This window comes from Topomyia yanbarensis, chromosome 3 (assembly GCF_030247195.1).
Source record: "Topomyia yanbarensis strain Yona2022 chromosome 3, ASM3024719v1, whole genome shotgun sequence".
Taxonomy (NCBI): domain Eukaryota; kingdom Metazoa; phylum Arthropoda; class Insecta; order Diptera; family Culicidae; genus Topomyia; species Topomyia yanbarensis.
The window spans coordinates 319,978,672-320,122,850 of record NC_080672.1 but is presented as its reverse complement, the minus strand read 5'-3'; the positions used below and the strand labels follow the sequence as shown (position 1 = coordinate 320,122,850).

Genomic DNA, 144,179 nt, shown 5'->3' with positions numbered 1-144,179 from the left:
AAATTATTCTAAAGAGAAAATTGTTTAAAACAATCTTTTCGCGTTGAAAAGCTCAAATCCTATAATTAAATTAGTTATGGAATCTGCGTTTCGACTTCGTGTCATCAAAATCCAACACTAACTTAGTGACAGGTTAAGCTTTCTTGCGGGACATCACACACAAATAGTGTTTTCATTTTTAGAACTAGCGTCAATCCGGCGCTAGCTTAGTCCTGCCACTAAGTCAGTGTCGGTTTCTGATGGGACAAAGTCGAAACGCAAATTCCATAACTAATTCGAGTTTCCGTTTTCAAGTCCCAGACTTCAGGTTTCCGATTTCTGGTTTCTGAGCTTCTGATTCTTATTTCAAGCCAAATCGTTTCACACGTGTATTTAGTACCCATTTATAGGCGACTTTGAACTCTCAAATTGTAATTGGCTCTTCAATCCAGCAAAAAAAGCGTTCGTAACAAATTTAAATCCAATAACTTACTCGTTTAAAACAATCCAATTCGCATCCATTCTAAAGCAATTATGAGAAGGTGATGTCCTCGGACGACAAAAAAGGCATACTGACTCTCTTGGTGATACGATGATTTGCACATCGTATATAATTAATATTCGATACAGTTATGGAACAGCGAAGTTCGTTCCTTTTTCATTTCGCGGTTCATTATTAGTATGAATAAGTTGGATGTTGTTCGACGTTGATGAGGCAGAAGCTAGTTCCGTTCGACAGTAAAAATAGACTGTATAATTGAGACATTAAATCCTGTTTCTATCGCTTGCATTTGTGGATGACGACATCATCGGCTTTTGTTGATGGTAAAAGGTAATCTTTTGTGTTTCATATCGTAATTACTGATGTTGGATTATAGCCTTGCAAGGAAAAAGCTAAAAGAAAAGTTTGAGCAACTTACATCGAGCTTACGATTGTTCAGAAATATGTTAGAGGTATCAATAAGTGTAGTTATCTTGCATAAAATGTGCAACGATGCAAACCCCAATTATGATTGCCTTGTACTTTTTTGCATACATTTTGTATCGGAGAGCACTCTCGTTTAAAAGATCCTAATTCCTTTCGCCTGAGTGGTTTTTCGTAAAAGATTAGCAGCACGTGTTATTACAGTCTCAGCCATTTCTGACGCATATCGGTTGTACCACCGATTAGTGTACAAATGGCCAATTTATGCAAAGCAAATTGCTTTAGAAAGGAATTGGAACTAACTCAACTGAAACGGAGTCGCTAATGGCAATTACATCGCACAACATATTGTCAAATAAGTGACGCAGTACATGTGTTACAGCGCCACTGAACTGCTCCAGCTTGCCGAACGGTAAGAAGCAATTTAGAATGCCACTACCTTGGTTCGTCCCCCAAATTGCCGCCAGGTACAATCTTGGCCGATAGCGATCGCAATATCTACGAAATGTCAACTCTTCATAATTAAACCACTGACTGGTTCTGTGCGTGACCGGCCTCATCTGTCAAAATCCAAAAAAAAGTCCAACCTTCAAGCAATCCTCGTTGTGTAAGTTGAACTTTAAGCCACGAGCACCGATAGCTGCGTGAATATATAGATCACTTGGAACATCCACCATTTTTTCGACTTTACACAGTGCGAATCCTCTCGAATACCAACTTGCCCCCAGTCAGTGCTTGAATGAAGCCACACACTAAACCAGCAAAAAGTTGTTCAGTAATTTCTTTTGACGACATGAACAGTAAAGTGATATTTTTACGGAGCTATCAGCAAGTTGTTTGAAAAATTGCGGTAAAGTTTTCACTTTTTAGCGATTTTCAGTAATTTTTCGAATAATTTGCTGAAACCCGCAATATTTTTCACTGAATTTATCAGCACTTCTGTTTTTTTCGGTACATAAACATTATCCAGTAAAATATTGACTGATTGTTCGGCAAAATTGTACCAACATTACCGAACCTCGTCAAAAACTTACAAAACAGGTACAGCAAATCATCTGTCAAGTCGCCATTTTCAGAGGAAACTGCTGACTGACCAGTATTTTTTGACGTTTGGAGAGAACGGATTGCGGAGAGTTCGGTAACCGAATTGTTTTACTGTATTGATTACCGAACGGTTTGCTGTTCAAAACCCCAGCAAAATTTTACTGTACCCAGTAATTTAAATTAAGTGTGCAGTCTCCAGGCAAATTAATGATATCATATGATCGGCTCTTCGTTGCCACAGTAGGCTCTTAAATGCCATCTTCAAGGTGCACAACCTTCGTGCCTACATATGTACCAATTACGGAACAGTCAAGCTGTCTGCGATCCAATCGGGTGCGTGCATATGCCCTACGTGAATTGAGAAGTAGATTATCCACGTCTACGTTTGTGTCATGTGGGATCGACTATTTCTTGACTATTTTCTATTCTAATCAATAATGTAATAAAGGATTTTTCGCAGTAGCTGAAATACGCCTATACTGTCTATTAGAGCATAAGATTCCCATATTAAAAAAACAGCAAGCCGAGAAAAAGTTCAAGATTTACTTTTCATTGAGTCTTATAAATGCTACAACCATACTTTGGTATTTGTTTTAATATTTTCTAAACTAACCTGGCAATCTTATTTGTGCATTGTGATTCAGTGGTGATACAGAATACAATTCAACAGATAAGTCATTTTCGACAAAAATCCATGTAGGACTCTTATGCTTTAATGGGCAGTATAAGTTGCCGTAGGAATTTGCATTCCAGAATTGTCGTAGCAAGACCAAATGTGTAAACTTCTACTAGGATGCAAAGTCAGATGCAACCTTCATGTACCGTCCTGGATGAACTGGATTGAAGGTAAGTTTTCAAATGTATGAATTTTTCAAGCCAATTTCTGTACAAAATATAACCATTAATGAAACGAATGAAGATCTAGGATGATTCAATATTTTTACAAGTTTCCATATACAGCTGGGTAGTAGCAAGAATCCGCAGTATTATTGCCTTTATCGCTCTCTGGCAAACAAAAAGATCGCTGGTTGACAATGAAAAAGGTCTATTTTTATACGGATATGGAAACACTCACGTATTGAATACCGTAAGTTACGAACGCTGTCCGAAAAGGTAAATACACATGATTGGAAGTAGCCTCAACGGGTTTTGTTTTCGCTTGAAGCTGTCCCGCCTGCAGCACTACCCTACACCACCACAAACCAACTAGCTGCGATCTTGACCTTTGCTGACTGTGATGACGAGGAACGACGATGTCCACCGGTTTTGTGCTGCAGCTACTGCACAAAGGCAGACCGAGATAAGACACAAAGAAAGAGTAAAGTGGACCACCGCAAAGCCTACTCTGTGTTGATGATAGTGGTTTTCTGTATTTTCGGTCGGTTTACTGTGGATGAGCATGCCGTCCACTGTTTCAAGATGGCATTTAAGATGCTAGTATCTGGGATGGTTCATAGGATGATTGTAGTCCTTGAAGTTGTGCACTGTAAAGGTAAATCATTCCATGAAAGAAGCCTTCAAAATATTTCTTCATTCTCGTCGACATTTTTTAGTCTTTTATAACTAAGAGCAAACGTGTCATTTGAGCCAGTTGCTACTGATTCCTAAAATTAGTACATACAGGTTACACTATTTTATATGCACAAATGATAACAAAAAAGATCATTGATCAATTGATTCGAATCAATATCATTTTAATTGACCTCTTTACTGAAAAGGGATTTTAGCACTTTATTACGTTCTGACAGAATGTTAATTATGACCCATGCCAACGATGCTTTTGCTATCTACAACAACCCAATTGTTATGTGTGTGAAATAGAGAAATCAAATCAGTTCAATACAGTAACTACCATCGGTGATTGGTTGCTCGCTGCATTTGCAGTATTTTTGTGTCCGATTCCTTATTACTGCAAGAAAAAAAAATTACTCCTAACATCATGAATAAATTTGAACAAAGTGCCATGAATTCTGGAACAACCACGTTTTTATGTTACGAAAATAGGACCACGTTTTTATGTTACGAAAATAGGAAAATCATGTGTTTTATATTTATGTTCAATTTCCCTTCAGTAACGCCCGCATAACACTTATATTTGTTTTTGGTTTGTAAACTACAGTTACAGTTTCCGCCATGTCACTATCAAATCGGTTTTATGTACGCGAACTAGTTCACAACTTTTTGAACATTATTTATTTAACCAAAGGTTGACTCATGATGTTATTCGTAAATTTAGAAACATTATTTCCCAAAATTAAAACATTCTGGATATTTTCTCGTGAACTATTTCACGAAACTTGGAGTTTTATCCATGAATCCATATAATCCAGGTGAACTAATTCATGGTTTCTAATATATTAGTCACGATCCAATATCCGTGCTCATGAAATAGTTCACAAATACATGCAAATTTGTTGATGTATTCGTGAACTGGTTTCGGATACCTACACACCAAAAAATTATGAATTTTATCATTGACGTAATTTCAAACATGACACAATTTAACAACCCGTAATTCTCGAAATGATGAAACATTGCCGTGTTCCGTTTAATTTTACATGAAACAAATACTTTACATGCGCAATGACATAAAATTACACTTACTGCCATCGAAAACAAACGCCATATGTTGAGTAAAAATAAAAGGTTTACAAAAATAAACGTCATGTAACATTAAAATCAAACGTAAAACTAAGTCATTTTTGATGTTCGTATATGTCAGGGTCAGGAGACGTAAATTTACACGATTTTTTCTAAGTGTGTAGTATAATAGTTACGACTTGTCATTCGTGCTCGCGAAATAGTTCGCTACAGTATAAAATATTATTCGTGTATTCAGGAACTGGTTCATGATTCCTAATATAATAGTAACGTCTGATCATTCGTACTCGTCAAATAGTTTACAAAATCATAAAATATTATTCACGGACTCCTTAACCAGCTACTGATTCCTAATACATGATTTACAACAAATTCTGAGGGTTTTTGATAATTAGAGGATATCCCTAACAAATTTAATTTTATGCAACATGGTAATGAAATTTTCACATGAACTATTTCATACAATTTGGAATTATTTTTGTTCCATGCGTTTCTTCATGAACTGTTCACCTGCTAGCGACCAGAATAGGTACGAGTAGTAGACGGGGCCGAAGAGAGAAAATACGGACCCGTGGGATCAAACGTACGAGCCCCCATCACTATATTTTGCCCAAGTACCAAAAAAATAAAGTTTGAAATCCATTGGATTTCACTAATATTATGCATATTACACTGAAATTCTATAGGAATGTACCATTTTTTTTGCTTGAGTTGTTAGTAGTACAAATGACGGGAACAACTTAGGGCTACTTTGGAGTATTTGAAATACCTTTGCGAAAGTTTTGGTGACTTTGAAAAGAGCCATGTTTGTCAATAATATTAGTAAGTGTAATGAAATGGAATGATTAAAAATGCAGTAATTACAAAAATCAAAAATACTATCTAAACGGAGATCAATGGAAAAAATCAATGGGAAACAGAATATTGCAAGAATGTGCATAAAAACCAAAAATAGTAAAATTATCCAAATAAACCAATTAAAGTCAATTGTAAAAAAATGTAGAAACAAGAAAACCCAACACAGAAACTATAAAATATTGATAAAAAACAAGAAACTAGACAAACAAATTGCAACGATTAAAGAAGTCGAACATTATTGAACAAATGGTGAATGTAATAAAAAATCGGTAAAAGTAGAAAAATTTTAAGATTCAATGAAAATAAATAAAAAACCTGTTTTAATCCACCTAGCGGTGCAATTGTGCCTTTCTCATTTCTCTAAACTATGTCACGGAGGCTTTTTATGTTCAACATAATTGTGGAAATGTTCATTACATTCTTAGTACACTTTGCACTTATACACAATGTTATCTGCTTGCTAACTCATTTTGTCATACGGAGGTGGGTATGTGAGGAGGGAGAAAGTCGCATGAACGAACGACTCCCCAGCTTAAATTAGTATGCTTTGTGATATAGTGGTGGTTTAAAGATGATGGGGTTGAAGGGGAGGGGTATGAGGGCTGGATTGGGTGGTGGTTTGAGGGGTGATTTAAGACGATTTTTAAGGGAGGGGAGTGAACAGTAGAGGGGGGTGTAACCCCTCTCCGTAAACCATCAACTACGCCCCTGTTAAAAACCAGAAACCTTATGCGAGTCAAAAAAAAAAAATTGGCCGGGATTAGATTGACGTTTTTCAGAGTGATTGCATAACCTTTCTATATGAGAAAGGCAAATATGTGCCAAAATCCAAAAAAGTGAATAGTCGTCAAATTTTTTTTCGAATTTGCATCAAATCTCGACGTTTCATGCACCTTGAAGACATTTAGCACCAAAAATAAAAATTCTTTTTATAATTTTTCCTATAGTTTATATGAGAAATTTCTGTGTAGCCGCACTCTGAAACCCGTAACTCCGGAACCAGAATTCCGATCGATCCAAAATTCAATAGCAGCCGATGAGAAGGTTGCACCTTTCATTTGAGACGAAGTTTGGGCAAATCGGTCCAGCCATCTCTGAGAAAAATGAGTGACATTATTTGACACATACGCACATACATACATACACATACACACACATACAGAATTTTTCTCGACGAACTGAGTCGAATGGGATATGACACTCGGCCCTCCGGGCCGGAATTAGGTTGGCGTTTTTCAGAGTGATTGCATAACCTTTCTATATAAGAAAGGCAAAAAAGGTACTAAAAAGAATTTTAGTTTAACATTAATATAAAAATTCATAAAACTGAAAAACTCAATAAATCGAAAATATTAACACATATTTAACATTTAAAACAAGGAATATTTAAATAAATAGAAAAAGTGCATAAAACGAAAAGAGTGCACAAAATTAGAGGAATAGATATAAATGTCAACAATAGAATAACCCTGGAGAAGTGGAAAAAAATGGATGAACTGGAAAATTTGAAAATTTTAAAGGTTTGTAGTAAATAAAAAAATAGTAGAGAAACTACAATGGTATACTATAGGAGCACCCAAAATGGAGAAAACAACAAGAAGAATTTGAAATATATTTTTTATTTCGATTATAGAGGTTTCAACCTTAAGGTCATTCGCCTCTTCGGATTAGAAAAATCTCTTATGAAAAATTTCTAGCCCTATGTGCGGAGTTGGGACTCGAATCCAGGTGCGCTGCATACAAGGCAATTGAAAAATAAAATAAAATGATAAAATTTTATAAATAATGAAAAAAAATTTAAAATGAAATTCGAAATAAACTCATACAATGGACTAAATGAAAAACTAAGAAAGAGTGCGCATAATGGCAAAAAAGATAAAATATTTTATATGAAAATAAAAAAATAAATAAATAAAACGCAATCGTATAGGAAAATAGTAAACAGAAAAAGTGCTTTCCAAATAGGTTGAATGAAAAAAAAACAAATAAATAACAATAAGGAATAAAATAAAGAATAAGGGAAACGTGTATTAAATAAATAAATTTATATTAAATTGGGTCATTAAGCCATACGCTGTTTTTGATTTTTTCCGATGTCAGCTCATTACCCAATCGAACTTTTTTTCCACATCTTTGCGCGCAAAAAAAACTAATTAAAATCAGTTTATAAAATTATCACGACCACATCTTGATCCCTATTTTTGAAGGGATAACTGTCAAAGATGCCAAACCATGTGACTAAATTCACTGTCATGGATCAAGTGAGGGCGTGTTTACATATTTTTAGAAAATCAATTAAAAATCATTATGAAGTTTTAAAAATCGAACATATATTATATTGTTATATTTAGAAAAAATGAAATCTATCGTTTTATGAAATAAAAGGAAAATTTTATTCTTCATTTAATGACCCAATTAATAATAGGAAAACGGAAAGCTAGCAACTATAAAACATGGAACAAAATACGGGAAAGGTAAATAATGAGACAATAAGACAAATTGGGATTAATTAAAAAAAGAAATAATGCTTGTAGAAATGCAAAAAATGAAGAAAAAAAAGAAAATAGAAATAGGCTATAATAAGAATATACAAATTTGAAAAATTGGATGGAATGACAAAAGAAACAAATAGAAAAGCAGGTTATTAAAATCTGAAACAATAGAAAAAATAAAATAAAGAAAGTAAAATTCTCTCAAGAAATTGCAAATAAAATGAAATAACAGAGAAATGGCGTAGCAATAAAAATGGAAAAAATGCAAAAATGTAAATAGATATAACAAGGATAAATGTAAAAATTGCAGAAATACATAAAAATTTAAAACTTGAAAAAAATATGAATGAAATTTTAACAAAATGAACAATGCATATGAAAATTTAAAAAATGGAAAAATTGCGAAACATGTATCAAAATTCAAAGAAGGGCTGTGGTTTGTTTTTACGCAATGTGGCACATTGAGGCACACTTCTGACAACCCAAAAACTGTCAACAAAGTGTAGTTAAACAATCATATCAACCATTACTTTTATATTACTGAACACTATGGCACATTGCGGCACAAGGTACCACGCTGTATGTTTGTGAGCACAATTCGATTTGTGCTAAGCGACTCACCCATTGCATAATCATATAAAAACATTAATTTTCCCATTATTTGTGCCGGTGTGTTAGCACACTTTGAAATATATTACAAGAATGTTATAACTGATTTCTAGTAATCGTGACGTTCAGGAAGCGTAATATTTTGACGTTCAAAATCTCATTGATCTGATACATTGTAAGATTAAATATGTTACATATTAAAATTCTTTCATAATGACATATATTGTGGCTTTTCGATGAATTTTGACCCAACGAACGTGATAATTCTTCACATTTTTCTTATACATGATACATTCCACCGGCTTGTACACCAACAGGATGTTTTTATTGCCTTTCTCATATAGAAAGGTTACGCAATCGCACTAAAAATCGTCAACCTAATCCCATAAATTTTTTTTTGGCTTGTATTGGCTTGGAAAGGAGTATTCAGTAAGGGGTTGCTACTTTAAAATTATAACTAGTTTAAAATTTCTTATCGGATCTTCCTCCTTGATCCGCCGCACAGAGGAGTAACTAAAACAACTTCTTGGCCAATAACCAAAAAAAAATTCTATTTTTTATTTAGTTATATTTTTTAGATATCTAAAGGTAGACTGCATATTGTGGCAAAATAAAGAGTATGTCAAAAATTTCTAAATAGTTTTTGCATGGATGCAAAATGGTGATATTTTAAGAGGTTTTTAATCATTTTTTATTATATATCCAGCAAAATCGCTTTCTAATGATGATGACTGTATTAAATAAGACAATATTATAACAAACGTAATTGAACACAACTATTAGTGTAACCTCAGCTTAAAAATAACCGAAAATAGTAGTGTTTCTGTTTATTAGACCAGCTTTAGAAACACCCTTTTTAAACATTTTATTCCAAATTTGTATGATAAAAAAGTTACACTATACGGCAAGATCCGGCAAAGTTGCTGAAACAACATTGCAAAACAAGATTTCGGCTAACCGAAAAACATTCAATCTCTTCCGATCCACAAATTCCAAGCGATTTGAAAATATTGATATTTCCACTAATTTGAGGTACGCCAAAATGCTGTAGGGCCAAATACTATGTTTGGCAAAATGTATATCTATGAATATGTGCACAGGTATCCCTTTTCTTCTCCCTTTTCCACTGACCAACTGTTCATTCATCGGGAAAAACAAATGTATTCACAAAGATCACCTCGAAAATACTAGTATGCGGAAGGATCTAGAAAATTGACCTCTGCACTGGTAGGTGGATCGATGCCAAATTGTCCTAAAAACTAGTTATTTTCTATTTTTAATTCATATTAAGGCATAATAATAGCAATAGCCGCAATAAATAGTTTTGGCCAGGATCCGACCCCAGTCACTCCTCTATGCGGCGCTGGTTTCAAGCGATGTTTCAGTGTCGACACGTAGTATCTCAAAACCGTGGTTGTCGATCCATTGTATGTGCTATGTGCAAATCGTATTGCATATGTAATATACATTTTCACCATTGTACTGAACATAACCAGCTATGGAATCGTAGTTTGGACAAATGAGAAAGGCACAATTGCACCACTAGGTGGATTAAAACAGGTTTTTTATCTTATTTTGGTATCACAAATTTTTTTCTCGTTTCGGTTAGTGATGTCTGATATTCACAACGTCACGTTATATTTCTTTAAAAGTCCACCTACGCTGAACTCTCCTGGATGTTGGTCACATGGCACATTCCAAAGAATTGCACTAACAGCAACGTAATCCAGGACATGCGTTGAAAGGTTGTGAGGAAATTGCCGAATTTGTTCTCGTGTTAGTATTTGGGCATGAATAATAATTCCTTTTTTTTCTCGCAACAATCAACCATTCCATGCCTCGCTATCGTCGACGAGACCCCTGTTATAAGGTCGCCCGCAATCTCCGTTGTAGTCGCACGTACTGTCATTAAGTAATCAACCAATTCTTCCGTTACAAGCCCAAATACATCATCGAAGCAGTTCCATTATCGAATTCTCTGCGGTATTAAATCCGATGTAGTTGGGGTTATAGAGATCTATCTGAGTTACTGCACTAAATTGTCTCAATTGCTTAGAATCGTATAAAAAGGCTTTGGCTGTGATCATAGTCTCAAATGAGCACGAAAAAGATAGATAGAGGAGTGTTTATTGGTGTTTGCCGATATTACAAATCCCGTCAAATCGACGACTGGATGTAACACATTTTTTCGTAACATCACGGCGATGTGACGTGTTCTTTTCCCCTGAATCTTTGTAACTATATTTGGTCGGTGTTAAGTCAGACCGGACCAAGTCGCAAAACATAAAAAATGAGTTAATTATAGCACTGGATAAAGAACTTCTTCATCTACATTCCACTTTTACCAGATTTGAAATATGAAACAATAAACAAGAATTATGGTCAAAATTATTTTCCAATTATAGTGTAAAGGATGCTGCGATTCAAACTTGAAACGCGTTTTTCTCGAAATCAATGCACTGTCACTTAGTCCAATCTGACCTAACACCGACCATTTGTAACTATAATATATACAATATTTCAGTGTACAAAGCACTGTCTATTGTCTGGCGTTTAAATTGTGCTCGCTTCATCATATAAATCCACTTGCTTAAGCCTGACAACACAAATATCATACTATAAACTCGGATCAGGAACCTGATTCCTTACAAAAGTAATTCTGCTAGTTTATTTACGTTTGTGGTATATGTGATAAAACCCGATATTCCGGCTCCGTTAAACTACCATATTGAGCCGTGTCAAATAAATACATGTGTCAAATGGCTCAAATCTATCCATAAAACATATGAAATAAAAGTTTTATTGGTTTGATCCAATATTTCTGCTGCAATTTAAAAAATAAACTGGAGTTGAAGATTTTCGTGACGTTACAACGCAATGAGATATTGGTTTTCTGAGGAAGAAGTGTTGTAACGTCACGAAAGTTAAAAGATGCCAAAAAATAATCAAAGCACACAAAAATTAATGACGGTTTGTTTTTTGTATGATGTTTAGAAAAACATCATAGAAGATTGGTTCTTATTAAAAAAAATCTTATGGAGCAGATATTTTGACTTTTATAGAAATACGTTGAATAATCTAATTTATGGCGCGTTGTAACGTCACGTTACATTAACGCTCATAAAACAATCGTCTTCCAGTATATTCAATTTATGTTGATTAAATCTTTCGTGAAATTTTGTACACTTTCCGAATCTGTAATAAGTTTTGATGATATAAACTAGCGGGCACAGCACTTTTGAGTCCATTTTGTGGCTCCAAATGCCTGTGCAAAATATTTTTTGAAAACTCGTAGCAAGTTACCGTCTTCGACAAAGTTGTTAGCCAAGGTTTGAACTATAGTTATATAAAGCTGGTTTTTCATATTGAATGAAATAGCGATCTTTATTAACGTAAATGCAAAATGTTTGATTTCCCCATATAAAATCCCATACAAACTTTGAACGCAATGCGCAAATCCGGAAAGCAACCGACCGATCCCAAACTTTGCACAAGCATTTGGGACCACAAAAGGAACTCAAAAAGTGCTGTGCTGAAAAATGTCATATTCGAGCCACTCTAATGGGTATGCGCTGAAATCAATTAGAATTTCGATTTTAAATGATTACTCGACAGAATTTTAAAACGCTTCCATTGCTTTTTATTTTATAAAAGCAAATAAATATGATCTGCTTTATTTCTTATGTAGCTCGTAGCACAAGGAAGAAAATATCATATTTCATGAAATATCATGACGAAGTTCCTGAAGTCATAAAGATAAATCACATTACTAGTCATGAGAATATCAAAAACCGTGACTAAGATAATGAAATCATGAACATAAATTACTCTACTCATAAATAAAACATCACGATAACGTGTATAGAAATTACAAAATACGTGACTAAAATTCTGAAATCATGAACATAAATGCCGCTAGTCTGACAGAAAAAAATCTACGGCAAACTCATGAATAAAATAGCACGGTAACGTGATGAGAAATCACAAAAATTGCGAATAAGCTCCTGAAATCATGAACATCGTTTGACTGTCGGCTGCAAATTGCCAAATTATGAACAAGGATTAAAAAAGAAACCAAACATGTTCAGGGAACAAGAACAGTAGCCCAAACCAAACATACGAATGTAACGCCATGTATATATTCGGAACGAACTAGTTTTTTTGGAATTACAAATTGTTTCATGAATACGAGGTTTATTATTCATAAAATCAGGAACTTGGACACGGTTTTCGTAAATCGTTCAGTTCACGAAATCGGGACCTTTTCTTCATGAAATTATAAACGGATTTTTTTCGTGTGTGAACTGTGTATTTATTGTTATCGATTCTTGCGAAAGTTCGCAGCGTTCGTTCGTTCAACTATACAAAAGGTATAATTGAGCTTTTTTTAATTTCACAAAAATTCATTTTAAAAAAATCAATTTTTGATATTATAAGTATTTATATCTTTCGAATAATAGAAGCTCGAGTTCCGCACATTAGAAAAAAATGTTTGTCTTCAAATACTCGGAAAATATCTAAATAATATGTTAGAAAAATAAAAAAATGCAAAATTTATATTAAAAATTTTCATGAAATGACCCTTGGTAGAATGTTTAAATTACTTTCACGGTGGACAATATAAAAGAGTTAGTTTCGATTTCATGATAAAATGTTGCACTTTACAAGACATTTCTATAGTAAGTAGAGCGGTTCTAAATTTATAAAAATCAGAAAATTAACTTTTTAATGGTTCGAGATAGAGTTCCACAGTTTTCCAGAAAATCAATTTAAAAAACTTTGTCGAAGACACTATTATCCTATGTTTTAAACTTTTCATTTTACAAGAAAGTAGACTTTTACAGTCACTGCTCAATTTGTTTTGTTAAATCGTAAGAAGCATAGTTCGCTTTTCATGAATGAACTTATTTCTCTTCTAGGCCAAGTACAATGCCGCTATCTAACATCAGACAGTTCTAGTTTAAGCTACAACGAGTGTCGGATGTGAGCCGACTCGCCCGTTCTAGTGCAAGGCAATAGAGCATGACTTCGCGTTGGTACATGGGTGTAACATCCTTATAAAATTAATATGAAGAATGGATGGGTTGGTTCAATATAAAAACTTTTCTTATCAGCCACACACCATCAGTCTTTGATTGGTAGCTGAAGTTACACCACCAGTTCCTAAAATGTTCAAGTCAATTCTACTTCTATCCGCCATAGTATTTATCACGTTGGAACCATCGTTAGCTAGGACGAAATCCGCATCCAACCGCATTCGCAAAGCAGTCCAATTGAAAGAGCACAATCTGGGAGAGATCGCCAGTGATTTATATGAAGACTATCACAGTTACCCCAAGTACAAGTATGAGTATGGTGTCAAGGACCCCCTAACCGGTGATCACAAAAGCCAATGGGAGATGAGGGATGGAGACATTGTCAAAGGTAATCTATTTGCGGCTTCGTAATGAGCCTAAGCAACACTACGAGCGTAAATTATCCCACTTTGAGAACAACATGAACACTTTTCTCATCGTTTTACTAGGATCCTACACTCTCGATGAACCGGACGGTTCCCAGCGAATTGTGGAGTATCGGGCCGATGATCAAAACGGATTCGAAGCCATTGTCAAAACGATTAAACGTCCCCTCCATCATCATCATCAACAACAACAACAACGGCGGCAGCAAATTGACCAAAGGGATGCGGAAGATTCGAATCTGGAAAGTCAAGGTCCCAAAGGTGGCAGACAACGACTCATCGGTCAAAGCTATACCAAGCTTACGAGATATATCTGAGAAACTGCATGAACTTGAATGAGACGGGAATAAATTGTGATATAATCGTGCCAGAGCGGCAATTTATTTAACCCCCTTGTGGTGCTTAGTTCGATTTTTATTTCCAATGATGACGTCGGTTAGGCCGATTAGTTTTCAATGAGGCTTCTTAGTGCCTTCAGCAGTAAAGGAAATCTGTTTCATTTCTCGTCTAGGCTAACCAACCGACGGAGTGGACTGAGACGGGTGCTGCAAGCGATTTGAACCGAGCTGTCGGAATGGAATAATCGCGATAGCGATCATTGGAAAATTATAGAGCGCAACTTAGGTACGTCGTTGATTCGAAATGAATAGAAGATTGTTTGCCCACATACCGTGCACATCTTCGCTCTTTGTAGTTGAGAGGTTAAAGGTTCGCGATTTACAACAGGCAAACAAAGCTGAGGTTGTAGTTAAAAGAAATCCTAGGCAGTAGGTACCTACATGGCAAAACTTAACAGAAAAAAAATTGCAGGCAAAATGGAATTACTTTCCTATGGGATTTAAGATATCAGTCAGCATATACTTATGATTTTTTCTACATAAAATTGATGTTTTATGGAGTAATTTCGGTTAATTAATTAAAGCACGTGTGATCAGCTTGGAGGTATGAACTAAAAGAGACCGAGTCTGCGTTTATTGCTGATCGCTACTCGTTTGCTATAATAGATCTACTGATCCTATTCTATTACTACCGTACATGATAATTTTATAGCATCGAAAGGGGTTCATACTATTAGGTAAACACAACAGTTCTCTTCCCTTTAATTGAGAATGTAAATTATATACATGCTTATTGATATTTAGTTAATATTTTCCTTCCATTCAGAATATATTAATATTTTCCTTCCATTCAGAACGCAAAAAAAACTTGCTATAATACATTCATGCTTTAAAATTAAAAACTAATTCACTAATTCCCATTATACTCAGAACGTAAAGAACAGTAACACCTCATTCTGTTGAGCTCCTTAACTAGTGTAGTTTTTGCCACCCCCAATCATCTGATGGCTTTAGTCTGAGCTTAACTTCGAACGCGTTTTACTTCGCGTAACAATCGGCGAAGTCCAACTACTTGAAACGTCTTCGATCTCTTTCTGTTTGGTCCGGCAGCGTAGGTACATCCGGCATACCAAGGTCCTCCCGTTCAGAGACACAAAATCAAAATAGAAGCTCTGGTTTGCTGACGAGAAAGCGAAAACGAACTCTTGTCTTATGGCTAAGGTGCCAAACGTCCGGCATTATGCAATCTTTATTCCCAAAAGGGAAAATTGGATTAAACCAATTTGCGCATTAAGGGCACAAAACCTAACTTGAATTAAGTGTTGATTTTTTGTATTTCGAATTCATCGAACTGCTAAACGATCTGCAGGTGCTACAATAGCATGAATAAAACTTCCAACCCCCAGGGGGATTTAAAATTTTTATTTAAGCAGTGATATATAAACACCCCCGAAGGAATATTGAGATAACAGAACGAAAACACCCCCGAAGAAATATTGTCATTCAAATACGGCTATAGCTCTTTACCACACTGGGTTAGGAACAATAGCATATTCTTAAATTTTTAAGTTCTCTGTGCATAGGTTCATCTATGTCTGCACAACCAAAAATCCGGATACGTAAATGCATTAATACAGGGCAGATGTATATCAAATGATATGATGTTCCGTAATCGGATTCACAAAGATCACATGAACAATACTCAGCACGTTGAATAGTAGCCATCTGATAATTGAGTTTGCAATGTCCAGTCAGTGCCCTGACTAGAATACTGCAGTTGTGCTTGGAAAAATGCAACAAATTCTTTGACATTTTCGGACTCACATCCGACAGAAAAGTGTTTGTTTGAACGCAAGTTTGCAAGCTACACAAATGGTTGATATGTTCGAATGCAGCCCAAAAGCGTATCTTGTTCTTTATCCAACTTATCGACAGTGGTAGAAATAGGTTCTGGACCAACGAAATCAGTCGCAGCGCCAGCTCTAGCCAATTCGTCCGCCCATTCATTTCCAGTAATACCGAAATGACCGGGTACCCATAGAAGGTAGATAGCATTTGAAATGCTAAGTTCTTCGATTTGAGTTCGACATGTGATTACTAATTTCGATCACGAATCTGCCGAACTAAGTGCTTTCAGGGCAGCTTGACTGTCAGAGCAAAAATAGATTGATTTACAGCAAATTCCCTGTTAAAGTGCCTATTGTACGCCATACAGATTCGCGAAGATTTCTGCTTGAAATACGGTACAGTATCTACCAAGCGAATGAGATTGCTTTAATCTCATTTCATGACAATAGACACCAGCACCAGTTCGGCCCTCCAACAAAGAACCGTCAGTATAACAAACTACGTATTCTTCAAGTTGTCGCTCCATCCAGCCAGACAGCCATTCCTCGCGAAGAGGAATTCTCACATTGAAAATTTTAAAAGGAAAACTACATGAGAGTGAAAGGTCACTAGGACCAAGTGTATACTCATCCCAAGTAACCATTTGGGGCCACAGTCTTGTGTGGCTAGTTGCACGAACTATTAGGATACTGTTCCAGAGCCCAGTAACCTTAACACGGTATGCACAAGAAAGTGCTTCTTGTTTCAGAACCACATGTAGTGGTTTTATGTTCAAGAGTGCTTCGAGAGCAGCAGTAGGTGTTGTCGAGAACGCACCAGTCATCGCCATCAAGACCATCCTCTGAAGATGGTTTAACTTTGATTGGATTGTCATGACTTCTCCCTTCTGTCACCAAACAAGGCACCCATATGCCAATATTGGTATAAAAATTGTTGTGTAGATCCACTGAATGTACTTGGGTTTGAGTCCCCAAGATTTGCCGAAAGCCCGTCTACATTGGCCGAAGGCCATGCAAGCTTTCTTGATCCTGAAATCGATGTGAGCTGTCCAATTAAGTTTTGAGTCAAGAATTACCCCCAACGTACTTAACTTGATCTACGACAATAATTTCAGAGTCCAAAAACTGCAATGGAAGAGTTCCTGTTGTAATCCTTCGTTGCGTGAAAAGTAGCATTGATGTTTTATTTGGATTAACTGATAGTCCAACATGAAGACATCATTGCTCAACAACACATAAGGCATGTTACATCAAAAAAAGCGTGTTAATGCAAATACCGGTAAGCATTATATGATAATCATCGGCGAAACCATACGACAGAAACCCATTAAGTTTTCTCAACAAGCTATCGGCGACAAGGTTCCATAGAAGTGGTGACAGCACACCACCTTGAGGACATCCGCAGACACTCAGTTTCCTTATCTCTACTTGTCTTAACGATGAGCACAGATGTTGGTTGCTAAGCATTGTGGGTATCCAGTTCGTGATATATGAAGGTACTCCATGACCCCGTGCTGCTTCCAAAATGGATTCGAAGGCCACGTTCTCAAAAGCACCATCAATATCGAGAAAAAATCCTAAACTTGATTGCTTTTGTGAAAAAGCTTTTTCAATGTTGTAGACAACATTGTGTAACAGGGTGGTAGTAGACTTCCCCCGCTGATATGCATGTTTCATTGCATGCAGCGAGTTCTCGTCCAAGCTACCATCCCGAATCTGGTGGTCTTTGCCTCCTCATAAGTGACCTTTGGGAATGAATTTGACAGTTATTTCCCGCCACACTAATGGAATGACTACAAGTAAGAACCTTTTTCAAAATATGCTTGAAGTGTTCCTTTTTGTAGTAGAACTGGAATAATTTCGGCCTTTCCCGGAGCCTTATACAGAGCAAAACTTTCAATCGCCCATTTGATCGATTCGGTTGTCACAATTCTACGAGCAAATGCCCAGAAATCAGAACAACCTGAAAAGAATTCAGGGGCAGTCGTCAATGATGGCTTCGTACAGCCTGGAAAGTGTGTGTCAAAAAGACAGTTGACTACTACATCTTCGTCAGACGCGTATTCACCATTAGCAGATCTAATGTAACTGACATGAAAGTCCTTCGATTTAGAAAGTAACTTTTTGGATTTCGAAAGAGGTTTTTCCAACCACTTCGCTCAGAGGATCGAAGGGCATTTCTGTATTCTTTGCGAGACAACTTAAATGCCTCCGACCCGTCCCTGCGTCCGCGATTCCAAGCTCTTCTACATAACTAGTCGAACAAGTTCGGTATTCCACCAAGGTGTTCCTCTAGAAGCACTCATAACTCGAAGCGTACAAGCCTCTTGGTATGCTGCTACTATGAGTGAGCTTGTTTTATCCACGACCTCATCCAAGTCCCTTGAAGCTCTCTTCATAGAGGTCCCAGCTCAGTGGCGTGGTTTGGAGGGGGTTTTGATGAAAATCGCAAAGTTTTTGAAAAAATGCTACAATTTAATATGAGTTTGATAAATTATTGAAAACTCAAAAACATAAGTAGTCTAACAGATGTCATTCCAGTCTATAAACAAGAAGGATCAACATGGAACAGTTTTCAAACCTCTATAGATTATTTTCTTGTATAATATGTCAATGAAGTCAAAAATTTCGATCTTTTAAAGTGGGATAAATGATCTAAAAAATGTTCAACGTTCAAGATCAACTAATATAATAATCCTTGACTTTGAAGGTTTGACAACTTCGGGAAGTTATCAACATAAAACAGCGCCTGCTTTGATATAGAAATTTTATTGATTAACTCTCATAGAGGTAATTGTGGTGAATTAATTTTTCAAAAATATTAAGAGACATGGTGCCTTCAGCAAAGTTTTTGATAATGTCATTTCAAATAATTTTGTTGAAAATATGAAGGCTACATGAATTCAACATATAGGGATTTTAATGGACTGGGCCTGCTATATTTCTCCTTAGTGAACAAAAATTTAGGTGAAAACTATTTTTTTCTGCGCTACGGATAAAATTGTTTGAAACAATCATTGCGAGTTGAGAACACAAAACCTATAACTAAATTATGGATGGATGGAACTGAAACTTGCGTTTCGACTTCATCTCATCAGAATCCGACACTAACTTGGTGGGCGGACTAAGATGCTAGCTCCTGAAAATGGAATCACACATTGTGTTTTTGAGTCCTTTTAATATCTGGGAATTATTTGTTTTATATCCAGTTCCCTTATTTTTTTTGTAAGCTTCAAAGGCATCCTGAACGCAATGTGAATTTATTATTTAATTACCGCAGAAGAGATTTATCAAATACAGTAATTTCAGAATAGCTTGTTATAAAGGTTTTCTACTACTATATTTCGATACTCTGAATATGTGGGATATTTATGTCTTTGACAAAGTTGTTTGAAATAGCACTTTCGAAAACTTTGCTGGAGACATTAAGTCTCGACCCAAATTTGGTTGAAGAGTAATTCTTGTTTATAATTACTTCTAGGAGGATTAACCGTCAAAATTATTCGATCAGCAGATGAACAGTTTTACGTTTTGAAATTCTTCAATGTTACTTAACATCGAAATTTGGCAGTTTCGAATGAATGTGATCGTGACCGTTAAAAATTTATCGAGCATTAATTTTACTTTTCTTCATTAGTCAACCTCACAACTTGCAGTACTAGTACGTAGCACACAAAATTTTAGTACGCCATTCATTGCATCTTGCTAAGACGCTATTCATATAGTTGATAGTACAACAAAAATTCAATGCTCATAAAACCGATCCTGACCTGCTAGACACAAAATTACATCAGCTTTCAACTAGTTTCTGAAATGTTATTCTTGTTGTTAACCATATTGAATTGTTGTCTAAACTCTACACAATCTAAAAAAATACATTTTCAGCAAATGTTGAAATGTATGAAGACGTTGTAAGTTTTCGGTAAACAAGCTTATGTTTTATATGCAATCAACCTATTCAAATTTAGATTCCCATTCGAAAAATTGTCTCTAATCCATATTTTGAAGCATCTTTTTAAAAATGAGCTCATAATAATTCAGACAGTTATTTTATTTTACATTAAATTAATTTGACAACTATGGGATTTTGGCTAAGAGATAAGTTACAAGATCCCCTTCCCATAATTTTCCAAAAGTTCTCATGACGCTTTAAACACAGTTCTCAATGTAGTGATCAGAGAATATTTTTCCAAAAATATTTTGTGGAATATTAAATTAAATTCGTCAGCATCAATTTTTTTTTTCAATCCAATTAATTTTGGTTTGGGGGGGGGGGGTTTAACCCCCAAAATCCCCCCCCCCCCTGGCTACGCCACTGTCCCAGCTCGTAGATTTGGGATTACGATAGGTGACGATATCTAGCGAGACGTTTAAATGATCAAAGACGATGTACTTATGATCAGATAACGACGGTTCGAGCTCGTTTGGTACGAGCCAGTTTGCCAACTCATGCCTAATACTGTCAGAGCAGAGAGTTACATCTAACACCTCTTATCTGCCAGCTCGTGCAAATGTTGGGCGGTTTCCTGCATTAAGAATGCGCAGATTTGTACTACTTAAGTATTCCATTAATTCGGTGCCTCTCAAATTGATATCTGAGCTGCCCCAAATTATGTGGTGGTGGGCATTTTCATCACTGCCGATTATGAGAGGAAACCTATTTCTGCCACAGTATGATACAACCCTTTTGAAATCAACAGAAGGTGATGGTTCATTATGCAGAAAATATGCCGAACAATAGACGTATTTCCAGACCCGTCCGACACCCAATTGCCGATGCCGGCAGGGATGCGGTACGGGTCTGATAAGAGGGCGACATCTGTCCTCGACTCCGAGACCGACTGCCACAGCAGCTGTTGGGCTGCTGCACAATGGTTAAGATTTAGCTGTGTGACGTTCACGGCTTCTTCTTATTTGCCTCACCGAAGGGACACGAAGGTCCGCCCATAGCATGTTTATGGGCTTGCTTTTTAGCGGTGCAGATAAGGCACTTGTACGCTTTAGTGCAACCCCGCTCCTTATGCTCCTCCTCGCCGCAGCGACGACATAATTTGCTCCTGTCTGTGTTCTTGCACTCGTAGGCTTTATGGCCGGACTCAAGGCACCGATAGCACCTATCCACTGAAGGCGGCTGGGGTATGCTAATAGTGCATACCGACCAACCGATCTTCAGCTTCCCTTTTTCGGTTACCTTTTTGGCATCCGCCTTCAGTAGCCTGAGGTAGGCTACTTGAGTGCCAGAGGGTCCATCTCTAAATTGCACAAAGGCCCGCTCGATTGTGACGTCGCATTGTTCCTTAACGGCTGCGACGACATCTTCTGCGGTCGTGAACTCGTCCAGATGCTTGCACTGGAGAGTCATTACCGCCCCTAGCGACCTGACTTGGGCGCCTTCACCAAGGACCTCTTGGGCTAAGGCCTTGTATACCGCACTAGATTGTGCGCCTCGCTTCAGCACCAGAAGCATTTCTCCCGTGTTGGTGCGTCTCACGCTACGCACATCTTGCCCAAGGGCCGAAAGGCTTTCGGCCGCCTTCATCGACTTTAGGACATCGGCGTATTTGTCCTTGTCGGTTTTTAACCACAAGGCCTCGCCTCTGTCCTTGGCCTTCTTCGCGGGCCGCGGTACCTCCAGTGTCGGTGCCGGCTTCTTCTTGGTGACCAGCGTCCAGGGGTTAACGCCCCCCTGCCCCGGTCGGGCCGGGTTGCTGGTACCAACGCTCTGCTCAGCGAGGTCACTCTCGCCCTCGCTTACCTCGGCCAGACGGCGTTTGGCCTTAACGGTTGCACGCCGTGTGGTGTCGGTTTTTGCACCCTCTCCTGGCGACTTCCTAGGGTGCTTCGCGTTTGACGCCGTCTTACGATTGCCCTTGCCCTTGCCTTTTCCCTTCGAGGGGAACTCGGCCGTCGCTTCGAGCGACGTGGCTGCTCCATAGAAGGTGAAGGCCACTGTCTGAGTGCCTGTATCGACCTTCCCGCTTTCCTCCCTCTTGGAGGCCACTGTCTGGGTTTCTCTGTCGGACTTCTCCCGACATTCCACCCTCTTGGCATAAGCCTGCTGTTTCTGTCTTGCGACACGAACAGTTTTTCGGAGTTCCAGGAGACTCTGTTTTAACTCCTTGCTTATGTTTTGCTTTGCGCTAGTGTACTCGAATATTGAATCGAGCTGCTCCACCACTTTGCGCATCGCAGATAGTGGCCCGTCCGGTGCGTTGGTAGGGCTATTTCCTACCGCTGCTGGGGGGTCACTGGTGCTTTCAGATGCAGCACTCATCGCTCCACTACTCTCCCCACGGGGGGGAGACCTCGCCAAACCACCTCTAGCAAAGGGGTTTGGCACCTCCGACTGTTTATTGTTTTTGTTTTTGTTCTCCATATCAGATCCCACGAGTAGCGCGAGAATAAATGTCCGCCACGCCAGAGCTCCGCATTAACGTGGTAAGGGACGCTTACTGTGGGGGTTGCCCAGGTACCCCACAGGCTCCGTTAACGATCGAGCATCTTTTTCACCCCCTCGATTCACGCCTTGGAATTGGGGTTATGACCTACCTTGCTTTACGTGGTGACCTCGGCCCAGATCATCACAACCATCCTCCTTTACCAGGGCTATGGACCTGTAGCTCTAGTTCTCAATAGTTCCATGTACGTATATTATTACAGACATGCCACTATTGAGATCCGTCATTCGCTAGCAGAGAATCCCACGATTTGAGAAGAAACAAACATCCACTGTGTCAGAGATTCGCATAACACAGCAAGAGTAAGACCCACGACACTCCGTGCGCGACTGGCATATTTTAGTCTGCCAGCCATTCAGTCTTAGGCACGGAGTAACACCTTGACTTGAGGACTCCTGTTTTTAGTCGCCTCTTACGACATGGGAACAGGAACCCAGTGGATCAATTCTTGGTTGAGATACTTCAACCTGCCGGATGCCACACGGCCTCTTGGCTGGTTTTGTCCGGAGAAAGATAATAGAGTTATCAACCTCCTAGTGGACTACAGCCACCAGTTTGAAAACTGTTCCATATTGATTCTTCTTGTTTGGATACTGGAATGGCATTTGTTGGACTACTTATGTTTCTGCATTTTAATTAATTTATCAAACTTACATTAATATTTAGCATTTTCGAATTTTGGCTATTTGTTGCATAAACCCAACCGTGAAATATGGTCAATAGAACCAAAAACTGTTATTTTCCTACGTTTTCTATTTCCAAGAAGGAGAAATTCGCGCTCCTAGTCGAGATTGAAGACAAGTACAACTATAAACTAAAGAGAGTTGTCCTTTACTCATCCAGAAAATAAAAAATTAAAAAAATCTGACACCGATAGTCTTCTCTGGATGAAGTTGAAACATACGATCCCTGACTTCTAAGTGCAGCGCCATAAATCCACATGGCCCTACCAGAAGAACTAATCATAAAACTAAGAGCTTTTGCATACCTACTTCAAGTGATGCTTTCAACATGCTTCACCAGAAAACACCACCTTAAAAGTACATCGCAATATAAACCTTTAAATTTTTTATATATAGTACAGCAGGGAGTTACCTCGATAGAGCCAGAGCTGGACCGGATTGACGGACTGCCTTCACACTCCACTCTAATGGTAGGGATGAGCAGTTACGCTACCAAGGTCGTACGTGAACATCTAATTTAAACAAATTGGCTACTTTTTGATCGGTTAAGAGGTACAGCACGGATATTCCGCCAAAGCAACCACTTCGGGAATGTATGTGGATTTAAACCTCATGAACAAACTAAGGTTATTACATCTAGACCATAGCACAGCCCGTTACTGTGACGAGTGTATCATCTGAACGCATTTTTATTGCGTTAGAAAGGAAACCTGCACGACTCGTTAGCTGATCGTGGTCAACCAGAGTGTTCTGAACGCCAAACGAGACGAAGGCCTTCAAGAACTTAACCTCCAGTCTAGCCGTTCTCCTACTAGAAGGCTTCGAAAAAATCCCTCTCTTTCACACTAGTGAATGTGACCTTCGGCCTTAAAAGGAGCCCCCCATTGCTCATCTTCCTATGTGTGGCTCAGAACCGATAGTATCTCTTAGTTTTGCAGTGAGTACACAGCGTCGCCAGTGTGGTTTCACATTGCAAAAAAAATAATCATACTAGCAAGAATCTGCCCCGTGCCTAGAATCTGCAAACCCGTTGCGGCATCATCGTCATCAACAACAACGCTGGTTACGGCATTCGACACTCGGCGAGGGCACCTCCTTCGTCGCTGCTGTGGCAGTGCTGCACCCTAATCCTAATTTCTGTCTCGATCATCAAGTCATGTTTCAACATCTATCGCGCGGTAATTTCGCGTTAGGCATCGGGCTTGGATGCCACCGTCGTTTGGCTGTCTGCTATCTTGTCTGATTCCTGGGTTCCAGTCTAGTGGAACATTTTGAAATAGTTCTTCGCTGATGCCGCGGAAAGAAAGAACGGCCATCTTTCGGGTGAAACGTTTTGGCCCGCGGATCCTCGCAACGGTCATTACCAGTGTCAGTTAAACAATAAATCAATCCCGTTGAAGACCACCATAAAAGTTGTCGTGACTGTGCAAAAAAAAAAGAAACGAAAACAATTTTCTACGAAAAGTGCAGCAATTGGCCTGTCTTGTGGTGCTACTTTCGGTGTCAACAGTTCTGACAGCTCCTCCCTGACGTGGGGAGTAAACGATCGTGTTGTTCCCGGGTTGCCGTTTTTAGACGGTTATCCGGCCAGTTTCGCAGCCAGTACTGAGTTTGAAGTGTGCCAGCATCCATCAAATGCCCCGGTGGGGTGTAGTTTCGTGCATTCAAGGTAAGTCCAGAAAAGTTGCCACCGAACCCTTCCGAGATGATGATTTATAACTCTATTAGCTGTGTGGAGGGCTTAGTGGCAGCGAATTCGCCATGATTTATGAATCGTTACAAAAGCACCTAATTTAAAGCGATGATTGATCAAGTTTATGCACTCGCGCCCAATTCAAGACCGTTGTTTGGGTGGTGCAGCTGCAGCAGAAGTGCAATTAGAGGCAAGTTTCAATAACAGTGATTATAGCCGAAATGTAAACCGAAAGCGTGTCATGGTTCGCGAGGTAGTAACTGGTAGTGTGCAAATATTTTACTACATCCACCGAGAAGATTACATTGTACCGGAGTTGTTTCATTCAAAATTGCTCGAAAGTTGCAAAAGTGATAAGTGGTTAAGAACTGTGAAATTCAGTGGATAATCTGCATGATATGGTTTATATCTGGGCAGTCAACAGAATCGCTGGCTACGTTTCGACAGATGCGCGTGTGGCAAGTGTGCGGGAATATTTGAGGATGGCGGATATTCAAGATGATAATAATGATGATAAAATTACCCAGGGCTTATTAATCTACCCATGTCTATTGCAAAAGCGTCAACTGTGATGTGATACGATAGTGATAGATTTCTAACTTGGAATTGTTATGCATAATAGTGGCAAAGGCATGTCCAGCCAGCCAGCAAAGGGTAGGAAAGCGTTCCTAGAAAAATAGCGTAAAATTTTGGAAACTCATTTCTTTACACGGCATTTAGAGATATTTATAGTTTGACAAATTACACCATCCTTGAATGCAATAACTTTTGTTTTGTCTCTGCTAATCTTCACGGAGTCCATTCCGCCATTGATTCATTTTTTAGAAAAAAATACTATATTTGAATTGCCGCAAGGTACTCTTGGATCGATTTAATTGGCCGGTGTCCGCGATAAAATATAATGATGAGTTAAGTTTTATCAATGACCATGTGGTAGACTTCGGTGGAAAGTTCAACTCCTACCAACAGAAGGCAAAGGATTCTTCTCATTTCCTTTCGATCATGTCCATATGAGCCTTCGTTGTCCTAGTTTTCCGTTCTGAGTTTATAACTGATTCGCACTAGAATACTTATTCGTCTTTCGATTTCTCTTAGTCTTAAATTTGCCGAAAACAGCCAACAACATCAATACAGTATTTATTTTCCAGTTATTCAAGTCCATTCTGACGAAACTGATCAGAGAACAGTCTAAAGAATTTTGCTATAGCAAGTCTGTTAGCGAAACAAACTCAGTATGCATTTCCAGTAGTGTCAAGGTACAATCGTCTTGTGTTCAACTTTTATTTAAAATAAAATCACCATCTTGACATATCTGCTAATTCGCCTTCACCGAAACGGGACGCAAAGGCATTTAGCGAAATAAACAATTACGAACAGGGATTTACAGCCTCACATCTCGTTATTCCGCCACAAGTTGTGGCAACAACTTATTAAATATTGTACCTTTATTTTAGATGGGGAATCTACTATAAAAGCACTCGTTGAACGCTAGAATAGGCTTAGTGTCATAATATGTGGTTCAGAAATATGGTGGCACATTACACTACTTTACAAAATGAAAATGAAAATTTGAACTTCCATAAGTGACCTCAATTTTTAATATAAAATTGTGTGCGAAAATGATGTCCAACAAATTTACGGTTTTCGAGTTAGAGTGAAAAAGTGGATTCCACCTTTAAAGAAAAAAGTACGTTTAGTAAAATCCATATATCTTCGGTAATAGTGCATCAACATGAAATTTAATTATGTTTAATTAAAGGTAAATGCATGTACTTTCGGTCGTCCAAACATTTTATTTTGATGCGACTAATAGTTCTGACGTTATTTACGAGTTTGTTGATTTTTTTTCATTTTCTAAAGAAAATTAGGTAAAGTTTTTGGGCAAAATGATGCAATTTAAAAATTATATTTCTAGTGAAACTTATAGCCTGCTAATATCCAATGAAAATAAGCACTTGTTAGTTTAAATCGGATGAAAATTGTGAAAGTTATTCAATTTTTTGTAGAATGAGAATTTTTGAGTTTCTCTGGCATAACTTATTGAACTGTCCCAAACTCATTTTTGTCAAAGGCTTATTTCATAAAATGTTAGGGTTACTGTATGATATACGTACATATTATGCGTATTGTTTAATACCAATTTTTTGGTGACTTATCACTTTACTGAGCCCAAATTACTATCAGAAGACTTGAATCATTTGGATAAACGAGGTCGAATATTACCCCAGATTAAAGCCTCTTAAAATTCTTCATTTTGTTTTCATGTATTATGAAACAAACCCTAGATAAAATTAGGTAATAATCAAGATGGTTTAATAAATTGACCCCAAGAAACTCAAAAATTAACATTCCACAAAAAATTGAATGACTTTCATTATTTTGATCCGATTTAAACTGATAAAGGCTTATGTTCATTGGTTTTTAGCACTCGTAACTAACCTCAGAACTATTAGTTACACTAAAACAAAATGTTCAGACGACCAAAAGTACATTCACTCCCCTATAATTTAACGTAAATATATTTCGTATCGATGCTCTATAACTGAAGATATATGGATTTCACTAAACGCACTTTTTATTTTAAAGCCTAAATTCAATTTTTTAATCTAACTCGAAAACTGTTCTACTGTAAATTTTTTCGACTTCATTTTGGGATTCAGCACACGATTTCACATTGAAAATAACCACCAGTCTGAGTTCGAAAATTCTGTAAACTAGTGTTATCGCTGTGTTTTTTTATTTTCAGGTACACTACTGCAATCAAAACCAACCTTTTTGCATCCATCACACAGAAAAGAATCACTAGTGCGGCTAAACTAAAATTTAAACTTGAAAATATATTGTAATGCAATTTCAGGTATATGTAATCAAAGTTATTTGACTGATTGGTGATTGCAGGGATTTTATTTTCATATAGACAAACAATTAGGCTCAAGACAATGCAATGTTTGATGTGAAACTAGTCAGCCTTTGCATGATTATTTCCTGCTAGCGCTATGCTGGCGCTCTTCTTCGTACAGCTTTAACAGGTTCTTTCATGTGCGTGATGTTCACATTTGTTTTGATCGGCTGAAAAAGGTAGAAGGATTCGTTTTACAAACCATGCGTTGGCGTCCATGATCTGGATACCTAGTTGGAATTGACGCAAGTGGAATATAAGGTATTGCGCCTCAACCAGATTATTTTTCGAAGAGGTGAAATTTGGCACACCCGGGAGGCAATAGTTGGGTCGTTGAGAATGGATGCGTAGAATAGAGTATTCTAATCTTTATTTTTATTTTTGTCCAAAACAGACATTTCTGCTAAATAATCATTATATAGATGGTTAAGAAACAATACACTGATACTTTATTATCAGAAAGGTTATAAGTAATATAGCTTCATTTAAAAGTTGTTCAAAAATAGTGCGGCCCTCTCGTCAATGGTAACTTATTACCCTATATAAGAATGAAAAAAAATGGGGTGGGCGTAGCGTAGTTGGTAAATCGATTGCCTTGTACGCAGCGCACCTGGGTTCGAGTCCCGACCCCGCACATAGGGTTAGAAATATTTCATAAGAGATTTTTCTAACCCGAAGAGGCGAATGACCTTAAGGTTAAAACCTCTATAATCGAAATAAAAAAAAGAATGAAAAAATCGAAAATAAACTTCCTAAATCCTTCAGCATAAGCACAACTTAAAATATTCTCAAGAGTATGAGCATGACCATTATGAACGTATAATTCGTAGTTGCTACTCCGCGATTAACCAGAATAAACAAAATCACACAAAGAATCAACGAATGAGGCCTGGGAGTAGCTATCTATTCTCTTCTAATATTTACGTTTCGAGAGTTTCATACTTTGAAATTCCAATTACGGCCCCCATCACGTCGTTGCAATCATCGGGGAAGAAAAGGTTACACTAACATAACAAACGTTGCTATGGAGAAACTTCAGGAAGATTCGTCCGAAAATCTTTAATATCGTGACCGACCATCTTAGATTCCGATGAAACTTTATACGTTTCACTGGCGTGGAAGAAGATTATTTTGGCTCAATAGCAGGGCATGAAAGCTTGAAATATATGTTGCATTTCCGAAAAAAAAATTGGTCGATTACAGTATTTTATACAACAAAACTATCTAAGAACAAGTTATAGGAAATGGACACATCTGCATGAAAAAATATACACTGAAAAAAATGTGTCATTTTTCACAAAAACAAAAGTTAATGTCATTTAAATTGCAAAAAAGCATTTTTTAAAAATTATCATATTTTGTCAACAAAAACCAATAGAGAAAAGAAACATTTTGAATGTGATTACATGATGGAGAACGTATCGCTAAAAAGTTTTTCTAACGATAACTTTAGGCATGTTATACATTTCTCAGAAAAGAAATGTATAGAATTCGCTCAAACTTTCAAGATTTTTTCCGAGGCCCGGAGAGCCGAGTCTTATATACCAATCGACTCAGCTCGACGATTTGGGACAATGTCTGTGTGTCTGTGTGTGTGAACACCGACCTTATCCAAACCAATTTTATATGAAAGGCCTATCACCCATACAGATCGCTATTAAATGATTTGTGATTCTGATCTTTTGTTTCGAAGATATGAATATTTGAAGGTGCAAAAATCGCGTTTTTTGCAGTTGTTTGAAATTTGCTGCCGAAATTGACAACGTAACTAAACAGTTCATATATTTTTAGGAAGCTTTATGAATACCTTTTGAACGAACTATAGATTGTTGAAATCGAACTATTATCAAAAGAGATATTTAACATTAAATGTGGACGAAAGATTTTTATCATTTCCCATAGCCAGAAATAAGACCAAAAACATTTAATGTATTATTAGCGCCAAAACGGATAATTTTAGGTCAATAGTATATTCGGAGAATTTAAAGCATACAATATGCCCTCTTTTTTGGTATTGTTATTTTACTAATTAATCCCCCTAATAGTGAGATATTTTCATAAATTTTCTTGGAAGTGATTGTATTGAAATAATGTCTTCAGAAAATTTGTAGCTCTTACTTTTGCGAATAACTTTATGGAAGACATCAAATACATATTTCGATTACTTTAAAAGTTATGGATTGTTGTTTGTGGATTGCCCGTTGTCGCCTATTTTTTGTTCAATATAGTAATAATCCATTTAAATGAGCCAAATATTATTTCGATAAAATGAATTTCGTATTTCAGTTTTATATCTACAACCGCTAGAATAACCACCGAACAATTCTAAGTTGTCTAGATAGAACTTGATCACTTATCGGTGCAAAAATTTTCATTTGCGCGAACCTTCTGACTTATAACCATCGGATCGATCTGAAACATATCTCGGAAAATGAAAAGCGAAATGAATAACTCTAAGCAGGGGTGTAGCCCCCCTTCCCAAAAAAAACTTGGATTGAAGTTAAAAATTTATTGATGCAGACTGATTTAATTCAATATTACAATGATAATTAACTGATCAGTAAATTGATAACCTATTGTTTGAAAACTCATGAGGACCTTTGAAAAATTGTGGGAATGCGATACTGATCTGTAACTGATCTATTGGTCTTGATCCCACAGTTGTCTAATAACATCAATATCAAGTACTTGCCTAAAACATTCCAATAGAGATTCATTCCAGAGTTCTGAAATCAATCATAATCCACAGATTTCCTATCATATTGAGTTCAGTTTTGAAGGGGTGTACTGTAATATGGATAAGGGTCTTTTTTAATTGGAAACGAAACTGTAATTGTCTATGAAACTTAGAACTGCTCACCGAAAAATTACATAACTTCCAACATTTACTGAAAATGTTTTTATTTTGGGAATGCATCGAGTTGAGACGAAAACGTTATGGAATTGATAACGAGTAAACCACCTTCCAAAAGTAGGGGAATTAATGAAAAATGGCGTTTTTCGTTCCGCCAATTTCGCAAGTTTAGTATCTTCGATGAATTTTACAAACGATAAACAGCACATCATTTGAGAAAATAGTTTTGGCGTTATATCCTCGAAGCAGTATTTATGGCGAACTTACTCTTCAAACAAATTTAGTTCCAGACTTATAGTTTTCAGCAAAATTTTGGGGAGTGCTATTACAAACCACTTTGTTGAAGATATGAAGGCTCCATATTTTCAAGGTATTAACATATTTTAGGCTATTCCTATTTAATTTTAAATTAAATTATTATGATTTTACTGTTTATGATAAATCTCGTCCATTGTTTATTAACGATAAAATTTACATTTTATCCAAAGCTTGAGTTTGTGAAGCTCACAATAAAAAGTTATTTTAGAAAAAAACTAAATTAAGGAACACTTCGTAAATATAATTTTATAACTCGGTATATTCCATATACGTAGTATTCATGCCTACTATAAAGTTGTATTAAATGAAAGTCTCAACAAATTCGCTAAAGACAGGAACTCTGTCACAATTTTTGAAAAACTGATTCTTCATAATTTTAAAACTTTAAACATAGCGGTTTCGGAATTATGCCATTTGGACAGAAAGTTAGATTTTCACCAAATCCCCACCAAACCGAATTTCTGACTAGGCCGCAGACTTCCAAGTAAGTAGGGACCAAGTCATTCTACACTCGTCCACAAGAAACTTCTTCGAATACTGCCTATCTATTATAATACATTGAAGACCCGATTTGATCAGCCCCCAATTTTATCAGCCTCATATGAAAATATGTTTGATGGGCTCTGGCAGACAAATAAGGCTAAATTTTAGGGAATCCTTTCTTGACCATGTTTTCCTTATCTTAACATCGCGAAGCAACAAGTTCTAAATCTTCTCAATCGATATAATACCCGAAGAAAGTGATAAGAATAATAAGGAATGTATCATCACACTGTTAGGTGGATTAAAAGCGTTTTTAAATTTCATACTAATACAAAATAAATAGTCAAACGGGGCTACTTGCAACACTTTTTAACTTCAAAGCAGTCTAACTAAAAATCCTGAAACTTTAGAATAAAATTCAACATGTACTAACGCTAATGGGAGTATGAAGAGTACTAAATGGTACTTATCAAATCAAGGTATCACTCCATGTTTTCAGGGTGGCCAAAAATTATGCCTGTTGCAAGTAACCTCGGGGTAACTTGCAACACATGAACTACATTGAAGTCTAATGCAGCATATTTTTGTTTACCTCTCGTACATTGACCAAATTTAGTTGTGTTTTTTTATTTAATTTTATTTAAAGTGCAGGCCCACGTTTTTTACAACCAGCAACGTTTTTGAACAACTAAAACATTCGATTTTTTCCAGAAATTCGTAGGAAAGGTTAACTATTGGGGCTTTATCCCTCCATATCAAAACTAATAATTGCAAGTATTATGCATAGACCTGAGGTTATCGCAATTAACGTGATTAGATTCCACTGAAACAGTGCTGCCAGAATAGTTTCAGTGAACGGCGAAAGCAAATATATACTATATCTTTGTTGTCTTAAAATATTATTGAAAACAAAAAAAAACCTATTGATTTACACTGTCAATGACTATCTTTTTCATGTAATCGGACTTTTACAAATGCTATAAAAATCCAGTTGAGTATAGAAAAATAGAAATTGAGCATTTTATAGTACTGCTAGATAAGCAAGTTCGCGTAAAGACGACTTCCCGGTACTGTTCTGTATTTGAGAAACATTTTCACATTCTAGTTGTATGTTTAAACCCTAAATATGCGAATTAAAATGCTATACAGACTGTTATTTTAAACGCTCAATCAGCCAGCTGGCTCAAGGTATAATAGTAATAAGACAAAATACTGTTGCATGTTACCCCACATGGGTAGTGAACATAGTTAAATCGTTATCTTGCACATATTTGAGAGAGTAAACAAACATGTATCAAACAGTTACGTCTGCTATTGTATACTCATGGAAGCTCTTAAAATATTCTTTTTTTAGTCCCTAGATATAGCCTAATAACTCTTTCTGATTATTTAGTTTAAATTTCCCTTAAGGGAGTCTCACAGTGTAAAATTCCAAAAAAAAATCCAATATTTTGTTTTTTTTTTTTGCATATTTCGGATCCCTAAGATAAGAAAAATATCCTCAATAAAGGTTTTAACCCCCCCCCCCTTAAAACTATCAACTATCAATTTTCATGTGAGGCTGACAAAATCGGTTCAAAAAGCTGATAAAATCGAGGATAGACAAAATCGGGGCCGATAAAATTGGGGTTGATAAAATCGGGGCTTCCCTGTATCACATATTGGATTTAATTTAATATCATTTTAATTTAAAATGACACTATGAATCATATTCTGTAATAAAGTTATAGTTTTGTATGTCAATTAGTATCAAATTTAAAAAACCTATTTTAATCCACCTAGTGGTACAATTGTGCCGTTCTCATTTGTCAAAACTACGATTCCATGGCTGGTTATGTTCAATACAATGGTGGAAATGTATATTACACATTCAGTTCGATTTGCACATACATATAATGGATCAACAACCACGAACTTAAGATGCTATGTGTCCACTTGAAACCAGTGGCTTATCCAGGAGGAGAGTTCAAGGGGTCCAACCCCGCCAAAAATATTCACCTTGTTAAGAAATTTTAAATTAATTTCAATTTTTAAATAGTTTTAAACTCAAAATCATTTCAAACTAAATATTTAATTGGTTTCTATTAAATGCGCTTATTGCCTATTACGTAATGTGTTCATTTCAAAATTCAAGTTTATTCTAGAGGCACTAGGAAATTTTAACATGGAGGGGCTTGATGGGAGGGGAAGAGTGGAATGTGATGTGTATGTGATGTATGATGCTAACTTCTCACCGCATACCCCTAGCTACGCCCTTGTCAAAATACAGAAAACCTATATTAGTCAAAAAAAATTAAAACGATGTTCAGAATGATTGCATAATAGGGTGGGGCATTATTATATAGAAAAATGTAATCATAGCCACATCAACCGAGCACAGCACTTTTCTGGTTCCTTTTGGGGTCCCAAATAACTGTGCAAAATTTGGGGTCGATTGGTGTTGACCCGGCGTAGCGCATTGCGATTGAAATTTGTATGGAGATTAGTATGGGAAAACCTACATTTTTGCATTTTTAATTCTACAGACTACAATTCTTCCTGTAGTGTGCCAACAAAAAGATAGAAGTATAGTCCAGGATATGCTGAACAACTTTGCCGAAGGATGTATGGTGTTAGAATGTCTCTAAGCCAAGTTATAGCTGTTCAAAGTTCGATACATCGAATTAAATGCCAAAAATCATTTTTATTGCCAACACTGCCGGTGTACCAATGGTATTTCATATAGCATTCGGAAATAACATTATATATTTTAGTTTTACCACATTGATATGCTTGGATGAATTATTCAAAAGCCTTAGCTCAATTTTATGAGCGTAGGTAGTTGAGCAATAGGGCGTAATGAGGGGGGGGGGGACTTTAATATGTAGAAATTCGAACTGAAATGTTGTCGAGTTGGAATGTGTTACTATGTTTTAATTGCCGCAAGATTCTCATCATCATGTTTTACCGCCGGCGTCGGCGGTAAAACATGATGATGAGTTGTGTTCTACCATAGACCATGCGGTAGACTTGGGTGGAACGCCCAACTCCTACTCTGCAGAAGGCAAAAAAAATCTTCACATTTTCCTTTCGATCATGCCCATATGAGCCTGCCTAGTTCTAGTTTTCCGTTCTAAGTTTATAACTGATTCGCTCTAGAATACCTATCCGTCTTTCAATTTCATTGCTTTCGTTTCTCTTAGTCTCAAATTTGCCGAAAATAGCCAACAAAATCGATACGGCGAGTTGGAATGTTCAGATGAATTATTTCAAAACAATTACACAATGTCCTACGCATAATAGTAACGATGAAATAAAACATACTGTATCCCTTTGCCTTGACTTTTATCAATAGAAGTTACGTTACAGACTGAATCAATTGATGTCGAGTTGATATGTCATAGGATTGCATTGATTATGTTTCAGTTTAATAGGCACTATGATTGATGGGATGCTCATTTCGATGCTGTTCGATCACTGAAGCAAAAATTATTGCAGGGATCTGGTGGATTTCATGTTGAAATCCAGAAATTAGCTTCACGCCTCGTGATCGAACAGCATAGAAATGAGCATGCTATCAAATCATAATGCGTATTAAACCGAAATATAATCCTCAGACATATCCAATCGACATCAGTTGATTCAGTCTGCAACGTAACTTCTATTGATAAAAGTCAAGGCAAAGGGATACAGTATGTTTTATTTCATCGTTACTATTATGCGTAGGACATTGTGTAATTGTTTTGAAATAATTCATCTGAACTTTCCAACTCGACAACATTTCAGTTCGAATTTCTACATATTAAAGCCTCCCCCCCCCATCCCCCCTCACTACGCCCTATTGCTCAACTACCTACGCTCATGAAATTTAGCTAAGGCTTTTGAATAATTCATCCAAACATATCAATGTGGTAAAACTAAAATATATAATGTTATTTTGGAATGCTATATGAAATACCATTGGTACACCGGCAGTGTTGGCAATAAAAATGATTTTTGGCATTTAATTCGATGTATCGAACTTTGAACAGCTATAACATGGCTTAGACATTCTAACACCATACATACTTCGGCAAAGTTGTTCAGCATATCCTGGACTACACTTCTATCTATTTGTTTGCATACTAAAGGAAGAATTGTAGTCTGTAGAATTAAAAATGCAAAAATGTAGGTTTTCCCATACTAATCTCCATACAAATTTCAAACGCAATGCGCTACGCCGGGTCAACACCAATCGACCCCAAATTTTGCACAGTTGTTTGGGACCCCAAAAGGAACGAAAAAAGTGCTGTGCTGAAAAAACGATCATTTTGCCCCACCCTATTGCATAACCTTTCTATAGGAGAAAGGCAAAAATGTGAATTTGCTGTGTGGCTACACTCTTTAACCCATAACTCCGGAACTGGACGTCGGAAATAAATGAAACCTATGGGAGCGTTGTATCTTTCATTTAAGACTTACTTTGAGAAAATCGGGGCGGCCATCTCCGAGTAACCGATGTGCATTTTTTGGTCACATACATACATACATACATACGTACGGCGAAGAAGACGGAACAAACACGGATCGACAGGTGACTAACGACGAGCTAGCAGAAGCATCGAAGCGCCTAAAATCAAAGAAAGCCCCTGGTCCGGATGGAATACCAAACGTGGTACTGAAAGCTGCGATCCTGGCATATCCGGACATGTTCAGGATAGTGATGCAGAAGTGCCTAAATGATGGCAACTTCCTCGAAATATGGAAGGTCCAGAAGCTGGTGTTGCTGCCGAAGCCAGGGAAACCACCTGGCGATCCGACCTCGTACAGCCCCATATGCCTGCTGGATACACTCGGAAAACTCCTGGAAAGGATCATTCTTAACAGGTTGACGAAATTCACTGAGGTTAGCGCGCACGTTCCAAGATGCAGTTCGGTTTCCGCAAAGGAGCATCGACAGTGGATGCAATCCGGATAGTGCTCGAGAGTTCTGAGAAGTCATCTAAACAGAAGCGAAGAGGAGATCGATACTGCGCTGTGGTCACGATAGATGTGAAGAACGCGTTCAACAGTGCCAGCTGGGAAGCTGCAGCGCTGCATAGAATGAGGGTTCCCGACTATCTATGCCAGATCCTGAAGAGCTACTTTCAAAGCAGAGTGCTGCTGTACGAGACGAGCGAAGGGCAGAAGTCATTGCGTGTCACAGCGTGAGTGCCTCAGGGCTCCATTCTCGGTCCAACCCTTTGGAATGAGATGTACGATGGGGTCTTAACGCTGCAGCTGCCTAGGAAAGTGAAAATCGTAGGTTTCGCGGACGACGTGTCACTAACGGTGATGGGTGAGACACTTGAAGAAGTGGAGGTGTCGGTGATGGAGACAATAGAAGCGATCGAGAGCTGGATGAACGGGGTCAAGCTGCAAATAGCTCACCACAAGACGGAGGTGTTGTTGGTCAGTAACTGCAGATCGGTCCAACGGATGCAGATCGAGTCGGAGGGCACGTGATTGCATCGAAACGTGCATTGAAGCAATTGGGAGTTATAATCGACGACCGGTTGAGCTTCAACAACCACGTTGATTACGCCTGTGAAAAGTCGGCGAAGGCAACGAACGCAATAGCGAGAATCATGCCAAACGTCGGCGGTCCGAGAAGCAGCACGAGACGTCTGCTATCTACTGTTTCGTCATCGATACTCCGATATGGGGTTCCTGCCTGGGGTGCTGCGCTGAAAACCAAGCGGAACCGTGAAAAGCTAAACAGGACGAGTCATGAGTTCCACAAAACAATATCGTCGGAGGCAGTATGCGTTATCGCCGGGATGATCCCCATCTGCATTACCCTGACGGAGGACGTGGAATGCTATCAGCGGAGAAATGCACGTAACGCTAGGAGGCTGGTTCGAGCGGACTCGTTGGCTAAATGGCAACAGGAGTGGGACAACGCGGAGAAAGGAAGGTGGACCCACCGACTCATCCCAAATGTATCGGCCTGGGTACATAGGAAGCATGGAGAGGTGAACTTCAATTTGACGCAGTTTTTGTCCGGGCACGGATGCTTCCGGAAGTACTTGCATCGGTTTGGACATGCTTCGTCACCCCTTTACCCGGAGTGTGCGACTGTGCAGGAGATACCGAAACACGTGGTCTTCGAATGCCCTAGATTCGAAGAAGTTCGTAGGGGTATACCTGGTATGACAGTGGACAATATCGTCGAAGAGATGTGCCGTGACGAACATACCTGGGACGCTGTCAACAGAGTGGTCTCGAGCATACTCTCCGAGCTGCAGAGGAAGTGGCGAAGAGACCAACAAGAAGGCACAAATCGGGTTTCGAGAGAAATTCCGCCGCTGGGGAACTCTCCAACCGTGTAGACTAGGTCCACCGCCGGGGACCAGTTGAGTAGTACTTGACGTAGCACCGAGTTGGGTCGTCGGGCCGCCTGGGAACCGGACGTCAAGCTTCACCGGAATCGCTGAACCAACCTCGACATCCTACCGGATAGCTCGTGAGTAGGCTAGATCCACCGCCGGGGATTAGACCGAGTAGACCGCGTCGCGGAGCTAGCAGTGGGTCGTTGGGGCGCTGGTGAACCGCAAGTTACACTACACCCGGAATCGCCGAATAGACCTCAGCACCTACTGTATGGCCCGTTGAGTAGGCTAGATCCACCGCTGGGGACTAGATCGAGTAGAGCGGGACGACGCGGAGAGCTAAATGGCTCATAAAAACGAACATCGGAATCAGGAGAAATCTACCGCTCGGTTGCAGGAGAATAGGCTAGATCCATTGTTGGGGACTAGACTAAGTAGTTCGCGAACAAGTGAGGGCGGGAGCTGAATGGCTCATCGGGAAAGTAGAGCGAAACGGAACAAGAGGAAGCCAAAGGGCTCAAGAAATTGTGGTGCTAAAACAAAAGAAGAATCGGTATCGGGAGAGCCTCCTTCGCCGGGGAACTCTCCGTCGGCGTAAGCTAGATCCACCGCCGGGGACTAGACTGAGTAGACTGCGACAAAATACCACCAGTTGCAGGTCGTCGGGGCATCAGCGAACCGGACGCCCTGATCCAGCGGAATCGCCGAACTGACCTCGACATCGGATTGGTTGGCTCGGTTTCGGGAGAACTTCTCTCGCCAGGGAAATCTCCGTCGGAGTAGGCTAGGTCCATCGTCGGGGACTAGACCGAGTAGTTCGCGAACAAGTCTGGTGCTCAACGAGTAAACGGCGCTGAATGGTGCGAGAAGGGAGTTGCGGTGCTAACTGGCACAAGGGAGCCGAAGGACTCGGTGAATTAGACAGTCTTAAGTTTGCCGCCCAGACTGTTTTCGTAGGGGAGGAGCACTAAGCCTCGACTCACAGCCAGCTTTCCGACTGCCATGCATGACTTACCAGTCTGTGTGGATGGTAGAGAATTGGTGGTGTGTAGAGGAGTGGGGCTGTAACCCTGCGGAAGAAACGAACTAGTAAGTAGTTGCATTAGTGTGTGCTATGCACATAAAAACCCCTCCCCGAAGTAATGGCGTATGGTAGTGCCGGGGATGAATCAGGTTCTGGGCAAGAGCAGTATCTCTTTAGCGGGTCGGGTGATGGCAGCTTAAACCCGTTCCCTGAGACATTGGGGTTTTGTACATTTTCCCTCAGGTCTAGGGTTTTCCTGAAAAGTTTTATACTGCGGTCTAAAAAAACATACATACATTCACATACGCACACACAGACATTCGACGAACTGAGTCGAATGCCATATAACACACGGCCCTCCGGGCCGGGATTAACTCGACGATGTTCACTGTTCAGAGTGATTGTATAACTTTTCAATAGGAGAAAGGCAAAATATGTATAAAGTTATTTTTAGAAAACAACTTTTACAGATTAGCTCTCCATCATGAAAACACATTCAAAATGTTTCTTTTCTCTGTAGGTTTTTGTTGACAAAATATAAAAAAATGGGTTTTATGCAATTATAATTTGTAACATTAATTACAGTTTTTGTGAAAAAAATTTCTCAGTTTTTTTTCGTACACAGGTATTCATTCCCTGTAAGTCGTTCTAAGATAGTTATGTTGGATAAACATACGGTAATCAGTTTTATTTTGAAATTAATGCACGTAGAAACGTTTACGCCCGTTTGAAAAATTTCTCTTGTATCAAAATATTGCAATTGGCAGAGAAAATCATGGAGTTTCGTAAACCGAACATAACTGCAAAGTTTCGTTTGAATCGACGATGGTCATATTTTGCGGTCGATCGGTTACTCATGGAATTCCTCTTTTGAAGAATGAAACGTTTGGCTTGGGTGAACTTGTTGAATGATATGAATACTGCATTGCGGAGATGATTATACTGAAGATAAGCAGCTTCCGTAAATCTTAGCTCCATTTTCATAGGTCATATTGGAAAAAAATTATGTCAAAAATCGCAGCGTACAATCGGAGCAGAGCTTTTTCGCCAATTTTACTCGTTTCTTTATGTCGTTCACTTCGCTCGATTGTAGGTCTGACTCAGAGAAATGTAAAAAGTAGACTGAACTTGTCATAAATGGAAATATTTTTCGACATATTTTATAATTTATGACTAAAAAATATTATTCATGAACCTTTAAGAATTTGCTCACAACTGCACATTTTTAACAAATCATGAAATATAGTTTTGTTGCACTTCTGCTGGTCGCAGCGTATTTGAACTGATTTGATGAGGGTGGCCTCACAGTGCATCAATGGCCAATCTGAAGAACCAGAATGGCAGAAACGGTGTGATAACACGGCGGATATTTTCTTAACTTTTTTGCCGATCAAATTTGTGACACAAAAATACATTGTTTGAGGGTAGTCCAACGGGAGCTGTAGAACTTGATTCCCTGTAAGAATTACTATTGAGTGTACGGTTCAAATCCCCACACATCACAAGGCTAAATCCGGACATAATAGCGTAGGGCCACCGGGAAGCTACAGAAGTTTTCGGAGGCATTTTCTCAACTATATGTGTCCATTGACCATTCCGGGTCACACAAACGAAATGTTACGTTTTCCATATGAGCGAATCTTCCGCTAAATTGTATATTTTTGGTAGGGGAACTGGGGGCAAGTCCGACACCTTAAGCGCAATCATTTTTCTAAAATACCGCAAAGCTCCAAAAATTGTATATTCTGTGCGTAATCCTTGTTTAGATGGTTCTTAACAAAATATATTTTTTTAAGTGTTTCAAGAAATTGTATTCATTAAAAATTATTGGTTGCCAAAAAATGGAGAAAAATAACATTTTAAAAAGCTGCGGGTAAGACCGACAACCCGAAGTGATAAGAGCGACATCCTTGTTAGCTTTCTGTTTGTCCAATTTTTTTCATTAAAAATGTGTTGTGTATGTGTAATAAAGTGTAACTATGTGTATATGAGTATATGTGATACAAATGCATGCTTTCTGGAATTTCATCGCTTAGCAAGAGGAAGAGCATACGAATGTGTGGTGTGAATAAATAATGTTCAACACTTGGTTTGTATTATGGTATAGATTTTCCCTCTTAATCTTTTCAAGCTTTATTAGCGCTTGTGAAACGATTCTAAGAAGTAAGACCAGTTCTGCAAGAAGAATATATCCCCTGTAACTAAGATTCATTCACTTAGAACTAACATAAGCTTTTGTAGTAAGCTATCCGATTCGTGTTATGATTTTTCGGAACTCTGTTGATCAACAATCCGGCAGTCGATGGAAATTGTTCTTCAATATCATTTTAGAATCTCATATTAGATTATCCTTTTTCCATTCGTTCTATATAAAAACTGTGAATAGCGCTCAATTTGATTTTTAATTTTTCGGTCGGCTTGAGACAATACTGACAATGAATAAATGGAAATACCAGAGTTTCCGTATATTTCAAATATTAACATGATGTTATAAAAGTAGAATACCGTAAATAACTCCCACTCGTTCGCATTGAATCAAAAATGAACTCAACCATAAATAAATAGCGTGTCGATCTTACCCCTCCTAAAACTGTCGGTCTTACCCCAACAGTGCACATTTTTGTTAAATGTCCAATAAACAGTGCTGGAATATAGCGGAATGGGCGTAGCGTATTGGTAAATCGATTGCCTTGTACGCAGCGCACCTGGGTTCGAGTCCCGACCCCGCACATAGGGTTAGAAATTTTTCCTAAGAGATTTTTCTAACCCGAAGAGGCGAATGACCTTAAGGTTAAAACCTCTATAATTGAAATAAAAAAAAAGTGCTGGAACGCAGATAAATAATGATGTGGAGAGTAGATTAGAATGTGCGGCAAAAATACTGGTGATTTTCAAAGCCTTTGTGCTGCTAAAACCTTAAAGTGTTTCAACTAAAAATAACATCCAAGTGCGCATCAACTTTGTTTTCGCATGTTTTGTTTATTTTGTGACGTTGGATGAATCTATATGGCATCTGTGTGTCTCGAAATGCTCAAAATAATCGTACTAATAATATCCTGTTATTATTGTATAATTCAAAATTTGATATCTGGGAAAAGTCGTGGGGTGTCGGGCTTACCCACGGTGTCGGACTTGCCCCCAGTTCCCCTACTTTTAGATATCTTCTGCTTTCGAACGGACGCCGATGAGTGATGAGTGGTGAGTGGTGAAGAAAAGGATCCCAGGAAGCTACAGGAAAACTGCTTTCCCATAACCCTCGTCATCCATGACGAGATAATACGATTTCGTCAACAGCATTTCGCGCATGTAATTTTCCCCTTGCAGTGTATTTTGATACCTTCTTGCCAATGACACTGTGTGAGGGGGATCCAGATCTGCTAGATGCGTGCGCAAAATTTGTTTAGACCGTTGTTGTTCTTCTGAGTCCATTTCCACAATGATTAAACGAGCTGTTAGATGCAAAATTGAATGTTCACTCCAAATTTTCACTTTATAAAGACGCTTCTATATAGAAAAACCTGTTTTAATCCACCTAGAGGTGCAATTGTGCCTTTCTCATTTCTCCAAACTATGATTTAATAGCTGGTTCGTATAATATAACATTATGGAAATGTCTTTCATTCTTATTACACTTGGTAAGTATATATAAGAGCACCTTTCTGCATTGATCGCGGTATCGGTTTGAATCGGAGTTTTCTATGTGATCGCACTCCACAACCCGTAACTCCGGAGCTGGAAATCGGATGGAGATGGAATTTAATATCAGTTTCCGGGGACGCAACACCTTTCATTTGAGACTAAGTTGATCAAATCGTTCTAGCCATTTTCGAAAAACCAATATAACCGTTATTCTGAATTTGGATGCTTCCGGATCCGTCGATGGTGGCCAGTGTGGCCAAAGAGACTTTGAATGACTGTTGGTGACCTAGATCTACACATTCAACAGTTATGTTTATATTTTGGAAAAAAAATTCACCTTTTTAGAGTCATCGCAGAATTCGTTAGAATCGGGATTTGCTGCGTGATCGTGCGTATCACCCTGTAATTCAGGAACCAGAACTCGGATCCACACAAAATTAAACAGCAGCTGATGGACCTTTCATTTAAAATCAAGTTTGCCAAATCGGTTCAGAAAATTCCGAGAAACCGATGTGGACAAATCAACAATTTTTGTTTTGTAACCATACTCTTCAACTCGTAATCCGGAACAAGATGTCGTTTGAAAATGAAATTCAATAGCAACCTATGGGAATATTATACCTTTCATTTGAATCTTAGTTTGTAAAAATCGGTTCAGCCACCTCCGAGAAACCGATGTGTACATTTTGTTAACAAATCCGCACATACACACACATACATACATACATACATACACACATACATACACACAGATATTTTGCGATCTCGGCGAACTGAGTCGAATGTTATATGAGACTCGGCACTCCGAGCGTCGGTTAGAAAGTCGGTTTTTGGAGCAATTGCATAACCTTTCTATATAAGAAAGGCAAAAGAATAATATTTAATTAGCTTAACAAGCATGAGTTCAATGTTATCTTCATCTTATTTCGGTATACGGGGTGGATGAAGGAAATACGGGCGTGAGGGTGGTCCAAGAGGAGGGGAGTGATGAAGGAGGGAGGTGTAAGGGCAAGGCGGGGGGGAGGGGCGGCGACGCAATACTCAACTGCATATTTTGCCTTCCATTTGAGACCTGGTTTGAGAAAATCGGTTCAGTCATCACCGATGAACCGATGTGACTTTAATTGTGGAATATTCCCGGAATTCCGGACTTCCGGAATCGTCGATAGTGGACAATATATTCAGAGAATGTTTGATTGGCTATCAGTGATCTAGATCTGCGATTAGAAGTAATTTGGTGACCATTTCAATAGTTTTTTGCCTCTGAGGTAATACGATTGTACCGATTTTTATGGAAAATTCCAGTGTATCCTTACTAACACCCCTGTAACTCCGGAAGTAAGAGTCAGAACCGAATGAAATTCAGCAGCAGTTAATGGCATTACTGTATATTTCATTTGAAATCAAGTTTGTAAAAATCGGTAGAGAATTCGTTGTGGAATGGGTGTGCTATTAGCTTAGGAACTTGGCGGGTTCCCCGGGGGCGTCATGAACCATCATAGGTGGCCAATGTGGTCAAAGCTGCTTTGATTGACCATTAGTGATCCAGACCCGCAAACTTGAGTAATGTTACATCAATTTTAATATGTTTTACATTAGGGCATTGCAAAAAAAATTTTTTTTTGAATTCTCAAAGGCCCCCCCTCTCATATTGTGACAAATGTCAAAGTAAGGTCAGATGCCAAATTTCACATCATTTGGACAATTTTAGACCCCCGCCCACTTCGCTTGAAATTTTTTGAAATTGGTACTATGGGAAAATATGGAGGAAAAATACATTAAATGCTATAACTTTTGAAGTAGCAATCAGAAAATTACAATTTATACCTCTTTTGAAAGAACATAATCTTAGTATTTGAATGGAGATATTTTTGTTTCTAGGAAAATACGGGAAAGTGGGGTACTGGGTCATTTTGGACCCAAAATCCCCTATTTTTAATGAGTTTTCTGCTCCGTAATGCAAATCATACATATTTTGTAGTTTTTCTAATGTGAAAAAATCTCAGAAATCGATCGGAACCCTTTTGACCTTAGTCAGAATAGGAGAAGTTGGGGTTATAGGGCTTTTTGTCATTCATATTAAATTTTATCATTTTCTCATGCATATAACTCTATTATTCTTCAATCAATTTTTACAAAATGTAACTTGTTGAACGTGTAAAATTCTGAGGAATAAAACAAAAATAAAAACGTTAAAGGTAAAATTCAGAAACATCAAACTTTTTGATATTTACTCTATAAATCTCATTTTTTTCATTATTTGTCCTAATACCTCAACTTCCCCTATTTTTCCAGGAATGAAACTTTTCTCATGTGATCCCTAAGCATATTTTACACTAAAAGTAGTACATTAAATAAGTGTTTTGTTGTTAAATGAAGTTAATATGTGCGATTTTATGATAAAAATGTGAAATCGACACTATATGTCAGATAATTTGATGTTCCTGAATTTTACTGGTAACGAATCTATTTTTGTTATAATCCTAAGAATTTTCCACGTTCAACAAGGTATAGTTTATGAAAATTGAGTGAAGAATAATAGAGATATACTCACGAGAAAATGATGAAGTTTAATATGAATGACAAAAGGCTATATAACCCCAACTTCTCGTATTCGGACAAAGGCCAAAAAGGCTCCGATCGACTTTCGAGATTTTTTCACATTAGAAAAACTACAAAATATGTATGATATGCATCACGGAGCAGAAAAATTATTAAAAATAGGGGATTTTGGGGCCAAAATGACCCAGTACCCCACTTTCCCGTATTTTTCTAGAAACAAAAATATCTCCATTCAAATACTAAGATTATTTCCTTCCAAAAGAGGTATAAATTGTAATTTTCTGATTGCTACTTCAAAAGTTATAGCATTTAATGTATTTTTCCTCCATATTTTCCCATAGTCTCAATTTCAAAAAATTTCAAGCGAAGTGGGCGGGGGTCTAAAATTGTCCAAATGATGTGAAATTTGGCATCTGACCTTACTTTGACATTTATCACAATATGAGAGGGGGGGCCTTTGAGAATTCAAAAAAAAGTTTTTTTTGCAATGCCCTATTTTACATCATTTGAACATCATGGTGGTACCAGTTTATATGGGAATTTGCTGTGTGACCGCACTCTTCAAACCGTAACTCCGGAACCGGAAGTCGGATCAACTAAAAATTCAATAGCAGCTTATGGGAGCGTTATACCTTTCAGATGAAACTAAGTTTGCGAAAATCGGTTCAGCCATCTCTGAGAAAATTGTGTGAGTTTAAATGACACACACCCACGTACACACACACACATACACACATACATACACACACAGACATTTGCCGATCTCGACTAACTGAATCGAATGGTGTATGACACTCGGCCCTCCGGGCCTCGGTTAAAAAGTCGATTTTTACAGTGATTGCATAGCCTTTCTTTATATGAGAAAGGCAAAAAGGCAATTTTCACATTTTTTTTATGAAAATATCTCCAAAAAATGAATATTTCTTGTTTCAAAACAGCATAGCATTTTTAACAAAAGAACATAACATAGCTGAGCTTTGGAAAGATCATTTCTTCCTTCCAGATGCCTCAAAAAATTGAAAATCGAAATGATCGCGTCGCTAATTTTTTAAGTACCGCATGTCCCGAAAAATAATTTTTTTTTTAATTCGTTTATTTGACACGGCTCATAGCGGTAGCTTAACGGAGCCGTGGATCTTTAATACGTTTACAATACATGTAAACATAAAAATACAAACAAGAATTAATTAATTGGATCTCGTGCGCGCAACTTTTTATTGCGAGCGGAGACCTTTTTTCGCGAGGTCTGTTGACAAGCAGCGTGAGGGGGGTCATTTAATTCTCTCTTGTTTTTCACGTCCCGGTCGAAGCTGGCTTGGTGTCCGGGATCAGATGGTCTCCCTTGCTTCTTGCACTTATTGTTGATCACTGTAAATTCGTCATTGTTACTGCATTCGTTGCCGAAGTTGCTTACAGTTGCTTTTGGGCTGCTGGATGATTCTTTTGCGGTTGTCATTATGCTCTGAACAGCTGCCACAAATTTGACCACCGTTTGTGGTTCAGGCATTGGTATTGAAAACTCTGTTTTAGGTTGGTTTGCCGTAGATGAGTTGGCAATCGGTTGAGATGCATTTTCCTCTGCATCTTCCACGCAAGGTTGTCCATGATGAGCTGTCTGATTACAATACTTGCACGTAGGAGTTTGACCCTCATGGGTGCATAGCGTAGTTTGCATAATTGTAGTTCCGTGAGTATTGAGTTTTATTGCCAAGTAGGAGGGTATAGGCCTTTCAACCCGCATCCTCACTACAAAAACGCCGTTAGGAGTACCCGGGAAGAAGTTTCTCCAAGTATCAGGTGTAACGGATTCTACTTCTCCGTATTGCGACATGCATTTTGCAATTGGCTCAGGAGGGGTACGAGGTGATAGGTATAATAACCTTACATCTATATAATCATTCTCAATGCATACGGGAATCTTAATTCCAACGTTGTCACTTTCAACCACGTGTTTTAAGTTGTTCTTCAAAACGAAACACTCGGCTTGTGCTAATGTGTTGAATGATATTAACACTACATTGCGAAGATGATGATACTGAAGGTACAAGACATCAGCAAGCCTAAGTTGCATTTTTACCTTCAGAAGGTATGCCACTTCACTAAAACTCGGTCTTTTTAAACAAAATTTAAAGTCAACGACCGCTGCGTTGGGTCGGAGTAGAGCTTTTTCGTCAACTTTACTCATGATGACAAGAATAATCCGATATTTCCTTTGTTCTCAAGACAATGCACACTAGATCGAGAGGCATGTTGTTCGCTTGGCTCGATTGTACGTCTGACTGCGGCAGAAGTAGAAAGTAGACTGGCCCGAAAAATACTTGTTGTTTGCTAAAAAATCACGCGTTTGATGGCATACATAATATTTTTCATAAAGTATTTTGTGTTACATTCGATGATATCTACAACCAATACTAGATCATCTGAAAAGTACAGAATCATTGTAGCACCGTGTTATTTGCTACATTGGTAGAGTATAGGTGCTATAGTTCAGAAAACTATTTTGGAACCTATTTCATGATCAAACGGATAAACCCAATGACTAATTGAAAACGCCCAAGGCGCTGCATCACAACGAATCGATTTGTAAGAAGAACCACCAAAATTTCCGATCGCAAAACAAAAACAGCTTTACCTTGGAGCATGGAAATCATTAACACCTCACATTTGCCACATGAAAAACGGTGCAAAAATGCATTCAATGCATCGAAGCTTCATGCAGTAGGAAATGATCCATTTACTAAGGCTGTTCGGCTAGGTGGTGAGGTGGAGTCTAGATAATTACGTAGCTTCTCGCTGACAGTCGCTGGTGTTTTGTAGCCACTATACCATCGTTTAACAGCCAAACACATCATCAATCAGTGACAATGGAGAGTTAATGAGACGTTTGAAATATGGAAAAAAGTTAATTTAGCTTTAAATTAAAAAATTGTTCAATTTATTTTACGATCAGATGTGTTTTATTAGCGTTTGGTCGAAACAGTCATTTCAAAACTTTTTTTTGTAGATAAGGGGTCCTTTGATGGCCGCGGGATATAGTATAAAGGTTTCACTATATTAGGGATTTCTGGCGATTTACTGTGTTTAGGCTACAAATTTCACTGGTGGCTAGCTACATTGTTTATTTGCTTTCCAAGATTATTTATTCTTTCGAATTTTTAACTTAAGGGGTCATTCGCCTTTTTTCGCATTAGAAAAATCTCTTTTTGAAAAATCTATGTGCAGGGTTGGAAATCGAACTCAGGTGAGCTGTGTACTGTACAAGGTAATCGATTTACCAACTACGCTATGCCTGCCTCCTTGCTTTCCGATAGAAAACAATATTCAGAGAATATATGAGATAAAATCTTCCATTACGGAACCATGGAATAATAACTATAATCAAGGGATTTGCGTTAATTGGTACAAGTTTGCACTGCGCTTGATTCTCTAATAAATCACAAATAATAACTTATGTAAAGTTAAGCTTCTAATAAACCCACAACCTTTCATCATCTGTTCTGGTATTTTGTTGTCCATATTAGGTTAGCCACAAATCAAGAATCACCTGCTGTTCAGCCGGCAATCGAAAATGCTCACATTGCACCCAATTCCAGTCCAAACAGCACAACAACATCAACATTTTCATCAAACTCACGCATAAATTATCTTAACATCCAATTAAAAATAGTTTATGGTACGTTCGGGCTCATTTGCTTGCCAAGTGTGCGCACTCCGTACCGTCTGATTTACCGATCTTCTGCCGAGGTTAGCAGCCCACAGCTCTCTGGTGGCAATAATAGCCATCATCAACGCCTTACCACACACCGCACACCACTGTCAGCAACGCAACGGTGAGCGGGCACCCAAGCTGCAGTGCGTGGTGCCTATCGCGACCACTCACCGGGTATGTTCTCTGATCCAGAGATAAGATCGATAGAGTACATTTAAAATCCACGGAACGGTTTTCTATCGACATGCACATTACAGGCCCATTCGATCTACGAGTGACGATCGGCGCTCTAGTGTGGCGTTATGACGCTGTAGTTGACGATCTCCACGCAGCGCACCCCAGTCTCTGAGGAGTTAGAACTTTCCGAGCGAACGGAAATTGGCCAGAGGAGATAGGAAGCCGAGCAGAATTTAAACGTTTGTTCGTTGTTCCGACATTTATCGTTGGTACTAAACGGCAATTTATGAAGTATTGAAGCTACTTTATGAGGACAAGATGTAGAGCACCGATTGAGGGGATACAGTTGCGCCTCTATTAGTCACAATTGCCGCTGGCTGGTAGTGGTTTACTTGTTGAAGAGACAATGTAACAATTTAATGGGAGAGTCGATTGCGTTGGGTGTATAGTAAAAGGGTGCTAAAGATTATTCACAAAGGGAATTTCATAAACATGATTTTTAAATATCCCATGTACAATGGAAAGATATTTTGATTTGTAACAAAATAGCCAACGGATATGTCTCAACTTGATTCACGGCACTGCCGCAATGATCCGTTATTTCTGTAGCAGCAAACAAATTAAAACACCTTCAATATGGTTGAGCTCCATAATTCGACACTAAAGCCTAACGTGGGAATCTTTTTGTGCGGACTAGTAAGACGCATGTCAATGTGCTCTCAAAAAATTCACGCACTAATGCAAATGAAAATAAAAGCAGCGAATTTTTTGTTGTTCAACCTTAACAGTTGCCGACAAGTCACCTTATTTGCTAAAGCAACCATCAATTTTAGCAACTTCAGCCACAAGCGGTTCACAAATTGTATATTCACCAAATTAAATGTATGGAGAAGCTTTGGACTACGGTAAACGAAGGTGGAAGCATTTGTATCTAAAATGCCGTATACGCATATAGACGGGAAGACCGTTACTAATTACCGTGGCAGACCGCACGCCAGCACCAAAATTGGACGATTCTCCACAAGGTCCGGTTGGAGGCCGAGTACCGTGTTTTCTCTATCACTCGAGCATCTTTGAGCGGCACGCTTTGTCGGTTGTGACCCTTGCCAGATCGAATTTGGTAACGGAAAACGCAATTAGCTCTACATGAGAGATATTTGTTCTGTATGTTTGTTGACCTTTTTACAAATAGCTTGATCGCAACAGTGAATTCGAATGAACGCGAGAAAATTGCATAAAACGGTGCGTAGACCTAGATCGTTTCGAAATCAAGGACGTTTATCTTTTTTGCTAGTGTTTAGTGAATGTAAAGAAGGGCTTCCAAATAACAATTGGAGTTTATCAATTCACTTAGTAGACATGTTGAAACAATAAATTTTACTCCCAAAACGTACCCGGTAGGAGTCGCTTACATTAATGCAATAAATACGAGCGAAAATTGCAAGCGTCTGGTAATGTGCAAAACTTACAAGAGGCTTCCTTGCATGTAATGCAAGGTACAGGATTTTGCCTATGTATTGGCAATGTATTGGTGACCAATATGCGTTAAATAAAAAAGACTGCTGGCATTGAAAAACGAGCCCCGAACGAACAGATCACTAACCATTGCTTTATACATCCATGTTATCAGATATAGTTATATATAAACACTAGAGTGGCTCACGGTTGTATGGGAAACTTCAAAATGATTTAAACTAGCGGGCACAGCACTTTTTGAGTTCCTTTTGTGGTTCCAAATGCCTGTGCAAAATTTGGTAGCGGTTGGTTGCTTCCCGGGTTTGCGCATTGCGTTCAAAGTTTGTATGGGATTTTATATGGGGAAATCAATTATTTTGATTTATAAAGATTGCTATTTCACTGAATATGAGAAACCAGCTTTATAAAACTGTAGTTCAAACTTTGGTTAACAACAGGAGCGGATCCAGAAAAAAATTTCGGGAGGGGTCCGCAATGTTGATTTTTGAATGAACCTTGTACAATACGTTATGCGTAACAACCTCATTTAATGAAAACCAGTTTTGGAGGTCAAATTTGCTTTGAAATGATTTTAAGTTTGAAAGTTTCAAAAATTTTCAGCAAGTTGAAAATTTTCGGAGGGGGTCCGGACCCCCAGAACCCTCCCCCTGGATCCGCCACTGGTTAACAACTTTGTCGAAGACCGTAACTAGCTAGTACGAGTTATAACGATTTTAAAACTTATGGTAAAATCCAAATGCAGAAATTGATTACTTTTTCCAACACTGCCAGTGCACCACCGACATCGACATTAAAACTTATATAAATGAGAATATATTCGTCGCAGAAACTTGGTACTTTTGAATGAAGTGTTCAGAATGAATTGCAGAATAACATAGATGTAGTCAGAAAATGAAAAGATGAGGGGGAGGGCTTGTGTACTCCTCAGTCCTTTTTTTGGATTGTTTTGTATAAGACAAAGAATCATTACGTCCTTGTAAATGTCAACGACTGAACATTCTTAATATTTTGATAGAACCAAATATGAATCATACTACGATCTTTGTTGTGGGAAATAACATTTACAATATTTAGGATCTACACCTACAAATTTATATGTTGCTTTTGCTTGAGACGAATTTCGCGCCAACTTGAACAAATGTTGACAGCACCCTCTCAGATTTTAATGAAACTTTCTGTACATGAGAACTTTGTGTGTGTGTGTGTGTGTTAACCTTCCTATCTCCCACTAGCTGGTAGTGATTTACAGAAAAAAAGATGTTTGCATGTATTTAAACATTCATGCAAATAACTTGGTTCACGGATTTAGGAAGGTGTTAGCTCAATTGACTTTCCGATGACCCATTTCGTGTACAGTGCCAGACATGTTCCGAGGTCATCGTTCCATCAACTAGCCCCGCCTTACTGTAATGTTTATATCAATTGGATTATAACATTACAGTAAAACTTTCGATTCCATTTAATCAGGAAATCGACGCGTATTTAGTATATTGGTTCAATTTGTATATATATAACATAACACATGTGTACTAGAAAACTTACCATTTTTGCAGTTTTCTACCTTCATTCCTATCTCCCATTTATGTCTCCTTTGACTCTCATCCACATTTCTTGAATTCCTGCTTATTTAAGAAAGAAAAGGGGAAATAATAAAAAAGAACCGATAGACTCCGTGTTTTCCTCAGCGCTTCCGTTTCTCTTAGTCTGGTGTCACTGACTGTTGGACTTGTGTAAGTTGTTCCATTGGAGATCTCCAAGGAGCTGTAATTGGAGGAAGATCTGACTTCTATCCAGAAGTATCAGTTTTTCACATTAATAGATTATATGTGTGCACTACAAAACAATCCCGTGTATAATGCAACCATTTTTTGAACATTTATATGTACATACACATATACACATACATAGACACACACATGTATACATAAAAAATATATACATGTATTCATACACACATACATATACAATTACCTACATGCATATACGCATTGTTCATACATGTATACATACATACACACATATACACAATTACATGCATATACTCGAGTTGAAGGAGGACCCTACGATTAACAGCTCAACTATACAAGAGATTATTACCACATCACGGGGTGAAAGGGCAGAAGTTAAAGCCTTAAGCCCGTATACAGTGATTATGTGTATAGACCAGGATGATATCAGGACTGTGAACGAGCTAAAAGGTGCACTGAAGCTGCATTTTAAACTGATCGAGTTGCACATCTTTCCGATCAAGTGAAGTCAAGTGAATTTCCACTCCACTCCACCGTCGATGTGGAAAACAGGCTGGGGATCTAATCAAAATACTATACTCGAAGAGATCGCAGCAAAGCGTTTACAATCAGTTTCACCTGACGCGGGGTGTATTCTTTGGTAGCGGGTAAAACTCTCTGTCGATATCAATGTTATTGAAAAAGGATTATCAGTTGATTATGCACAAACGTCGCGAATCACGAGTCACGAGTTTGCTAGACCAAAGCAAAATTAGCGTACGCGAAGCGAAGTTGTCCGTTGGTAGTTTTCATATAATTACAAACATTACAAAACTCGCTACCGCGGAATCCACCATAAAATGTAAAAAAATATATAACAGAAGATAGGAGTTGGACACAGAAAACACGCACACCCCCATTTTGAGTCTCTCAGTGCACAATGAGAAACTCAAACTCGCCGAGCCCGCACACCCTTCCTCCACCATCGTATCCTATCAACCAGTGCTCTCTCAAGCACACACACCAATTATGCTCCGAATAAGTGGATAAACTGAACACGCTTAAGGTTGGACAGAGAAAGGGCAAAACTCGCAAACGAAAAAAGCAGTTCCCCTCCACACCGCATGTCAGATCCTCATAAAAATCAATCAGCAGTACTGTAACAACATTCTACATACGCTGACTGATCTCCATGAAGATCCGACACACGGTGCGGAAAAAAAACCGCCTCCCTCACCCGCGAATCCCGCGCATTCTCTGTCCAACCCTAACGCACAAAATCCACAGTAGACGAAGCCGAAGATAAATACAGGTAGAATACACGCCATCTGTCCAATCTGGTTGATGTCTTCGTGTAGGTGAATTGCATGAAAACTTAAACTGTTCCCATGTCCCTGCTCACTTCTCCTTTTGAACCTTGTTTCGCGGCAGGGATGCTACGTATATTTGCGTAAACTACCGCACAAATATATGAATAGTACCACTTATTCTTCACTATTAAAGTATATAATTATAATGTAATAGAAAAATTAAATTGACGCAATGTATGGTAGAAACCAGATAGTTAAAGGTATACGGACCCGTCACAATGTACTACTGATACCAGCAGACATACCCAACACAAAAAATGAAACAGTTAGAAAACATACTAATTGGCCACACTTCCTCCTGTATATACACGACGTAGACATGAGTAAGGAAAAAAAAACAACACACAAAAAATATATATTATAGTTCAAGCAAGCCATGCTTGACAATTTAAATAAAAAATATTCCAATTGGAATTCTCTCACCGCAGTCCGCCTTTATGGTCCTCTCCATGCCTCCTCGCGCCAGTAATGAGGAAATCGTAATGCCCGAAAGGCCAAGCGCCGATATTTTAGTTCAGCATCACTCATACTACCAGTCCGTTCATCATCACCGGAGAAGCATGCCAATAGAACTCAGAACGTTCAAGCACAGTTCCCATTGACTAGCTCCCAATTTCCACGGCACAGAGTGCTTTGATGTGAAAACGTGTGAATTCGCTTTTGGAAAACATTTTCTGACTAATTTGATAAAATGAAGACGTGCTGTTTACACTCCGCTCGGTCTTCAAAAATCAACACATTGCGTGGATTGTACCCTAATCCCGCGAACACAAGCTCACTCCGTCTCATTATTACAACACTAACACATGATATCATCGATATATCGGAATCTCTACTTTGTACGAAAAGAGCCAACCACTTCTGGCCGATTGCACACACACAATTGCATCCATATCGCTTGACACTCAATACAGCAGAAGCAAACAAGTTCTTATCTGTTCATCATTCACATTCCCTCCTGGCTCATGGAAAACCAGAAAACCGCCAACCGCTTGAAACACTAGCGAGTACTTTTCACCATTGCACCAAAATTCTTAAGCAACTTTCACAACATATCACCCAAAGAAAAACAATAAAGCACAACAACGCGCGGAGCCAAATGAAAGCGTGACCGCCGCCTTCGGCTTTTCGAACCGAACTCAAACTTTCTGTACATGAGAACTTTGTCACAAAAAGCCACTTTGCATACTTTGTTTTTCCAAAAATGATCTAGACCGTCTTTTGAAAAGGGCCAAACTTTTAAAAATTTAAAGTCGATTTGCAAAAAAAACCATTTTTGATTTTGATGAAATTTTGTTGCAAGATAGGTAATTATGTTCCCTACCTACCGCCAAAAATTCCAGTTGGGCAATTTTTTTTTCAGTATTTTTTTTTCAAAAACTAAACCAATGAAAGTTATAATCATCTCATAATCCATTTTCCTAGCCGCTAGTTGCTTAATACATACAAAAAGTATCAGTAACGAATTTGGTATATATTCATAACAAACTTGAATGAAGACTGGAGGATTGGAAGATCGGAAGACTGGAAGACTGGAAGACTAGAAGTCTGGAAGATTTGAAGACTGGAAGACTGGAAGACTGGATGACTGGAAGACTTGAAGACTGCAGTTCAATTGTACCTCTCAAAAATTATAAATTTTATGAAACAATTGACCAACTTTTCTAAAATTTATTTTATGTCGGATGGAGCAGCAGCACAATACAAAAATAAGAAAAACTTCGCAAGCTTCTGTAGATTCCAGTCAAAGTATGAAATAAGCGCAAAATGGCATTTTTTTACAACATCCCATGGAAAGGTACCCTGTGATGCTATTGGTAGCACTCTCAAGCGAATGGCAAAAAAGAGATAAAAGTTATATATAAACACTTGGATGATTTCACGAATAAAGAAAAAAGGAAAGTACACACCCAGATTTGAAATCATGCCTTTACGCATCACAGCACAGACTATAAGCACTTATCTGTTCTTGCACATAAAATCAATTATTGCAATGCAATTATTGCAAGAGATGCTTGTTTTAGATGTACCACAGACACAATTTTTTTCCTGTGCAAAATCGCTTAATCCATCCTTTTCTTTTAAGTTTAGAATATGAAAATACATGCATTTTTATTCAGTTCGTTTATTTGATAGGCACAAATGCGTTAGCTTGGAGGTGCCAAATTCTTTTGTTTTTTGCATTTTAAATACTTAAAACTAGGAAGTTACAATGTTCAGATATTTTTTTTTATATTGAGAGGAAGAATTCTACAGCTATCTTAAGACTAGAAATACAGTTCTATATACAAGAGTGAGGGCAAAAGATTTTTTTCATGAAAAATTTTTAAACAAGGAATCCAGTTTGATATTCAAAAGGGGAGGAATAGTTTTTTACGAAACATTTTACAGCTATCTTAAAACTAAATATACAGTTTGGAATATAAAAGGGGGAACAAATATTTATGAGAAATTTTACAGATATCTTAAAACTAGGGATACAATTCTATTTACAAGATGGGTTTAATAGTTTTAATGAAGAATAAAATTAACAGCTATCCTAAAACTAGGAATACAGAATACAAATTTGATTTTGTTTAAAGGAGACTTATGCTTGGTTAAGATATTCAAAGGAGGGCTTATTTCCATCATCGGTGTAGCAGCAGTTGTATCAAGGACAGGAGAGAGAAGGCGTATATGATGACATGGAGAGAAGAGCAGAACTCGTAACTTTCTGGCAAACGGGAGATCTGCGACACAGTGCCTTGTCAGTAGGTCGTCGAGTACCGGGTTAGCGGATGTTATTCTTCAGACCCGCGGAGAAGTTATCAGACCATCGAGTGACTCTCGCTTCAGCTCCCTTCTATGCAGGGCGATGGCGGTCGCATAGTGGCACTCTGGCACTGGTCGGGTATACAAGGAAGGACAGAGAGCTTCTGGAAACGAGAAATAAAAGAGAGGGGCTAAATTGGGATGTTCATCATTATTTATAAAGATGTAAATAAGAGACATATAGGGGAGATCTTGATATGCCAGCATATCCAGAACTGGAACATTGGGTGGTCTAACTCGAATCTGAAGGGAATCCTTTAACAGAGACCTGGCGTCCAAATACCCGGCGCATACCCAGACAACGTGATCGATGTCGTGATAACTCTCATTACAAGCGCACCGACTACTCTCTGTGAGCTCAATACGCCGCAAATGCGCATCCAATGTGTAGTGGTTGGACATAAGCCGGGACATTACACGTATCAAATCCCGCCCACATCCATCCCCCTCAACCAAGGCTTCGTTGATACCTTCGGGAGAATAGAATGTAACCATCGTCCAAGTTCCCCATTGCTCAACGAGTTTTGCCAACTGTTAAGTGTTCTCTGATGACAAATACTGAAAAATTCTTTGAAGCAAATTGGTCTTTCGTAGATGTCACCTTCTGAAGCGCCCACCTTCGCTAAAGAGTCGGCCTTTTCATTACCCGGGATAGAGCCATGAGAGAGAACCCAAAAAAAGATAATCTGGTAAGATTTTTCAGATAACTTGCGCAGAGACTCCCGTATCTTCCCCAGAAAATACGGGAATTGCTTTTTAGGCTTCACCGCACGAAGAGCCTCAATAGAGCTGAGGCTGTCCGAAACGATGAAGTAGTGATCTGTGGGCAGAGTGTCGATGATCCCAAGGGTGTACTGAATTGCAGCTAACTCTGCGACGTAAACTGAAGCGGGATCATTGAGCTTGAATGAAGCGGTGATAGTATTGTTGAAGATACCGAAGCTAGTGGACCCATCGAGATTTGATCCGTCAGTGTAGAACATTTTGTCACAGTCGACTTCTCGGAATTTATTATAAAATATATTGGGGATCACTTGCGGGCGTATATGGTCCGGGATTCCACGAATCTCTTCCTTCATGGATGTGTCGAAGAATACAGTAGAATCAGAAGTATCTAGGAAACGAACACGGTTGGGAGTATTTGAAGAAGGATTAATGCTCTGTGCCATGTAGTCGAAGTACAAGGACATAAAACGGGTTTGAGCATTAAGCTCGACGAGCCTCTCGAAATTTTGAATCACCAACGGGTTCAGAATGTCGCATCGGATGAGCAATCGATATGAGAGTTCCCAAAATCGATTTTTTAGCGGAAGAACGCCCGCCAGCACTTCGAGACTCATCGTATGGGTCGAGTGCATGCAACCCAAGGCAATGCGCAAGCAACGATACTGGATTCTCTCCAGTTTGATGAAGTGTATGTTCGCAGCAGAGCGGAAACAGAAACACCCGTACTCCATCACCGACAATATCGTTGTTTGGTATAACCTGATCAGGTCTCCTGGGTGGGCACCCCACCATGTTCCAGTTATTGTTCGGAGAAAATTGATCCTTTGTTGGCATTTCTGTTTCAGATACCTAATGTGACATCCCCAGGTACTTTTAGAGTCGAACCAGACCCCGAGATATTTAAATGTGAAAACCTGATTGATCGTTGCACCCATTAATAGAAGCTGGAGTTGCGCCGGCTCACGCTTCCTAGAAAAAACAACCAACTCAGTTTTCTCCGTGGAGAACTCGATACCCGGCCCAAGCAGACAAATTGTCCAAGGTATTTTGTAATGGTCCTTGCAAGTCGGCAGCTTTGGGCCCTGTAGCAGAGACCACCCCGTCGTCTGCAAGTTGCCTTAGCGTGCATGAATTGGCAAGACAATCGTCAATGTCATTCACGTAAAAATTGTAGAGTAGGGGACTTAGACATGAGCCCTGGGGAAGACCCATGTAGCTAAATCGCGATGTTGTTAAATCGCCATGCGAAAAGTGCATGTGCTTTTCAGACAACAGGTTTAGCAAAAAGTTATTTAAAATTGGTGAAACACCATGCTGGTGCAGCTTCTCTGACAGAATGTAGATAGAAACTGAGTCAAAAGTCCCCTTAATATCCAAGAAGACTGATGCCATCTGCTCTTTGTTAGCATAGGCCATTTGGATTTCTGTAGAAAGCAACGCAAGGCAATCGTTCGTCCCTTTGCCTTTGCGAAAGCCAAATTGTGTATCTGACAGTAAGCCATTTGCTTCAACCCAGTTGTCGAGCCAAAACAGGATGATTTTCTCGAACAACTTCCGAATACAGGACAGCATTGCACAGTGGTCCAGATCGCTAATTTAGGAGGAATTTTTACTTTCTGACAAACCTGTATAATTTAGCCGTATCATGTCTTAGGATGAATTTGTGTACTTTAGAAGATGCTTCTTTTTATTGGAAGTTATTAGGGTGGTTCTAATTTATCTAAAATACGAAAATAAACTTTTTACTGATGAAAGATAGAGCTCCACAGTCTTCCACAAAGTTGTAAAGTAACTTATTTTGAATAAATTTGTTGAACATATTAAAGCTCTATCTCTTTTAGTTTTTGTTATACAAGAAATTTAAAAAAAAAGATTAGGGTGTTCCTGAAAAAAACGTTTTTTAGTATAACTTTCGTATCTTTTACTTTTTGTTAACACAACCTTTGAACAGCTTATTGAAAACTTCAAGCCGAGTATTTTTCTCCAAGACACCGAAGGTCTAACTTTTTTCTTTAAACAGTTATGGACACTTTTCGTTAAAAAAATAGCCTATTTCAAGGCTCAATATCGCTGATGCGGGCACCTAAAATTGAATTCTGTTTCCACCACATGAAAGACCATACTTATTAGTATATTTGAGCAAAAATTGGCGAATACGATATTTTTTTAAAATTTGCAATTTAGATTTAAAGTTTGTAGTTTTGCAGGTTCAACGCATTAAAGCATTTACACACATATCGTTGTATTATGAAAAAAGCCACTTTCAAATATCATTCTCTCATCGCAGCAAGCTTTGCATAAGTGAAACGACTGTCAAAAAAGGTTTCTGATTTTATTCGTTTTAAATAAAACTAGTAAATATGGATATTAGTCGAAGAGAGTTGGCGAATTTGCTTATTGCTGGTAAAAAGACAGATGAACTGCTTAAGTTCATTACAAGTAGTAATCCAAATGTAAAATTGAGACTTGTTAATGTTCGAAAGAAATTTTATATTTTGTTAAAACAACCTTTGAACAGTTTTTAGAAAACTTCAATCCACGTTTTTTCATAACTCTGAAAGTCTAACTTTATACTTTCAAAAGTTATGGAAACTTTTCGCTCATAAATAGCCCTTTTTCAAATGTCATTATCTCTGATTGGGGCAAATAAAAGTAAGTTCGGATTGAACCATAGAAAAGAACATACTTTTAAGTATATTTGAGCAAAAATTAGAAAATATTATTTTTTTTAAGCATGTAATTTTAAATTTACTAACCAAAGTTTTAAATTTTATCGCATAGCGACATAAAAGAAATTGCCTAAAGCCTTTGTATTTCCTTTTCTGTTTTGCTTACATATCAACAATACAGAATGTGTTCATTAAAAATAATTTGGCTATGACAACAATTTATGATTTATATAAGGAGAATTTATTCAATGCCAATTAATTCAAAAGTAGATGCATTGCATTTTCAGGTATATCCAGCGGTGCTCGTTGAATTCGACGTTTACATTTAAGAGAAATTATAGGATCTGATGAAACAAGAAGTCTCTTGAAAACGTCATCAAGATTGACGAGTCGATCGAATTTGCGTGCGTGGAATTCTCGGAATCTGCGAATACTTTTATTCCTGGTTTCTTGAACTTCTTCACTGCACATACCTACTGGCAGCATGTTATGTTGAATAATGCTTCCTCCATGGACCAGGAGTTTATGCACGGTTGGTGAGAGAGCGTACCAACCATACAGGCGTACATAAAGCAATCGTGTATCTTCGGCGTAACTCCGGTAAGCATCCGCGTTAATTCCCAATTTGCTGTTGATGATTGTTAATAGCACATACATACGTTCTAGCAACATTTCGTCCAACCCGGTTTCTTCTGCAACGACATCTCGGTTTCTGAAAAATTTTCGAGCTGTGTTACCATCGTTAGAATTTCCGCCACCTGGCAAAGGTTCGCTAATACGAAGACCTAAACGGTCACGTAACGCTTGTCGAATTTTTATTTGTCGTTCCTTAAGCTCGCTGGTATTTTTGCCTACGCGCCAACGCGGTTTTGCTAGAGCTAAACGGTAAGCAATATTCAATAGTAACTCCATTGCTCGTATTAATGCATGTAAAGGTGAAAAAACATAAACTATCCGGTGGATCGCTGGCTTCCAGTAAAGGATCATTCAATCGCTTTCCGGAGCGTTTGCATATATAACACGCTTGAGACGGTGTGCCTGTTACGTCATTCACTACCTTCGTATCAACCATGGAAAATATGAAGCTTGAACTAATCGGAATCTTGCGCATATTAACATTTACTATAGTCGGGACTAATTCATCGATTTGCTTGTTCATCGCGGCAACTTCATCCTTTGTTAGTTCAGGATTTTCCTTCTTGAAAATTAATTTTACTGGTCGGCACAGGGATACTGAAGATGGAAAATCATTATTCCAAAGAATGCAATCTCTTGACTCATCTTTCCGGCGACTAACTACACGTCAAGGTACTATAGATAGAGCAAATATATGCGAATCGTTATACTCGAATAGTTCTCCATTTTCATCTTCGTCAACGCACATTTGCTTGTATCTATGTTCAAGTGGAAAAGAGACTGTCAGTCAAAGTTTAGAAGAAAAATAATGTTGCCTACCGGGAATGGTTGCTGCTTCCATCGCAGCCCCACTTAAAGATAACAAACGTATTATCCTCAGGATGCAGTGGTAGAACTCCAATATTCAGAAACGAGATGAGTCGTTCCACGGTATGGTTAACAAGAGCTTGAAGGGGAACATACGCACAAGAAGGCTGAACAGAAATTCCTGAAAAAAATTGTTGATTCAGGGACGAATCTTTGAGAATAGTACATACCGATCGGATAGCATAGTTTCTTTTCTTCTACTATTTTATTATACGCGGGATAAATGTCCAAACCCTTCTGCATCACTGAGCTGCGTATGTTTTGGTACTGCGCCTTAGAAAAATCATTTTCACAAATAAATCTAAGTGCCTCCTCCGCAGTAAACGCTTCTGCAATCGGGACAGCCATAGATCCTAAATTCTCTACGGTAGATCTGACGGGACTTTTCGACAATCGTTCGATTTGTCTGCCAACTAAACGGAAACCAGTAGAATTAGCGTTGACGGCTGACGCTAAACCAAGTTCTTCCGTGGAATACTTATCGCGCAACTTTCCTAATCTTTTTATTTTGGCTCTGCGACATATTTCGGAAAATGGTTTCCTCTTTCGGCCTTTACCTTTACCTTCGACTTCGAATCTTAGCTTTCCTTCAAGCCACACAAAATTTTCCAGCTCAAACCGAATTTGCGGGCGCTTACTCCGAATCCACAACCTTCTAAATTCCAACATGAAGATTTTTATTTTCTTCCGAGCACTAACAAGTCTCAATTTTACATTTGGATTACTACTTGTAATGAACTTAAGCAGTTCATCTGTCTTTTTACCAGCAATAAGCAAATTCGCCAACTCTCTTCGACTAATATCCATATTTACTAGTTTTATTTAAAACGAATAAAATCAGAAACCTTTTTTGACAGTCGTTTCACTTATGCAAAGCTTGCTGCGATGAGAGAATGATATTTGAAAGTGGCTTTTTTCATAATACAACGATATGTGTGTAAATGCTTTAATGCGTTGAACCTGCAAAACTACAAACTTTAAATCTAAATTGCAAATTTTAAAAAAATATCGTATTCGCCAATTTTTGCTCAAATATACTAATAAGTATGGTCTTTCATGTGGTGGAAACAGAATTCAATTTTAGGTGCCCGCATCAGCGATATTGAGCCTTGAAATAGGCTATTTTTTTAACGAAAAGTGTCCATAACTTTTTAAAGAAAAAAGTTAGACCTTCGGTGTCTTGGAGAAAAATACTCGGCTTGAAGTTTTCAATAAGCTGTTCAAAGGTTGTGTTAACAAAAAGTAAAAGATACGAAAGTTATACTAAAAAACGTTTTTTTCAGGAACACCCTAATCTTTTTTTTTAAATTTCTTGTATAACAAAAACTAAAAGAAATAGAGCTTTAATATGTTCAACAAATTTATTCAAAATAAGTTACTTTACAACTTTGTGGAAGACTGTGGAGCTCTATCTTTCATCAGTAAAAAGTTTATTTTCGTATTTTAGATAAATTAGAACCACCCTAATAACTATTCCAATAAAAAGAAGCATCTTCTAAAGTACACAAATTCATCCTAAGACATGATACGGCTAAATTATACAGGTTTGTCAGAAAGTAAAAATTCCTCCTAAATTAGCGATCTGGACCACTGTGCATTGCAATCGATCAATACGAGTTGTGGTCGGAGGCTGGTCATCCTGGTTTTTGATCCACCATCGAAAACGGTGTTACGTTTTCTATGCCGGGTAAGAGTCTGGACAGATCTTCTTGGCGAAAGCGAATATCCAGCGGTTTGAATATTCCACGTTCTCGTTAATACTGTTGCGGTTACGCATACGTCGAGCCGTACCCCAAAGAGTGCTCATCGCTGTTTCTCTCGTTAACCCGTCGACGAACCGGCGCCAATAACTGCGTTTTTTGGCTTTCATTAGACTCTTCATTCGCCTTTCTAACGACGCGTACTGTTGATAGCTAGCGGGTAACCCGTCTTCCCGGAAGGCCTTATATGCAGTGGACTTTTCCGCGTACAGCTCTGAGCACTCTTTATCCCACCACAGGGTGGGAGACCGTCCATGGGTATTCGCGTTGGGTACTGGTTTAGTCTGAGCTTGATTCGCACTGTCGAGAATCAAGCTAGCCAAAAACCTGTACTCTTCCTCCGGAGGAAGTTCTTGAGTAGATTTGGTGTTGTCGGATATCGCAGTCGCGTAACTCTTCCAATCAATGTTCCGTGTGAGGTCATACGAGACATTGATTGTTTCTGATGGTCTTGAACCGTTAGCAATTGAAATCAAAATAGGCAAATGATCGCTACCGTGGGGATCAAGGACCTTCCACCTGCAATCTAACTGTAGCGATGTCGAGCATAGCGATAAATCCAACGCGCTTGCGCGTGCTGGTGGTGTATGAATCAGAAATGGTCGCAAAGATCTTGGATTAATGTTGATCTATTATCATTGTGAGGACAACCCCATACCGTACCGTGCTAATTAAAGTCTCCTAGAACTAGCCGCGGTAAGAATTCTGTGATATTTCAAAACGTTTGCTGCCCTACCGAAGCTCTAGGAGGAATGTAGATGGAAGCAATGCAAAGGTCTTTGCCTTTGATAAAAACTTGACAAGCGACAATTTCAATGCCTTGTGTCGAAGGGAGGTTAATTCGGTTGAAAGAATAGCACTTTTTAATCCCCAAAAGTACTCCTCCATAGGGGTTTTCTCGATCCAGACGAATTATATTAAAGTCGTTGAGATTTATATCGGAAGTTAACCAAGTTTCACATAATGCGAAAGCATCACATTTTAAACTATTTAGTAAAAATTTAAAGGAATCGATTTTCGGGAGGATACTTCTGCTGTTCCATTGTAAAACAGTGATTGAATCGGTGACCTCGTTCGATGACTTAGCCATCGAAGGATACGATCGCTGCAAGGAGGGGCCATTTAGTAGTCAACTGCTTCAAAAATGTTTGCACTATAGAAGGAAAACGTATCAGAAGGCTTTTAAGAGAATCAGTAACATTGAAAGCTGTGAATTAATCCACGATGTCAGAAAATATCATTAGTCCATTACTGGGCTGAGTGTCTGTTTGAAAAAGAGGGACACTTTGGGTTTCTGATGTCCCTGGAAGGGGTGGGTACTCCTGGTTTGAATTAAAATTTCCAAATCCGGGAGCAGATTGCTTCGGGTTTAAGGCAGCACTTTCGTTGGATTTATTAGATGTTGTTGGCGCACTCTCAGAGGAGGACATCTTGGGACCCTTACGAGGTAGTCTAGGGGAGGCAAGATTTTTCCTCTTCCTGGACTCTCCCGGGTTAACGAGAGATGTTTCCTCTTGAGGATCATCAGATTCTTGCACAACGCTGGCCAAATCAGCAAAGGGATTTTCGGATTTACGCAGGGAAGATTTAGTAGCATGCGAAGGGCCCCCACAGCAAATACACTTTTCAGTTTCTTTGCCGCAAGAGTCATCCTCATGCTCTCCCTCGCACTTGCCGCATCCTTTCTTATTTCCACAATAGGTGGCTGTATGACCCAACTACTTGCAATTGCTGCAGCTCATGACCCGCGGTTCAAACAGGCGAACATGTAGGCGAACTTTATCAAGGAGGATGTCGTTGGGAAGAGAAGACTCGGCGAATGTCACCCGAAGCGAGCCTGATGGAGAATAGGTAGTCTTACCTCCCTCGGTGTTTGCGGCATACAATTGTTTGCATTCCAAGATCTTAATCTGTTGAAGTGGGGGTCCTTAAAGCAGCCAACCCCGTGCTCCAACAGTTCTTCGCATTTCAGGCCCGGTTCGGACACAACCCCAACGATTTACACAGCAAGCAATCGCGTTTGCCTGGCCGAGATCATTCACTATAACACGTATCTTGTTTGCCCGAATACGTGTTATCTGAGTTACGGCCGGGTAGTTAGTGGCCAGATCCCGAGAAAGTTTTAATATATTAACCGGTTTCTCTCCGGTCCGAAAATATACTACCCATGGCCCAGAGGAACTTTGTGGGTACTGCACAAAGGGGAGCAATGCGAATATTAGGGGGGATCAGGAACTTCCTTGATGACATCAGATGGTATTTCGCCCTCTGCCATTTAAGCACGAGGGCAGAGCGTTATATAAACGGGAATGTATAGATGTATTTTTTATAAGATTACAGTAGAGAGGGAGTGGTCGGAAGGGAAAGAAAAAAAAGCACACGAAGGGAATAAAAAAGCTAACAAAACTTATCTGTAGCAACGTCGATTGTTCTGCTCCAACGAGAACAATGCACTGGATTAGCTACCGGCTGCAAACAACGCACAAAGGCTGACCTTCAATCACTGAATTGACACACCGAACACCACTGTGAAGCAAATCGATCTGCTCCGTTGAAAGGCTCGGAAACAACTGTAAAATACATGCTAAACTCCAACATTTGAAATCAATGAAATTATTGAAATAATTGAAATGAACAAAATTAATAAAATGAGGGTTAATAAAATAAAGAAACCGAATAAAATATAAAAAAATGGAGAAAATTAGTAAAATCCATCAAATGAACACAGCGAACAAAATAAGTTAAATGAAAAACATGGATAAAATGCATGATCCGAATGAATTCAATGAATGAAACAAACAGAATAGTTAAAATGAAAGCAAACGAAGACAACACTGTTCAACACAAAATCGGGGAGCAGAACAAAAAAATGGTGAAAGTTTGGGGTCCCAGGAAACACCTGGTGAATTTTTTTTTGAAATTGAAACCAAAGCTTGTATGGAGAACTAGGAGTGTTCAAGACGGAAGGTACCAATGGAAATGGTCATCTTAAATTTTCGCATAAAGTCTTACATAAAATGCTTATTACATCGAAAAAGAAATCTATGCATTTTTTTTAGCTCGGACATCATTAAAGGAGGCGTTTGCATATTGATTTCATAATATCCGAAATGTTGAAAAAAATTTTTGTCGAAATTTGTCTAAAAATAGTCTAAAAATAGCATTGCCGATCATCTAGTAACAAAACAAACGAAAATCGCTAAAAACAGATTTTTTTTAGTTACAAGGACTTCGAAATTCGAAAATCAAAAATTTTATTGCAATGCCTTATGATTTCAAATAATTTTCCCAACGAGCTGAGCTTGGGATCAGGACAAATAAAAAGCAACAAATTCCAGCCACCAGCAGCACCATCGAAGTGCGTAGCACAGAGGAGATCATGCGTGCAAACGCGTTTAGCGAAATATGCAAAGAATTTAAATAACAATGTCGAAAAATGTACAAATGTATGCCAAAAGGAGTAATCGAAAAAATTCTTAACACACTCAAGGGTATTGATAACCAAACTAATAACTCTACACATGTACAATAAAAATATTTAATCATTTTTAAATAATTCTTTCATTAAAAAATCGAGTTTTCTTGGTATGTTTAAAATGCATGACAACTTGGGGTAGAATGCACCGCTATTTTTTTTGTTTCATAAAGTCTAGCTCCGGTCGTGTATTTATACCTTTCCTTCAATGACGACATAAATAGAGTCAACTGTATCATCTATTGGAACTCCGTGCAATTTTAGCGATCAATAACGGAGCTGTAATTAAGGGTGGTCGGCTAACTTCGAGTTCTTGAAGCAGGCCAATTTTTAACCGCTCTACCGAATTGTTTTGATTCCCTTTACTATGAATATATGCATGTTTTATGGACTAGTTTCAATATGTTTATTGATAATTTTTATATGCCATGATATGTTTTCTATCTGTTGGTGGACCATTCACACTCATTGTATATGCCAAAGAATGTTTTCCATCTCATTTGACGACTGCAAGTAGACATTTGAAATAAGATAAGTTAAACAACTCCGTAGAGAACTGACCATTAAATTACCCTAATTTCAATACAACCTTGCGTTGGCACATCAACTGTAAACGACGTGTTCGCGTATAGTGAAACATGGGCCGTGGGAAATGCGCTGGTGGCCTTTCGGATACCGTTAGCATATTAGCGGGACCGGTACTCATGCTTGATCATAAAATAATTCGTTTTATATCTCTTCGATCGTTGCTCTGTTGTTTTACGGATTATTTTCCAATTTAACGGATTTGACCAATGCTTAAGAACTAATTCACTTGATTATTTTGAGTTTTCGATTCGGGATCAACATGGGATCAAACGCTGGTTCTGAAATGACATCAGTTATTCTAAATGTAATGAAAATCTTGCCTGTTCCATCGTGATTATGACGAAACCCAAATTGATACTTCCTCAAGCATGAACCGGTCACCAGGAACTGTATGCTGGCTAGGCCCTCTTAGAACGTAAGTACGTCGTCTTCAACAAGTTCCTCCGATTGTCATCGCCGTCAGTCTGTGCAATCTCGCGAGAAGGGGTTTCGGAAACAGGTTCTGTTTCGCGTACCGTCGATTGCTGCACACGAACTACTATGAAAACGGGACGTGTAGGTTAATCAAGCGAAAGTGCAAAAACACCGGTAATCCTTGAGGATGAATCTTGTATGTGCCACACCATTCCATTGCGGGCCGGGGTATGAAACAGCTGACCTTCACATTGTGTGTGCAGCTGATGATGTTCTTTTGTTGCCTCATCGCTTCGTGGTGAACGAAGCGGACCCCGGAAGAGATAATCGGGTAAAAAAAACTGAGTAAATTTACATCTATCCTGTTGCTCACACCTCATTCTAAGTTGAGTTTTGTTTGGTAATTTCAATTAAGGTTGAACAGAGAATGGGTAAAAATCGAAAACGAAAAAAGCAGTTTTTTTCCACACCGTTTGTTAGATCTTCATAAAAATCAAATAGCTTGTGTAGAATGTTGATACAGTACTGTTGATTGATTTTTATGACGATCCAACAAACGTTGTGGAAAAAACTGCTTCCTTCGTATTCGATTTCTGCGCATTCTCTGTTCAACCTTAACTTAAAGGTAGGTACATCGAGATAGGGAGATATCAAGATACAGAACATATTGGTAATTTTCAGGACATTATTTTCTTTCAGGACATCATAATGCATGCTGCTCGTCTTAGGGGTTAAGGGGCCGTACACAAATGACGTGGCTTATTTTCTGCGATTTTCGACCTCTCCCCCCCTCGTAGAATTTTGTCACAAAATTCCAGCCTCCCCCTTGTAAATAACGTAGGAATTACCAAACCTCCCCCAAAACGGCCGCCGATGAAAAAAAAATAAAATATGTTTTTCAATTCTTTCAAATACACATCCCTACGAAATGTTTGACGGCTTTTATCAACATTTTCATTATAACAACATATTGCGTACAAAATAAGACCATTTCATGATGAATATAGTGTTGATAGCTTTGTTTTGAATTTTATATGTCATGGAGCATGAAGAGAAGTTCTCTCAGTTCACAATCCTGCAGCTGCTAATGATTCTTGGAAGCATCCGTTCTACAAAATTACTAAATTTTATTTGGTTGAATCCGACGAGAAAATTTAATGGAGCTACCAAACTAAGTCTACTAGTTAGCTAGATTAGCTAACTAATGCAGCAAGTTAAATCCGCATACAAATTTTTCTGCATCGCAATAAAACCGAAAAAATGTTCAGTTATTTTTATAACAATATACAATAAAATGTTATGCTTATTTACACCAAATTTAACTTTGACGGACTCCACACAATGTAACGTTTATGAAAAAAAATCAACTTTTGCCATTTTTATTAAAAAAAAATGCCTTACATTTTAAGACAAATACTTTCTTATTTCGAAATAAGGTAAAATATTGTCATTCCTGTAAATATTAGCATTCCTACGAAATGTAACTGTATTTCATCATTCTACAATCAAAATCCGACGGGTACGTGTCTATTCTATTATTTTGGGTAAGATTCTAATATCTTTTTGGTAATAGACCACGTAATTGCTCGATAAAAGTATGAAAGGGGCATAACGCAAATGAGAGTTTCTTTGTTTACTTTCTCTTTCAATTTCGATGGCGGCATCATAAAACTTTCCAAAAATTTTTTTTACGAATTTTCGAGACTTTTTGAGCAATTCAGTGAAATATCACAATTAATTTTCTCAGGACTGATGTCTTCCGTTTAATTCCACTATATTTATAATAATGCAATACAATTGCTTTTCACCATCAATCAGATACTAGTATTTCAACTATTACTTATAGTCTTCTTCAGTGTTCATATCAGCTTGAAGAAAAACAATCTTTGAGCTTGAGCTTGTGCCACTACCCCTGGCTGCTACTCCGTTATCGATCTGGACTAGCTGAAGTTGCACAGGGAATCAGTAGATAATTATTCTTGGGAATAGCGCAACATCTTTCAATGTGGTAATCCTAAAGTTTTTATTTATCAATACCAGTGTCGCGGAAGGAAAGAGAAGGAATGTTAGTCCGATAGAGGCCGTATATACTACTGCGCACACACATCGTATGCCCACGATTCGAGCATGAGCGAAACGAAATGAGAACCATTGTCGGTAAGAACGTTAACAGACGACGTTATTGTCGAAAGAATGTGTGCGGGCAAAGAAAAATGGGACGCGGTGAACAGAACAGTTGTTCAGACGTACCAGTACACTGCCTCGGGTCGTCGAGACACCGATGAACCGGAAGTTACACTCCAACTGGAATCGTCGGACCGACCGTGGCACTTGACAAGTCAGTCTGAAGAAGAGTGATAAAGTAGACCACCGGGCGTGACCGGAGTAGGCTAGATCCACCGCCGGGGACTAGACTGAGCAGACGCACCGTCGACTGTAGGTCGTCGGGGCACCTGAGAACCGGAAATCATCCTCCCTCCGGAATCGCAGGACTGACCTCGGCATCTAACCGACTAGCATCGAGATAGAAATTTCAACGTCGGAAGAGCTCTCCGTCGGTGTAGACTAGGCCCACCGCCGGGGACTTGCTCGAGTAGATCGGGAAATAACACCGGCAATGGTCGTCGGGGCGCCTGTGAACTTGAAATCACCCTCCACGCAGAATCACAGGACCGACCTCGGCATCTGCCCGGGTAGCATCGGTTTCGGAAGATCATCCACTGCCGGGGAACTTTTCGTCAGAGTAGGAACGATCTACCGTCGGGGACTATTTCGAGTAGCCGGTAGCGAATCGCCGGCTTGAATCATCGGGGCACCAGTGAACCGGACACAATCCTCCACCCGGAATCGCTGGACTGACCTCGGCATTATGCTGGACTGCATCGAAGGAAGAATAACGCTACCCAAGTAACAATTGAAGTTTTATAGCACGCTACAAGTGCAATCTAAGTTTTATCAGTGGCTATAAAACTATCACCACAGTTGTTACTAGGGTAGCTCCACCGTCGAGGACTACGGTGAGTAGCACCGAACACGAAAAACCACCAGTATAGGGTCGTCGGAGCACCAGTGAACCGGAAGCCACCGTCCAACCGGAATCGCTGGATCGACCACGGCATCCAACTGGTCAACGTAGAGAGGAGGGCATGTAGAATATCATGCCGTGCAGGACTGATGTGGCGGTTATGAGACCAGCGAAATCTAGCACGACCAGCTAGACCTGGAATCATGTGAAGTGCATTAGCACGTCTCCCCCCGAAGTAGTCATTTCAAATGGAATCCGGGGGATCAGGCAAATGTCGGACTCCTTGGTGGAGTTTAGAGGAGTAGGGTTCAGAGTTATCTTCTCTGTTCAGAGTCCCTCACTTTGGCACACGATGGACGAAATCGATAGTATGGTCTAACTGCTGAAGGTGTGCTGGGTCGGCGTAAAAGCTTTACCACCAAGTAAAAAAAACACGCGCAGCCATTTGCCGTACTCGACGAACTGAATCGAATGGTATATCTAACTCGGCCCTCCGGGCCTCGGTTAAAAAATCTGTTTTCAGAGAAATTGCAATACCTTTTTATTGAGAAAAGCAAAACACTGCTTTTTTGGTAAAATATTTTTTTGCATATTTATGACAAAGTATATCACCTACTATATTTAAATTAAAAAGTTTGTGTCGAATATGTTTGACAGCCAGTCTTGCAGTGGTAAATTTTACGTGGAATGCCCTATAAATATTGAACAGAAAATGTCCATAAAGACCAAGTATTTGGACGGCGCCCACCTTCCAGAACAACTATTTGGGCCAAATCGTTAAGATATAACGCAATTTAACGAAAATCGATTGTATACCGAGTTTCCCACTAAATGAACTACAACCTAACATACCTGGATGACGAATTGATAGACCACTTTTTCTAAAAAACGCGAAAAACGAATGAGAAATCTCGAGTTTTTATAAGACGCTATTTAGTAATAGGGTTACCACCATGGTCTACTTTGATTATTCAAAGCCAAAAATAAACATTTTCATTTTTTCAAAAGACTTCATTCACGATTACCTTGAACAATTGAAAATGTAAAAACGTCAGTTTTAGAAAATTGTTGGGTATCCCTTTTGGACGACATGCATTCAAATCATACTTACTTTGTTTTTTGAATAGGTCTTACAAATAAATTAAAAGACACTGTTCCGTTCCAGTGTCCTTTAATGTTTTCTTGTTTGACAAAAATTGAAGAAATAAAAGAACATCTAATAAATCTGTATATCATTCTAGGTAGCTAACAGCCCAGAGAAATCAACACCTGCTATGAACACTAGAGTGACAGGAAAAAATGACCTCCATCGGCTAGGAGTACTTGCACCAAATTTGAAGCAAATCGGACAAGTCTAGCTACCGGACCAACGTGCTTGAAGTTTGTATGGGATTTTTCGACAGTTTACATGCAGAAAACCCACTAACTCGCATTTTTGCCGCTAGGTGGCATTGTATGAATTGTATTATCACTGTAAGTGAAAATAAGAAAAATAATTTAATTGTCTACAACTTTGTCGAAGACTACTAGTGAATCTGGCTTTGCTAAAAGAAGTTATTAAACTTTTAACGAAGTGATGTCTGAGTCAGTTTTGCACGGGGCCTTGCAGTGCATCTGTTAAATGTCGTCGCAACATAAAAAAGACCTCAATTGGGATTGAAACCGCACCCGCTGGACTGAGCGGCGGTCAAGCTTAGCACTCAACCACCGACGTCGTCTATGATCAAAATTTGGGCAAACAACAATGATTTTTTTTTTCTTATTTGTTTTAAGTAGTTCAAATAGCATAAAATACAGAAAAATATTCAGCCAAGCGCTCGATTAACCGTCTTTTAATTATTGGCATTAAATTCTGTACAGTTTTGTATCTTCTTCAGGTTCCGCTTACCGATGGACCAATGGCCCTCGATGTGTTGAGAGGGTTCTTGTCCTTGGGCGCCACCAGAACCTTGTAGGCGTTATACCACTACATGTCCATTTTCCGTAATGGCAGCATTCAAAATTGAAATAGCGTGGAGTCGTGTTGCTTCATGGCAGACAGCAGACGTTTTTGCATGCACACTGGTCGCATAAATTTCCTTGTTGATGGGCTCGGTCTCAATGAAAATGTTGACCAAAAAAATTTCGCCCTGGTGAGAAATTTTGGTGTTTACCCAATTTTCCTCCTTCGGGTGAAATATAGCATAATGACAATGTCGCTTTTCAAACCACAGGTACAGAAAGTCTGCCAAACCAAATAATTCTGTATGAACTTCGACAGCTTCATATGCTTGAAAATATCGGCCATTGTTCCTCCCGGCTGGTGACAGTTGATTTAGTCACTTTTAATGGTTTCGCTAACTTGGCGTGTAAGTAATTCGGATTCAGGCTATACGCGAGCAAAATTTCTCTGTGTTGCTCCTCTTGCTTGGACGACACTTTCATAACTGAAGCAGCAAATGTCAAATAAAAAGGCATCTTTCTGCACGCAGGCAAATGATAGTAAAACCTCTCTACGAAATTTGTAGTGACTTTGAAAGTAGTCGATTAATAAATATTTTCATATTTATCCTTTATTTATATCAGGGAAAACTGATTCAGGTGATTTTTGGGAGATCTTCATTTATATATTGGGTACAATATTATTGAATAACTCATAATTAAAACTTTTCACAAATTGCGAAAATAGTAGCAAAATGAAAATGTAATAAATTGAAATAAAAACAAATAGAACATTCAAAGGAGGTAGAATTTAAGAAGAGAAAAACAGAAACAGGAACAAACAAGGCAAAACTAATAAATAGATAAAATGGAGCAAAACAGAAAACCACAAAATGACATCTAAAATAGTGAAAAAAGTTTAATAATATGCAAATAGTCAAAAACCGACCAATATCAAAAATAGAAAATAAAATCCAAGACTGAGAAACAACAGAAATAGGACAAAATTAAGACAATGGAAAAATTAGGAAAAATTGAAAGTATGTAAACAATTTGAAGAAATAGCAAAATAAAACAGATTGAATAATTGATACAATCAAATTAATCGCAGGAAATTTAGATTAGAAACATTGAAGAAATAGAAAAATATTTCAAAATGAAAAACGATCAAATAGCAACAGAAAAAATAAAACATCAAGAACATGGAAAACAGTAGAAATGGCAAAAGAAAGAGAAATACAAAAAACAAGACTAGTATAAACAAATATAGAAATGAACGAAATTGATCCATTGAGTTAACTGAGTTAACGAAAAGCATGAAAACAAGAAAATGGCAAAACGCTAAAAATGTTTCAAAATAGAAGAAATGATAAAGCACAAAAATGGAATAAAAAGATAAGGATAAAATAACTATGAAAAATTAAAAATTGAGAAGTTATTTTGTTATCTAATAGAAATAAAATAAATGGGAACAATTCATCGAAATAGATTGAAGAAAACATAAAAAAGAAACAATATTAAAATCATAAATAACATGTAAGATAAAAATGGTTTAAAGGGGTAAAAATTAAGAAATGGGAAAAACAGGAATATTATCATAAAGAAAAACAAGAGAAAAATTAAAAAATATATGAAGTACAAAATTAATAAACCTATATTAAATTAAATTGGAAACAAATTAAAATGAACTCTAAAAGATCAAAATAAAATAATAGGAAAATAATCAAACGAAAAAAGTAAAAAAACAGAACACATGGAATTCAAAATTGTTTAAATGGGTAGAAAAGGTAAATACTACAGGTAATGGAATATACCAATTAACAAAAAAAGAGAGAATATTGAAAAAAATCCATTCAAAAGAAAAGCATAAATTTCAAAACTGATAAATGGAGAACAGAAAATTTCACAACATAAAAAATTATAACGAAAGAAAATGAAAAAAATATATTGAAAGCAAATAAAAGAAACCTAAAATGAAAAATATGCAAAAAGGCTGATGAAGAAATAATAAAATAAGTTTATTGGAAGATATGAAAGAATACAGAGAAATAAAAGTAAATAAAAGCTTAATTAAATAAATTAATGAAATCAATTCAACAAGCAAATGCAAAAGTAACGAATAAAAGATAAATAAAAAAGAAAATGGAAAAAACGTGAAAAGATGAAACTAATTGAAAAAATGGGACAAATACAAAGAATGGGACAAATTTAAAAAAAGCAGCAAAAATGGTAAAAATATAAAGAGGAAAATTTGGGGCAAAATATACAAAAGAGTAAAAAAAATGAAGAAAATAGAAAGAATAGAAAACCTGGATAAAATGGAAAATAAACAAAAAAGAAGTAAATGTGAAACAAGAGAAAAAATGGAAAAAGTCTCAATTCTCAATTATATTGAGAAAGTTAATTGAAGATGACAACAAACTTTCGGGTTGTCGTATTCAAATAAAAAAAATTCAAGTGAATTCTGAAAATTACAATGAGCCGTTTTCTTCGTATATTTTCATGTTCTTTCTTGATTTGTGGAGTTAATCAGAAATTGTTTCACAAATCTTATTAGACCAGTTGAGCATTCTAACAGAAGGTTGCTGAGTTTTCTTCTTCTTTCTAATAGATTCTTTTATGATTCATTTAACAGTAACGACGAAATGAAATAAATAGAAATGGAAGTCATATCGTCCTAAAAAGAAAAAAAAATCGCAATTTGACTAATGGTTTAAAAAACTATGTCCATCATATGTCAGTCTTTTTGTCCACTACGCGTTAAAAGTTTTTGATTTCTAAGTTTCAAAGTTTTCTTTGAATTAGTCTTTCATGCAGTATAAACTTTATAGTGTAATGTACAATTAACTTTATGATAAATATTGGAAGAAATTAAATTATACCAATATTGAAACTCTAATTCAATTTTCAAATAAATTGTTATTGAGTTAATATTTGACAGAATCATTTCTTCTGTTCAAAGTCCGGGCCCCCTCCACAACTCCGGGCCCGGGGGGAAACACTCCGTTCCCCCTCCCCTCTCGTTGGCCCTGACATGCACGGATCACAAAATGTTATACGCAAGCAAGTTATTGACAAGAACATACTGCAATCTCGATTGATTATAATTTTTATTTGTAACGATATACTAACAATCAGTCGGTCACTTATGATTATGCTGATAGTCATCATGGCATCCATTGAAAAAGTAATTTTAGTCAAACTGCGTTAAGAATTCAACTCACTTTCCAATCTTTTTAAATTTTGAGTTTCTGGAACCAGTTTTAATAATGGAACTATGTTTACTACGTGTGCAATCGTAACTACTATATAATAGTTCCACAAATCAGTTCTAGACGCATCAAATATCGTGCCTTCTGCCTATTTGCCACTTCACGCTTTACAATGACCTTGAATGGTCCAATTAACTCGCTGCTTCTCTTTTCCTATACACCCCCTTTCTCGTCGCCAATGGGAAGCTCTTCCGTACATCATCAAAAGAACCGGATTAACCCAGCAGAACGATTACCGCAAATATGCGCAGTAGGAAATCGTTAATCAGAGAATTGAATTGAATATCTCTCCTGAGACCATAATCACCATTAAATCGTGACACTTAAATTAACTCAGCACCCGTACGATCGTTTACTGCAGTTATATCGAAGTGAATCACTCGAAGTATTCTCATGCTTCTGTAGCATAAATAAACGACTGCATTTTTTATTCACTATGCATCAACTCTTTGTTCGATATTTAGAAACAGTCTTAATCTGACATAAAAACAGTTTACGATAAGTACATATTGCATCTTAAGAGATCACTGGAAGCAAAACAACGCGTAAAGGCCAATCCATAAAAAATGTCGATCGATTCAACAAACTCCCACGACCAATCATAGAAGTGGGAAAAGGAAGTAAATACTTGTATCGAAAAGTTCATCGAACCAGATTCTGATTGTATCCGAAGCAAAACAAAACAACACATAACTCATGCGTTTTAAAGATCGATATTAATACGGGTACGCAAATATCAAGGTCGACAATGTCGTACATAGTTGGGGTTCGAACTACTTTGGAGATTTGGAAGGCAGACATGAGAGGAACCCGGCTGGTGAGACATGAAAACAAAACAAAAAAATATCGACCACCGTTTTGCCTTGGCTGGTGTCCCATTTAGACAATGTGATTTGTTTTTGTTAGCGAAAAAAGATTTATTTTTAGTCGAAAGGTTTAAGGAATGATTTTATGCATGCACGAAATAATATAACATTAGCAAAAAGGTGTCTAGGAATGCTTTTAAAGTTTTTGTGAGACGTTAAGATGCTGTTTTCCGCACAAAAAACTAATCGTGTTTATTTCTTTTCTATTTTTAGATGAATATACTAGGCTTATTCTCTGCCGTAGTACTACTCACAATGGAGGCTCTTTGTGCACATTTGGTAGAATTTGTGTCTAACTACAAAACAAACTCACAGGTATAGTTCATTATTATTAAAATAAATTAAATAAATTAGCTTAGAATAAAAAATGTTACTAAGGACAGACATCGGATAAACTTCTTACTCATTCAGAAATCTGTGAAATATTTAAAACGGATGTGTAGATCACTTAGGAGATTAGCATAGCAATCCATAGGCTGTATATATTTAGCAAACATAACCAATCGATTCGCTACATGATTTTTAAACTGCCGCAATTAGCCGATATTAAACCAAATATTTTATCAATTTTATTAACCCAACTAGAATGACATTTCGATCTCATAATTAGTTTAGCATTGCATTGAAACGAACTACATCATACCAGCACCCTATTTACCAAGTTGACTCTAACGCAACACCGTACGCCCCGTCGTGCCGATTTCCACTTAACATTTCCCCGCCAGCTGAAGGCATTTAAATTGCACACAATTAGGGCGGCAAAGAATGCAACAAACATGATAGCAACCATCCTGTGCCGCTTCTGGCAAGCATCTCACAACTCAAACCCCATAGTGGAGCACCAAAATGCTGGCTGCAAACTTCATCTGGCTCTGCACTCTAAAACTATGCCGAGAGATTTCTAACTTGAACGATCTTCGCATGCATTCGCATGGTCGCTACTTGCGTCGTTCGATGCAAGCACCCCGACTCACCTCCGACCGCCAGTGCAGATTAAAGCTGTAGGCACACGAGGCGACATATTTTATTTTCAGTATTCCAAGGCGGTAACAGCTACAACGTTGGAATAAGTAGAACAAAATCAAAACAAATGGCGTGTGATCGGTCGCCTCGTGTGCAAACAGCTTTCATGGTGAACTTTCAATTAAGTAATAGAATTGTAATCAATTACGACAACACGGACAGGCTTTGGCTGCCGGCGGGAGATTTCGCATAAAGTGTTCATTTTGATGAGATGTTGGTCCTTGCCGGTGAGGTTCGGAGTAATGTTTTCGATGGATTGGAAAATGTTTAATACGTTCAATACTAAGTTATCAAGATCTTCAGACAACTACCTACACTAAAGATATAGTCTATACGTATTCCAAATATATCTAAACATTAACGACTACGTGTAGTTTGTGTAGCATCATACATTTTCCCATTTCATGAATCCATGTTGAACAAACACGTACGGTGTCGCACAAAACAGTGACACCCCACAAAAACGATGTAAAGTTCGCGTGGTTCTAATTTTATTTCTTTTGTATAATATCGAATTCATCATCATGATTGTGACCGAATAATTAATGTGTTCCGAATCATGATCGAATTTATTTTAGACTTCCCAGTTACTCGATCTTGGGACGCTAGTCGCCTAACTTCTTGTACACACGGCCCACACATCTTCATCTATTGCATACAGCCAGCGAGTGCGAAGTCTACCCCGACCTCGACTGTCTCTTTCAGGTTCTCTGCAGAACATAATTTTAGCAAGTCTCTTTTCCGGCATTCATTCAGTAGTCTGCCAAGATTTATCAGTCCATCCGATGCCAGTATTTTTCAATACTTGGTACATCTCGTTGTTTATGAGTCCATTATCCATCGAGTCACCGAGTTTTCAGCGCAGAATTTTTCGCCCAATCTCACCGAGTACTCGATAGTCTGTTCACTAGAGTGACATGAAAAAATGACCTTCATCGGGCCCTGATTCACTTCTTAGTCCCACCAAGAGTACTTGCACCAATTTTGAAGCAAATCGGACAAGTCTAGCTGCCGGACCAACGTGCCTGAAGTTTGTATGGAATTTTTCGACAATTTATATGGAGAAAACCCACTAACTCGAATTTTTGCCGCTAGATGGCACTGTATGCGTAATATTATCACTATAAGTGAAAATAAGAAAGATAATTTAATTGTCTACAACTTTGTTGAAGACTGCTAGTGAATCCGGCTTTGTTAAAAGCAGCTATTAAACTTTTAACGAAGTGTTGTCTGAATCAGTTTTTCAAAGGGCCTAGCAGTGCATGGTTGTGTATCAGTACTCGATTCGCACGAACTAAACATTCTGTTAAATAATCGTTAGATTTAGCTCAATAGTATGCTCAGAAGAATTGTAGTAAATAATACAAGTCATGTTTTGGTTAGAACATTTTAGTTCCACATTTTACCGCATAGAGGGCTTTTCAACGGAAAGAGGTAAAAATTAGGTGTCTACCACAAAGTTGTAGAATAGGCATTTTGCTATAATTCTTCCGAACATCTCGATATTCTATCTCTCTTTTATAGAAAGTAAGTGTTGGCGCCCTCTATGCGGTCACAGTTGGAACTAAAATTTTCTAACCAAAACATTACTCGTATTAAGTACTATAATTCTTCTGTACATGCTATTGAGCTAAACCTTATGATTATTTCACAAAAATGTTTAGTTCCTGCGAATCGAGTACACTGATACGCAACCATGCACTGATAGGCCCTATGAAAAACTGATTCAGACATCACTTCGTTAAAAGTTTAATAGCTTCTTTTAACAAAACTAGATTCACTAGCAGTCTTCGACAAAGTTGTAGACAATTAAATTATCTTTCTTATTTTCACTTTCAGTGATATTACTATGGATACAGTGCCATCTAGCGGAAAAAATGTGAGTTAGTAGGTTTTCTCCATATATATTGTCGAAAAATCACATACAAACTTCAGCCACGTTGGTCCGGTAGCTAGACTTGTCCGATTTGCTTCAAATTTGATGCGAGTACTCTTGGTGAAACTAAGAATCGAATCAGGGTTAGGCAGATTGAGTTTTCAAAAAAAAATATTTTACTGGGCAGTCTACTGTCCACTTATGTGATCACGCGTCTTGATCGTACAGAGCAACAGGGAGTATCAGAGACTTGTATAGAGCAAGTTTTGTGGGCGACAGGAGGCTACCGAACTTCAGTTGACTACGCAAATCGTCGAAAGTCTTATTCGCAGACCCAACATAAATTTCACCTCGCGGCCAGCATAGTTTTATCATATCACTAGTGTTCGAAGATATAACAAGTCATCGACAACCTCGTATTTCGTCTGCTCTGCAATCGACTTTAATGATATGAGTGTCGAAGCCAAGAAGCACTTGACTGTCTTTATTTGAGTATGGTCCAACAGGAGCTGTAGAGCTTGGTTCTCGGAAAGGTTCCCTGTCAGAATAAATTACTACGACTGCAGACGAGACGGGAAATGTCACCCACTAAAACACCACAGTAGAGTTTCTAAAAAATCGAATTTTTTATTGGCCTAAAACATGATTTAAGGTCTTAAAAATGATATGTGAAAATCTATAAGGCGACAATATTATAAAAATGATCAAGTTTTCAATTCGGTCGCAACGCCTCTTATGTATACCCTGAGCGCATTGAAAATTTTAACCGCGTTTTTTACGATACCACTTTTTTCAACTGACCGGAAAAAAACTCGGAATAAATATTTTTTGATCATTCTGAAATTTTCACTTTATATTTAAAATTGTTTTTTTTCCGCGACGTACGTAGAATTTAAGTTTTACATCGAATAATTTTTCAATGTGCAATTTTGTGTCGATTTATAACACATTATCAGGTCAAAAATTACGGGAGATGTATTTCCGGCCATTGACACTTTCCAAAAAAGGTCACCGGCGAGAAAATGTTACACAGCCGCCATCTTGTGATGAAATTACTGGAAAACGTCACATTTGTACATCACAACTATTTAATACTAAATCCCATTTTGAGGGATCTCAATTTATCTCTTCATTGAGTCAAACCATTTTTTCGAAATATGAATACTTACATATTTTTGTGAGTAAATGTTGCCTCATTCAAAAAGGAGGTGGTCAGCTATTTTCGTCCGCGTGCCTTATCACCTATTTTATAAGGTTATTCATCAACAGTTTTATCTTTGAAAATGAACTATCTTGGTTATGCAACTAATTTCCCTGATCTTATTTTATTGCAAATAATTAAGTAGGTTTTATTCTATTATATTCAGAATTGCACATATTTTGTCGTATGTAATTTTAAATGTTCTTTGATTTAATGGCATTCTAAGGGAACACGTATCCGCCGGTTGATGCTAATCGAGTTGACATTCCTTTGCTTTGCTTTGATCAAACTAATTTCTTTGTTTGTTTAGTGTTTATTTGACGGACAAGGAAACTAATCCACTGGGTATTCAATGTGCGTGGGGAATACGCATGGTCTTGTCTGAGTGAAATGATGACTTTTGATTCATATATTAGGGGTTGAGAATTGGCAGTTCGTGAGAAGAATCAGAAGCTATCTACCAATTTGCAGCAGTTATATCAGCACGAAGAATATATGGTCGGTGTTGGGTCAAACCGGACTAAGTTGCAAACCCTTAGAAAATGAGATAGTCATAGCACTGGAATTTCTTCAGATAATTTCGACTTTTAGCTGATTTGAAATATGTTACAATAAACGAGAATTATAGCAAAAATTAATTTCAAATTATAATGTAAAGGATGCTACGATTCAAGCTTTAAACTCGTTTTTCTTGAAATCAATACAATGTCACTTAGTCCGATCTAACTTAACACCAACCATATGTTTAATTATCATATTCATTGAGTTACGTTTAGTCTTAATTGATTATTTGCTCTCATTGTATCGAATACTTTCAACTTGTTAGAACAATATATATAACTATATTCCTTCATGAGAATAAAAAATATTCTAATAATATAATAATCATTCACGTAAAAGGTGACAGGTTACTTTCTTTTCGTTCTTATTGTCTCCAATCTTGTTCTAGTAATTAGTGTAAAAATTAGCGTCATCGGATACATATTCGATATAGAAAGCTAGTCGTTTCAGGTACTTCGGTATTGCTTATTTTATACCGTTTAAAATGCGCTTCAGTTAGCTTAACAACGCGCACGAAAAATGATAACATAAAAATCGGCACCTTATTCAATCGTTCGCGGAGAAAGAAACCAATATATAATTGTCATTTTATTTGCTATATAAATATCAAAATTTATAATACTTGTATTATGAAATCTTCAATAACATAGGTATTGCCATATCTATATCGCCCAATGTCTCGAAACACTAAAGGTAATCGCTTTTTATGGCATGGTATTGTATTGTTTTTAGAATGTCGTAATTGGCCGGAATAAAGAAACAAGGAATAATGAAATCGTGAACATACCGTTAGATTTAATAAAACATGAGCAACACTTCCCACTGTCGGCAGTCCGGAGCTGAAGTTGCTTTTTTTACAAACCGATCATTTCCAAATTAATACAACAAACGGAAAATCTATCATACATAAACACATAATAACACTTCTAAGAGTTGCATAGATCGTATCACTTATCAAGGTGAATCCAAATTTGTGTGACTCTTTAGCCCATCCTACTAACAAAAGTCCTTCCCGTGGCAAACGTGGAGATGCAGAGGTATACTCGGTCTCCATAACAACGTTTGCTGCACTAACTTTTCTTTCCTTTCCCGATGACTGTAAGAACGTGGCGTTATTGACATTGCAAAGTATAGAACTATCGAAACGTGCACATTGAGAATGGATAGCTACTCCCATGCTCCATTCGTTGGTTCTTCGTGCAATTTCGCTTGTTCTGGTCAATCACGGAGTACAATTGAGAAATGTACGGTCATCATTCTTATGGTCATGCTCATGCTCATGCTCATCTCATCTTGCCTCAATCAAAAGTTATAGCTGTTTAAAAACATTGTTGTCCACAAACAACATAGGCATGGAAAGGTTAATTTACAGTGAACGGTTCAGATGCTAGAAGATAATGAATTCCATCATATCACTAGACTTCTCGGTCATGTCGCCATGGAACGAGCTGTATAGTATATATCAGCATCCTTTTTTTATGAGGCCTGTACCTAGGCTGCTATGGTCGAAATGTGGTAAGATAAGGAAGTTAGGCGCGAATAATTCGAGCGATTGTACGTTAAGGTTGCACAGAGAATGCGCAAAATTCGCAAACGAAAAAAGCATTTTTTTCCACCCCGTATGTCTGATCTTCATAAAAATCAATCATCGTATGTAGAATGTTGTTACAGTACTGCTGATTGATTTTTATGAAGATCTGACATACGGTGTGGAAAAAACTGCTTTTTTCGTTTGCGAATTTTGCGCATTCTCTGTGCTACCTTAACGCGTGTGATAGTGTGGGCGTTTTTATGTCATGTGGGCTAGTGTGTATGTAACTCAGCGTGTATCGATGCGATTGTATAGGCATGTTCCGCTTCCGGACGTGGCCGATTCATGAGGTAGGTTCATTTGTATAATCGCATTTGTCACCGCGAATATAAATTGTAGGCGTTCACTTTCACACAAGAACATATTTATATTTACCAGATCGAGGGCGTAATCTTGCGTGGATGATCGCAATCACATGTTCGAGCTCGTGGCCAGAGCTGTATTATCGTTCAGAGCTCGAGCGTTCGTATGTTAACGGGTTTGATCACGTGGGCGTGTGAAACGCGTGTATGCAAATTCGCGTGTTTAACTTTGTTTGTATTCCTTACATATCCGCGTTAAATATTTGCACGATTCGAGAATTTCAGTGTGCGGTTCAGATCTAGAAGGGAGTGAGTTTTCCCGGCCTTGGTACCCCGAGGCTTCTAGTGTATATGAATTAGTTTGTTTTTTACGAGATCAAGATTGAAGGCATGGACCTACGCTGCTAACGTATGCGGGATGAAATTTGGACAACACTTCCGGCATTAAAACAAAAATGAAAACCTGCGCAAGGCACCATACTAAACGTCCTACTTTAGGCACACTTATTTTAAACATCCAGTGTTGATTTCGACCCACTAGAAGATACCATGTGAAAAAAATGGCAGCGAACGCCCAATCTGGCACCTAGTTATTTCACCAAAAAAAATTTTGGCGCTGTGGAGGATTATGGCATACCTTTTGTACAAAACGCTGATAACCCTCCAAATGTATCACAACTGCGTCCAATTGAGGATTTCTGTGATAATTTGAAGCAGAGAGTATAGGCCAATAATTTTAGACCTAAAACTAACAGCCTTGATAATCAAATTAAGAAAGAAATTAAAAAAATACCATCATCATTTTTTTCGACTTCTTTGCAAAAAGTTCGTGCAAACTGTCGTATAGCTTTTCGAATGGGCTCAAATTTTTTCTACACTAAGTTAACAAGCTGACAAATGTTTTCATGTAGAGAGAATATTTAATAAGGATTTTTGTTCGCGTGGGAACGGCGTTTATAAATTCGTTGGTGCTAACATGTTGACTCGATCACCGAAAGCGTTTCTATATGTGTGAGACTGTGAGCGTATGTATGCGGAGATGATCGCGATAATATTATCGCATGCGTAATCAGATTGGTATTATTACGAATGACACGAGTATTGTTGGCAACGCTGCCCTTCTCTCACCCTTTTCCTCTTTTACACACTCTTTCTGCGAACGGGGTACACTACGATAACAGTTTTACCGTAAATTACAATTTTGTGGCAAAATAAATTTACAGTACAGTTTACAGTACACATTGTTGTAACCTGAAATTGTAAGGAAAAGAAACTTATTCAATTCTCTATGTACTGTTTTTGTGCCCCTTAAAAGGGCTGAATAAAATTGTTACATTCGAACTAGTGTACCGGCAACGACCTGATCCAACCAGTACAAAAGAATACGAACTGAATTATTTGCAAACATGCTGTTTTTAATATATATGTACCACCGAATGTAGACACGATATAAGCCGTGGCTAACAACGCTGTAACATGTGCCGCACACTAGTGGAACAGCAAGAACCAATCAAGGCGCAGATAATTACTACTTTCACAAAATATATTATTTTTAATACTCCGATGAGATGCAAAATACAGTGATTTCGATCAGTACAATAGGAGTTATTCGCATAACAAAACTAGGAAAAAACCTCAGTGGAATTTTTTTGAAACGGGACACCCGTTTTGAAACGTTAGAAGTATTCTATTTCAAAAAATGTTAAATTACGAAAAATCCAAAATAAAATTTGCGTCTCACATCGCATGTTCCAATCCCTACATCGTCGCTGTTGTGCTATCTTATGACAAGCGCCATTTTGCACATCTCGAGAAAAACGATTTTTAAAGTTTGAGATTGAATATCAAGAAACTTATAAATGGTAGAAACAATTCAGAGAAGACAATTGATGCTTCTACCTATTCTGTAATAATCTCTCAAATATTACGAAGATCGGTTGACTATATTGCGAGTTTTCACTAAAAATGTAAACTAAAGTCGCACTCACACGGTGTGTATTGATGAAAAAATTTGTATGACGTGTCATAATCGTGCATGAAAAATTTTCCATGGAAAAAATCACCAATTATGAACTTTTATTCATATCTTTGGTTTAATTTGGTCTATAAACAATCCGTTAGATGCATTTTGAAGGAGTCAGGGAATCTAGAAAAATAGTTATTTTTGGTTATAGTGTTGCCAAATAGGCAATATCTCTAGTTTAAAGCTAAAATTGCGTTTTTCTCCTAATACATGTATTTTTCTTTTGAAAATGATTGTGCCATTGTGTTCCTACGACAATTTTACACATAAAAGCCACTAAAACTTCATTATAACTTGAGCCAATCCCAAGATATAATGATTTGAAGCAAAAACTCACAATTTCTAATCACTTTTCTCGCTATATTTCAGTAACCAAGCAAAATTTCAAAATTCTGGAAACGTCATCTTGTAGAGATTCGCATATCTAACTCAGTTTACCCCAAAATGGCGTTTGTCATAAGATTGTGCTATCTACAGCGACGACATACGACAAATCGTGACGAACAGCAAAATGCGGTGGGGAAGTAACGGGCCCGGAAACTGTACAGTGTACACCCAGATGCTGACAAAGCCTCATTGTCTCATCGTGGATAATACAGGGCTACTATTTTTCACGGCCCAGCACAAGTTTGATGTTTCGGAGGAAGTATTGCACAGTTCCCACCAAATCGAACTGCACAGTATGAAAGAGTGATGAATTAAAAGTGTGATCAAAAGTGCAACTCCTTCGACCTGACAAATTATTGACATAGAAAAGTGTCAAAAACAAACTTCTTATTACTTTTATTAGCTGGAAGGTTAGCATGGCTGCCAGTATCCCGGTTTTCACAATAAATTTGATGGAAAAAGTTAATTTTTTGTCGTTTTCATATCATTTCATTTGGCAACCGTGAAAAAAGTGTGATAGCGAAGTGCATCAAAAATCCAACTTTCAAAGCAATAATCAATAAAGAAGCCGAAACTTTCAATGTTTGCCAATACAGTAATGACCCGTTTTTATCAACCAGCCCAAAAATTTTGGTTGATAAAACGGGGAAGTTGGTAAAATCGGGATTTTTTTATCTTCATTTTATCATCCTACATAATTAGAAGCAACCAGAGAACTATCTCAAGTTGTTAGTTGGCAGAAAAATCAAACCTAATGCCCTATCAGTGCAAAAATTGTATTTAACCGAACCGTCCGACAGTTGTCTAATCCAACTTCCAAGCATAGGATCGATCTGAAATTTTGCTGATAGACTCATTATGAATGACAATGTAATCTGCCAACGAAATTTAATAGTTAACCTTCTTAAAAGTGCAATGCAGAATTTACTCTTTAATTAATTAGACACTGGGCGTTGGTAGTTCACAACTATTCTACGCCCATGTTCCAAAAATTTCAATTAAGAAAAACGCGATTGAAGTTGAAAATTAAATTAGCGATCTGGAGAGAAACGCTACATCAATTGAAGCTTTACATTCTAAAATTACGTTCATATCCAACGTTTCTAATGTAATTAGACCAGTTCTTCATTAGGAAAAATTTAATTTACAAAATATTTGACGAAAAATTTTCAGTGGTAAAATCTGATAGAAATCAGAAAATTCTGAGCCTGTTGGTCTAACCACAATCCACGATGCTGTCTATTCATTTTGTTTACGAACGCTTACGCTGATATCTTTCTTGATGAGCGGGCGACTTTTAGTTTTACTAAAATCGGAAATGGATGTATTTGCCATGTTTTAAGTTTTTGTAAGCAACTACAGTGATGAATAGTTTTACAGGATCGATCTCACTATTCTAGTTATTAATATCGTATCCATGTCTAAGTCAATGAACTTTCTCTTCTCTTCTCAAAAACATTAATTGCTTACATACTATACTGTATACTATTCCTATGTACTATGATTTCGCAAAGAGTTGAAAAACTGTTTTAAACTTGTTCGGGGCATGGTAAGGTCAATACTTTCACAATGCTCGTTATACAAGGCCACAGTTTAGTGGTCCGAATTTAGCCTAATCTGTACGGTGATGACCTATCGCGAACAAATTTCTATTGCGTAATTGGCGAGTAGGAGTATATAAATTTAATTTTGACAATATGTAAGATAAGTCAGTACGCTGCATGAGGCTATCGTTTAGAAACGAGATCATAGCATAGTCCCGACGTTCTTTCAATGTTTAAATATCTATCAACATACAACGTGCTTCATAAGATGGAAGAGGGAATGCTGTCCATCTTAACTTGCGTAGTGTATATAATAGAAACTGCTTTTGGATTGACTCAATTCTCACTTCGTGTTTTTTTATGAATGGTGACCAAACAATACTACAATATTCTAAAATAGACCGAACATTTGCTACGTAAAGAGTTTTGATTGTGTATGGATCTTGAAAGTGATATCTGCAGCGTTTTATAAAATTAAGCATATTACTAGCTCTATGAAAAATTGTGTTGTAATGTTCCATAAATTTTAATTTTTTGTCTAAGGTAACTACTAAATCTCTTTTTTTATCGTATTTCTGAAGGATTTGATTACATAATGTAAATGACACAGAGGTCGTGATTTGTTTTCTGCTAAAAGTTATGAGATTACATTTTTTAACATTTAATTCCAGTAAACATTTACAACACCATGTATAAAAGATTTGTGTTTCATTGTGAAAAACATTATAGTCATTATTATTTCTAATTTCTAAAAATAGCTTCATATGATCCGCATATATGAGAATTTTAATGTTTTTTTTTAAATAAGAGAGATGTCGTTGACATATAAAATGAAAAGAAGAGGTCCTAAGTGTGAACCTTGAGGAACCCCCGAAGTAACTTTAATTATATCAGATTTCATCTCATATAATTTTACTATTTGCTGCCGATCTGTTAAATACGACTTAATCCAATTGAGGAGTCTCATCTCAATTCCCAATTTTTCAAGTTTGAAAATTAACATGGGAATGTCCAGTTTATCGAAAGCTTTGCTGAAGTCAGTGTAAAGAGCTTCTATGTGATTTCCTTTATCCATGGCATTTAACGAGTAATCAACAAATTCCAAAAAGTTTGTACTAGTACCCATGTTGTGAATTTGTTATTTTATGTTTGACTTGGTTGAAAATGTTTTTATTTATGATGGATTATAAAGGTTGGAAAGGAAGACAGAATGGCAATTCCACGATAATTGCAAATATCAGATTTTTTACCCGATTTATAAATAGGTATTAAAAAGATTTTTTCCAGTCTTTTGGGAAAATACCAGATTCTAATGACTTATTGAACAGCCTGAATAAAGCTGACGTGAGCTCAGTTGCTAAATTCTTTATGAAAGCAGGTGGAATTCCATCAGGTCCTGAGCTTTTAGTGGCATCTAGATCATTGAAACCAGACAAGATATCTTGAACATTAATGTGACTGACACCAACATCCCTTGAATAATCAGGAAAATAAGAAAAATATTCAAAGTCACGATCATTGTCTGAATAGTTAGAATAAGTTTCTTGAAAGAATGTTGCGAAGAGATTACAAATATCTTTTGAAGTTTCACCCTCTTTCTCACCCAAAGACATTTTTGATAGGAAATTGCATGAATTCAACTTAGTTTTGATGTAATTAAAGAAGTTTTTTGGGCATGACTTGATCTCATTTTCAGTTTTTGCATGATATACAGTTAGTGCCGAAGAAATAGCCAAAGTTAATTGGTCACGATTGTTGAGGTATTTTTCCAAATTATCCTGATTATTGTGTTTCCTGTAAATTTTGTGAGCTTTTTGCTTCCGATTTTACAAATTAATAATTTCTTTGTTTAACCAAACTGGATTTTTGGATGCATGATTTCGTCGTTTTTTCGTGAGTTGAACTTCCTCCAGTATTATTTGCCATAAAATATTATAAAAGATCTCCACTGCACATTCAATGTTCTCTTGATTCTTTAAAAGGAACTGCCAATTAGCACTGCTTAATTTATATTTAATATTTTCATAATTTGCTTCTCTATAATCGAAGACGTCCTCGAAGTCACAATCAATGGAATTATGATTCTTGTGCACAAAATTAGAGAATTCTATTGCTTTGTTAAAGGTTTCATTTTTCCATAAGGGAGAATGAGATTCATCAACCCAGAAATCTTCATTAATGTTTGTTAATAGCAGATCTAAATAACGATTGTGTTGATTTTTTATATAGTTTAATTGATTGAGCCCTAGCAATGCAATTTTCTCAAACATATATTGTAATGTTTCGTTTTCACAAACGACAGGAAGTAGAATACTCCCATTTTCAGAGTCAGGAATAAAATCGAAGATGCGCTGATTAAAATCACCATAAATATGAACTTTAAATTCTGGAGGAAGATTAGAGATTATTTCTTCAGCTGCTTGAAAGAAAATCTCATATGTTGATTTGCAAGCTAGATCCGCTGGAAAGTACACTGAGACAAAAATGTGGATTTCATCAGCGATATGTGCTTTAACCCATACATGTTCAAATTCTTTGAATTTTGGTAAAACAATAAGATCGGCATTAAATATAGATGAAACTGCTATGAGAACTCCTCCACCTCACATTCTTTGGGTTAGTCGTAAATTACTATCATCTCTAAAAACATTAACAAAACCTCTTCACTTTTTACATCCTCATTCCAACTTGTTTCGGTACCTAGAATTATCGAAAATGAGGAGCCTAAAATATTCTTATGGATTTCGTTCATCTTTACGGCGCTCCTCATTCTATTAAAATTTTGACAGTAAACCAAAATTTCAGTAGCTTTCGAAGAAGTTGGTTGTGATTCGTTATGCGTAAAAATATTATCTAAAACTATTGTACTGTTACCAGCTGTGTCATGTTTGTCCTGGTCTGCCTCTGAGAAGTGCGTTAAAATTGGCGAAAACACGAACGTTCACAGGAGCAAGATGAACAATTATGTTGATTGTTATGGTGATTGTTTTTAAGACCACTATTGTTTCTATTGTAGTTGCTGTTGTTGTTGCTGTAACTGCTGTTTCTGTTTTCTTTTTTTCCTGTTTTCGTTGTGGTTGCTGTTATTTCTGTTGTTGTTATTGTTGTAGTTGCTAATTCTGTGATTGTTGTTGTTACTGCTGTTAATGTTGTTGTTTCTGTTTCCGTTGTGGTCGTTATTGTTTATGTTGTGCCTGTTTCTATTGAAGTTGTTGGTGGTATTATTGGACTTGTAGCTGTTGTTTTTGTTGTTATTTTTATTTTGGTTAAAGTTGTGATTATTGTTATTGTTATTGTTATTGTTATTGTTATACTTATTGCGGTTCCTGTTCTTATTGCACTTGCTATCTTTATTGTTGTAGTTGTTATTACTTTTGATATTGCTGTATCTTGTACCCTGTTTTCTTCCATCCATCTTTTGCCACTTGATTATGCTGCGAACCTGAGATATCAGTTTTATTTGAAACGACGGTCAATTCGTCCATCAGGCTAGGGGGAGACACCGCAGGTGTCAAACGAGCAAACGCTGGCTTCCGGGGAACTAATTGTCGCGGCTATTGCCCTTACTTCGTCTAAAATATCGTCGCTTGTGATTTTATTTCGTCAAGAGCATCACGGGCAGAAACGACGCCATATCAATGGTTATGACGCTCAAATTCTGAACTTCGCAGCATATTTCTATAGCTCACGGGTCAGGTCAGTAGTGAGCTCCACCACGTACTACTCAATGCGCTTCCTTGTGGATTCCATGGATATGTTGAATAAAATAAATAAAAAACGCTATATGATTTTTCAAAACAACGAGCTCATCGGCCTTATTGACCACGTCGTTTTCCATAGCGCGCGATAATGTGGACACCGCATAATCAACTTTCGCGCAGGTAATATTATTTACATTAGTCACCGTTTATTTTAGCTGGTGATCAATGTTGTCGAACAGTTCATTAAATGACGTTCAACTTTTTAATGTCGGCAGCCACTCGAAGATTGGAATCCGTTTGCGTCTTGATTAAATTAAACAACTGTTCCTGTTGGAAAAACATTTTACGTGTGTCAATTCCCGTTTTAAGATTATGCTGATAATCCGAGCGTCGAGGAATCATAAAAGACGTGATATGATGCTCTTGGTGATTTGGCCAGCGATCTGCTCACGTGGCAAACGAAGTGCGCCGTTCGCGACTACCGGTACTGTGAACGGGGAGATCTACCCCAAGGAGTGTCTACAGAAGTGTCTACCTTCTCTGTTGAAACAACAAGAGGGCGCTACGATCCTCTGGACGGATCTAGCTTCGTGCCACTATTCAAATGTCCTGGAGTGGGACGAAGCTAACGGGGTCACGTTCATTCCCAAGAACATGAACCCTCAAATTTGATAAAAGGAAAAAGTGGGTTTCCGTACCTACATAAGAAGATGCAACTAGATGTTGTACAGAACCTAATGAGTGGAGCTAAGCTTAAGGTGCGAGCGTACGGTTATGGTATTGAATCTGAATGAAATAAATATGGCAAAAGCTTATGGAATATATTTTACTGTCTGAAAGTTTTAAAAGAATCGGTCCACTAGGTAATCCTCTACAGCGATTTCTCCGCGATGCAATTTGATGTGAAACACCCCTTATCTGTTGGAATGTCAAAGATCCGTAGGAGGTCTTTGGTGTTTTTTTTTCGCCCAAAGCGTGCGAAAAATTATTCACGCGAAAACGGTAAAGCGTACAGAAATGATATCTTCGTTTTATGACGATTCAAGACCTTCATTTTGATGATATAGTAATAGTGATTAATCCTCCTTGAAGTGAGATATTTGTTACAAACTTATTCGAAGTATGCAAAACAATATAAAGTGTTCAGAAATGTCAAAGAACTTATGTATGCGAACATATTTACTGAAGACAAAAAATCTATATATAGTACACTCGAAGTTATTGACCGTTGTTTGTGAGTGACCCCTAAAAAACTTTTTTTTATCCCTTTATGGACAGCTAGGGCCGAGGGTGGTGGCTAGCGGGTTTCATACATCCTTGACCTGATGGACAAAGCTATGGTGCCTTGAACACAGGCAACGCAGATCCAAGGCCATCATTGAAATGACAAGTTCTGCGTTTGAGATGTACTTTCCCCGGTTGCCAGACGAATACCTGTAATTATTACTTGTTGCTTTGTACACGCAGAAAAAAGATTTGTAGGTTCAATAAAATTATGCATTAAATTCAATAAATCAAATTATTGGTCGGGAGACAATAAAATTATTTATTGAATTCAATAAAATTTATTTATTGTTTCAACAAAACAAAATTATCGTTCCGTTTTTCAATAATTATTTTATTGAAATTAAAAGAAAATCATTGATACTAAAAATGTATTTATTGAAAGCAAAAACCTGTTGTTGTTCTAATAAAAAAATATTTTCAAACCAATAAGTTTGTTTGTTAAAGTGATAAACAATAAATGATTGGATTCAACAACACATATTTTTGGTTTAAATATTCTATTTTTTTCTGCGTGTATGTATGAATCTAATGTTCAGTCCTGGGTGGTGTATGCGTGGAAGGTGTGGTTTTTAGCGTTCGAGTCCAGGAGTGCATATCTGTATGGGTTAGCGTGGGCGTTTACTAATTGTGTAATAGTGTGATCGCCAAAGGCTCGAGCATTTGAATGCTAGCGTGTCTCTAACTTTGCGTGCATAAATTCGATTTTAGATTCGTGTGGCCATTCGTATATTCACGTGTATTTTTGAACGATCGCGCGCGGACCGTGAATATGATAATTAATTTTAGTGTATGGTAGAAGAACGTGTTGTTTGGTGAATATGCATCATTTTTGATTGGTCAAACTGAAGGCATGAGTCGAGAGTAGAGAATTCCGAACATCTATGATCGCGCGAGTGGTGGGTTAATGCTTGAGACCGCGGTTGTAAAGTTATAGGTGCTGAAAAGTTCACTTAAGTAAGGGGGTGTTTTAATGTTGGCGAAATTGCGAGCGTAGGTGAGTGTGGATGGTTGAAATTGTAATGTAAATTCGCGTTTTTGATCAGGTTTGTGTTATCGCGAAAGTTAAGGGCGTTTGTGCGCTTTGGATGTGAGTGTATATGGGAGAATATGCTATTGATTGTGTTAGTGAGTATGAGTATGAACCTAACTTAAGATATAGTAATAAAAGGAAAAATAACATGCCGAATGTTTCTTTTTTTTAGGTCGCTAACCGTGCATTGCAGAATGCCCGAAAACTCTGAACTAGACCTCGTAGAGTCCAGTCTGTCCGTCTCGTCCTGTCGTGTCTGAAGTTTCCGGGTTACATGCATTCACCAGATGAGACTAGCTTATGTCAGTTTACTTGTGCACTGGTTTCGTAGAATCAAGGCGATCATCGAAATGATAGATCCTACGAGTGAATGCACTTGGCCTAGTCACCTGTCAAGCATTTGTTTATTTGTGTATGTTGAGATATGTGTGGAGCCTGTAAATAATATTTTAATGCGAATAATAATTTATACGTTAAAATAAGAAATGTGTTATATACTACTTGCAGTTTGTTGATCGTTCCTACTTATCTGATTCCATCGAGTATGAGAATACATCTCCATTGTTCTAAAACCTGGCGACGTCTGATGGCAGAGAAGAATCATTGTTGGCAGCAATGTTGCTCTTCTTGGATGTATGAGCTCGAAAAAGTCATCACAAGAATATAACGCATGAGACCGAAAATAAATAAAAATAAAATAAAGAGAAGAGTTAGTATTGTTATTGAGTATTAATAATATTCCGATTTTTTTCGAGATTTGTCCTACTGGAGCTGTAGAGTTAATTGATTCAATTAAGGCGTGGACCTAGACTTCTGGAATCGAGGATAGAGACTTCCGGACGTGAACGATTCATGAATGCGCGAGTACGGGGGACTGTAGGTTCACGCTTGAGACTGCGTTTGAGTGATTACAAGTGCTGAGACGTTCAAATTATCACCGGGATGTTATAATGTCTGAAAGAGCGCGAGTATAGGTTGCGTGGATGGTCGCGAAGGGCTCAAGCATTTTTATATTTGTTTTTCGCGTGTATGTGACTTTGTGTGTATACATTCGATTTTTATGTAGTTTAGTGGATATGAGCATTATATTTTTGATTGGTCCACCTGAAGGCATTGGACTTATGCTACTAGGGCCGAGAATAGGGGATTCCGGACGAAACCGATTCATGATCGCGCGAACACGGGCATTTGGAGGTTCACTCTCGAGACCGGGATTGTTAATTTATAAGTGCTAAACCATTCACTTAGTCACCGGGGTGTTATACTTTTTATGAGATCGTGGCTGTGGTCGTGCGTGGATGATCGCGAAGGACTCGAGCGGTTGTATGTGGACGTTTTTGTCGCGTGTACTAGTAGGGTAAGGTGGGGCAAATCCGACCGTTGGGTAAACCCGACCTCCCTCTGTTACCGAAAATCAGAAGCACTACACGAACTAATATCAATGTTATCGTGTAGAGCATCGAAAATAATCATAATGGTGGTATAACAGTATTTTATAAGTCTACATTGAGATGCTCATACGACAAAAAGTGTGTTTTTACAACTTTTGATTTGACTTTTGTGCATCATTAACTACAGGATATTTCTGATTGTAAAAATGATTGCATAATAAATGTAAGTGGATTTAAATTCTTTGATTTAAGTCCTACAAAGTGCATAGATGAATTTAGTTCAACCTTTTTCATATATTTTTTTTAATTGCATCGTAATGAAAAATGACGCGGTGGGGCAAATCCGACCTCTAAATACTGGGGTAAATCCGACCGCTTTTTTGCTAAGAAAAATTTTATTTATCAAATTGAAATATATTTTTATTGTTATTATTGATTGCTTTTATGCAAAATGGCTCATAATGACAAACGAAAGACACAAAAAACGTGATGATTATAGTATTCGTCGAGCAATTGCTCCGATGCAAACGGGAATATCGTTATGTGCTACTGCTCGTGATTTTAGCATTCCAAGATTGACATTGAACTCCATTTTCTTCATGTTACAATTCAATAACACAACATTCATTGATTTATCATTGAAAAACCATAAAATTTGAGTAATATCTGCACAAAATCAACCACAAACATAGGCGGTCGGGTTTACCCCACCATTTTTGAAAAAAGCAAAAATGAGCATTTTTATAAAACGCTTGTATCTCACGATATTCCCAAAATCCAAATAAAAGGCTATATACAGAAAGTTGCCCAGGAGTCTAGCCTTTAATTTGGTATATAAAACGACTTGATCGGATGTAAAACGAGCATTTTACAGATAAAACCATTTACTAGGTCGGATTTGCCCCACCTTACCCTATGTATGTAACTTCGCGTGGACGCATTATTTTTCAATGATCACGCGTGGACGTCTTGTCTAGTTTTTATTTCTATTGGTCCAACTAAAGGCATGAATTTGGGCTGCTAGGATCAAGGGCGGAGACTTCCGGACGTGACCAATTCATGATTGCGCGAGCTTAGGTTCTTAGGTTCCAACGTTCACCTAATCAATCGGGGTGTTTGAATATTGGCGAGATCGCGGGCGTTCGTATTTGTGACCAGGTTTGTGTTATCGCGTAGGCCACGTTTGTACGTTTGAAATGAGAGATTGTTAGTGTATATGAGAGAATAAGCAATTTGTGTTAGTGAGTGTTAACATGGATCTAATTGAAAATATAGCAACAAAAGAAGGGTGCCTGCAGAGAATTGGGCCCTAAACCCACATTGTATATTATTTGACCATGGCAGTGAATAATAAAGGTTGCCAAGTTAAGTACTAAAATTGAACACAATGTAGCTTAACTAAAAAGAAATTAATCGTATCCCAAGTTTCTGTGATATAATCACTGTAATACTGCTTAGGTGGAAAAGCCCCCGGACCACATCAAGGTACAGTATCATGCCGAGGGGAGTGACCCCTAAAAAACTTTTGTTCAACATAAATTCTTAACTATCGTAGATAAAGCTTCAGCATGTTCTAGAAAGTTGTTCGGCTTATTAAGATGCATATTTTTCCAAAGGAAAGCAGCCAGCTTTAATTGCAATTAGAAATACTACCTCAACACTATAAAAATTCAATATAGTTCACTTGTTTATCGTTGTCTCCAGTAGAGTTATAGATGATTTGAAAAAAAACTACTGTTTTTCAAAATGTCAAATATCTTGGAAAATACTCGAAAAAGAAAAATTAAGCGTTAATAAAAACTGTGTATTTTGACGATTAAAATAACTTTGTAGAATATATGAAACCCATAGGAATGATAATAGAAAAGTTATTTAAAAAAAATATTTTTGGGGGTCGAAAACGGTAAAGCGTACAGAAATGATATCTTCGTTTTATGACGATTCAAGACCTTCATTTTGATGATATAGTAATAGTGATTAATCCTCCTTGAAGTGAGATATTTGTTACAAACTTATTCGAAGTATGCAAAACAATATAAAGTGTTCAGAAATGTCAAAGAACTTATGTATGCGAACATATTTACTGAAGACAAAAAATCAATATATAGTACACTCGAAGTTATTGACCGTTGTTTGTGAGTGACCCCTAAAAAACTTTTATTCAACATAACTTCTTAACTATCGTAGACAAAGCTTCAGCATGTTCTAGAAAGTTGTTCGGCTTATTAAGATGCATATTTTTCCAAAGGAAAGCAGCCAGCTTTAATTGCAATTAGAAATACTACCTCAACACTATAAAAATTCAATATAGTTCACTTGTTTATCGTTGTCTCCAGTAGAGTTATAGATGATTTGAAAAAAAAACTACTATTTTTCAAAATGTCAAATATCTTTGAAAATACTCGAAAAAGAAAAATTAAGCGTCAATAAAAACTGTATTTTGACGATTGAAATAACTTTGTAGAATATATGAAACCCATAGGAGAGTAAAGCCATGTCAAGTGTTCCTCGAATTTTTCGCAAAATCACCGATCTTCATGAGGTATATTTTATTGTATAGGGATTATGGTGAATAGCTTTTGGTATAAATATTTCGTTAAAATTCCTTTTTCTCTTTAAGATATTAACCCTTAAACTTTATTGCATGATAAAATTGTTAATTTTATATCTCAAAAACTACTGAAGATAATTCAATGAATTTTTGTACACTTATGAAATGATATTTGCAATATCTTGTAAAAATGTTTTTACTCTATAATTGTGTGAATAACGGTACTTTGAATCTATTTTAAATTTTCAATTGTATTTTTTCTTGTGTTCTTCACGCTAAAAATTTTCAAAACGTATGTTAAATTATGCGGCAATCTTTCACCTTCAATAATCTGTATTGATAATTTGTCATTTTTGTTCCTATCGAGAGTTATGGAGGATTTTGTAACAGTGCGCTCTTTCAACGCACGGCCCACTTTGATGCAACCCGCGAGAACGTTCATATTGGCAACGTCGCACGTCGCAACCACAGAATGCGCATCGCATGGGAAGTGCGCATCGCATGACTATAAGAAACCACATCTCTCGGTTAGCGCAAAAAGGCAAACTTTTCAATACGGATTATCGAAGGTCATTTTTTCCGTTTATTTTGAGATGCGATAAATTTTTTTGACCGAAGTGCGCAACAAAAATTATAGTTGTTTAATATATTTATTATTATTATAATTTAATGTTACTAACAATTAACATCTTTAAAAACACTTCTGTTGGTCAAAATACATCTACGTTATATCCAAATTCATTTTTAGTCTGCAACATTAATATATGAAAATTGAAAATCTTATGCCAACAGCATTTTATTTCACGTTTTTATTTTCGCGAGTGATATTACTTTTAAACAACGATGTCTTTTGAAAAAAGTTTACATAAAATCTGTTGTTCAATCGCATCGATGTTGGGGTTTTTTTTATCACTATTGCTTCTGTTAATTCTGTTAATTGGTGGTTCTCCAAGTTCTGGTAAGATATTATTTATTTTTGTCAAATTTCATTTAATCATCAACGATCTTTATTTTAAAATCATCGTTATAGTTTTCCGCATGTACCTGTTCAGTCATCGAATATTCCAGTTCCATTACTTTGGCAAACACCATAAGAAGAAAAATTAAACGTTAAATTTTTCTATATTTTAAACGCGTTAACCATTTACTATAAACATGGGATGTAAAATTGAAAATTTAACGAAAATTGTGTTTTATTCATGCCCACATATATTTTCGTTGTATTTTTTGCGCCCATTACGACATATGCTACATTTGTGTTGACCAATATAATTTTTAAATTTATCACTCCACATGGATGCCACAAAAATAAGATACGACGAACATATTTATGAATTTTTTTTTACGGAATACATCATTCGTGTGATCGACCCATATTTATAACATAAAACAATCGAATGTTTTTTTGAGCAAATATTGTCTATTTGGGGATAATATAGCATTTCGCGAGTTGTCTCTATATGGGAAACACCCAAGTGCGATCGAAACAAAAACAAAAACAAAAACAAAATGAGCGCGTAATTTAACGCACGACCCGATGGCGCATGGCTGAAAAGTCGCTATGTGGATTTAAGAAAAGATTCGCAATATACCGTACTACCTCTCAGACAGAACCAACTGGAAATAAAACGTGGTGAAGTATGTCAATTTGCAAAAAATATGTCAACGCAGCTTAAAACATACCCTCTGCTCAACTTTGCTCATCGGCTGGCAACATCCGAGTGCGGTTGTCCGAGGTATTGAGTGACAGAAAATTAAATAACTCCTGAACAATATAATAACGCTAAAGAGCAAGTAAATTATACAGAAAACATCACTTTCAATTATCCATAAAGAAAAGCTTGTCTTTTTGCTTTAACTTCAGAGATGCCATTTTTGAACATGAGATACGCTCCTTCAAAGCGATGCGCATTAGGACGTTGCGACGTTGCCAATATGAACGTTCTCGCGGATTGCATCAAAGTGGGCCGTGCGTTGAAAGAGCGCATTGTTACAAAATCCTCCATAACTCTCGATAGGAACAAAAATGAAAAAATATCAATACAGATTATTGAAGGTGAAAGATTTCCGCATAATTTGACATACGTTTTAAAAAATTTTAGCGTGAAGAACACAAGAAAAAATACAATTGAAAATTTTAAATAGATGCAAAGTACCGTTATTCACACAATTATAAAGTAAAAACATTTTTATAAGATAGTGCAAATATCATTGCATGAGTGTGCAAAAATTCATTGAATTATCTTCAGTAGTTTTTGAGATATAAAATTTTCAATTTTATCATGCAATAAAGTTTAAGGGTTAATATCTTGAAGAGAAAAAGGAATTGTAACGAAATATTTATACCAAAAGCTAATCACCATAATCCCTATACAATAAAATATACCTCATGAAGATCGGTGATTTTGCGAAAAATTCGAGGATCACTTGACATGGCTTTACTCAGGAATGATAATAGAAAAGTTATTTAAAAAAAATATTTTTGGGGGTCATCCAAACATAACGAGCTATAACTTCTAACGCATTTAAAAAGACTTATTGTGTTCAGCGAAGATATTCGTAAAAGCTATCTGCATCTTTTCCAAAGACGTTAGATCATTTTTTCACAAAAAAAATTGTTGGAAAATCTCACTTATAGGAAGATTAATCATGAATATCAAATCAGCAAATGATGAACCTTGCTATTTTTGATGAGTAGTCTAAAAACACTATTGACGTAATCTCAGCCGTTTTCCCGCTAACAACCAATCACCATTTCAAACTCTTTATTTTTTTAATATGCCACATGACACACGAGGTAAGTCATTGTTGTAAAATAGAAAGTTTTTCATTTTGAGCTTCAAAGCTTTTTACAGAACATCTCGAGAGAGAATGTTATTTCAAAAGTTATATCAATAAAATGGCTTTAGAGGAATCATCCACGAACAACGAGCGATAATGTCGAAGATATTAAAGATGAACACGTTGTGCCTTCAGCGAAATTGTTGGCAAATGCTTGCTTTACAACATTGCCGAAGACATAATTTTAATATTTCGCTTGTAAGAAAGTTGATAAATATATCTTGCTTTTGGAGAGATTAATCATTAAAATAACAACACCATAAGAAAAGGCTATAGTGTCGATAAATTCCTTGGAAAACGTCATTGATCCAAATTTAACGGTTTAGGCGTAATTAATAGATCGCACGAATTTGAAAAAAAACACTGTGCATCCGTTCATCCCCTTTGTTATGGTTCAGATCATATTGCTTGCTAAGATATATCCTGATATTTTTATGGTAGGGGAACATGGGGAGACTTGACCAAGCGCAAAATTCTATTTTTGTCTATGGTGACTTCTATTCGATTCTTAATTTTTTTTTTTAAATATTTTTATACTTGTTTCGATCCTTTAAAGTAATTTTAGAAGTTTGGAATGAAAAATTCTTTCCTGATAGAAAATATTACGTGATTAATAAATTTGCATTAAATGATTTAATTTTTTATCAAACTTTGGATGGACATATCTACTCGACTACTAATTACTATTATTGTACTAATATACCATCTTAATCTTTGTGAAGCAGTGAAATGATTTAACATAAATTGGAACATTGGAATAGTTATCACTAGAATTTGAATGACATTGAACGCAATAACTAATGTTGGGGAGACTTGACCAAGTGGCAATTAGCTGAAGAAAGATAAAACATTCCTAATATTTATTATGCTTTGGTATCTACTGTTAATGTTAATCACGCCATAAAAACATCCCACCTCAAACATAAGTCTATATATTTTATAATTAGTAAACAAAGTTAGCAGTAGTACGACTGATTTCGTGACGTGTGAACATGCAATGCTAGCAGTACAGTTAATCCTTAAAAAGAAATGCATTAAAAAAATCGAAATTTACCAAATGCAACCTTTTTATATTTTTTACTACTACCTAAGCATCGCGACAATATGGAAAAAAATAATTACAGTATGTTTTTTGTTATTATTTTTTGTTATGATTTTTCAAAATTCTCTTGGTCAAGTCTCCCCACTGTGGTGAGACTTGACCAAACAAAAAAACAATCTCAGAAAAACTTTTGTAACATTTCAAAAATTAATCCAAAAATTCTGCAAAAAATCATGAAAACGCACAATAACTTTGCACATTGTATCTCAATGACTTTAGAGGGATTGCATGCCTTTTTAGAGATTTATGCAGTTTTAGCTGAAAACCTGGTCAAGTCTCCCCATGTTCCCCTACTCACAATATCTAAAAACAACGAGTGTTGACCTAAATATAACTTTCACTTCATAGTGGTAATCTTTAAATGGCTTTACTCTGGTAAACCACAAATAACTCGTATTATCAATAACAATTTAAATGAAAAAAAAATCCTTCAAAAACGAAATGTCAATTGCACTCGATAGCTACTACTTCCATGGCGTGATTTTATTCCAGATTCAAAACATACCCAAATGGGAGCGCTGATGGTTTTGTTATTCAATTTTGCCAAATATTGCGTCAGCAATGATGCGTTTGCAACCTTCATAAACAACTGGTATCAATTGAATGCCTGTTTACTGCACTTTGGAGCTTGTCTCGAAATGGATATGCGAAGTAGTTCAATAAAAAATAGAATAATATAATCAAGACGAAGCCTTGGTACTACAATCCGCAGCGGAACTTGATCTTCTATTTCGACATATTTGCAACCGTTTCTTAGTGTGCAAGATATTTCAGGACTGGTGGTATGATTCTACTTGATTGGGACTCGTACATATGATGACTGGTTTTTGAAACCAGAACTGTGATGTACAAAAAGAATCTGTATTAGAACTCGCACACATATTTTTAAAACAAAACCGCAGTTTTCTTTGGGCGCATTATAAATCAAATCATGTCGTTCCAGATCCACTACTCGTTCCGATACTACATTGACCATCCACAGTCCGGCGTTTCTCTAGATCACTGGGAAGATCGTCGCGGTGACTACGTGCACGGTGGCTATGGAGTTCTGGATCCCGGAGGATACGTTCGCACGGTACATTACGAGGTTGAAGGAGACAGCGGCTTCCGGACGGTCATCAAAACAACCGCCCCAGGTGAAACAAATATCCATCTTTTCCAAACATCAGTATAATCACACTTACCATTCATTTTACTTTTTTATTTTATTCAACAGGCAGTTCTTCGCAGTATAACATCTACAGTGGGAAACGGGCCCAGCCTCCGCAGCCGGTGTGGAACACCCAGCCGGTTGCTTTCGTGCAAAGCGGCAATAAATCCTAGCTTCATCTTGCACTTCGATATCAAACTTTACTGTCTCAGTACCACACGACTAACCGACAACTGGACAGTTAGGTACGCAAGTCAGCACTTCTTCTTTACGACGCTCCTTGTCACGAGTATAATATTGTGCAACGAGATGCACTTTCTTCGGGGCTATAGCGAGTGACCCGTTAAAGTCTTATTTAACCTCCTTTCCACTAACAAAACCATGTCGTTCAATTGAATAAATAACCGGAATGAAAAGAGAAAAAAAACTAACCGAAATCTGTCGCCACCGTCACTCGAGATAATGTAAATAAAGTAATTTTAATGTCAACCGAAGAACAAAATAAGTCTAGTTTATTGAATATTCAAGCCCTTGGGTCGGCATTATCGTTTAGTTAGGCTGGAGAATTTATGTGGTCTGCTAGTTTTAAGCCGAGCTTGCGCGGCTCTGTACCAATGGAAAAGATTGGAATCGTTTGAATGTTCTCACACTCGTATAGGCTATTGAAATGGGTGTAAAGCGCAGGCAAAAGTATTTAGAAGTCATTTCAAAGAAATGCTGTCGTATCGCATCGACTCAAGCAGGCCACGTCGAACGGCAATAAATTAGTAGCGATTGGCGAAGAGTTGCAAGCATGCCGTAATATCATGGCCGCCGGGAGAGACGAGGGAAGGCGGGGTGTTTCCTCCCGAGCGCGGGGTTGTGGAAGGGGCCCAGACTTTGAACAGAAGAAATGTTTTTGTCAAATATCATTTTAATACCAATTTATTTGAAAATCCAATAAGAGGAGGAAATTAAATCATACCAATCAATATTGGTATGATTTAATTTTCTCCAATTTATATCTTAAAGTTAATCGTAAACTATATCATAAAGTTTATGCTGCAATTTTGAAACTTAGAGCTAAAAAACGATTTTAACGCGCAGTCTAGTCTAGTCTAAACATACACAGCCAATACATGTAGGGATCCTGAAAAATTGCAAACGTTCGCCTACAATGTTTCTTGTCAACATTAATGTTTGTGATACATATGATATGTGACACAAACGTTAAAGCTGCCACGCAATCTGTGCAGCGTACAAAATGAAGATGATTCAAAATTATACGCCAATAAAATTATTCATTTAATGAAAAATTTAATCAACGAATTATTTTGAACCTTGAATAAGGAAGAAACGTGGACAACCGTACCGATCGTTTCAATTTAATGGGGGTTTGATAAATACAAAAACGATTTTAACGTGCAGTGGGCAAAACGACATAAGATATTTGTTCGTAAATTTTGTACATATTAATATTAATTATTATTATTATGTTTAATAAAAATGAGATTTTTTTTCAGTCATGTAATTAAAAAACAACAAAAAATTAATATTGGAGAAGGGGCCCTGGTCAGCCCTACGACGCGACTTAGTCGCGATGCGATCACAAGAGCGCTGGACGACACTGACGTCCATCTTCCGGATACAATTCCGGATTCTTGTGGTCAACTGCTTCGTATCCTTGGCCCGTCAATTATTTTTGTACACTAGGGCACTGAGAGAGCCGAAAAAATCCTCAATGCAACGGAACTGGGGCAAGTTGGTCGGGTTCCTTTCTTTCGGCACGTACGGTATCTTTTTCTGCTTAAGATACTCCAGCGTCTTCTTGGTGTAATAGGAAGACGCCTTGTCCGGCCAGAAGACATACTTCCCATCCGCATGATGCTCCTTTAAGAACGGCAGAAGAATTTTCTCAAGACGTTCCTCCTGGTACACTTTTTGATTAATGACCAGACCGCTCGGCTTGAACCACGGCTTTGAAATCCCTTTGTCCGATATAGCGGTGTACATTTACTTTTTTTTCAAATTTATGCTTAAACTTATATTTTACTTCGGGTGGTGTGGTCGACTTGTCGCTGGAATAGTAGTTGTTATTTCCTGGAATGTGGGTCTTCGAGAGCGAAAAGTAACTTTCGTCGTCCAGCACGAACGACGTCCCGCGGTAGTTCTTCGTCATCCAGCGGCACTGCGATTTCACGATCGCCATCTGCTCGTTCGAGTACTGGGGGGACCGAGTCTTCTTCCGACAGATGACGTCATCCATCTTGAGGGTTCGGTGAGTCAAGGTATGGGAGCACTGATATTTTCGGCCGACGGTACGCAAACTCATTCCGTCCTTGTTTTCGAACAGCTTTTTCAACGATTTTTTCTTCTTCTTCGTCATTATCTTCGCCGGACGGCCGCTACCGGCCTGCCGCTCCACGCTCAGGAATGCTAGGATTCGGATAACTGTACTCACGGTCACGTTTTCGTCTCGAAAGTGGTCTACCGTAAACTTTTTTCCACGATGACCATGCGTTTCGTAAAACCGTACAGCAGACTCGCGGAGTGTTTGCTATTTCAACGCCATCTTCGATTGAACTGAAAGCATCCGAGCGAAAAAAGCATGGGAGACCAGAGAGCAGTTCTCTTGGAGAGAAAAAAAAATTATGCTCTTTACTTTAATTACAGAATTAAATAATTTATTTATATTTCTATTATTCCAAATACGATTTCAAATGAGTGAATTTCATTTGTCTACTTTTTGATTTTTCATAGTTGTTTTATTTTTATCTATTGATTCCATGCTTGTTCATTACCATTTCTTTTATTTGGAATTATTTTTAACATTTTCCTTTTTTCAGGTTTCCATACTTTCCATTTTTATTTTGATACTAATTTTCATATATCAAATATTTTTATTATTGTTATTTTTACGTCTAATTCAGTGGATCCACTTTGTTCATTTCTATATTTGTTTACTTTTTTGTAGTCTTATTTTTTTTATTTTTGGTTGAATTAATTTTTCATCCTTTTGCTGTGTTTCCTGTTTTCCATGCTCTTGATAATTTTTCATTCATTTTGTTGCCTACCCTTTTTACACTATTTTAAGCATTTTGTAATATTTTTCTATTTCTTCTATTTAGTCTAATTTCATTTTTCATTTCCTTCGTTTAATTTGGTTGTTTCAATTGTTCAACCTGTTTCATTTTGCTATTTCATTAAATTGTTTACTTACTTTCAAATTATAAGTAAGTAATTCTAAATCCAATAAACGTTCATTTTGCTTTTTTTTAAATTTAATACATTCTTCTTTTACTACTGCTATTTCGAAATATGTACAAGGTTTTCATTATGAGTTTTTCAATAATATTGCACCAAATATATGAATGAAGGCCTCGCAAAAATCACCTGAACCAGTTTTCCCCGAAACCAAAGAATGTTAGCTACACTATCGTACAAATGAGATATTACATTTCAGAAGCTGGTAATATTGTAGCGCACCGACTTGGCCGAATTCTTGATAAAACTAGAGAAACAAATCCATGCAATACCGACACTTCGATAAATATGAAAATAGTGATTAGTCGGCTACTTTCAAAAATAATGCAAAAATATAATTTCGTAGGGATATTTGAAAGGTTTTACGATAAAAAATTGATCGGATTAAACTGGACGTATTTCTTTGCACGATATTCAACAAATCCGAAAGACCCTCATTTGTCGGGATGCAGGAAGATGCCTCTTTATTTATTTTGACATTTGCTCTTCAGTTATAAAAGTGTCGTCCAAGCAAGAGAAGCTACACAGAGAAATTTTGCTCACGTATAACCTGAATCCGAACTACTAGCACACCAAGTTAGCGAAATCTTTAAAAGTGTCACCTGCGTAATGGCAACTGGAAGGAATAGTGGCCGATATTTTCAAATATATGAAGCTGTCGAAGTTCACACAGAAATATATGGTTTTGCAGGCTTTCTGTACCTGTAGTTTGAAAAGCGACATTTTCATTCCGACCGAGCCAGCCAACAAGGAAATTTACGTGAAAGAGTGCATGAAAATCGTCATGAAGCAACATGATTGTTCCACGCTATTGGGCCGGATGTTGAATCCTGCAATTACGGAAAATAAGACATGTAGTCCTATGACGCCTACTAGGCTCCGGTGGCACCCAAAGACAAGGCCCTTCCAACACACTAGAGCTCGACCCAATCGAAGAAGATTGATCCATTGACACTATTGACGTAATCTCAGCCGTTTTCCCGCTAACAACCAATCACCATTTCAAACTCTTTATTTTTTTAATATGCCACATGACACACGAGGTAAGTCATTGTTGTAAAATAGAAAGTTTTTCATTTTGAGCTTCAAAGCTTTTTACAGAACATCTCGAGAGAGAATGTTATTTCAAAAGTTATATCAATAAAATGGCTTTAGAGGAATCATCCACGAACAACGAGCGATAATGTCGAAGATATTAAAGATGAACACGTTGTGCCTTCAGCGAAATTGTTGGCAAATGCTTGCTTTACAACATTGTCAAGCGGAACCTGAAGAAGACCCAAAACTGTTGAAGTAAACTGGCTGGGGCAAACAAAGTGGACGAGCTGGCTGTATATAATTTGATGGCAGTAGTTAAAAGACGCTCAACCGAAATCCTAGCTGAATATTTTTCTCTATTTTATACTAATTGAACTCATGAAAAAAATTAATAAGAAATTAATCATTTTTGATTAACCAAATTTTGATCATGGACGGTGCCGGTGGTTGAGGCCGTTCAGCCCAGCAGGTCTGGGTTCAATCTCAGCCAGCAGGCCGTTTAGATTTTCTGAGGTGAAAACTGTGTCACAGTGAAGTTTTTGGTCCCGGTTCATGTCTTGATAAACCGATATCTAGTTGTGGAGTCACCTCTTTGGCGCCGCTGATAGGCACCCAGTGTGGACAGAGACCGACGAAAAATAAACAATGAAAAATTGACCGTTACACTCCTCGAAATAAAAAAAAACATCTGAATTAACAGCACTACGTGTACTCTCCTATAGTCCTCCACAAAAGTTTCTTTTAGTACACAACAGCCCTGCTTACGCCCAATTTCATCGAAATGACGGCTCAATTCGAACAACCTCCGACTAAGCGGTTCCACCCAAACGGAAATGCCATTCCAAAGCGTGCACCACATATACGTATTACGTGACAGAGGGATCATCAGGCATCTTGTTACGAAGCCTCCCCAGCAGGCTTGCAGCTGGGAAAAGTTCAAGGCCATCCGGCAAAAGTTAGTCGCCCACGGCAAGTTTATTATTAAGATCAGGTTGCAGCGCAAGTGATCTTTTGCGCGAGAAACGCATGCATCAACAAGCCCAGCATGGTATGTGATCAACGCAAAATCAAAACAACAAAAAAACATCGACATATTCATTAAGATTTGAATCAGATTATCTGAGGGGATAAAGTAGATACCTCTTTTTGGATAGTTTGTAACTAGCGCGGAAGCACCTACCAGGCGTTTTGAAGTTTGCGCTACCGTGGGTTCGTCGCTTGCTTCTTGAAGCATTGAAGTTGTTCGAGTTGATTTTGTACAGCTCGTTCGAATAGTGCAATGAGAAGCAATGTAAAAATTGCTGTTGGTGAATGGTATGCCTACTTTAAGGCGCATTTGTTTGGTGGAATATAACGCTCAACGTATCTCTTGAAATAACGGCTGTCATAAATAGTAACAATTTCAGTTCGTTGAAACTGTTTATTGAATGCAAGTTATGCATTGGACTTCATAGAACAGTACAAAGGGTGTATTCGAAAAAAAAGGTTGATCCATCAAAATGATCATTAGACTTTTTCTATGGTTTCATCGAAGAAAACGCACCTCGGTTACATTTAAAAACATTTATATTGTCTAATTTTCTTTTCTATTTGGAATGCCCGTAGTTTTCGATGTAAACATAAACTTTTACGTGCTCAGTACAATAAACGAAATATTTAAGAATTTGCTGTAACTCATTTTTTGCTTTTCAGAATTTACGCTAAGTACGCATGTTACATACAAATAAACTTTTTGAATAAATAGGTGATATTGTACTTTCTACAATAATTAATAGGTATATTTAAAACTACCAGTGAAACTAATAATATGAGCATCATCCAATTGAATAATTTAAATTAATTTAATAATTTAATAATGAATAATTTAAATTAATTTAATAAGACTGACTAAATGAAAAAATTCAATAAAACGAATTTTTAAATTAAATTAATAAAACTACTAATAAATAACTAATAACTAACTATTGCTGTTGGTGAAATATACAGATCGGAAATAAATAATAACAAATAAATTTTTACGGATGTTCGGCTTTTTCAGTCTATAATATAAGAACGGCTGTTTTGTACTGCCCCATAATACAAAAGAGCCGTTCTTATATTATAATCCGAAAAAGCCGAACATCCGTAAAACCATCTTCCGGTCACTTTTCTTACTCGTATAACAAATAAAAATCAGCAAAATTATTATAAATTTGTATGAGCATGAACATTAGCATGATGACCGAACAATTCGTAATTGCTAATCCGTGTTTAACCAGAACAAACGAAATTGCAGAGAGAATCAACGAATGGTGCCTGGGAATAGTTGTCCATCTTGAATGTGCTCGTTTCGAGAGTTCTATACTTTGAAATGCCAGTAAAGGTACCTGTCACGTCCATACAGCCATCGGGGAAGGAAAGAAATATTAGTGTAACAAACGTTGCTATTGAGGCCGTCTTTGCCATGGGAAGGAGTTGTTGTTAAAAGGCAAAGATTCGCCTTGATAAGTGAGACGATCTATGCAACTATCAGAAGCATTTATAGCTCTGGACAGCCAGCTACCGAGAAAACATGATAGAATTATAATTTGTTGAATTAATTTTGAAATGATCGGTTTGTATAGAAAAGTCATTGCAGCTTCAGGCAACCGATCGTCGGGAGTGTTGCTTATGTTGAACCGAAGAGCAGGTTTATTATTTATTAATATTATTTCTTGCTTCTTCATTCCGGCGAAAAAAGACATTTCAGAAACAATACAATATAATGAAAAGCTATCACTTTTAGTTTTTAACGACATTCAATTCATACTATGTTGCGTTTCGGCTTCGCCTCATCAGAAACCGACACTAACACATTGTCGGAATAGATTAGCGCCGGCTTGACGCAAATCCCTTAAAACTAAAACACACTATGTGTTTCAATCAAACGACTGATCAAACGTGATGTCCCGTTCGAGCAGAAGTTCTGATGAGGCGAAGCCGAAACGCAACATAGTATGAAATAAGGATTTGTGCCCTCCTGTACAAAGACTGGTTTTTACCAACAAATTTTCACCCTAGTGAGAAATTTTGGTTTTTACCAAATTTTCCTCCTTAGGGTGAAATATAGCATAGACATTCAATTAGCAAGAGATTACTGATTAGGGAAAGTAATAAAAATTTAGAGCCATAGTACTCAAGCGAGAGCAAGGATGTGAAATATACAGATCGGAAAACTAGGAGTGGCAGGGTCATTAGAGATTTTGAGAGTTAATCTTTTGTCTTCTGCTGGTAGGAGTTGAGCTTAGGCTGTATAATTACGAATCGCTCAAGTCTATCAAAATGTTTCCTGGCAAAGACAAATTTGTGTCTCGAGACATTTGTCGAAATACCTATGTAATTGAAGAGTTCGTATTGCAAGCATATTGTGTTGTGTGTAAACTTTGGTATTTGGTGCGGTGGTGGTGCTGAGTGGCTTGGCGGGGAGGAGGCGGTAGTGGCATCGGAAATGATAAGAGCATAAATCAAACCATCGCATTAAAATTATTGTGACTATCGGCTTCGGGGTCATCCGACACGATTAGTTGAGGAAAGGTTTCGGAATGAGGTTTTGGAAAATAATTGAGCGGCGATTTACGGTAACACCCCCAGTGAGATAGCTCTCTGTGAAGGGGGTGTGGAGGAAATGGATGGTATCTTTCTCCGCGAACGATTGATTCTTATATTCTAAATATTCGAGCGAATGTTAAGCTACCTGAGGCACATTTGTATGCTTTTTACTAGAACAAGATTGGAGACAATAAGAGCGAACATAAACTAACTTGTCACCTTTTGTGACAATAATAAAGCTTAACATTTTAATTCTCATGAAGAAATATGGTTATCATGACGATAATATAGTGCATGTACTACTCCAAAATACATGTAAATACTTAATATAATGGAAACAATAAATATAATTGATCGATAATTTATTGGACTAAAAGTAAACCAATTAATATGACAATGAGATAGCTTTTGCGAGCTTCGATAGCTTAATGTGTTTGAAAATCTCAGCCACCTTTCCTCTTCTAGTCGACGTAAAATGTTCTTATTCTGGAAACTTAAAGTCTGTCTTGACGTGACGACGCCATCAAACTTCGTCAGCATCTTCATGTATTGCTTCCGCGATCGTAGTCTGGCTGATTTGCTTTCATTATCGCCACGATTTGGAGTCACTATCTTCATATAAGTCGACAGTCAAGCTCGTTTTTTAGCTCGATACACTGTTGTAGACGACACTCCCAGCTTGCTTGCGACATCTCAGACGTAGGACGAGATTAGGTTTCCGTTTGAAACCGGAAGCGACCCCAGTCTTACTGGGTATCGACAAACGTTTTTGGAGCGATATTCGGCCGTTATAGAAATATCGAAAATTCGTCCTAATAATCTTCGGGTGTTGGTAAATAAGCAGCAAAAGACATTGCTGGCTACGGGCCCTTTACGAAAGAGTACAGAGATCTGTGACAGAAAAGACATCTATGAGCATCAACACAAATTGAACGTTCCAGTTTAATAATAACAAATTAAGGCGAGGACGGGCATAGCGCAGTTGGTAAATCGATTGCCTTGTTCGCAGCTCATCTGGGTTCGATTCCCAACCGCACACAGGGTTAGAGATTTTTTCCAAAGCAGATTTCTCTTACCCGAAAAGAGACGAATGACTCTAAGGTTAAAACCTCTATAATCAAAATAAAAAATAGGGCCCATCAATAAAGAACAAACACCAGATAATCTTAAACGACACCGATTAGAAAAGAAGAGCGAAAACGACAAGGCCAAATCAAAAAAAGAATGAAAACACTAGGAAGGGCATTGTATATTAATTATCCATTTTTCAAATAATAGGTTTCAGAACTTTCTGAAACAATGGGTCTCAAACTCGTACAATGCGTTCTGTTCATTTATTTTATTCAAATTAAATCATTTTCTCATTTTATTCATTTCATGCATTTTATTTATTTTGTTTATTTTATTCAAATTGAATACTTGACTAATTTAAAATATATGATCGTTTTATTCTAATCATATAGTCCCTTCAGCATTCCATTTTCATATTATTCAGCAGTGTGTTTAAGCATATAATTAATTTAACTTACTTTCTTCACTGAATTCATGCATTTTATTTATTTTTTCCAGTCCATGACAATTATTCAGTTTCTTCATTATTACGTTGTCATCACGTGTTTTTTAAATTCCATTTATTGTCCCTTTTATAACATAAAGAAAAATTAAAAGCCCTGGAGGTGGTCAGCTATTTTCGTCCGCGTCCCTTATCACAATTTTTTATAAAGTGATTCATCAGCAATGCTATCTTTGAAAATGAACCACCTCGGTTATGCAACTCTTTTTTCCCGATCTTTTTTTAAATGCAAATAATTAAGCAATCTTCATTTCGTTATATTCTTAATTGTACATATTTTGTCGTATGTAATTTCAAATGTACTTTCATTTGATGGCATTGTAAAGGAAGACGTATCCGCCGGTTGATGCCAATCGAGCTGACGTTTCTTTAGACTGAGCAAACTAATTTATTTGTTTGTTTAGTGTTTATTTGACCAAGTAGGAAACGAATTCACTGGGTCTTTAATTCGTGTGGCAAACACGCATGGTCTTGTCTGAGTGAATGACTTTTGAATTATGTATGAAGGTGGAGAATTGACAATACGCAAGATCAATTCAAATTCAATTAACAATTTGCGGCAATCATTTCAGCACGAGGAACAAATGTTTTATTTGTCATATTTAATGGTTTACTTTTAGTCCATTAACTTATCAGCTAAGGATAAGTACGTACTATTTGGAAACGAGGGGTGTTTGATTCGTACATGATGTTAATATCGTTTAGGAACGCAGCATTTATTTTTTTTTTCTTTTTCACGTCTTCATTGTAATATCGCAACGTTTACTCGAACGAGGTGGAAAATGTCAAGTTACGGGATATCAATATGCTTGTGATTATGCCAATAACGACCATTTATAAATTCTGCCACGCTATTAGGAGGAAGAGATATTACTAATTGTAACATAAATGGGAAGGGAGCACGTCATGTGCTTTGACGAAATCGGCCGTTTTACGCACGATTGCGCCATGTATATAGGAGTAGCGGCATTAATGTGCTACTACAAAATGAAGGAAAAACTAAAATCATTTGATTCGTATTAGACCACGGGGAAAAATAAAGTGGTAATATGAGAGAGAGAGAGAGAGAGAGAGAGAGAGAGAGAGAGAGAGAGAGAGAGAGAGAGTTAGTATTGGGCAATCTTTGCGTGACATAATTTTAGAATGTTCCACAACACCACTTTTAAACACATTGTTTACGGTCCATTTTACATTGTCGACAATACTCCCGACAGCCGGCTGTCCCGAGTTCAAGTTGTTTTCGATGAAACAATCTCGATAAACGATTACCCAGAGTTTAAACGACTAGAACATTCACTGTAGGATACGTATAATAAACTATTCAAATATCTTATGCACGAAAATATATTTGCAGTCGCTTGCCTGAAGCGAATCCTGACTAACAACCCACCCACTACCCAATCCGTGGTACTTATGGGTGTGTCACTGAGTCGGGGCCTTCCGTTAAGTAGTTACCGCATCAACACTTCCTTTCTCATCTCAACTTACGGTAAAGATGGTCGTGGCCCGCAATGGTGGCTCTCAGGCGAAATTCTCGCTTGGACTGGATCAATTGTTATTCCCAAACAATGCTCCTCAAGTAGTCTGGTTGGAAATGAGAGTCATCAGTCTGCAATCTACGAAGTATACCGTGCTTACGCAACGCAACGAAACGAATAAAGATAAATTAAAAAGCCCGCCATTTAGTTTTTTCTCGGTGAAAATGTTTCATTGTAGTACCGACTAGAGCCAATTCGATACAGAATATGAAACTGTTTTCATTTTTGCTTTCAGGTGGTGCGTTTCGAAGAAATGATGACACTCGCCAACAAATCGGACGAGTTTGAGCAGCTGTTTTTAGAGCCGCTATTAAAAAAAATAAAGAAAATGTTTTAAGTAGTTTAATATATGTGCTTTATCTTTAAAAGTTTAATTTTGAAACATAAATGAATATTTAAAGAACGTGTCTGGACTTAATTCTTCATTTCCATCGTTTAAACCATTTTATTGATTTTCTTTTTTCTTTTATTAATTTTTTAACCGATTCTATTCGTTTTGTTTTCTTTTCATCATGTTATTGATTTTATTAGTTTTATCCATATTATTTATTTTATTTATGTTATTTATTTTATGTATTTTATTTATTTCCATATCAACATTTGAATAGGGCTAATAAGATTTGTAAACAAACTTTTGTTTCGCTGATTTCTCCTAATTTGTTATCATTTCAACACAGAAAACATTTGAAAATGATTCTACCAAGGGTGAAGATGTTGATTCATGTGTATTTTTCATGAAATTTAACTCAGTGGCGGAATAATGAGCGAAATAAGTTTGTTTACAAAAGTCTCATTCGCCCTTTTGAAGAATTACTATTGATTTTATGTATTTTATTTATTTTATTTATTTTATTTATTTTATTTATTTTATTTATTTTATTTATTTTATTTATTTTATTTATTTTATTTATTTTATTTATTTTATTTATTTTATTTATTTTATTTATTTTATTTATTTTATTTATTTTATTTTTTTATTTATTTTATCTATTATTTATTTTAAAGAAAAGGTGATGCAAATCCCCTCTGTTATCGAAAATCGGAAGCATTAAGCAAAGTAATCTCAGTATTGTCGTGTAGCGCATCGAAAACAATCACAATGATGGCATCACAGCATTTTATTAGCCTACATTTAGATGCTCAAACGACAACAAGTGTGTTTTTACAATTTTGGATTTGATTTTTTTGCATAATATGCACAGGTTATTTCTTTTTGTTAAAGGAATTGCATAACCTTTCTACATGGTTGGTCGATGGGATACGGGTTTAACACATCTCCTCTCTGGAATTCTATACGAAGTTGAAGGCAGTCTCGAGAAATGTTTCTTTGCCTCAGCCAATAGCTCTCTATATCTACCTATCACTCGCTCTCTCTCTCACACACACTCACTCTCTCTCACACTCTCACACTCTCACTCTCTCTCTCTCTCACACACACACACACACACACAATCTCACTCTCTCTCACACACTCTCTCACACTCTCAATCTCTCTCTCTCTCTCTCTCTCTCTCTCTCTCTCTCCAGTAGCGCTTGTTATTCTGATTATTGTTACGATTGATGCACATAAACGGGACTCTCTTTATTTCGTTTTTTCTTTATTCCAGCTTTCTCCATTGCTTTTTGTTGATTGAGACGACGTAATTCACGTGCGTCGTATTCGCTCCAATCAGCCTTCTATACCTTAGAGTTACCAAGGAACACCAACCCGATTTAATAGCTGCTTGGGCGAATATCTCGGTCACTATACTAGGGAAGATATCTGTTGCAGGCAAAGCAACAATCTTTTGTTCCAGTGATTTGACTGCTCCAGAAATTTGCTTCAACACATCGATAATAACATCCGTTAAAGTTGGATTTACATTACTCGCATTCTGTACCGAACAGTTGCTAACTATGTCAATTATCACACTACTGACTTTTCAATTTCTGAGCAAATCTGTTTAAGCTTGAATATCATATCAGTAGTCAGTTCGTTGACATAGGCTGCGATGTTGATTTTGGTAGCTTTCATCGATTTGTTGAATAGTGACGTTAAATGTTTTTTTGTGGCAACGACGTCAGTTATGCCAGTCTTGTTAGAAGCAGCCAGCTCAGTCCACAACTCCGAAGACTTGGCTACGTGAGCCGCGTTATTATAATTAACTGTATCTGCTTTAATTACGCCTTTCAAGTAATTTGAAATCATTTCAATGCACTCGAGTCTTTCTCGTAGATTAAAATTTCTGAATGTGGTTACGAGTTTGTGATTCGATTCCATGACCAGCTTGTAAAGGTTGATAGTTGCTTGTTGTATAGCACCAACCGAACATCACATTCGTCTAGAAATTGAAAGACTTTCTGGACTACAAGTTAACAGTTATGCAAACTCCAGTTTGGAATGTGCAAAATTTCATCGCAAAATAAAAACCCAACAATTTTACATGCTCATTCAATCGTGTTGCGCCGGGATGAATGACGATATTTACGCTAGAGATGGTCGGGTTCGGGTTGTTGGACCCGAAACCCGGACCCGACCCGAACCCGACCGGTTTCGGGTCGGGTTCGGGATCTGTAAATTTAAGCTTCTCGGGTTCGGGTCGGATTCCGGGTTTTCAAATTTGAAATTCTCGGGTTCGGGTCGGGTCCGGGTTTTGAAATTTTGAACTTTCGAGCTCGGGTCGGGTTCGGGTTTTTCAAATTACAAATTATCGGGGTCGGGTCGGGTCGGGTTCGGGTTGTGAACAATACAACCCAACTATTTTATGACACTGTTTGTATCTATGCACAAAACGCAGTCTTTTTTGTAGTAGTGAATTATACTTCGTGATACGAATGAATGACACATATAACCGTACCAAATATTAGCACCTCTGAATCGTTAGAATTCGTCGTATTTTCTGGTGCTCAAATATTGTATTTTTTCATTCTTGCATAAAATTCTGTCTCTTCAGATTCGCAAACTTTATTATTTAATTATTAATTTTTATTTTTTAAACGAACATTCATCTAAAATCTCTTAGCGATTTATTTTTCATGATAATTAGTAATAAACCAAGTTAATAATTATCGGAAAATATCGGTTCAACTTTCTATAATGGAATATAAATTTCTACAGGTACTTTAAAACCGATACATAGGCCTTGGCGACTTTTTCTCTACGTAAACGGTTTTGTGGGGTACATTCGTACCCAAAACTAAAATCGCTCTAATATGTCTAATTTTTATTAAATTTATAATTAAATTGGATATTTTTATTCGTAAAGTAACCTGTTTAAAAAGATTCGTGTTTTGACTATTTAATTATGTAATATTTCATTTTGTATAGAACAAGTCTTTAAAATACGTCAAAATTCCCTTTTTTCTTCATATTGCTATAACTCCGGTAGTTTCAAATCGATTTTGACCATTTATACGACGTTGTAAAAATTATCAATTTTCCTTTCGAACAATTTTTTTCAAAAACCGGTCAAAAAGTGTATTTATTCCAATGCTTCTTTGAAAACCAAACGCCAATACAAACGTTAACCCTAGAACGTTGCACTGGGGTAAAAATATACCCCACGCCTTCTTGGGAGCCATGTAAAGATGGGAATTCGGCATTTACCGACCTGGGACCTTAACCATTATTCAATTTAGAGTTCCTAGTAAGAGTAGGGAAAGGTAGTATAGCTAGTTTGCTTATAGCCTTCGTAGAAGAAGGTGTCAAAGTTGGCGTGGGATACATTTGTATCCCAGTGTACGGTTGCCGTTAGTGTTTCGTCAGGTTTCGTGCTGTCAGTGGAACTGTCTCTCGTGACAATACCAGTTTAAATACTGGTTGTTTTACTACGTAAGTAACAAATAGTATTGTATAATCGTTTTTAATTATTTATTTATTTAATTTAAATTAATTTTGAAGCAGAACAAAAAATCGTTCTCATTTTTGCTGATTTTTATTGTTGCATTGTTTATTTTTTATAGTTTTTCAAAACAATGTCTCGCAAGTATAATTTGCGCACAATTACTGTTGTAACAATAAGGTTGCGTGTTACCAATGTATTACTGACCAGAAATATTTTTTTCATTTCAATTTCCACCCCATTTCGTGGTATTTTCCAAAACTTGATTTTTAAACTTTCACTCTTCCAAATAATTGCACTTTTTTGAAAATATCGAAATTTCATTTTACTAGCGTTTTAAAACCATTCTTTCAACTTTTAGAATCATTTGATTTTTTTCAAATCGGTTGAAAATTCGCAAAGTTATAGTAATGTTTATGAAAAAAGTCAGAACTGCAATTTATTCAATTTTTATTTTGTTTAAACCAATTTATGTATCAATGATTTAATAAATTCCGTACTTTCACTTACACAGCTGCTTTCGCTATTAAAAAACGAAGAAAATTGCGATCAAACGCGTGGGGTACATTTTTACCCCAGTGCAACGTTCTAAGGTGGAAAATGCAAGTGCAACGTTCTAGGGTTAAAAATACAGCAACATGCAGTAACGGAGATGAAACAGGAAGGCGTCGAAGGAACAAGTAGAGTCGGTGCATTGTACGTGTATATAAAGTAAGTATGTTCCAGAGCCTGGGCTGCAAAAGATAACGAATCGAATGATGCGTCTTGCGTGCTATAGGTATACAAATCATATTCACGAATGTAATTTACCTCTTTCATTCGCAAAAGCAAAAATTACGATACCGATCCAAGCGCATTTTCTAGTTAATTTGCTATAGTGTTTTGTTATATCAAATAACAGATACTATTATTCGGCAGAGTTGGAACTTAAACAATTTTACACAAGTTTCTCGCTTACTATGTATCGATATTTTGCTTTTGAAAAAAGATATAATATTTTTTTTTGAATTATGTACACATGACAAAAAACTAACGTAAACGGTTTTGTGGGGTATATTTGTACCCCAAACAAACTTTAAGCGAGCACTGTTAAGTTGTACCTGCTTTAACGGAAGTTTAATAATCAAATTGGTTTATGATAAAGATTGCTTGCAATGAAAATAAACTGTAACGGGAAAATAAGGATTTAAACTCACTAATTTTGTGGTACTTTGGTGTCATACTGGCGGCTCAAATTTAAAAAGTGCGCATTATTTTTTTAAAAGCAGATAGTTTAAGCCAAATTTATTTTCTAGAAACTGTCTTTGTTCCATCAGACCTAAACCTAGCTTCACTTCCGCCAGGTTTCGTTGTTCATGACACTCATATGGTGATGTTATAATACCACCTCTATCAAATCAGTGGTACATATATGAAACAAGGACTTTCTGTCAGATTGTTCCCGGGCTGAGCTGTTGCATGATCCGGATTCCTTCATGAAAATACATGAATTTCCACGAACTTAAGTAATTGATCGTGAAAATTTTGTGTGTTCTGTTGAAGCCATTAGCGGATTTTTAAAAGTTTGAAGTCGTTCCGAGAGCTTCATTGGAGATGTCGAAGTATCTCTACTGGCGCACTTAATCTGAAGCATAAAATAACTTAAACTTCATCATAGATGGTCCTAACGCTAATGATGGCACATCAAGAACACATCAGAAAATCTTGATTGATACCTTCGATACATGTTTGACCGTACCAACCAGTAACGTGGGTGACGTCATGTAAACTGTCGAATAGGAATTACCAATTGCCATAGCTTTATTTAATACATGTAATAAATTATACGAAACTGCCTTGCTGGAATGGTTTCTGATAAAATATTAGAAATTTTGGTTAAGTACGACGGGCAAGGTTGTTGGAAACTGTGACCATAAAGCTTTCTGTTTCCCCACGAGTTAGCCGCCGATTTAACTTAATTTTTAGTTAAGATATCGACGATTTATAAGTTTCTCAAAACATTACAAATTCGACGTTCAATAATAGTAAATCTAAATGCGAATTCTACTCGGCAGTAATTTGTTTTGCCATATGCAGATACCACTCAATGCGTATGGTGCTACTTCAGATTCGATTGATTCTCCTATTCTTAGATGAGCCTAGGGTCCAGGTCAGGTGCCTAAAATTAAAAATCTTCGAGATCTTTCGTTGATTCTCCTTATTAGCAAATTGGATTCGGATCGGGCTTCTAAAATTTTAAAATTTTCGGACTCGGGTCGGGTTCGGGTTTTCATATTTTAAAATTCTCGGGTCGAGCGAGTTCGGGTTTTACAAAATTTTCATTCTCGGGTACGGGTCGGGTTCGAGTTTTTAAGTTTTAAAATGTTCGGACTCGGGTCAGGTTCGGGTTTTTCAAATTTTATAATTTCGGGATCGGGTCGGGTTTTTAAATTTTCATGTTCTCGGGTTCGGGTCGGGTTCGGATTCGCAAAAATCGAAACCCGACCATCTCTAATTTACGCCACGGCTGACTTCCGTCAACTCCCAGGACTGAACTATGTGAGCGTCAAGTTCAAGTTTTCCGTTCTAGCGTAAATTTGCCCTGAAAATTCACCTCTGGAACCACAAAAGTTGATTCATACATAAATATACCTAGTAGAAGAAACATATGATTCATATTCCCTAAACATTCCAGTGTAAAGAATTTCTGAATCGGATTTACCCGAAACACCTCTAAGAATTACTCCGCCAGACTTCATTTTGAAATTTTTGAAAGGTTCTTTCGTCTCTGATTACGTTAAAGACCAGCTAGTTTTGATTCCTAAAATAACTAAAAATAAAGTATCTAATATATTTTATGCATATCTCGAGCAGCACGAGAATAAAATTTTGAAAAAAATATTCAGATTTAAGTTACATTTGGTCATTTGATTCCTCTACATAAATTTGAAATAGAATGGCACAAAACGAAGTGTCCTCTACTTCGAGTAAATCTGATAGATTACCTTGTTTACATGTTCGTTTTTGCATAATATCAGTCATAACAGTAATGTATCGTCTGGGCGTACACCGTACAACCAATCCGAACAAAACCCAATTAGTTAAAAAAAACATTCCCAACCGATACTGTGTACTATGTATTCACTGCAAACCAGTCTAGCCACCAGTTGCATAATGTTGATTTACTTTCATCTTACTGCATCTTCACTTGCACTTTCTGCGTGTTATGTTTTTTTTCTTCTTCGCTTCCATTTCAAACCAACAACAACATTTACAGTAAGACATAACTGCGACCGTTTTAAAGCCCACTTGATATTCGTCTCGTCGCGTTTAAATAGCTCTCACTCCGGACTGGAAACCCAATAGCCCAATAAAGAAAATAGTTAACGAACGATGCAGAAAATTCAAACGACCGACCGAGCTCAGCAGCAACCATCGGACAGCAAACCGAGAAATTCCACATGGTGGGCAAGGGGGAAGGTTGTGCCGGGTTGGTACATAATATCGCACCGCGAATAAAAGAAAACATATTTTCAAGTTCACCGTAATTTGTTCCAATCTTACTCTCGTTCGTTCACTCTCACAACATATGTCTATGTGTATATCGCATCATTCGCCTACCGCAAGCAAAAGTGGATTTGATGTAATCGACCAACTCCCGGCCCCCTTTTTCCAACCGAACGACGCTGCTGGACGCCACCACAGAAGCTAAGGCTACAACAGCGTCAACAACAACAACCACCGCAACCCAACGATCAGTACCTCGGTACCTAGCAACCAGCCGCCAGGGCGGTGAGCAAAGGCGGAGGTTGGCAAGCGAATGTGGGTCAATCTCACGTCAGCGAAACCTACTACTGCGCCAACTATGATACCGATACCACCAGCACCGTGGACTAACTAGATAGCGCCGGCCAACGAACGAATCGAAGAAGTGAGCGAAATCGAGCCGTGTGTAAATGGGCGCGTAGTTTAAATCATTTCCGCAAATCGAAATCAAATATGCAATCGAGTGTTGATGTGGGTGGGTGGCTTTTCGGCGTCGGTTTGATTTATTACATATTTTATATGTGATGGACGGAAACGAATGAAATTCTTGTCAGTACATTCTCATAGGTGTTTACTGTATAGTTAATTGTTTAGTCAAAATTGCGAAAAATATCGTAAATTTAAGTGCAAGATAGCATTATTGCTTACACACCCATCAACAATTTCGAAATTGCAAGAAATTCCATAACAATGAGCTCGGACAGATTGCAATATGAAAAGTTGTTTATTTCGTTTTGTTTTGAAGTAGGAAAAGCCCGATGGAGTTGAGATTCTTTCAATCCTGCTTTCTACTACTTGTTTGACATTGGAGAGGTTCCGGCTACAACTTCATTAGAAGATATTAGAAATGACTTTTTTCCACCAGTTTGAGCACGTGAAATTCTACAAGGTCCAAGACAAACATTCTAGGATTTGTTTTCGAATACATTTTCAATAATTATACTTAGACTGATGTTTTCAAATAAAAAAGTAGTAAAAAATATTGGGAATACTCTATTTGTATTGCTCCCATTTGGCATATATGTTCCTTCTGTTTTTTATGGTTCTGCTAGGTTTTTCAGTGCCGCAGTATCGACGATGAAACACTAGATAGCGTATTGTGCTGCTTCTCGAGCCGACCACGTTTGGCCTGATCCTCGTTATTGCATTCGTCGCCTTCGCCAACTCTTGCAGGTGAACAAGATCTACTCGGATAGTCCCTAACGGTGAACTCACCCTGCTCCGACCGATAGTTCCCCGGCGGAGGAATTTCTACCGACACCGATACCCACATTCTTGGGCCATTTAGCTTTACGATATCTAGTCAGATTTTATACGACGGTGAACTACCCTACTCCGACTGAGAGCTCCCCGGCAGCGGAATTTCTCTCGGTACCGGTGATTGTTTCATGAGCCAAATAGCTCCCATTTTTGTCAATTTTTAGTCGGATAGTCCACGGCAGCGAATCTGCCCTGCAGTGAATTCTTTGGTGGTAGATTTCTACCACTGGAGAATTCACAGTAGGGTAGATTCGCTGCCCTACTGTGGATTTGCTGGCATATCCCTTCTGTGAGCAATTTAACTCCCCGCTTCGTCCCGGCGGTGAACCTAGCCTATTCAACGGGTCAGCCAGTAGGTGCTGAGGGTCCATCCACCGATTCTGGGTCGTTGCTAGCTATTCGACGCAGTCTACTCGGCCTTATCTCCAGCAGTGGATCTAGTCTACTCACGAACTACCCGGTAGGGTGTCGAGGTCGGTCCTACGATTCCGGTGAAGCCTGACATCCGTTTCATTAACGTTCTGACGACCCGAACCCGGTGCTTCGTCGCGTACTACTCAACTAGTTCCCGACGGTGGACCTAGTCGACACCGATGGAGAGTTTCCTAGCGGCGGAATTTCTCCCGAAACTTGATTTGTGGATTCACGTCGACTTTTTAGCCGATGGCGCTACTTTGTTGGTCCCTTCTCAACTTCCTCTGCAGGTCGGAAAGTATACTTGTAACCACTCTGTTGACAGCATCTCAAATATGCTCGTCGTGGCATATATTTTCGACGATATTGTCAACTGTCACACCTAGCATATCCCTTCCGGTGTCTCTTGCACGTTCACACACTCCGGGAAAAGGGGTGACGAAGCATGTCCAAACTGATGCAGGTGCTTCCGGAGGCGCTCGTGCCCGGACAAAAACTGCGTCATATTGAAGTTCACCAATCCATGCTTATCATGCTTCCCATGCACCCAAACCGACACATTTGGAAAGAATCGGTGTGTTCACCTTCCTTTCTCCTCGTTGTCTCACTCACACTCACTCTCACACACATAGTCGATATGGCTGTTGTAATTTAACCGATCGTCGACCATCACACCCAGGTGTTTCAGTGCACGCATCGATGGGATCGATAGTCCCCCGACGCTGATCGCAACACGTTGGATTTTTTACGGTTGCTGTCCAGCACCACCTCCGACTTGTGGTGAGCCAGCTGCAACTTGATGTTAGCCATCTAGGTTTCCACGATGCCCATTGTCTTTGCCGTAAACATCTCCTTCTCCTCGAGGGTCTCGTCGGTTATCGCCAGGACAACATCACCTGCAAAGCCGACGATCTCCACTCCCCTGGGCAGTTCCAGTGTTAACACTCCGTTGTACATAATATTCCAGAGCGTTGGGCCGATGGAGCCCTGAGGAACTCTCGCCTTGACCCTAATCGACCTCTGCCCCATGTTTGTCTCGTAGACAAGTACTCGGTTCTGCAAAAAAACTTTTCAGAACCTTGCACAGCTAGTCCGGAACAAGCATTCTGTGCAACGCTACGGCTATCGCCCCCTTACTTACCTTACCGTTCAAGCTAGAGCCTTGTTGTCTCTTGCTGTATGCAGAAGCCGTCTTCACTACCGAGTGGAGTTGCTGCTTGTCGCCAGCCTCGCTGTCTTCGAAGGGTCCGCAGGTGGTCCTCTATCTGGTCGATCCACCGTGCTCGCTGTGCGCCCCGTCTTCTTGATTATATAGGGTCGCCCCCAAGAATCATCTTCACCGGGTCGTCGTCCGAGATTCTTACGACGTGTTCAGCCTACCGCAAACGTCCTATTTTTGCGGTATGCGCGATGGATGGTTCTTCCAGCATCTGATGCAACTCATGGTTCATTCGCCTGCGCCACGTTCCGTCTTCCATCTGTACGCCACCATAGATGGTACGCAACACCTTTCGTTCGAAAACTCCAAGGGCGCGTTGGTCCTCCTCGAGGTCTCGTGGCCGTAGAGGACCACCGAGCTAATCAGCGTCTTGTAGATAACCAACGTCGTGAGGAGGCGAATTTTGTTCGACCGGAGCGTCCTCCGGAGTCCAAAGTAGGCACGATATCCCGTCTATGAATTTCTCTGCTGGTATCATTTTCGGCGGTTACCAGTGAGCCCAAATACCATCTCGATTTCGGCACCGTCAATCCGAACTCGGGATGCGAGGTTCACATTGTCGTCTCTAGAACCTCTTCCTCTCATGTATTTTGTCTTCCAAACGTTAATGCCAAGTTCAATCTTGCTAGCTTCAGCTTTCAGTCTGATGTACATTTCCGACATCGCCTCAAAGTTCCGTGCCATTATGTCAATGCCGTCGGCGAAGCCAAGAAGCTGGACGGACTTCCTGAAGGTCGTACAACTCGTGTCTATCCCCGCTCTCCTTATTACACCTTCTAACGCAATGTTGTACAGCAGGCACGATAGACCATCGAGAGTGTCCCGGATACTCGAACAACGCACATCACCCGATCCATTGTCGCTTTGGCTAATAGTGTTAGCTTATCCGAAAAACCGTACTCGTGCATTATCTGCCATAGCTGATCTCGATCGGTTGTGTCATATGCCGATTTGAAATCGATGAACAAATGATGTGCGGGCACGTTGTATTCGCGGCACTTCTGCAGAACCTGCCGAATCGTGAATATTTGGTCCGTGGTGGTGCGGGATCACATGAATCTCGCTTGATTGCCCCCCAGCTGCACTATTGAACGCTGTCTTCAAATCGATCGTTACCACGACGCAGTAGCGATTACCCCTTCCATTTTGCTTCAATGCTTCCTCCGCGCTCGCGATGAATGTGCGGATAACGTCCACCGTCGATATCCCATTCCGGAACCCGAACTACTTCTGCCATAGTCCGTTCTCACTTTCAGCGTAGGTCGTCAGCCTGTTAAGGATGACCCTTTCTAGGAGCTTACTAAGAGTATCCAGCAGGTATATAGGCCGATACGATGCTGTATCTCCTGGTGGTTTCCCTGATTTTGGCAGCAGGGAATATTGGATATTCCATCTATCTGGGAAGTAGCCATTAGGGCATTGCAAAAAAAATTTTTTTTTGAATTCTCAAAGCCCCCCCCCTCTCATATTGTGACAAATGTCAAAGTAAGCTCAGATGCCAAATTTCACATCATTTGGACAATTTTAGACCCCCGCCCACTTCGCTTGAAATTTTTTGAAATTGGTACTATGGGAAAATATGGAGGAAAAATACATTAAATGCTATAACTTTTGAAGTAGCAATCAGAAAATTACAATTTATACCTCTTTTGGAAGGAAATAATCTTAGCATTTGAATGGAGATATATTTGTTTCTAGAAAAATACGGGAAAGTGGGGTACTGGATCATTTTGGCCCCAAAATCCCCTATTTTTAATGATTTTTCTGCTCCGTGATGCAAATCATACATATTTTGTAGTTTTTCTAATGTAAAAAAATCTCAGAAATCGAACGGAACCCTTTTGACCTTAGTCCGAATACGAGAAGTTGGGGTTAAATGGCCTTTTGACATTCATATTAAACTTTATCATTTTCTCGTGAATATATCTCTATTATTATTCACTCAATTTTCATAAACTATACCTTGTTGAACGTGGAAAATCCTTAGGATTATAACAAAAATAGATTCGTTACCGGTAAAATTCAGGAACATCAAATTATCTGACATATAGTGTCGATTTCACATTTTTATCATAAAATCGCACATATTAACTCCATTTAACAACAAAATTCTTATTTAATTTACTACTTTTAGTGTAAAATATGCTTAGGGATCACATGAGAAAAGTTTCATTCCTGGAAAAATAGGGGAAGTTGAGGTATTAGGACAAATAATGAAAAAAATGAGATTTGTAGAGTAAATATCAAAAAGTTTGATGTTTCTGAATTTTACCTTTAACGTTATTTTTGTTGTATTCCTCAGAATTTTACACGTTCAATAAGTTACATTTTATGAAAATTGATTGAAGAATTAGAGAGATATATGCATGAGAAAATGATAAAATTTAATATGACTGACAAAAAGCCCTATAACCCCAACTTCTCGTATTTGAAATAAGGTAAAAAGGATTCCGTTCGATTTCTGAGATTTTTTCACATTAGAAAAACTACAAAATATGTATGGTTTGCATCACGGAGCAGAAAAGTCATTAAAAATAGGGGATTTTGGGGCCAAAATGATCCAGTACCCCACTTTCCCGTATTTTTCAAGAAACAAATTTATCTTCATTCAAATACTTAGATTATTTCCTTTCAAAAAAGGTATAAATTGTAATTTTCTGATTGCTACTTCAAAAGTTATAGCATTTAATGTATTTTTCCTCCATATTTTCCCATAGTACCAATTTCAAAAAATTTCAAGCGAAGTGGGCGGGGGTCTAAAATTGTCCAAATGATGTGAAATTTGGCATCTGAGCTTACTTTGGCATTTGTCACAATATGAGAGGGGGGGCCTTTGAGAATTCAAAAAAAAATTTTTTTTGCAATGCCCTAGTAGCCATCGTCCAGGCATTTCTGTAGGACTACCCTGAACATGTCCGGAAACGCCAAGATCGCGGTCTTCAGTACCACGTTGGGCTTTCAGCCCTTTTGCCACTATAAGGAGCTCGTTGTTGGAAACTCGATTGTCACCAGCATTTTCACCGCATCAACGTACATTGTAGGCGGCCATGCGGTTGGGCCGTACTTCGGGTAAAGATCCTTGACGATAATCTTTGTCAGGGCATATTTCAACTGGCGTAGTTGGACCCTCGATCCTGGCCAATACGACACGGTAAGCATTTCTCCTTAGGGTGAAATATAACATACTGACCCTAGAGTTTAGCATCTACTTCTCCGCTCAGCTCCTCGCGTTTAAAAGCGGCCCTGGCCCCCCAGAATGTTACATTAACCACTTCTCTCACTGCCTCAAATGGTGCTCCCTGAACGCGTCTTCTGCCTTTTAGGCGGACAGCCCGGAGAGTGCTGAACCTTTCGTTCCACCAGTATGCTTGACGCCGGCAGTTCCTCGGCTCCATGTTCCTCGGCATTGTTACATCACATGCCCTCGCTACTGTTTCCGACAGCTCATCGGCACTCGAAATTGGAGTGACGCTGTCAGCACGAAGTGCTTCCACAAAAAGGGCATATCGAAGCCCTTTTTTCCACTTCCGCTTGCCAGTTACAATGCGTTACAATGCAATACCGCAGACCAATGGTGCAATAGATCGCATAGTGGTTGCTATGTGTGTACTGCTCACTAACTCGCCAATTCATGTTATCCAGCGGACTGCAGAATGTTATGTCGATGATGGATTTCCGACCCTCCTTACGAAATGTGCTAGCGGAATCTTCGTTGCACAGTCTTACATCCAGCTTCACCAGGGCTTCCAACAAGCCAATCAGTTGAATTGCCCTCCCAGCACTATGCACCACCCAGTTACCGTTATCTGGGGGAACACGATACGGCTCTGCAATAATTGCAACGTCGTACTTCGTTTCTGTTGTTGACTGCCACAACAGTTGCTATGCAATGCCGCAATGATTGAGATTAAGCTGGTTTATCTCCATCATCATTGACTAGCCTTTGCCTTTTTGTACTCTGCGCATAAGAAGCCTCCCGTCATGTGGCCCTCATTTGTGCCAAGCAAGCACTGTTTTGGGAAGTCTCCAGCAATGTGTCCCTTTTCCCCACATTTTCTGCACAGATTAGATCTGTCCGGGCCTTGACAGTTTCTTGCTTAATGGCCTCTCTTCTGCTGTTTATGCGGTTCGCCATTCACTCTGCGATTGTCGGGTGTTTCGCTGTTTTTCACCGACCTTCTTAGGCTTCCTCGGTTCTTCCTCCTCTCCTGGTGTTTTCCTTTCTCTTTTCACAGAAAGATAATACCGGTCACCCTTCGGCGTTTCATAGGCTTCTGCTTTCGCTAGCTCCGTGGTCCCCAGTTCGCTCTAGTAACGCCATCTGTTCACATTCAGCTGCTGCTACGGCGGACTTGATGCTAATCATCTTCGATTTTTTGCATCAACTTCGTCACTTTAGGTAGCCCAGACTGCTGGTCTTCTTGGACAACGTTTGGTTTCTGCATGCGCACCTTTGCATGGAAATTTGTTTTGGTCGTCGGTATGAGCCAACTTTGTAGACTAAATTCGCTGGCACTCGATTGTTATTGACTCTGATGAATATAACAGGTTCAAGATGCTTACCTTGCGGGACCGCAGTAATGCTAAAACAATCGAAGTAAGGCGCGGAAATTTCACATAGGCGGATCTGTTGTACAGGTCCAGGCGCCGGATTGACGCTAGCTCCGAAAACGGCAAATAACTATATTCCACTTTAGTCACATGTTGCCATTTTGAAAGCTAAGATGGCGGCTTCCAGTTGCTACAAAACAGAGAAAACTATCATAAATAAGGGTGTAGTTTCAAAGAAGGAGGTCAGTAGAAGCCTTACATTGAATCTGGCGGCTTCCGGTTACTATAGAACAGTGTAAAGCGTCATGAATAAATCATCATCAATCAATGAAACCATCATCAATATGGGTGTCAATTGAAAGGGGGTGGTCAGTAGAAGACCTAAATTGATGATTGTCACCCTTTTGAAAGCCAATATGGTGGTTCCCGGTAGCCACAAAACAGAAAATCATTATCAACATGGGTACCATTTTAAGGGAGTGGCTAGTAGATAACAAAAATTTCATTCACTCTGGATAAAATATTCTAATCAATGAATAAATAAATAACATTTTATAGAACAACTAACATGCGTCGTAATGTAGAAGTATTATGAAATCAACCTATTCGTAGAAATCAACCTCCGCAATTGTGTTCCAGTGGCAATCGAATAAATTGCCAAATTTACGAAATACATAGTTCAATAATTGCCATAAGCATCAATCGATTGATCTGAAATTTCACACCACAACTGCTTCGGAGGTGCTTTAATGCTCCATGACCAGCCGGTCGTATGTTGTTCAGCGGTGGCACTTTTGTTCTGCTTTTTCGTTTTCTTATTTACTCTTCACACCTGTTAGCAAAAACCACTACTGCACTGGGTCGACTCGCGTGCGCAAGATATGCTCTCAAGTGGACCACAAACGGGTTAAGTATGCTCATATGTTTCATGTTTTTATTGTGTTCTGTTTTGATTTCGGTTTTCATCAACTCCATTTCGTCGTTCATGTATCATTTTGTTCTATAGTGATAATTTGATTGTTTTTGAATACTAGCTTTTGTGCGGCTCGGCAATTTCCGATCAATCAAATGGCGGTTTCGATTTTTTGACGGAATGCATTTCTATCTACAGCGAAGATGGAACTTCTTTCAACCACTTCTTTTGATGTCAGATAGCATACGAACGACGAATCTTGCCGGTGCTCTTTTCATAAATAGATTTTCATTGCGGAATATGTAAAGCTCGATTTCACTTTTTGTCTTTTTTTATTGACTTGTCAACTCGACATTGTGTTAAATTGGACGAAGGTTGTTTTCTGTCTGTGTCCTATTGTACCATGAAATATGTTACTTGTCGTTTGTGACAATATGATTATGTAAACAACTCAGTAGCTACTATCTGGCCAGACTGAAAGAAAATCAATGCGGGGGATCAATGAAACAAGTTGGGAAACGATTGATGATCGATGGAAGAGTCTCAAAAATTATGATATGAAATGCAGGTTACTGAAGAAATCTTAAGGAATGAAATCTTTTTACTAGAGTTTCTCAAATATATGCTGAAAATCTCTCATATACATAGAATATTTATCCTTATTTTTTGGTTGAAAACTTGACTACAATTCGGAAAGAATGACTATCCAAGACGAGGGAGATGAGCACACCCAAAGAATTCATCAATTTATAGAAACTTTTTCGCAAATTTGGCAATATTTTAATTTTAACAATATTGATTTTAAAACAAATGCGCCATAGCTTCCTAGAACTGTTAGAATAAATTTTAATAAATCCATAGCTCTCGCAAACTCCGTTTGATGCAGTCGTTTAGATTCCGCTCATATTAATTATGGAAAATATTCAACTTTAATAATATCTATATGAAGTTTCAAGGTTATACTAGTTCATGCGACTTGCAGTTGGTTCCGATGCCAATTTTGCTAATTTCAAAATTAAGTGCCGTACTACACCAGTTCATTCTTACCCGAAGTTAGCTCATTTTTATTACATTCAGTTACGCAATTAGTAGTTGGAGATATTTCACTATTATATCCTAAACTAAAAAATGAATCAACATCAACACATCTTTACGATATATGGCTGTCGGGCTTTTTCCATAATTACGATTGACTACTGAGTATTGGCATAATTCAGCTGCAAAATAGTGGTAATTGACGTAGAAAAACTTAGGTAACATGAAGTCTAACATTCAAAATTATCTCTTGAATTCGATTTGGCGCCTCGGGCAAGAACAACTTAATTCTGCACAATTTTCTGTGTGGACAAGGATTTTAATTAACCGTACAATGCAGCCAAAATTCATCAATTTTCCAGCGTACAGAGTGGCTTTGGAATTGTCATTTAATTTGTGTTACGAATGTGCTTGCATTCGCGTGTTTCTTTTGTTCCACTCAGTATCCAGTAACAACCGTCGATAATATTGTTTTGCATGGACGAGCTCATGAATGTATTCAGTTTGCTTTGCCTTTCTAAATGTCGACGGAGCACTTCATAAGTTACCTTTAGTTATGAATTCCACCCTAACACGACTGTTGTCATTATTTGGTCCAGTAAACCGCTACCGCTATCTTGATGACCATGATGTGTGATGTCCTGGCGACCCAGAACAGTAGCGGCTTCTAGAAAGGGTATTCATCGGTTCTCCGATATTTAGCGCACGCGGTTCATAAATTTGACTTAGGGGTCATACATAAATGACGTAGCATTTTGGGGGGTTGGGGTGCTATACCAAATTTGTGACGAAGTGTGACGAGGGGGAGGGTACGGCCAGAAGTTAGGCGACGTAGCATTAGGTTCAATCGTTTTTTCCGGCTTCAAACCCGTAGAAACAATTTAATGTTCCTCCATTCCTAAGAGAAATAAATTCAAATTCACACAAATTACTTTTTACGCGGAGTTTCATGTGGTAAGTTTTCGATTCGCGAAATTGCAAGCTGACAAAAAACGTAAAGATTTTGTATGCGGATTTAACTTGCTGCATTAGTTAGCTTATCTTGTTAACTAGTAGACTTAGTTTGGTAGCTCCATTAAATTTTCTCTTCGGATTCAATCAAATAAAATTTAGTAATTTAGTAGAACGATGGCTTCCAAGAATCATTAGCAGCTGCAGGATTGTGAACTGAGAGAACTTCTCATCATGCTCCATGACATATAAAATTCAAAACAAAACTATCAACATTTATTATTTTGTACGCAATTTGCTGTTATAATGAAAATGTTCTTTTGAGTTCAACACAGCACGGTGTGATTTATGTGTGCTACTTGTGAGTTGCGTTGGGATAAATTAATTTATTTTTCTGATTGTGTGTGCGTTGGGTTAATACATGCTTTCGGCGGTATGTGAGCGATGAGCCTTTTGACACTCTCGTTGCATTTTCGAACATGCGTGATGCGTTTTCTTATAACTGAGGCATTGTTATAAGAAAACGCATGTTTCTGAGGGTAGCTTTCGGTAAACGAGAAGATTAAGCTATGTTAGAGCAGTTTCAGTTTGTTTCAAAAAGTTGCGAAGCTAATCTGTAGCGATTCATGGTGGTAAACCCAAGGATGATGCCATCGGACCAAAATAAAGCACTGATTGGTTTATATTGTTATAGTAGATTTGTAAGCATTTGTATTTTGTATCAATCAGGTTCCTTAGGGTGTATTCAGCATCGTAGTGTTTAATAAAAGGGAATTGGAACGAACACAATCACATCTCCAGCAGAGGGTTTTAATTTATTATTACGAACAGTTTGCTTCATTCGAAACACGTATAGAACTGTGTTTTGAATATATGAAGACTATTCAGTACATACACTTTGGCTCGATAGATTGGTAAAGATATTTTCGAGTCAGGTAACGACCAAAAGACGCGTTCTGGTGTGGTTTAGTTTTAGATTTATAATTTTGATGGTTCTTTAACAAAAAACTTAAGATCTTAAAACTAGAACTAGAACTTTAACCCTCTAGTGCTCAAATTTTTTTTAGCTTGAAAAAACTTTTGGAGGTGAGCTTCGTGATGAGAAAAACGAAAATAATGTTAAAAATTCTTGAAAAAAATGGATTTTTCATTAAAGCTTTAAAATAAGTAGGCCGCCTAGAGGCGGTGTTGGGCACCTGGGCGAATAAAAACAAAAACTTGTTTTTCCTGGAAACTTCAACATAAGCGAATACAGATGGTTGCTTATATTTTGGACTCAATCAGAACGCAAAATACCTAAACTGTAAGTGCTAGTGCTTTGGTTGTTTAATTATTGACTTCTAATTTATCGTAGGGGAGTCCAGGGTCTGCTGGCGATGGTTACACTTATCATGTTTTATGTTTTTAATTTAAGAACATCGTGTAAAAGTGAATGCGTTGCATAAAAGAGCGGACTGTTAGTTCCATTACAGAATTTTAAATATGTGACGCGGGAATCTCGCCAATTTACAACTATACGCACTATGATGCCACCTGGCCTTTTTTGATGATAAAGTATGGATCGCGTGAGAAGCTTTTTGAATAGCACTGCAAATCAATTGATACTTGTTATTATTTTTCAGCCTCAATGCTCCTGCATTTTAATTTCGGCGCACACTTTGTATTCAAAATCTAAATTTTCGAAATTCTTCAGGTGAAATTCCGAAGCAAGCAAACAAAAAACCAAACAAAAAACAAATTTTGCTTGTGGTTACATATACGGCCAAGGAAAGTTGTTTTCGCGCGCTATCGAAAAATCTAGTCATTCGTGGAAAAGCTTTGAACTCGCCCTAAATAACAGAAATGCTCAAATTTAAAAACTTTACCTAGGGTAATGAGCCTATGTTCGACCTAACCATGTAAAACCGTTGGTTAGAGCGGCGTTAGCCATCTTTGTTCAACGTATTGGTTCAAAAGGCGATTTTTGATATCATAATGGTTCATAAGAAGAAAGCAAAGATATTGGTGCCAATTCATACACATTGCATCGATTGTATTCCGAGTAATTAATAAAATGGTGAGACACTCTTCCTAATATGACTAAAGTAGGCTCTTCACTCTAATACGCTCGAAAACTCAATATCACTTACAACGTGTACGAAACAGAATTTAATGAAACATAAACACATCGGAGAATGAATTAAACAGTACTCGAAGTGCAGAACTTGAGACAGCACCATATGTCTAATACAAAAGGAGAAAAAAATATTCCGCCAGCTAGCCCCAGACTCCCCTAAATATTATTAAATGATAAGAATATCCATATTCTAACATCAACATTCACCCAAAGTTTTTTAAAATATACTTCTTTTCAGCTGAAATTGCACATAATGCTAGTTTCGGTACGATAAGTAATCACTAAAGACTGAAAAAAAAATTCGCTCGGGTGCCCAATACCGTCTCTAGGCGGGCAAAGTATGTTACCAAAAAACCTAAACTTCCGAATTATTCCACTAAACCAATTCACATCTACAGTGAAATGCTAGTAACAGGCTACTCAAAAATATTTTTTTAGCTTTTTGAAATTTCCAAAAATGAATTAAAAAAAATTTCCACGTTTTCCTCGAGTTTTCAACTTTTAGTTTCAATTGCCTTTGACAGAAAGTTACGAATATTCAAATAATGTGTGTGTATGAAAGGTGTGAGCGTTGGGAAGAAATGCTAGTGCGGATGACAACATACAATCATGTTTTAGTAGTTTTATTTAGATTTTTATAGAGACCGCCTAGAGGCGGTGTTGGGAACTAGAGGGTTAAAATTCATGCCACATCATGTCTTAAGCTTTACTGAACTCATTCATATTCGGGCAAAGGTCAAAAAGGTTCCGTTCGATTTCTGAGATTTTTTTTCACAGTAGAAAAACTGTAAAATTTGTAGGATTTGCATTACGGATCAGACAATTTTTTTAAAACAGGGGATTTTAGGAACAAAACTACCCAGTATCCCACTTTTTCGTATTTTTCGAGAAACAGATTCTCCATTCAAATACTAAGGTTATTTCCTTTAAAAAAAAGCATGAATTGTAATTTTCTGAGTGCTACTTCAAAAATTATAGCATGTAATGTATTTTTCCTCTAAATTTTCCCTTAGTACCGATTTTGAAAATTTCAAGCGAATTGAGCGAGGGTCCAGAAATATCCAAATGATGTGAAATTTGGCATCTGAGCTTACTTTGACATTTGTTGTAATATGACAGAGGGGGCCTTTGATAATTCAAAAAAAAATTTCAACGCCCTAATGTAAGGTGTAGAGAAAAGAAATCATTTGTAAGCTTCGTAAGCAGCAAATTGATACGAAATCAGATACAAAAGCTTTTTTATATCTGGCTACCTCGTACCGTTCTCCATCGATTTCCACTTCAGAAGCAATTCGTTGTCTAACGACAAAACGACACATAGGGCTGCGCTGCAGTCAAAATGATCATGTTTGTTAATGGAGCTGTCAAAATACAAGTAAAATAAAATTTTTGTCATAAAAATCGTTTATTTCTCTTTAAAGGTATCATTTGCGAACCAAATTCAATCGTTAAAGGGTTAGAAAAATGTCTTTGTGCCGAATGAAAAATTTTAATCGTGATTTAAAGATATTTGAAAAAAGTTATTTATTTACAAAAAATACTGACTGGCATTTAAAGAAAATCAACTTTCTTCCCTGTGCCTTCTGATTTCGTTAAGAAATATTACGTTTTTACTGCGTATCTATTGATTTTGTTCGCGAGTTGTATGTTGCATGTCAAAATCAAAATCATTTTCTTGGTTCATGTCATGAGAGACAGGCGGCGCATGGCTATTTAAAGTTTTGCGTTAGACAGCCTATACCGTTCGGGTTAGCTGCCATGTATTTTATCTTGTCAGCGTTTATAGGCAGTCCGATTATCGTAACATCTTTTCTAAAAGTTAAAAATGTCTTTTACACTACTCTAATAGGGAAAGATGGGGTAAAACGCACCCCTTAAGGAATTATGCTCATAACTAAGCTATAGAACATCAATTGGGAGAATTTTATTAATGATATCGTTTAGCCAACATTTTCCTCTGTAATAAAAATCATAACGCTTTGCAAAATATTCAAAAACATGAAAATAATTCAATTCTTCAAAATCAATAAAAATCACCTTTTGAAAAATAAGCGGGGCAAAACGCTCCTGTACGGGGGCAAAATGCACCACAACAACGGGGTATAATGCTCGGCGAACAAGCAAGTAGTTTTGTTTTCTGACGAGATTTCACAAAAGCGTGCCATTAAATAGCCTTAGGTTATGCAATTGGTAGGTTTTCATAACGATTTTTCTGCTTTCGATTAAAAAACAGAAAAACAGAGAAGAGGGCATTTTGCCTCCGATGGAGCTGAGATATAAATTTAGCAAAAAGTGAATTATTTTGTAGATTTTTCATATGTAGTGCGACAGAATAATGAACAGCGGTATAAATAGAACTGGAATGCTCAAATATAATAGTAAAACAGTATTTATAAGAGCGGAAAATACTTGTTGTACGAGCCACAATAATTACATGAGAAGAGCACGTTATTGTTTTTTTATTTATTTCTCGAGCTGCTATTGATGTACGGTTATCAAACTTTGACAAAGTATGTTTAGGGGAAGATGGGGTAAAACGCACCCCTGAGGCAAAATGCACCCCTTGCTTATATTGAAAACTACTGAAAATTTATAGAAAAGGGTAACACCAGTCAGAAGTCCGCCAAAGTAAACATACTTTGTCAAAATTTCATAACCGTACATCAATAGCAGCTCGAGAAATAAACAAAAGACAATATCGTGCTCTTCTCATGTCATCATCGTGGCTTGTGCAATAAGGATTTTCAGCTCTTATAAATGTAATTTGTATTATTATATCAGTGCATTCCAGTTCTATTTATACCTTTGTTCATTATTCTGTTGCACTATATACGAAAAATCTGCTAAATAATTCACTTTTTGCTAAATTTATATCTCTGCTCAATCGGGGGCAAAATGTCCTCTTCTTTGATTTTGCTGATTCTTTAATCGAATTGTTCTGAAAACCTACTAATTGCATAACCTAAGGCTATTTAACGGCACACTTTTATGAAATCTCGTCAGAAAACAAAACTGATTGCTTGTTCACCGAGCATTCTGCCCCGTTGTTGCGGTGCATTCCGCCCCGTTGTTGTAGTGCATTATGCCCCGTTGTTGTGGTGCATTTTACCCCCGAACGGGTGCATTTTACCCCGCTTATTTTTCAACAGGCTATTTTTAATGATTTTGAAGAATCGAATATTTTTCATGTTCTTGATTATTTTGCAAAGCATTATGATAGTAATTACAGAGGAAAATGTTGGCTAAACGATTTTATTAATTAAATTCTCCAGATTGATGTTCTATAGCTGAGTTATGATCATATTTCCTTAGGGGGTGCATTTTACCCCATCTTCCCCTACTATGGCTGACTTCCGACTGGTGTTACCGTTTTCTAGAAATTTTCAGCTGTTTTCGATATAAGCAAGGGGTGCATTTTGCCCCGGGGGTGCGTTTTACCCCATCTTCCCCTATCTATGCTCACGTTGTTTATGTCATTCGCGGACCCTGGGAGCATGTGAGATCTCGCAAAGACGGTTCCGTTTCATTGCACATCAGTTTCAGTTTCTTATCGCACCTTCGAACGCAATGTCGAAAGAGTTCAATCGCTCTGCTTCAATCTCACGGTGTTCCTAAAACCGTTATTAACTAAGAAAAATGACCATAAATTTGGCATACGGCATTCGACAGATACAGTATCCAAGCATCTTCTCAGTGAATTTCAAAATGATCCATTGAGGGATTCGAGAGATATGGCGATTTGAAGTTTTATGATACGTTTCATAAGGCTACCAGCAAACACTCACGGGTTTGGTCCAATCTCTATGAACAAAAAAATATTTGTCTACTTATTTAGTACATGGCATTCGAAAGATATTGTAATCAAGTATATCCCCTGCAAGTTTGAAAATATTTCATTGACGGAATCGAAAGTTATAACGGTTTGGATGTGATATGCGGTCATAGATGGGTTTTCTACCAGACTTCAAGCGTGAATCCATGTTTGTCCATTGACTATTTAGATCGTTTACACGTGTCGCGATTTTTAAAGGAAACCCTTGCGATTTAATTACATAAATATAATCTACAAATGGTTTTATTTATATGGTGCACTGAAAAAATATGAAAATAGGGTTGTCTACCAAACGTTAAATATAATGTGTAATTTAAAAAAATAGATGAAAGTTGGAATGTTTACTTCAAAAGGCCATATCTCAATGGTATGTTGACTAATTCTAATTATTTTTTTATTATTGAACAGGTAGACGTTTCATCGTTCATTTTCATCAAGAAGAATATAAAATAGAGTTGGCTACTTCAAACAATAGACAACTTAATTATTCTCAACTATATGTATTATCACTTTTTAGTAAATATTTTTATATTCAAAACGACGACCTATCAATTACTATACATTAGTTGAATGCAACGAACGCAAACCACAAATCATGGAAAAATAAAACGATAAATTCAATACATATATTCAAAAATATGAAGGTTTTTGCTGATTCAGATCAATTTATGTTATGATACGGTTTTTGTTGGAAATTTTGAACAATCGTGATTCGCTGGTTGGGTTGACAGATGTTAAAACTGGGGGATGTTATTAGTAGGGGGATCAAAGGGGATGTTATTAGTACAAGTTCATCTGCTCATATCTCTAACTATTGTCAGTTTTATTGTCGAATTGAATTTAACATGAGAATTTGACATTCAGATGTCGACAATGGACCAACTAACGGAGGTCCAACTAAAAAGCGGCTCCTGTTAAAAATTGAGCGACCAGCGAATCACGACTGTGTTAGTTTTAACATTTCATATATCCATAATTTGTAGTAAACAGCAATTGCAATCAACTAGTATATAAAAATTGATGGGCCGCTATTTTTAATACAAAAATAATCACTAACTAATTATAATATATATAGTTGAGACCAATTATATTGTCTATTTATTTATGTAGACAACTCCATTTTATATTCTTCTTGATGAAAATAAACGACGAATCGTCTACCTGTTCAATAATGAAAAAAATATTAGAATCAGTCAACATACCATTGAGATATGGCCTTTTGAAGTAAACATTCCAACTTTCATCTATTTTTTTTAATTTACACATTATATTTAATGTTTGGTAGACAACCCTATTTTCATATTTTTTCAATGCACCATATAAATAACACCATTTGTACATTATATTTATGTAATTAAATCGCAAGGGTTTCCTTTAAAAATCGCGACACGTGTAAACGATCTAAATAGTCAATGGACAAACATGGATTCACGCTTGAAGTCTGGTAGAAAACCCATCTATGACCGCATATCACATCCAAACCGTTATAACTTTCGATTCCGTCAATGAAATATTTTCAAACTTGCAGGGGATATACTTGATTACTATATTTTTCGAATGACATGTACTAAATAAGTAGACAAATATTTTTTTGTTTATAGAAATTGGACCAAACCCGTGGGTGTTTGCTGGTAGCCTTATGAAACGTATCATAAAACTTCAAATCGCCATATCTCTCGAATCCCTCGATGGATCATTTTGAAATTCACTGAGAAGATGCTTGGATACTGTATCTTTCGAATGCCGTATGCCAAATTTATGGTCATTTTTTAGTTAATAACGGTTTTAGGAACACCGTGATTTATCTCACGTCATAAAGTAGTCGGATGTCTCTCCGGCTATTTTCACCTATGTATCGTCATCACGGTGTCTTTGTCGAACAACTTTATTCAAAAAAATTCGGCATCTGTAAAACTTCAGGATATGAAAGAATGGACTTTTCCCTTTCATTTGAAAGCAAAATTAAAATATTCTGTCGGGGGGTCTAGAACAACTTTTTATTTTAAAGATTTTTGATTGAAAACTTAAGTTTTTTAATGAAATTAATTCGTATTTTTGCTACTAATTGGTACTATAGACATTCAAAAAATGAGAATCTGATGAAAAATGTCATTGTCTACAACTTCGTAGAAAGCTATAAATCGATGTAAAATCACTCGAAAAAGTTATTAAAATTTTATCAGCTTTTAAGGTGTGCGCGGGGCCTATGGATTAAGAAGTCGATTAACAAGGACATACAGAAAAATGTTGGGTTTAAATGAACAGTAAATTCAGATAAATTTCACTGCTTACAAAGTTCCATTCTCAGCAGAAAAAATATATTTTCAGATACTTCCGGTTCTTGTACGACATTGACACTTATGAACATGGTGTGGAAAGGTGTTGTCCAAATTTATTCGATAATATTATACCTTTTCAATATGGTGATTGATGTAGTAACGGATTTTATCATGCCTTTTTCATTTCTTTTCGCGTTCTAGGAGATAGCTAATGTAAACTAGAATACCCTTCTTCCTGATCCTATCCTGCCTGGTAAAATACAATTGGTTTAAATTCAAAGCTTTATATTTCATGAACTAAAGTAGACAGTTCGAGTCATTGTAATAAACGACGAATTTTATTGCAACATTGCGTTGAGAATCCTGTTTGTCCTTATCAACATTAAAAAAAAGATGATTGAAAGAGAAAAAAGCTCTTTGAGTTTTGGATCCACGTTTGTTATCTTTTGTGGTAGATTCATTTCATCGGAATTTATAGATGCAGAGTTTTGCTTGTCCTCAAATTTTATTTCCAAATCGAACACACTTCACATATTCTTAGAAAAAAAGAACAAAAACAAGTTTCATCATTTCCTTTAAGAAGAAATTCCGGAGTCGTTACTCGTTGAACGCGGATCACAACAGAAAATGAACAAGAAAATATCAGGCTGGATATTCCGTAAATTCTCAAAGTAATACAAGTCTGTTTATTGAAGATTTCCCATATAATATGGGACATCATAAGACGCTATATCAAGAAGACAGAGTTGCCAGTACAGTTCAGAATCTGGAGACATTAACAGCAACACGTTTTTCGGGTAAAGGTGATACTTTCTATATCTACTTTTATATTGGGATCGCTATCTTCGTACAATAGACAAAACCTTTATTTCTCGTCTACTATTTCTACGATTTCTGTTCAATGTACAGCGATTCCCAAAAGTTAGCAAACTTGAACATAAATCTCATTGAATTATTTTTCTATCCTTCGTGAAACTGTCAATCAGGATTTTCTCAATCGAAATAAAATCAAATGACTGAATATCTAATCGAGTTTGATCAAATATAAAGTTAAAATTTAGGCCAACACAAGATACTAACGAGCAAAAAGGTTGATTCAAGATTACATTAAGCATACTCCAGAATGAGTGAAGAAAAAAACAAATATAACTGTTTCATTTTGCTGTATTACCCAGCATCTTTCAAAAGAGTACTAATTTCTTTCAAATTTTATCTACTCTTCTCTATATCTCCTTCCTCCTAAAATATCATAAAATGGTGGAATCTGGAATTATGTTTTTTCCGCTTAAAGGTGGGACTTTGTTAGCATTCAGGTTCTTCTGAGCTCACTGTTAAAATAAGGCAAACCAGTTTTTTACAAATGAAAATGTTTTTGGAATAAAGCTTTTTAACCAATAGGCTCCGTGTGAATCTAGAAACTATGATAAAAAATTAATAGCTTTCTCTGGCGATTTTAGATCGCAGTGTAGTTTTCTACAAAGTTGTACATAATGAAATTGTCCACTAGATTCTCACTTTTGGTAATATTTGAATGTCTAAAGTACTACCTATGGGCAAAAATGTGAACCAGTTTCATTGAAAAATCTAAACAAAAAACTTTAAAATAAAAAGTTGTTCTGGAGCCCCCGACAGAATATTTTAATTTTACTTTCAAATGAAAGGGAAAAGCCCATTCTGTCACATGCTGAAGTTTTAGCGATGCCATTTTTTTTCGAATAAAATTGTTCTACCAAACACACCGTGATAACATGATGGCGGCTGCGCAGCATTTTCCCGCCAGCGAGTTTTTTTTTTGGAACGGGTCCACGGCCAGAAATATATCTCCCCTAATTTTTGACCTAATGCCGAAAACCAGTTTTCCGATTCCTTAGAATGATAGCAAGCGACACACATAGGATTTAATTCGGTATTTTGATACCCTTCTTAATATAAAAACGCTGGGAATGTGTTAAAATCGACATGAAATTGCTTATCGAAAAAATTAAGTAATGAAAAAATAAAATCTGATTTATTGCAGAGCTGGTTAAAGTAATTTTGTGAAAATTTCAGAACGTTTATTTGAGTTACATTTCCGGTCAGCTAAAAAAGGTGATTTAGCAAAATTGCGGGTTAAGTTTTCAGTACGCTAGGGCTATACACGCGAATGAAAAATTTGATTAATATTAAATTATTATTATTTTTCATATGTTAACGAATCATTTTTAGAACCGTAAAGTATATTTTAAATCAATAAAAAAAATTCCATTTTTAAAAATTCTACGGTGCCATACTTTCTTAATAAGCTTTATCGGAAAACCACGTTCAAGCATTATCTGTTCGTTTCGTTTCACCGAATGGTACGCCGCCCTGAAATCCACAAACAGATGATGAGTTCGTGAGTTGAATTATTGGATTTTAACCAGAATTTGTCGCAGAGTAAACAATTGGTCCGCCGATGATCGTGCTTCTCGCTTTGTTATACGCAGTTTGCTAAACAGGTCCAATAAAGACCGAAACATAGGAAGAAGAATTTCTTGATTGATAACGACTGAAACGCCGATCTATAACCTAGAAATTTTCATAAGTATAAGGAAAGCTGTCAAATTTTATGTTGTTGAACAAGTATATTTCTATACATAAAATCTTTTTGACGATTTTGATTAGTGTTTCCACGGCGAACGGGCTATTCCTTCGAATTTGAAGCCTAAAAGGCCTAATTTTTCCTTGCATGTTTATTAATTACCATTGGTTTACGTAGCAAAATGTCAATTCTTTTTAAAAATGGTGTGCATTCGAAAAGCTTATTTTTCAAGTAAAAATTTCATAAATGTTTATAAAGAAGTCAGTTGACTTTGCAACGCATTGGTAAAACAAAAAAAAATATAATCGCAACAGACACCATCAACGCCGAAATTTGCAAAACTGAACGCTTCAAAAACGTATTTTGCAGCTTTTATAGCAGCTCAATGAAAGAGCAATGTTTTGCCCGATTTATATTCATATCACTACAAGCGTGTTGGAACGCACAGTGATCACCTTCCATACAAAAATCGGACAAAACCTCAAAAGTGCCCCGAATTTGTTGAAAACTTCATAATAAGGTAATTTGGTTACGCTGAATTCATATTTGATGTATATTTTTTGTATTTTTATTATCACAAAATTTTGGCACTTAGGGTGGTTCGAAAATTCAACATTTACGAATATGAAGTGCACCATATCCGAAAATTATTTTGAAAAAATTAGGTTTGGTGATTTTTTTAGCAGAATACACATTTTTTAATTGTTGTTAATGATAAGACACGTTTATAAATTATATTACGAACCCTAGGTAATCAAAGGCTACCATGCGTCTCCTTCACACATTTAACGAAAAATCACCTTTTTCATACCTCGGGGCAGAAAGGGGCAACACAAGATATTAACTTTCGGAAAGTACACTAATTTTCAAGTGTCATGAATAACAAGCGGTCTTTCCGAACTGTTTCAAAAAAAGTATAGCCACTTTGAACATTATAACTTTCTTTTATTGCACAATTTATTATTTGTTCTTCAAGCCTGAGCGAAAAGAAAGAAATTTATCGACTAAATCGAATGGCAACTATAAGTCCAGAAAATAACCTTTCAAATGGAACCAGTTCGACTCTAATCGGAATCTTAACTAAAAAGATATATTCATTTGAATAACTTAGGTGTGAAAACAGTTTTTCTCAGAATTCATCATCTATTTCACCTTTGAAGTTCTGTAAAAATTCGTCCCCAGGACTTAATATTTTAAGAAGACTCTATTCAACCTGTTAAGAAACAGAAAAAAATGATAAATCATGGAAAATCTAAAATTTTGAGGTTTTGTCCGGCTAGGCGACACAATGGAACGGTAGTTCCACAGCACCGTAGTTTCCTGTACTATATATCTAATCGAAACCTATTCGGCAATGATGAAGCACTAACTTAGAAACAACTAAAGGTAAGTAAAGGATGCAAACGACGTACTTATAAAGTATAGAATATAAAAAAGTTCTTTCGTGCTGGTGTGAAGAAACGTAACAAGGATAGAAGCCAATATTGAATCAACAGTTTATGTAAACTATGCTAAATACATGTACTGTGCTAAAATAGTAAATTACCTATGCTGCAGTAACCTCGTGATCATCCTTCATTTTTCTTCCAAAATTTTCTTCATAAGAAATCTAATGCGAATTTGAGCTGAGATTTTCTACAGTGTTCCTCAGGACCCAAATGGAACCATAAAGCTTCTTGAAGCAAGATTTTATGTTTAACGCATACAGCCATGTTTCACTCTTGAGTATAACTGGAAGGATCAGATTAATTCTGAACATGGATACTGTGCATAATACTCCATTTCCAATTTAAGCAGGAACCAATTCGGTTGGAAACCTCTATAAAGTGCTCACATATTGAAAAGCCTTTTAGATCGTCACTATAAAGTGGCAAATCAGGTCGATTTCTACTCTTCATCCATGAAAAAGTGTTTATTCATTTGAATCTACATAAATTTTAATAATGGCCACAAATATAACCGCATACCAGCTTGAATCACCATGGTGAGCGCAGGGGCAAACTATGCGGCACTGGAAATGTCCGTCAATTAAAATCAATGCAGCACACTTAGCGGTCAAGTACAACCTACATTTGTCACGCCAAGACACAACCAAAGCCACCAATTAACATTCCACCGTCCATTAGCGTCAAACAGTAGCAACACCGCCGACGCGTCGTCCTTCAGCAATCTTGTGTCCGGCGCGTGTTGTTACAGATTTTTCACGAACGCTTCCTTCATTCTTCGGCCTTATGACTCCTTTCGAGCGGTGGTGGTATGTACTACGAAACAGCCAGCCGCCACCAATGCATCCAAATAGCCGATGCACTTAGTGGTTCCTTTAACCGCCCTTCCTCAACACTAAACAGTGCACGGTATTGGTTACAACCGGCCTAGCTTCAGCAAGAATATCCCTTCCTTGCACTCACCACATCCACCACATAGGTACCCAGTGAACCGCGGCCAGGTTTCACCATTCTTGCACATTGATGAAAACTAATAGGCTAGCTAATTAGAAATTGCTTCAGCTCTATACCAATGAGAACACTTATTGGAAGCCACAACATGATACACGAGTATGTTGAAAAATGTCCAAAGTATGTGCTCAACTGCAGTGGGC

The 144,179-nt window shown here is 37.5% G+C and overlaps 2 protein-coding genes across 2 annotated transcripts; both read left to right on the top strand.

Annotated features, from left to right (window-relative positions):
• Window positions 1-13,676: 13,676 nt before the first annotated feature.
• LOC131690619 (uncharacterized) lies at window positions 13,677-14,308 on the top strand. The gene is made up of 2 exons (XM_058976536.1): window positions 13,677-13,932; window positions 14,033-14,308. Exons 1-2 carry the CDS (start codon window positions 13,677-13,679, stop codon window positions 14,284-14,286), a joined length of 510 nt encoding a protein of 169 aa, XP_058832519.1. The 3' UTR covers window positions 14,287-14,308.
• A 10,080-nt stretch (window positions 14,309-24,388) lies between these two features.
• Window positions 24,389-102,631, top strand: LOC131691657 (cuticle protein 7). The gene is made up of 4 exons (XM_058978219.1): window positions 24,389-24,964; window positions 76,798-76,899; window positions 101,939-102,131; window positions 102,212-102,631. Exons 2-4 carry the CDS (start codon window positions 76,798-76,800, stop codon window positions 102,316-102,318), a joined length of 402 nt encoding a protein of 133 aa, XP_058834202.1. The 5' UTR covers window positions 24,389-24,964; the 3' UTR covers window positions 102,319-102,631.
• Window positions 102,632-144,179: the final 41,548 nt, after the last annotated feature.

Coding starts and splice junctions, on each gene's coding strand:
- LOC131690619 (XM_058976536.1), top strand. CDS start 13,677: ATGTTCAAGTCAATTCTACTTCTATCCGCCATAGTATTTATCACGTTG. Junction 13,933..14,032: donor GGATGGAGACATTGTCAAAG/GTAATCTATTTG, acceptor TCGTTTTACTAG/GATCCTACACTCTCGATGAA.
- LOC131691657 (XM_058978219.1), top strand. CDS start 76,798: ATGAATATACTAGGCTTATTCTCTGCCGTAGTACTACTCACAATGGAG. Junction 76,900..101,938: donor ACTACAAAACAAACTCACAG/GTATAGTTCATT, acceptor ATGTCGTTCCAG/ATCCACTACTCGTTCCGATA. Junction 102,132..102,211: donor CATCAAAACAACCGCCCCAG/GTGAAACAAATA, acceptor TTTATTCAACAG/GCAGTTCTTCGCAGTATAAC.